At 39.8% G+C, this 123,028-nt stretch overlaps 9 protein-coding genes across 16 annotated transcripts; 3 read left to right on the forward strand and 6 right to left on the reverse strand.

Moving 5' to 3' along the window:
- The first annotated feature begins 1,067 nt into the window (after positions 1–1,067).
- Positions 1,068–27,828, forward strand: LOC102232745 (rho GTPase-activating protein 17-like). Of its 3 annotated transcripts, XM_023349074.1 has the most exons (21): positions 1,068–1,469; positions 5,016–5,055; positions 13,619–13,723; positions 14,188–14,264; positions 15,181–15,292; positions 15,499–15,575; positions 16,898–17,000; positions 17,272–17,340; positions 17,429–17,510; positions 18,615–18,742; positions 19,306–19,417; positions 19,516–19,597; positions 19,695–19,775; positions 20,996–21,109; positions 21,214–21,305; positions 21,487–21,622; positions 22,417–22,716; positions 23,308–23,429; positions 23,647–24,024; positions 24,526–24,577; positions 25,921–26,009. In XM_023349074.1, exons 1-20 carry the CDS (start codon positions 1,417–1,419, stop codon positions 24,531–24,533), a joined length of 2,271 nt encoding a protein of 756 aa, XP_023204842.1. In that variant the 5' UTR covers positions 1,068–1,416; the 3' UTR covers positions 24,534–24,577; positions 25,921–26,009. The 3 variants fall into 3 exon arrangements, with proteins under 3 accessions (XP_023204842.1, XP_014327936.1, XP_023204843.1); XM_014472450.2 differs by lacking the exon at positions 24,526–24,577 and having other exon boundaries at positions 25,921–27,828; XM_023349075.1 differs by lacking the exons at positions 22,417–22,716; positions 24,526–24,577 and having other exon boundaries at positions 1,069–1,469; positions 25,921–27,828.
- On the reverse strand, positions 26,942–40,957 carry slc5a11 (solute carrier family 5 member 11). The gene is made up of 16 exons (XM_023349077.1): positions 40,537–40,957; positions 40,007–40,156; positions 32,725–32,796; positions 32,478–32,582; positions 32,327–32,386; positions 32,143–32,247; positions 31,936–32,041; positions 31,722–31,802; positions 31,436–31,641; positions 30,428–30,563; positions 30,243–30,350; positions 30,005–30,155; positions 29,015–29,183; positions 28,718–28,933; positions 28,504–28,621; positions 26,942–28,426 (listed from the first exon to the last, which is right to left on the reverse strand). The coding sequence occupies exons 2-16, from the start codon at positions 40,154–40,156 to the stop codon at positions 28,194–28,196; spliced, it is 2,016 nt and encodes a 671-aa protein (XP_023204845.1). The 5' UTR covers positions 40,537–40,957; the 3' UTR covers positions 26,942–28,193.
- A 133-nt stretch (positions 40,958–41,090) lies between these two features.
- LOC102219160 (delphilin) lies at positions 41,091–68,353 on the reverse strand. 5 transcript variants are annotated; one of them, XM_023349069.1, is made up of 23 exons: positions 67,901–68,353; positions 65,218–65,471; positions 64,798–65,130; positions 64,555–64,709; positions 54,383–54,658; positions 53,508–53,593; positions 53,305–53,374; positions 52,549–52,845; positions 51,508–51,659; positions 51,181–51,345; positions 50,327–50,433; positions 50,081–50,228; positions 49,678–50,006; positions 46,547–48,868; positions 45,636–45,723; positions 45,089–45,178; positions 44,798–44,994; positions 44,534–44,689; positions 44,107–44,193; positions 43,887–44,016; positions 43,696–43,814; positions 43,439–43,603; positions 41,091–43,106 (listed from the first exon to the last, which is right to left on the reverse strand). In XM_023349069.1, exons 1-23 carry the CDS (start codon positions 67,980–67,982, stop codon positions 43,026–43,028), a joined length of 5,889 nt encoding a protein of 1,962 aa, XP_023204837.1. In that variant the 5' UTR covers positions 67,983–68,353; the 3' UTR covers positions 41,091–43,025. The 5 variants fall into 5 exon arrangements, with proteins under 5 accessions (XP_023204837.1, XP_023204836.1, XP_023204838.1 ...); XM_023349068.1 differs by having other exon boundaries at positions 46,547–48,880; positions 67,901–68,352; XM_023349070.1 differs by lacking the exon at positions 51,181–51,345 and having other exon boundaries at positions 46,547–48,880; positions 67,901–68,352.
- A 1,330-nt stretch (positions 68,354–69,683) lies between these two features.
- e4f1 (E4F transcription factor 1) lies at positions 69,684–76,109 on the reverse strand. Its single transcript, XM_014472409.2, has 14 exons — positions 75,971–76,109; positions 75,563–75,693; positions 75,017–75,098; positions 74,589–74,770; positions 74,372–74,492; positions 74,110–74,262; positions 72,777–72,964; positions 72,461–72,694; positions 72,269–72,374; positions 71,466–71,683; positions 71,184–71,382; positions 70,930–71,093; positions 70,454–70,513; positions 69,684–70,294 (listed from the first exon to the last, which is right to left on the reverse strand). The coding sequence occupies exons 1-14, from the start codon at positions 76,065–76,067 to the stop codon at positions 69,932–69,934; spliced, it is 2,298 nt and encodes a 765-aa protein (XP_014327895.1). The 5' UTR covers positions 76,068–76,109; the 3' UTR covers positions 69,684–69,931.
- Positions 76,110–77,941: 1,832 nt separating this feature from the next.
- On the forward strand, positions 77,942–84,000 carry narfl (nuclear prelamin A recognition factor like). Its single transcript, XM_014472407.2, has 11 exons — positions 77,942–78,098; positions 79,216–79,311; positions 80,140–80,283; positions 80,384–80,513; positions 80,614–80,748; positions 80,876–80,994; positions 81,507–81,636; positions 81,719–81,791; positions 81,869–82,006; positions 82,135–82,292; positions 82,649–84,000. Exons 1-11 carry the CDS (start codon positions 78,033–78,035, stop codon positions 82,888–82,890), a joined length of 1,431 nt encoding a protein of 476 aa, XP_014327893.1. The 5' UTR covers positions 77,942–78,032; the 3' UTR covers positions 82,891–84,000.
- Positions 83,960–87,435, reverse strand: LOC102235591 (hydroxyacylglutathione hydrolase-like protein). The gene is made up of 8 exons (XM_005808739.3): positions 87,063–87,435; positions 86,750–86,814; positions 86,175–86,292; positions 85,986–86,094; positions 85,729–85,832; positions 85,279–85,380; positions 84,810–84,889; positions 83,960–84,612 (listed from the first exon to the last, which is right to left on the reverse strand). The coding sequence occupies exons 1-8, from the start codon at positions 87,348–87,350 to the stop codon at positions 84,423–84,425; spliced, it is 1,056 nt and encodes a 351-aa protein (XP_005808796.1). The 5' UTR covers positions 87,351–87,435; the 3' UTR covers positions 83,960–84,422.
- A 1,099-nt stretch (positions 87,436–88,534) lies between these two features.
- On the reverse strand, positions 88,535–93,235 carry LOC102235336 (hydroxyacylglutathione hydrolase, mitochondrial). 2 transcript variants are annotated; one of them, XM_023349084.1, is made up of 9 exons: positions 93,177–93,235; positions 92,472–92,656; positions 90,788–90,852; positions 90,541–90,658; positions 90,335–90,443; positions 90,131–90,234; positions 89,587–89,688; positions 89,403–89,482; positions 88,535–89,296 (listed from the first exon to the last, which is right to left on the reverse strand). In XM_023349084.1, the coding sequence occupies exons 2-9, from the start codon at positions 92,574–92,576 to the stop codon at positions 89,197–89,199; spliced, it is 783 nt and encodes a 260-aa protein (XP_023204852.1). In that variant the 5' UTR covers positions 92,577–92,656; positions 93,177–93,235; the 3' UTR covers positions 88,535–89,196. The 2 variants fall into 2 exon arrangements, with proteins under 2 accessions (XP_023204852.1, XP_005808795.1); XM_005808738.3 differs by lacking the exon at positions 93,177–93,235 and adding an exon at positions 93,075–93,170.
- Positions 93,236–94,157: 922 nt separating this feature from the next.
- On the forward strand, positions 94,158–95,861 carry fahd1 (fumarylacetoacetate hydrolase domain containing 1). The gene has a single exon (XM_005808737.2). The coding sequence runs from the start codon at positions 94,379–94,381 to the stop codon at positions 95,042–95,044; it is 666 nt and encodes a 221-aa protein (XP_005808794.2). The 5' UTR covers positions 94,158–94,378; the 3' UTR covers positions 95,045–95,861.
- Positions 95,862–104,386: 8,525 nt separating this feature from the next.
- Positions 104,387–118,242, reverse strand: hs3st6 (heparan sulfate-glucosamine 3-sulfotransferase 6). Its single transcript, XM_005808758.2, has 2 exons — positions 117,425–118,242; positions 104,387–105,271 (listed from the first exon to the last, which is right to left on the reverse strand). Exons 1-2 carry the CDS (start codon positions 117,952–117,954, stop codon positions 104,653–104,655), a joined length of 1,149 nt encoding a protein of 382 aa, XP_005808815.1. The 5' UTR covers positions 117,955–118,242; the 3' UTR covers positions 104,387–104,652.
- Between the last annotated feature and the right edge of the window lie 4,786 nt (positions 118,243–123,028).

Below are 123,028 nucleotides of genomic sequence, written 5' to 3' on the forward strand. Positions count from 1 at the left end.
TTTCAGCAGCTCTGAAAAGAAACATTGTGTTCTTGAAAAATTATGATAAATCTTAAAGTGTATGTTTCTGACTTAAAGTATTTATAGTCGTGAACATTTTTATTTTTATTCAGATTTAAACTAGAAACTTAATTGGTTGACAAAACAACCATTAGCTTTGTAATGTGTTGGTTGTGGAGATACTCCTCTGGGGGAAGCTGATTGGAGATGAAGGTAAGGTTGATAGAAATCAATAACCCTGAATCTGAGCTTATAGAAAATGCTTCAAATAAAATCATTTTGATTTAAAACCCGGTTGAGAATCTGCGGCAGGATTCTCAACTTGCCACAAGTTGAAAAAATTTACGCTTTTCAAGAAAAACGTATTTCTTTTAATTTTTTTTTTTTTTACATTTACGTTCACAGAAGCTCTCAGTCCAGCTTTTCACAATGACTGAGTAGGAATTTAATTACAACTTGGCTTCCTTAGAATGGGGAGCGGTTGGCTAGAAGCTGTCATTACACACAGTATCCACAAGGTGGCAGCAGTTCACTCTAAAAACCAGCTGTTGATTTGAACACATTGTGCAAATGTTCGGGAAAAAAATGCATCTTCTTATTCAGAAAATAATAGCGGGAGAGACTTTTGTGCATCGTAAGCATGGAAAGAGTAGCTACAGGTAAGCTATATGGAGCAAAAACCCAGATACTAAGGAGGTGAGGGGCCCCCATTCACAGAAGTTGCTTGAGGTCACTATGATTTCTGCTCAGTTGTTCAAAACGATCATAGAAGCTGCAAAAATAAATCCGATCAGAAACAAAAGAATTAAAAGAGACTTTAGACGCGCAACGAAGAGGCTCCAAACAACTCCAGCTATAAAATTCCCAGCTGAGCAACTATTTTAGCCCAGTTTACGTGTTTTTCTATTACTGTTAAACTGTGCACAGATTGTAAGCAGATTTATTCTACTAGAAGTCCGACTAGCAATGACAACAAAGCAACAGAGTGAGACCAATGGCTTGTTCTTGCAGAGGTGTCACATGTCACCAGGGGGCCATGCGGGTTGCTTACAGTCGGGAAGTAGAGGCACTTCCTCCTTCCTACCTCTCCTTGTTCCGAAACCCCGTCTGTTGAAACAGATATTTTCAATGGGGAGCCAGCGGCCTGTCAAAGCTCCGAAACACTGACTTCGTTTGAGGGAGGAGAGGTTAGACCCAAAGCGGCGGCGAATGTCAGCCGGATCGCTTCTGAAAGCCTCTCAGATTTAGTGCGTAAAAAGAAAAAGTGACCGGAGTGAAAATAACAATGGCTGCGACGTAGCGCAACTTTTGGATCCAGGGGTGGATGATCAAGAGTCGGACTCAGTCGGTGCTGCTGGTTGGTGACTTTTTTTTTTTTTTTCGGACTAGAAGGAGACTTGGAGGACGACTTTCAGCATGAAGAAGCAGTTCAATCGCATGAAGCAGCTGGCCAACCAGACTGTTGGAAGGTGAGTGTCGGATCTGGTGGCATATGCTGCGCTTTAAACTGGCAGACGGTAATAATGTTAGATGTGGTTAGTTTGGGTCTTCTGTTGTCAGCCCGTCTGCTTGTTGTTGTGGGCGGCGTCGGAAGGACTCGGACGTGATTTTAGGGGAGGAAAAAGTTTATATATTAGTTGAAAAACATGTTTTATGTAGTTTTTTTTTGTCGTCTACAAGCGTAAAATGTTTAATAACTGGAAGCGTTTAACTCTTAAACAAAAAAAATCCCTGAAAAAGTAAAAGTTGAATCGAATCAACGCTTCCTCAAGGTTCGCATCTTATATTTTTATTCATAATTTGACCCTTTTTGAATTTAGCTTATGTTTATTGCAAAACTGGACACAATCTTGCTGGATATTTTAGCTTGAACAGAATGACTAGGGGGCAGTCCTAACTTAACCTATCTAATGTCCGCGGTATGTAACAGTGTTTTTGAATGGGACATGGGCGTCTCCAAAACCTTTTCCAATGGGCGACGCAATGGGGGCCAATAATAATCCTGTGGTGGCACACCCAAACAGATTTTTTCTAATGTATGCAGCTGTGGCAATTGTGTCCAATTAAAAACAATTGGGCTGATATAAATAGTCTGTAGTAGTTTTTAAGTTCATGTTTTTATGTACTCGTTTTCTCTTGTCCATGACTTTAAAACTCAGCAAGTTCTCCCATTTTTTTAAATTTTTTTTTTTTTACCAAAAATGTACTGATATCATTGGAAGGTGAGGCCAGGAGTTGTTGACAGACATTCAAGACTGGAACTATAATAAGAAAGCATATGGGTGGAAAAAAGAATAAATAAATTAGTATTATCAAATCATTTATTTTTGTTTCTTTCTTAAATCCACACATAAAGAAATATAACACATGTTCAAATGTCTGACATGAAGGCTGGACATGCTTTAACTCTGAATTATGACTCAAAGACATAAAAGACTTGATGTGGCCAGACACATTCATATTATTTCCATTTTTTTAAATGAATAATTTTATTTATATTGGAACTGTTTTAATATCATATTCCATATATGTGTACTATAAGAAAGAGATGTATTTTTTTGTCCCTTAATAAAATAACACAAAAAACTTCACGATCAACTGCCTACAGTGTTAATGCTGTTAATACTAGGCTAATGCTTAACTTAATTACTTTAATCAGTCTTTTTGTTTTACCAGGATTAGTTCTGAGAACTAAAAAATAAAATATCTATCTAAAGGTCCCAGATCTAGATTTTATACTCTCCTAGAGCGGAATCTCTTCAGAAATGTGCTTTAGGACTCATTTCCTGATAGCACAGCTGATTAGACTACCCAACCCGGCCTCTGCCCTCTTCGCTGTCCCTATGGGGCAACCTCGCCTTGTCCTCCGTCAGCCACAGCTGAGCCAGTGTTTCCACCTATTACTGTACACCGCTGAATAAATCTGTGGTTCCTCTCCATGCAACAGCTTCCTCAGAATGACTTGTCCATCACTCCGAGGGGCTTGGCCATGGATTCCTTCCAGTCGTTGCTCCACACACGTTGTGCAACGGCAGTAAAAGTCAACTAAGCCCCGCTCGGAGGTTGCTTTATTGAGAAGCAAAACTGCTGCGAGCACACGCCCTCCCTGGATTATGCCCGGGAAGGGTTAACCCTGCTCAAAATGCTTAAAAAGTACAAGTGCAAGCTAAAAAAGAAAAAACATAAATAGCTTAGGTTCTTATGCTTAATTAAAACCACAGCCAGCTGGTTCTGATATAATCCTTTTGAAATTGAATTGAAAGTTGGTTCTAATGCGCAACAAACCACAGCTAAAAGAGTCTGCATGAGATATGACAACACATAAACAACAACACAGCTGGTCTTTGCAGACAGTGTGTGGTCGGTGGAGCAGGTTGGGACAGTTTGCTATGGGCAGCACACTGAGGGGATTTTGTGGAGTAAGCATTCCCAGCGTTGAGGACCGGGGGACCCTGGCTCAAACAAAGTCTCTTTCTTTTCATAAAGGAGGAAGCCAGCTGGATTTCCATTCGATTAACAGGAGGAGGCAGTTGAATCACCAGAGTTCAAACATAGCAGTGTTTACAAACAGCTTTACCGAGTTATTTTAATAAAATCAGAGGCTGCAAAGTGACTCAGGGATGTGGTTGGATTTATATTTTCTTCACTGCATTTGCTCAACGTGGTTTCATAATATCAGTAAATTGCACGTGACGTCTTCATGCACAGTGCACGCCCCACGCCAAGCCTCTGTCTGAAGGAGTCTATTCTTAGAACAGTAGCTGCTGCCCAACTCTAAGCCGGATCAATGCTAATTCAGTATTGATAAGAATCATGAGATTGTTTTTGTAGCTTACTCCTTGAGAGGTTCGCCGCTGCAGTCTGATGCCTAATGTGATAAGAACGGAAACTAAAGTTCTTCTATTGGGATGTCGTGTTACTGTCCAGCAAACCAGTCAGTAATCAGGGAGTGAAATAAAAATAAAGGTTTTAATTATTTATTTATTTATTTTTACAAAATGCCCATCTGCAGATGTGCATTTAGATTTACTCTGACATCCTTAAAATTGAATCAAATGCAATATAATTCTCAGCTATTCTTTGACTAAATGTTTATTTATTTTTTTTTTTAAATATCAGCTTTTCCTTTTTTTTAATTTTATGAACAGCGAGGGCATCTGAGGCCCCAGTGATGTAAGCCTTTACTGTATGCAGAGGGTGGAACATAAGGATCATTTTCTCAGAAGCTCATAACAGCATTGTGTAATACCTCATGTCTGAGCAGGAGATGGTTAATTGATCCCTGCGAGGTTTAAATTCACGGTGTGCGCTCAGACTGCTGCGGAGACAGACGAGATCCACGGGGAGTTTTGTATGGAGACACAACTCGCGGCACATTTGTCAGATATCGATTGGAAATGATACAGGTTAAAACACATTGGGCTTCTTCCGCCTGCAAACTCCAGGTGCTCTAGAAGGCATTCTGGCATCCTGTCAACATTTCCTTGAAGCTTTTAGAGCGATGACATGACGTTGTTTATACCCAGATTGTGTCACAAAAAGCGTAATGTGTTTCTGACATCAACAAGCCTTGTGGCAATTCTCACCCTCATGCATGCACACATCGGCCCCTGTTGCCACAACAAACAGGTTGCCGATGAGTCAAGAAGTGTGCTTTTCAGACTGGGTGGAGGAATCTGACGGGTTCAGTTTGGCCTCTGGTGCATACTCATGGAGCTCGGCTGTACAAATGATGCACGATAATTAAAGCTCTCATGCTCTCTGACAGGTCTTCATAGGTGAAGCTTAATACCAGGTTTCTATTCGCTGCAGGTATTTGTAACAACCTGCACACAGGAGGAGCTGTTTTTGCTAACCTGCTTTAGTAAACTCCAACCAGTGTGGTTGAAACAACATTGGATTGTTCTCAAAAATGTCAGTGAATGCTGTGTTTACGTACACAAACACATGCAAATACGTCGGGCAGCATTATGGGCTCTCGGATAAATCTTCTGATCTGTGTTTTTCCTCCACAGAGCTGAAAAAACAGAAGTCCTGAGTGATGACCTCCTTCAGGTAAATATCACGTCTTCAAGTGTATCTGCTATTATGGCTCTATCTATGATTTTATTTGTTTTATTATTTTCCGTTGGTTTATTTTGTATTTCTTCGCTTGATTTATCATTTGACATTTTATTATTTAACTTTGTCTTAATTTTGCTTATATTTGTATCTTATTTTTGTTTTGTTTTGTTTTATCCATTGTTCTGTTTTGTTTTTAATTTCATTTCAGCTAGTAAACATATTTTTTTTATTTTATAAAGATTTTTATTACTAAAATATATGACCATGAATAATATTTTAGTGAAAGGCTACTTTATATAAGTGAAATGTAAGCTGCATTAATTGTTGCAGCCTTAGCAGGAGGAGCTGAAGCAGTTTGTTTAGTTTTTTTTTTATGTGGCTGTAATTCAACATCCATCTGTATTAAAAAGCGATCTGGTCTGAGCTTTGTGTTACATCAGCTTTAGTTGAACTAATCTGCATGTATAAAAACTTTTTTTGTTTGGTGGGGCACATTTTCTGGAGAGGAAAAAAAACTGCAGAAGTTTCAAGTGTAGCTTTCCCATCTAAAACTCTGTTAAAGCCATCATGCCTTTGCTGCTTGTTGAAGCCAAACTCTCTGGGCTTTGAGTACAACCGCTTGCGTTTAAACTTTACACCAAAGTTTAAGCACAAGCGGTTGTGTGCAGTCGTACGCTCAGTAACGCTACACCAGCACAAGGTGAGCGCTTCAAGAGAAATGCCTCACTACTTCAACGGTGAAGTCAGTTTCGTGTTTAGGAAATCAAAGTGGATGCACGCTGCTGAGTGCGTATGTTGTTGTTGGGGGATGGGAACACTTTGGCTTGTGAAATGGTGAGATCATCTTTTGAAAAAAAAAAAAAAAAGTGGGAATAAATACAGTGGAAATGAAGAAAAGCAGTGCAGAAAGGTTAATCGGTGCAGAGTAAATCTTCAACAACCGTCATTCGGCCTCAGAAGTGGAGGCTTTATGACCAGCAGCGGTGAACTCTGAACCGTATGCGGCTCACACCCAGTAACTCCCAACACAAACTGGTGCTAAACATAAATGTTTCCACATAAATAGTACTGTCATTTCTAGCTAAATATATTTGTTATTTTTATAAGCCAACAGAAGAGAACAGACTCAGCCGTCCCACTGAATACTCTTTCCCGTCTTTGACGCTGAACGTCAGGGAGTTTTGTGCTGCGTTAGACATTCCTTAATCTCCGGCTCTCGGTGAGGAATGTTATTGTCAGGAGGTCAGCATTGTTAAAGTAGCTTGGACATCTTTTGGCAGCTCCAGCTTCTGACAGGATTTCTTTTTAAATGGCAAAAACACATCATGCACAGATCTCTGTTAAAGTTTCAGGTCTTTGTGACCTAAAAAAGACCAGACCTCGGTGGATTACTTAGAATCTTGTTCCACCTTTAATTTAACACAAATGCTGGATCATTTCTTCAAAATTCAGAAACGTAACAATTGTAATGAAACATGAACAAATATGTTGGGATATTTTTTCCCTCTGGTCCTGCACAAGTTTTGTTTCGTTTCTGGTTTATAAAGATTTTGTTTCATTCTTCTGTGTATTTGGACATATGCTTGGACTTGCTGTGATACTAACAAATAAAATTCCTCTTTATCTTAAGGCCGACGATGCTCCAAACCAATAGAATTTAACCCCACACCATGATACAACCACCACCATGTTTCAGTGTGGAGTAGTTGTCTTGCAGTTGGAAAGTTGTGGGTTCCCTTGGAGAAGGCAATTAGCGCAAGGTTTCCATCTTATCTGCACATTGATGCATAAATGTGAGGGTGTTGTATGTGGGGTTTGTTGAAAGAAACTCTAGTGCTTTGATCAGTCAATATGACTGCTAAATTTGGGCATTGTCATCTAGGAATATGCCTGAGCCATAAGGAAAGAAGAAATTTACTGATTATATAATTTGTTAACTTCATATCTTTGGACAATTATTGCTGTTTAGCCAAAATCACAAGACCACAGCTCATAGCTCTGCCCCCGCACCCCAGCCTGGTGCAGTAGGCAATATGCACGATGGGAGCATCACTTCATGTACTTCTCTTCTTAAACTGATTTGCCAATACCTCTGTATTGGCATTTCTAAACTCATCAGACCACAAAACCTTCTACCATTACTCCAGAGTTCAATCTTTATGCTCCCTTGTCAAATTGCAGCCCTTTTTTTCCAATTACCTTCGCTCATCAGTAGTTTGCTTGAGGCTACACAGCTGTTGAATCCCAGTCCCTTCCCTTCATATTTTGTGGGTGGAACTGTTGAACATGCTCTTGTAATCACCGATCACAATCATTCATTTTGTTCCAACCACAAATTTTCCACAAGTATTATGGTTTCGCACAATTCTTCCAGTTTTTATTAATTCATTAAACAGCCTGTAATACAATATTTGTTAGTTTTTGTTCCCCTTGCTGCATGGCAATGATTGGACTTTTCTGAAACAAGAACAGGATTTGTCTTCCCATATGGTTAGTTTTAGAAATAAGGTGCTACTCAGTGCATTTCTAAAAATTTATTATTTTTTTTTACTTGCTGAAACACAGCCAATAATCTGTAGGATAGTTACTACAAACATGGTTATTTGTTTAGTTGAAACCAGATTCTTGGCTGCCATTGACTTTTGCTTTGGAAAGGTAGAGAAACCGCTTTGTCGGACAAATGTCAGGATCATTCTGCTAGAATGACAAAACAAAATCAAAATGTTTCTTAGCAAGGTATTAGTTTAACTTTATGCAACCAGGTAATTGCATTTTTTATGTTTCACATTTCCTTCTCTAATTGTGTAGATTTCAGTTAAGTTGTGAGTCACTATCAGAAAAATGGGCGACATTAACGGGATTGTGTGCTCTTTGCACATCTGCTGACTACTGATTTGCATGTTGCTAATAGTCAGTTGTTACATCTGCAATGATCTGAGTAAAGTGTGCGGCTTACACACATGCAAGAGTAAATCAACACTGTTATTTAATCACTCTGCTTGGAAAAGCTTTTCTTCCATCTTCCAAGCATGAGAGCAGAGGGGATAATTTTTCCTAACCCACTTCCCACAATCTCCTGCATCCCCCTCCCCTTTTCTACGAACAGTCCAATATGAAACTCGACTCTGTTATTTCCATGCTGTCATAGTACTCTCTTCTCTTGCATTTTCCATAATGCTTTGCATTGGGTAAGACATTTCTCTTGTTTGGACTCGTCCTGCTTCAGTGGGAGGGTCTGGGAGGCTGTCAGACTGGATTGTATCCTTGCCTGATCTCAAAGTGAAGGGCATCGAGTTGGAACTGGTTCCTGAAGTCAGTATTTGAATATAACTGAAGATGAGATATCCAAATGGGGTGTTAGATGCTCTACTATGCTCATATTTAATGGTTGTATGGTAAGCGAGTATTGCATTGGGTCAGTTGGTGAGGGAAACCTTTGGTGATCATGCAGTTTTGGTATAATCAAAAGTGCATCATCATACACTGTTGGTGGTGTATGATGTAGGTTTAAACAGCTTGCACATGTTTAAACCTACAACATAGATATTATTGTTCTCACAGGTGAATTCAAACCACAATACTCTATGTTGTAGTTCAGTATAGTTCTTTTTTTCACTGATCATCACAAATAAACTAACCTTGCATAACAGAGAATGGACATTCTGCGTTGTCATATACTATGTCACACTGAATAAAAGTGGGCAAGAAATTGACTTTTTACTTTCCAAAATGCAGATATAGTCATAAGATAAGCTATACTCTATGACTTAATGGATTGTTTAACAAATTGTGGCAGAAATAACTTCAAGTAGTTTACTTTTGTTAGACCTTATCCACTGCCTTATTTGTCGTGTGAAATTGGCACACTCTTGACTGTGGTGCTTCATTTAATTTAGATTTGAGTAAGTTTGTTACATACACAGCTCTCTGGGGCATTTCAGTCAAACTGAGGTCTGGACTTTGACTGGACCATTGAAACACTTTGGCTATGTTTTTATTTTCCTCCTGTTGTATATTCATTGCTGTGCTTTGCATCATTTTCCCGTTGAAGGCCCAAATCTTCAGGACATAGGTCCTCATGTTTGACTATAGAATACTTTGCTCAACTCGGTGACTGCAAAACAGCCCACATCACTACACCAGCACGACCACACTTTAAACTTGGCATGGTAGGTGATAGGCTTTTCATTATTCATCATACTGTGTATGTGATTCAGCATCTCAATTGATTCAATCAATCCAAACAATATTTTCTCCAGAAGTCTTGTGTTTTTTCTTTTTCATCTCAAACTTTTCAAACTTAAGTTTTGCTGCCCTATTTGTTTTAGCGAGTAGAAGCTTTCTCACACACTCTTTAATTGTACGGTTAGTTTTGTCATTGTGCTAGGAGAGGTCTCCAAAATATCTGACATAGATCTAGGTATTGCTTGTTGTCATGCCTCTGAGCATTGAATGTCCTGACTTTTAGGACGATCACTCCAGGAAAATTAGCAGCTAATAGTCTTTCTCTCTGTTGAAAGGATGGACTTCAGAGAGGTCTACTGTATCCATTCCTCTCTATTCAAACCTTTCTGGATTTTTGGGGAGCAACAATTGCTTCTCTAAACTGATTGCTGATGTCTTTCCAACACACCTGAACAAAGTCCAAATCAATAAAAGTCTTGCCATTACAGAGGTGGTCTCATTTGCTGATGAAGCAGTTAATGAGAAACAACCTGCTGTATTTCACATCAGCTCTTTGTTGTATCTAAAGTAAGTCGATTCTCAATGTTAAGATTTCCTTTCTCAAATTAGAGTGGCTTTCACCCTAATTACATAACCACTTGATAGTTTGAATTTAAAACTGTTGGAGATCTGACCACGACCTAGTAGAGCCAGTTTGCGTTTGCATAAAACTGATGTCTTTAAGCCTAAAGGCATCATTAGAGAGTTCTGGCAAACAGAGTTGGAATCCCAAAATTACTTAAAGATGCTGTTTGAGGCAACTTCCACTTTGCACATCATCCATTACCAGCCGACAGGCATGTGATCTACAGATTAACTTTAAACCTGTTTCTTTCTTAAAAAAAAAAAAGGAAATAAAAATAGGGTGCACATTTTTATTTAATGAACAGGTTTCCTTGTTTTCACTTGCACAGTTCTTGCTTAAATCTCTGCTCTCACACTAAAAAATCTTCCCTGTTTACAAACATGCTCTGTTTCCCTTAAAAAATGTTTCTGTGTTCAGCAAGTATCTTCTGCTCCTATTCGAGTCATGCACTTCATGCTTTAACTTTGTATGTAGGAATGAAACCAGCACTCATTTATGTGCTGCACCTGCAGATTATCTACGCTCTCGTATGGAGGAAAATTGTGTCATGGTAACAGTATCAGCTAATAGAAAGACAGTGTTACTGACATCACTACGTCGTTTTCACCATAGAGTGATTCGTGAACATGTAGGACAGAGATGAGAGTGCCCGCAATCAGAGGAAGTTTGACGAGAGAAGCAGAAACATCAGAAACAAGAAGCATTACATCTGAGTGCAAAAATATTTTTAGGGATAAGCAGATCAACATTTCAAGCAAGCAAGACATTTTTTTAAGTGTGTGTGTGCATGTTTTTTGGAACTCAAACTGTTTCATTAAGTTAACAAGGTGATATTTCAGAGGTACAGTTATTCTTCAGGGGAGATGTTAGTCACCACCTCTTATGCTGGGGTCGTGGTTGTCAGCTGGGGGATAGTATCAAATTCAAACTTCATCTCTGTTCTGGGAGAGAAGAAAATGCCGTGCAGTCCTGCACAAAGCACATAAAATAGTTTCCCTATTCTCTGCAGCAAGCAAAGGGTGGCAGTCCCCGTTTTACTGCTCATGACTGAAAGTAACAGAAAAGGTCAAACTGACAGATGAGTCATATTTTAATTGGATTTGGCCTAGGACAGAATGAGGAACTTGAAGGAGATCACAAGGCAGACCAAGAGCTCACTAAAGCGGCTATATGTCCATTTTGACCTTGAAACATGTTGGTCGATCTCTTACCGCTGCAGCCTGATCTCAGATGAGCAGAAAGCAATGGATGGATGGTTGTAATGATAGTCAGCATCCTAATTAAAATGTATCTGGTCTGATTTGATTCATCACTACAAATTGAAAAAAGTTTCCTTGGTTTTTAGCCTAAGTAATTTCCCAGGAAAGGGGGGAAAGTGTTTCCTTTCTTTCCTTCTTTTTCTTTTTTTCATTCTGATGTTCAGAATCACATGAAAACACTTAGACACTTAGCTTAATTGAATTTGGACTTTAAAGTAAAGCTGCTTACTCTATTTTCTTTTTACTTCTAACTAAAGCAACTTTTCTTCTGAGCTAGTCTAGCTCTCTGGAAGATTTCTAGATTAATTTCTTACTTCTGGTTCATCGTTATTGTCGTAATCGTTAGTTCCCGCCTGTCGGGTCATCCAGCTAATCATCTTCGATGATGCAGCTTTTCAGTCTACCAAAGTAAAAATGCACCCGTCCACACACGGCTTCTGAGTCACTCACTGAACATTCCACATTTCTGCTGTTGTAGGTCAGAGGTCAGCAACTGGAGCTCGCTATGCTCAGTTTTCACTGTTTGGAAAAGAAAAAGCAGACAACTGAAAAGTTGGCAGTGAGTGTGAACCTTTGGAAAGTGTGGTAACAGCAGAGTGGAAGCAGTCATCTCTTTTAATTTTTAGTGTGTGTGGGCTTGTCTGAGACAATTATCAAGCGATTTGGCCTGTTCCTTTTTTTCCCCTCTCATCCAACTTTTAATCCACCGTTTATCAGGGCGTGTGGTTGAGCTTGTGCTTGAGAATATTTAATTGAGCAAGAATAGAAGTCTGAGTTTGGGAGGACGGTGAAACCAAAACACGGGAGAGACTCTTAGCCAGAAATCTTTGAGAAACCCACCAAGATTTTCCTTTTCTGAGAGACTTACTTCTGTACCTAATCTTTATATTTTCTTGTTTGCTCTGTGTTCCCTTTTCTATAAACTTCCATCTCTTATATGCATGGAAAGAGTTTGTACTAAAGACACAGGATGTGATCAATATGTTTGTAGCCCAGCCGTCTCACCCACAGTGCAGACTCTCAGAGCTCTTTCTTTTCTTTCTTGGCAGACGTTATTGGAAAACCTGCAACTAATCAAGTCATCATCAGATATTCCTAGAGTTAGGGATTGTATTTATTGTCTCTATTGTATCTTCCAGGGTAGAAAGTGGAATCCAGCTGTGATATTGCCCTAAAAGGGAACAATGAATTAGAGAGGATAAAAGTGAAGGAAGAGGATGAGATCTGACAGCAAATAGACTCAGATCTTTGGGTGCAGCTGGATGTTTACATCAAGAAAGGAAGAGGAAGATAATACTCAACAGGCAGGGAGCTATTTGTGATCTAATGTAAAAAAAAACAACAAAAAAACAAAAACAGCATGTCCAGACCTCAAGAAAAAGAAATGCAATAATTATTTTACAAACATGACGCACTGTTTTACCTACTGAATAACCACACACCTGCATTTTTCACCTGACAGACTTAGCATCACTGATACAACTGTTGACTATTTTCCACTAATTTGATGTATATCATAAAGTAAATAAAAAAACTAATATCGCCAAATTAAAATTGTTCAGTACCAATTTTTCCCTGGTTCTCCTTATAATGCACTTCCTTGTGTTTTATTATTGTAAAATTATCCTGAAATCAATGCTGTCTTCTTAGATATGAGTCAAGTGCTTCTTGCAGCAGCGCAGGACACAAGCAAACAACTTTTGCAAGAATAATTTGGTGAAAAACTGGTGCTTAAAGTAGAAAAACAAACAAAAAACAAGTTTAACTGCTCAAAGAACTGAAACTAGTTGTGTTATACCTCATGTGTTGTCACTAGATGCATTTGCTATCAAATCTCGAGTCTAGATTTTATCTAGACTATAAAATGAGTTGCAACAAAATATCAAAGCAAAAAGAGAACCTGAATGTGACATCGTGTACGTTTAGATAGCATGCTTTAACATTTCAAGTCTTTCACTGTTTGAACGAGGCTCGTTATAATGTACACTGCACTGTTTGTCGTTACAGCATTAAGGCATGTAAAACAGCAGGGAATATCTGTATAACAACTGCTCAGGATGGATAACCTGTTAAGTCAGTTTTGCGGTCAATATGATTGTTTTCTAAAGTTTCACATGTCTGTCAGAAAAGCTTTCCCTGCCCTCCTTAAAGAGCCCCGTCACAGCATTCCCTCTTGACTCATCCTTGTGTCTTTGTGTCTTAGCTGCTTGTTGTTCTGCTGCCAACACAGTCAGATCCTCCATGACGTCCCAATACCAAGGACAGGATGGAAACTTTTGCAGATGAATGTGGGCTTATCCAGCCTCTGTGTTTTGATTTGTAGCCTTCACCTGGGTCGTATATGTTGAACAGGAAGATGGAAGGTTTATGTTTCCTTCATCCTGGTTCGAACCAGTGCACTGATCTTTTCCTACTGTTTTCTTTGTTCACATATTGAATTGTGTTTTCTATTTTTTTTTTTTTTTTGTCTTGTGTGTTTATGCAGATCGAGAGGCGGATGGAGCTGGTGCGCTTGGTGTCGCACAACATGCACAAGCGGCTGGTGTCCTGTCTGCAGGGTCAACTTGGCACCGACACAGAGAAGAGACATGTAAGAAGAATGTGTTATCGCTGTTAGCCTTTGCTTTATTACTTGAGCTGAACTTTAAACTAAACACAACTTTACTGTCAAGTCACATTATAAACATTCGATGCATTGCTTCAAAACTTTACAGATGTTTCTGTGCCACATGGATGGCCTGTGCTGAGATTATGGCTCCGGCCACCTCTTAGGGTGATGGTAACAAGGATCGGTATCTTGTGCAGTGAACACATGGCATCTGTTCTTATGTAACACATAGATATGAAAAATGGCTTCCTGCCAAAGTCATAATCCCTGCAGTCGGTGTTACCAATGAAACTAACTGCTCTTGTGTTCCTCTGCCAAACTTGTTTATGTTGTTGTCACCTAAATTATCCAAACAGGATATTGTGTGACTTTCCTAAAGTTATAACTCAGCTTCAAGTCGTTTTTGTTTTATAAGAGCCTGACTTTGTTTTTATGTCCTGTTGCAGAAAAAGCTGCCGCTGACGGGGTTGTCCCAGACCATGCAGGAAGGTGGAGCTCAGCTAGGAGACGAGGGCCTGATTGGGTGAGGAAAAACTGTAACACTCCTCGAACATTTCCATGTTTTGTCACGCTACAACCATAAACAGGAACATATTCTATCGGGATTTTATTTATTTAACCCTTTTGTGCAGTTTTGTGAGTGCCTCTGGGGTTTGTTGAAGAACGTTAGGGAACAAAGCATATTATGAAGATCTAGTCAGAGGTAAAATTGTGGAGGAGTTTAAAGCGGGGTAAGGTTATAAAACAACATTCGAAACTTTTAACACAGAGCTCTGTTTAATCCATCATCCGAAGAAAACATACACAGATGAAGAGAGCATCAATCAGAGACACAGAACAGAACAGGTCCGTGGTAACTCTGGAGGAGAGAGATCTGCTCACCATTTTATAAAAAATGGAGGAGTCATCATCAAGCTATGGGAATTCTTCAGCAGTCAAATATTCCATATCTCAGTCTAATTTGCAGTAGGAAATTTACTATTTTAGCTGCAAATAGTAAATTTGCAGCAGCACTTCACACGAGCTCCTTTTCAGATACAAAATGGGCAAAAGTTGGTCAAATGTACAAACAAGCTGCAACAGCAGCAAAAGATGTCTCTACAAAGTACTGCCTCAGAGGTGCTGAATGACAACCTGAACCACACTCTTTCGGTTGTTTTTTATTTGTAATAACACTTTAAAACCTTTTGCTTCTACGCCACATTTATACCCAATTTCATGCTGGTCTATGACATAAATCACCAATGAAATACTTTTTTCTTTTCTTGTTGTGGCTTCACAAAAGGGGAAAAGGTTTACAGAATTTCAGGAACTGTGAAGCAGCAGCATTAACCAGAACTGTGACTACTTGAATGACTGAAAAATCACCTGTCTCTGGTAGAAACTGCATGTAGAATTGTGAAAACAGTGAAATTATCATATATTTGTGTGTGTTGCAGCAAGATGTTGGAGGTGTGCGGGGAGACCGAGAGCCGGTTAGCCACCGAACTTATGCAGCATGAATTGCAGATGGAAAAAGATATTCTGGATCCTCTCAACCAGCTGGCAGAGGTAAAAAAAAAAAACACAGACATAACTCATTTTATGTTCCACAAACTATTCGGTATCTGTCATGCAGCTGCTCTGTAACAGTTGTTCTGTACACTTAAGCATTAAATTTACTGTGTAATTTACAGACTTGTAGGAAAGACGTTCTCAGTGCTGTGTTACGTGTTTAGTCAAGTCTTTCTCATGATTCCTGAATGTTTTTCCCACAGGTGGAGATTCCTAACATACTGAAACAGAGGAAGCAACTTGCCAGGCTAGTTCTGGATTACGATTCGGCCAAGACGAGGTGCATTTGTGTGAAGACTGATGCCTATTTATTAATTAATCCACAATTTATGAAGCTTATAGTTTTTACATTTTCAACTTGAGATGAAGGCTTGGTTGTTGTAGGTATAGTTTGGGCTAAAAAGGCTAACTTTGGAGATGATCCTGGAAATACAGTTGAAATCAGAGATGTAACCTAATTTTTCCACTTTGGTAACGAGCAAAAAAAATGTTTAGCCTGATTTAATGTCAAACACTTTTCAGCTCTGCCCACAAGTTTTCTATGTGTCTGGAGTGTGAGATGGCCACTCCAAAACACTGACCTTATTATGCTAATTCCGCTTTACATCTACTTTAGTGATACAGTAAAGTCTACTGTCCATGTTGAAGACCCACTGGTACCCAAGTGTTAACTTCCTGAATAATGTCTTCACGTGTTGCTCAAATATTTCCCATGATGCATCCATTTTTGAAAAGCCACCACCATTATTTACAGTTGGGATGATGTACTGAGGCTGGTAGTCTTCTCCTTCATATAAAGTTGTCATTATGGATAGATAGGGTTTTTACTTTCATCCTAGTATGGATGAATCAGTACATCTTAAAAAACTGAAATCTGGTGGTTTTTTTTGTTGCTTTTGGAGTAATGGCCTCATTTTCTCTTAGTGGTCTTTCAGTCCATGTTGGTACAGGGGATCTTTGTGTGATTGATTCACGCATTTTGATCCAAATTTGTTTACCTGTAACACAGAACCCGTCTCCTTTCAGACTAAATTGATCATTGGAGATTCCCAAGCTGTTTGGTCTTGCATATAATTATTTGAACACATGTACGGGGCATTTATAATTTATATTCATCTGGAAATTGTATCCAAGAATGAACCAATCTTGTGGACATCCAGAATTCTCTTAAATTCTTGGCTGATTGCTTTTAATTTCTACATTATGTCACACAAAGAGGCAGGATGTGATTGAGATGTTGCCTTAAAATACATCCACAAATGTGCCTCTATTTAATCTTATGAAACTTGCAAAGCTTCATCAACTGGACCTTTCCAAGTTGCTTTAAAGTAGCAACTTAGAAAAGTTGCCACTTAAGTTAAATTGTCCTTAACTTAAGCTAACTTAAGCTATAATTGAAGAGAGCTAAAGCAAAAATATATTAAATATGGTCTTATTTTGTCATTTTAGCAAATCTTCTTTTTTTAAATTCTAACTTATCTAAAGCAAGAAAGATTTAATATCAGTCAATGAGAAAAATAGGTTGTGTTTTTTTATGTAGTGTATATAAATATGTTTTTTTTTTACTGTAAGCTGCAGTGTGATTTGTTTTATGTCCTTCAGGTGGATTCAGTCAACAAAGTCCAACAACCAGGCCATGGCCGCTAAAGTAGACTCACTCAAGGATGAGATGGATGAGGCTCTCAATAAAGTAGAAATATGCAAGGTAACAATCAGTAACCATAGAGTAATCTACTTTTCATGGACTTTAATGGAGGCTTGTCTGAGCTAATAGGTGTGCATTCCTTGGTTTAATGAAGTGGCTGAACAAAGAAGGCCTTGCAAGAATGGCTCAAGGCAATCATGCCAGGAAGATCATTAGTGTAATTAAAGGTCAAAGCTTTGTCATGTGGGGTTCATCGTTGTCGTAATGAGGAGTTTATGGTTAATGCTCAGAACAAAGGTTAAGGATGCTGTCACCTTCATTCATCCCACAGGACCAGCTGTCTGCAGACATGTACAACTTTGCCTCAAAAGAGGGAGACTATGCACGCTATTATATCATGGTGAGTGTGTCAAAAGTTTAGTAGCTCACCTCATAATCCAAAAAACTGATTCATGGATGGCAAAGTTTTGCATTTTTGTGTGTTGCAGTTATTAGAAGCCCAGGCCGAGTATCACAGGAAGTCTCTGTCAGCTCTGGAAACAGCTATTCCTACCATCCAAATGCAGCAAGGTGAGGACATGCTGTTTATAGTAAGGTCCATGAGAGTTTGCTTTATTCTGCAGTAGCGTGAAAATAGTCCAACCGGGCTTGTGATCTAAGCCAGCTCGATAGCTCTTGGTGTGAAATCACAATGAGAGTTTCATTTTCTTTCAATACAAACAGAAGAGAATTGAGTTTTACCCAACAAAAGAAAGTGAAAGCACTAAGTCAGAATCAGTCAGTTTATCAGCTGATGCAATAGTTAGACCCTGTTTCTATAGAAAGGTTGGGAATAGATTATCTGTTTATGTTTTAATAAAACCATTTGATAATTTGGCTCATCACATATTTCACTGTGGTTTTATTATATTGTGTTCAAACAAACCGTAAAGAAAAGTTGTTCTGTTAATTAAAGTAGCATGCTGCTTCATAAGTCGTGAAATTCATTGTTTCAGCTGCTGACTGCACAGTTCTGTTGGGTTTATCTGAACACAGAACAGGTCACGGGACACGGACAGAGAGAAAGCAGAGTACCGTCTATTCCACTGCTGAAGTGCTTGGATAATAGTGGAATAAAAACCCATATTTGTTAGATCAACAAATATTTTTGTTCAGTGAATGAGAATAGGCCAACAACGGGTATCATGAGTTGAGTTTTGTCATGGACTCTCGTAGGGATTATTGAAAGGAAAAACTTGATTGAGATCCCAATCCATGTCTGTGGTTTATGCCTAATAATTATTGAAGTAAAATTGTTCTAGATGGGAAAATAATGGAGTAATTCAACACCTTTTCCAGTGATTATTTTCTTCTCTCTAAAGTTTTTTTTTTTTCAGATATTTGTGGCTGGGTTTAAACTCACAATTAGTAAGTTAATCAGTTTTTCAGAAGTCACAGACATGTTTATTTTAAAATCTATTTTAGTATAGATGCATCTTAGAAACTAACACCATGAAATTGTGAGAGTATAAATGGAGCCTAAGATTAAAAATAATTTGAATAACACATTCTTCATTAAAAAAAATAAATAAATCAGGCTGAAGGACTTTCATTTAGCCTTTGAGTCAGACTAAAAGCCACATAAAAAAAACATTTATCATGCCTCCGACATGTTAATGTATTTCATTTATGTAGATACATGGATGGAGAAGCCTGCGTTTGGCACGGCGCTGGAGGAACACCTGAAGAAGAGCAATCGAGAGATTGCTCTACCCTTAGAGGCCTGTGTCATGATGCTGCTGGAGACCGGCATGAGGGAAGAGGTAAAGATGAAGGGAAGGCATGAGTCAGAAAAAACCCACTAAAGTAGGGGCAAAGTTGATACTTATTAACCAGAATTTCAACATAAATCTTTGGCCATAAAAAATGTAAATGCTCATCTCCGTTTGAGCTGGAAGGAGAGGAGGCTCCATAAAGGATGGCATCTACAGTCTGGAAACATCTGTTGCCAGGTTTTGGTCAGCTAGTCTTGGTCCTGCAGGGATAAAACATGTGTATGTGTGTGGACATCTGTTCGCCATTAGCCTCTCTGCTGTTGCACACTTTAAATGTAACAGTGCTGCTGGACTCCCTGTTGACTGTGATTTAAAGCATTTTTATGAAGTGAAACCAAACCATTGTGCTGCGTCTGTCTGGTGCTCAGTCAAACAGAGACAAACAATTCTGACGATAACAGAACGGTTCCTCTCTTGTTTCAGACAGATATCTACTTCTCCTTTCCTATTCCCGGCACTGCTCTAGCTTCTTGAATTTTTAAGGTGTTAACCAGAGCTGGGTGCAACAGTACTGATTTTTTATTCCCCTCCCTTTCTCATGTTCCTCTAAGGGACTCTTCCGGATTGCTGCTGGAGCTTCAAAACTTAAAAAGCTGAAAGCAGCACTGGACTGCTCCACGTCGCAACTTGAGGAGTTCTACTCAGATCCACATGCAGTCGCTGGTACAACTTCCACTGTGGTTTAGTGAAAAGTAAAACCATTTTCTCAAGGTCCTTTTTTTTTAAATTGATTTCTCATAGTATCTTTGTGCTTTTCACAGGAGCTCTGAAGTCTTATCTCAGGGAACTACCTGAGCCTCTAATGACATTTAGCATGTATGATGAGTGGATACAGGCCTCCAAGTAATAAAGCATACATACACATGCACAGAAGGGATTTTTAATATCCTGCAAGACATGTTCCCTGCAACTAATGCAACTGTTTTCTCTGTGTTTTCAGCATTTCTGACCCTGACAAAAGGCTTCAGGCTCTCTGGGTGATATGTGACAATTTGCCAAAGGCTCACAAAGCTAACTTTAGGTATGAGAACGCTCAGCAATGTTTCACTTCGATGTTTGGAAATTACGTCACCAGAACTTAAGTTGCACTTTAAATGCCACACCTTTGTCGAGAATTTATTGTAGAAACTTGTAGAAACTATGGTAATAAAAAAGTCAGAGTAATTTAATTATGGATCTTGAAATCTTGGAACAGTTTCAACGTTGTAAAATTAATCACCAATAAGCAGTGGCTGTGGTTGTAGCAAAAGAACAGATAATTGCACATGTCACAAAACTCCCTTTTATAACTGATGCTAAAGAGCCTGAACACATTACTTCACTCTTGGCATTTCTTCACTGGTTTTCTGTCAGTTTCCCAATTGATTTTAAGATTTTATTGCTTACTCTTAAAGTTCAGACTGCTACAGTCAGCTAGTTTCTCTCACATGTCCCAAGACCCAAATTGAAACATAAAGCGATTGAACCAGTTTATTTATAAAGCGCTAATTGAAAAACAAATGTTATCTAAATTAAATTTACAAAAAATGTAGTTTTAGTTTACATTAATTTAGAAAAGTTATGCCAGTTGAAATTATCAGAGGTCGCAGCAAATTTTTTGTTTTAGTCTGGAAAACAGTGACATCAAGTTTGCAACTGTAGACTGTAGTTTGCAACAAACTCAATAATGTTGCGTTAAGGTCGGTGTGCCAGAATATATTGATAAAATACATTGATAATCTGTTAAAAGATTAGTAAATAGCAGTCTCTGCCTTCAGTGAGTAATTCTTAAAATTAAATAAAATTGAACGTCTTTTCACAATGATGTAACTTGGCTGTGTGCGGATAAAGCTGCTTTGTTATGATTGATAAAATAATATTTAAACACACAACCTTTATTTTGAAGGTTATATTTATGTGCCCCTTTAGAGCAGGGGTCCCCAAATCCAGCCCTCAAGAGCCAGTGTTTCAAAACTATTGAAATATTAGGCATTTCAAGCATCTCATATGTTATGAATGTAGCTATTAAATGCATTTATAGGCAAATTATTTCTTTCTACTTGTCAGTTATGAATATGCCAGTAGAACAATAAAAGGGCCCAGTCATTGAAGATGTAAGGTGACTGTGTAGCTTCATGGTTGCTCCAGTAATTTTATGAAATTACAGCCAACACAAGTCTCTTATTTACCAATTTATAAACTGGATTGTAAAAGCAAAACCGTTTCTTATGCTTACTGGGGTACTGGTTGTTTCTTTTGCAGGTATTTGGTGAAGTTCCTGGCCAAACTGGCTCAGGAAAGTGAGGTCAATAAAATGACTCCCAGTAATATCGCCATTGTCTTGGGGCCCAACCTGCTGTGGGCAAAAACAGAGGGGTAAAAGACAGGTTCTTTGTTACAGTTCTCTTGAATACTTAGTACGTACATTTATTCCCGGCTTTTGTTCGTTTTATTTTGCTGCTATGTCACTGCTAACTCAGGACGCTGGCAGAGATGGCAGCAGCTACATCTGTCCATGTTGGGGCCATCATAGAACCCATCATCCAGCATGCTGATTGGTTCTTTCCTGGAGGTAAATTGAAATAAGCTCTAATTAGCACTTAATTAATCAGATATACTTTTTAATCATTCCCCACCAACAACAAATACAGAGTTTTGACAGTAAACAGTTGATTCCATTTCTTTCTGTGTTGTGTCTGAATTAAATAGGAGATTTTACCTCTGTTAATCGCATTATCTCTTCTTTCTTTCAGAGGTGGAGTTTAATGTTTCAGGCATGTTCTCCATGCCCAGCCACCCGCCGACCCCAGACCTGGAGCCTGGGCTGGACAGGAAGCGCCCCGGCAGCACCGGGCATGAAGGGGATGCTCACACGCCCCGTAAAGACAGGTACCCGTCTCGTCCCAACCTCAGCCTCAGCCTGCCCCTCGCCCTCCCTTCCCGCCCCAAGACACTGAGCAGGCAGGAGTCGCGGGGCCCGGCAGTCTCGGCCCTTTACGTAGTGGCCGACGAGTCCATCACGGTCACTGAGACGCCCACTGAAGATCTGCCTAGCCCAGACTTCAAAGCTGTGCCATAGCAGCATGTAGCGTTAATGAATTCAGTTACTGACCAGTGAAAGAAGGGATGATGTTTTCTTTTATCGCTGCACTTTTTTTCCTGATCTGTTTGCAAGATTTCACTACAATTTAATCACGTACCGTTTCATGGTAATGAAACATTTTTTGCTTCTTTCTATGTTTTGAAGAAATTTTCATTGTCGGGACATGATTTTGTTTGTTTCTCTTTGTATTACTGCTCTGTACTCTTGTCATCTTTTTAATTTCCAATTAAAGCTTAGGTCTGTCTGTAGGTTTATATTTTGTGTGGGCTTCCTGTGTTACTTTTTGTATCTCTGGTGTCGCCTGTAACTTTTATAGAGTGCAGCCCAGTTTCAGAGATAAGTGCTCAGTTTCAGAGATGACTGTGGTGTGGTTTTATGTGCTCTTTGGTTCTTCCTGCTGGCCTGGTTTCACTGCTCTCAGGAAGTACCGTCTCTCTCTCTCTTTTTCGTATGTCTTACATCGTCTCTCACTGCTCCTAGCTGTCTCTCTCTCTCTCTCGGTCTCCTGCTCCCCGTCACTGTTTGGTTGGCGTGTGGTTTTGCCCTCCTGAACTCTCTTCCCTTTCCCCCTCCTTCGTAGCCCTGTTAACAAACATCCGGAGCCCGCTCCACGCAGAATCGGCACTGTAAATAGAAAGCAGACACAACTAACCTCACCCACCTTCCAACCCTCACTGCCTCCTCTGGAAGCTGAGGGTTCCTCCCAGTCCGAGCTGCAGTCCCCCCAGGTTCAGTCGCCAGGTCCAGAGGCTCAGCAGCCGGGTCTGTTCACCGCTGCTGCTGCTGGTGGTGATGGAGGCGGTGAGGCTCATGGGGGTGGGGTCCAGGCAGCCGCAGTGCAGCCTCAGGGTGTAAGGCAGCCCAGCGCAGAGGACAGCAGGTAAGGAGCGAGCTGAGGTCGCAACAGTACTCCACCGTCGGCTCGCAACCAATCAACCAGTCCGGAACCCGCCCAACCTTTGTGTTTGCCATGTGTTTGATTGGTAACTGTAAGAACCACTCTGGATCTCTTAGATTAATAATCTCCACCTCATGCACAGCATTTAATTTGGCTTCCGTGATTAAGAATGCGATGAAAATCACGTTTTGCTTTGATCGTGCGTTTATTTTTTCTCTGTTCTGCTTGCGATTTTGAACCTATTTTTACAATACAATGCGCTTCTTTCCGCCTGCTAACCAGCACGTTCCAGTGCTCGTCTGCTTCTTGGGCTTTTTCGATTTTGCATTCAACACATTACTGAAACAGTTTTATGTCTGCATCTACTGACCTTATACTGTTTTTGCATCTTGTTTGCCTAAATCTGAGTGATTCCTCTTGTTTTGACCTTTGTCCAATCTCGTGATGGAAAATGTATGTTGATGTTTGTGTGCATGATCTATTTATTTTTTGATTTTGCACCATTAAAAAGTGTTGTCATGTAAAGTACATTATTGATATGGTTTAATGCTTTGCTCTGTTGTATTTTAACAGCCAACCCCGGGAACCCTTGTCCACCCCTCCTCAGCAGAGGAATGGTTCACCCCATCTTACAGTCGGGACCCCGCACTCTCAGGGTGGGTCAAGAGGGCCGAGTCCACATATGGTCCGCAGAGGTGAGAACAGAGCGCACGCTCATATTCAGTTTACAGCGTTCTGCAAATGTTTTCACACTTTTGTAACTTTTTTTTACTTTGTTATATGTTGATGTTGTTGTGTTGATTTATCGCTTAATATCTCAATGAAATGCATTGAAGTTTGTGGTTGTAGCATCAAAAAACATTTAAAAAGTCAAGGGAATAAATAATGTCTTGTTGATCTTATGCACTGAAGGCACCAAAAAGCAGGCACCAGCTCCGCCCAAGCAGCCCAGCCTGTACGCCTCTCAGTCCAGCAGCCCCCAGCCTCCAGGCTCTCCCGGTCACCCGCCCCTCACAGTCCGTCGTCACTCCAGCAAAGATTTCATCCAAGCCCCTAACCACCCACCGCCGCAGCCTCCTCAAGCCCACCAGCCAGCCCAGGGAGACCCCTCGCCCCCGACAACTCCCACTCCGCCTGATACTCCGCCACCGTACGCCACTGGATCTCTGCCCCGCCCCTCCAGGCCCGCCCCGAAGCCAAGAGTGCGACCCAGCATGCCACCGCCACCGCAGCCCGCAGCTAATGACAACGGTAATGGCATCTGCAGCTCTGCATCCAAGATCATAACAGGTAATGACATTATTCTGCAGGTTCAGAAGCAGAATATTAAAAGTTATTTGATTTATCAAAATGAAAGTTCTTCATTTTAATTTATCAGGTAGACTTTTTTATTTTTTTTAACATCAAGTTGTAATTAGTCCAGGGTCTTTGTCACATCTGTTAAGTGTGTTGGGTTGTTAACAATACTCCAGATGCATGTTTATGATAATAAGGTAGCTGATTGCGTCAGATTCTGCAAGCTGTTCACATTTTTTGACCTTTTACTCAAATTATTCTTCTTCTTGGTTCAAGTTGAAGCGAAGAAAACAACATCTCCAGCCAACTTCAAGCAATTTTTTTTCCCTCCCCCTTTCTGCTCGTCTGCCGATAACCGTCTGAAGCTTCCTCTTAGGGCGCTGCTGTTTTTAGATCTCTAGCTTCTTCTTATGGTTTCACTGTCTCGATTTGTGTCACTCTGAACGGAACTGTGGTGATCTGAAGCATGACAGGAAATGTGTGTAAACATTGCAGATGTCTGAGCTGCTGACCTGCCTGTAAGATGAGCTTTGCCGGGCAGGTGATGGTAAGGTTCCTATTGGCTGGGTGTATTGGCACTTTTTGCTGCTTCATGTTTGTCTGTCTATTTTGGGGGAAAAAAGCAACTAGAGCTTTGTTGCATGTCTAATACATGTAACACAGATGGGTACATGTGCATCTCAATACGTTGTGCTATCATTAGAAGGTTAATTTGTTTCTGGTAATTCAATTACAAAAGTGGAAGCAGTGTAGATTCAATACAGAGGTCAGTATTTCAAATGTTTTTGTGTTAAAAAATGTATATCTAACAGTCTAGAAAAGACAAAAGACAGTCACTTGTAAAATAAAAATGTTACGTAAGACCAATATTAGAATGACTCTGGGTTTTTGCTTCACAATTATCTCAGGGGTTTTCATTTGTTCTTGTTGGGTGTGCAATTTTCTACCACACTTTTCCCCCTTCCACTCAACTTTCCAATGATATACGGTACTTGGAGATGGCACTTTTTAACAGTGACAATTTCAGGGTTACAGTCCATAAAATGTTAAATGCCAAGTGAACAGTCTCCCTCTTGATTGCGTAGACCATAACACGATACTTCTGAAGTAAATGGTGCATGTAATTTAGAACAGGAAGAACATAATGTAATTAATCTTTGACAAATAAAAAGGGGTGAAAATGTGGAAAAACTGAACCTGCGTACAGAACACTAATTGAGGCAGAAAACTAGCACTGTACACCACTTTGATCACACCACACCAACGGTGATACATGGTGGTGGCGGCGTCATGCTGTTCATTTTAGCAGGGACAGAAAGTTCTATAGATAATGGGAAGATGAATGGTGCTGAAAGCTGAAAGAAAAGCTTTTAGAGTGAAAGAATAAAAAGTTTTGGAAAGGAGAGTGGGCAAAACTGTTAGGAGTCTGCAGCTAGCTAACAGATTAACTTTTGGATGATATTCTAATTTATTGAGATGCATCTGAATGTTCATGTGTGAAGGCATGTTTTTGTGCATTTGTCTGTTCATAACCTGCTTGCATTTAGGTTTAAACCCCCGAGCGGTCTCTTAACTGTTTGCTGTGACACTAACTAACAGGCTTCTAAACAGGATCAGACTTTTTTTTTTGTACTTTCCGTGGTCAATGCTCTTAGCCACATCTGTTCCATAAAATTTTTGTTGCATTTACAGATTAACACACCAAGGAAACTGAAAAAGAAATCCCTAATTTTTAGCAGAATTGACTATATTTAAATTGTAGAAGAGTCCTTGGTGTCTTAAAGAATGTGGAGTTTGCAGGCGTGTGTGTGTGTGTGTATGTGTGCAACTGTTTGCTTTATTTCATGATGTGTTTGGTGATTGCTCCATCTGGGTTTTTCTCTTTTGCAGATGGAGGCCTGGTTATGAAGGGGATCACAAGAGCTTTTGTCCCTCAGGTGATCAAGGAGCAAGTAGTGAAGGGCTCTGCTGGTCAAGAGCCAACCTCCACCCTGCACCCAACCCCCCAAATCAAGGCAGAGAACACTGCTCTGTAGAATGCACTCCAGCTTTTATTGTTCATTTAAGACAAGGCACCAGTTCTGCTTACAAGATGCCAACAGCTTCTTTTTATACGTATATATATATATATATTTTTTTTGTCTGCTCCACTGAGTCAAACCAGAAGCCTCGTCGTACAGTGGTGGCTTAAACCATAAAACCCATGTGCAGCCATCGCTTCCAACATTGAACTCTTTTTGCTGTACGCTCTGCTAGGTGTCTAAAAATTGAATTGCAGAGCCAAAGCTTAAAGGACTTGAGTTATATAGCAGCTTAACTAAGGAAAAAAAAAGAATGCTGGAGAAGTTTCACCTTTTTGTGCCTCTCTTCGTTTTATGCCAAAGTGTCAAAGCTAAGAATCCTGTTGGAGACAAGCATCCGAGTGCAGTTTTAGCTTTTGTTTTGAGATTTTAACCTCTGACATCGGATTTGAATTCAAACTGTCACTTATTTATCATGACGCTAAACTGAATTTTCATTTTTCCAAATTTGGCTGTTTCATCTGACAGAATGAAATGTTCACAGTCTGCAGGGTGGTATTAAGAAATAGCTAAAGGGCCAAAGATAACTGTGAGTTGTTTAGCACAGATTAAGAGTTGCGATGACCAAATACATTGGGAAGGGTGCAATAAGAGATGCAGTTGTCTTCCGCTGATGGCCTTTCAGAGCTTGTTGCTGCATTTTCAGGTGGTTTTACTTAGATACCTTGAAGAATACAACAGGGTGAGGTTTGATTGTCTCATTTTTAATCAAGATTCCTTTTTGACATCCACTAAGCTGATTTTTAAATGGGAAAAGTCCTATTTGAGGAGCTAATATTTGCTCTTATTGTTAAAAGGGACAATCTTCTTTTTGTAATCACTCCTACTCCAAAATCAAAGCTTTGACCAAATACAGAAAAACCATTAAAATCTTTTTTTTTTTTTTTCTTTGAGTACAATTTACTACGAGTTTGTTTGTGGTCTTTTCTACTCTTCGGCACACCATGCATCATTGTTCTATATAATTAGTTTTATTCAAATCTTTAGAAAAAAGGTTGCAAGTACAGATATTTACCCAGTAAGACGTATAAAAAACAACCCCACTAAATGTGAACTCATGAGATTGTTCCTTGGGATTTACTTTGAATATAATTCAGTTTACAAATAATACATAGAAACAGTATTTTAGAGGACAAAATATCACTATTCTGGTTAATTTCGGCTAACTCCAGGTTAACATTATACATTAAAATATGTACATATTTTATATTTGCAGCATTTGTACCACCTCAAACATTTTCACAGCCACATGACCAAATAGTTCAGTGCATTTTATGAGCGACTGCAGCTAAATGGATAAAATAGGTGTTTCAGTCTTAAAGTTGTGGGCTTGATTCCAGTTTTCTCCTCTGTCATTTAACCCCAGATTGTGTGCTAAACTGATTACCTGTTTGTGAATATCTGTGTTTGAATGCGAACAGGGCTTTATAAATTAAGTTTATTTACCATTGACCAGCACAAAGTAAAATAATAATGAAATAGGAAGAAAATGATGAGTAAACAATCAATCACAACTAGAGACTTGCATTATTATAATATGTAAAATATCACAAAGATTTTCTCCAACTGTATTTCCAAAGCTCATCTGTCATTGCTGGAAAAAAAGGATTCCCACAGTATTATGTTGCCACTGCTGTGTATTCCCATGGTGCTAGTGGGTGTTGGTTGTGCCGTACTCTTTGTCATGTAATAGATTAAACTTCTCCATGAGTCGTTCAAAGCCAATCTAAACCTGCTTTAAACTTCTCCACAACTTTAGGCCATGCCTCCTTTCTTGCTGTTTATGATCCTGTTTGTTCCCTAATAAAGCTCTTAGGCATTCACTGAACAGATTTATACTGAGATTAAATCACACACCAGTCTGTTTACTAATTGGCAAACTTCTAGAGGCAATCGGTTTTAATTTAGGGGTGTCAAAGTAAGGGGAGGAGCTGAATAGAAATGCAGGCCATGCTGTAAAATGTTTTCATTCATATTTGTCTATCCCATAAGGATCCAATAAAATACATTGAAGTTTGTGGTTGCATAGTGAAACAGTCTGAGGGGATAGGAATACTTTCATAAAGTTTAGAGTTCTTCCCTTCAAGCCCAGTAGCCGATGATGAAGACCGTTACCGAGAGGCAAATGATGAGGTTGGCATTGACAAGGTGCCGTAGACTTGGCTTTTCATCCAGAGTGCAGATGATCTGCTCAGGCGCAGCCGGGGCCACAGTGTTGCTGTCCGCCTCACTTCGTCTTTCCATCCCACACAACCAGTAGATGGCAGACATGAACCTGGACTGACTGGGAGGACTGGACACAGACGAAGCTGAGTCTGCAGAGGTCAGTGAAAAATAGCGTTAACTAGGCAGTTTGGAAGTAGAAGTTGGGAGATGTGCAGTAGAGACAGACCTCTCCTTTGATCGACAGCTTGTCCGTTTCTGCTTTCTGTACGTCTGTGTTCCTCTGGGATCTCTTGCTCTTTTGGCTTCACCGGATCAAACCTTGTGAACCAAGTGAGGCGACTTATCTGTTTAGAAAGCAAAGCAGTAAGAACATGTCACGGCTGGAGTCTGCCTGTATCTTAGCACGTTATTGACATCTAGTGGTGCTATCGGTAATTCACCTGTTCTGGACTGGGCTCCTCGGTAGCCAGACTGACTACAACCACCACAGCCAGGGTGATGAAGGACAGCAGCATGGAGAAGTAGAGGTAATGAACGTATTTCAGCACACCGGGTCTGTCGTCCTCTTCAAAGCACAGTGGTGCAGGGTAGATGAAGTCCAACAACATGCGTATGCAGCCCACTGTGAGACCAATAGTGAGACCCCAGAAGGCGCCCTGCATGACATAACAAACCCATAAGCAAATTGGAACAAAGGGGCTCATTTTTAAATGCAGTCTGATGATTAAGCTCCTCACTTGCTCATTAGTCCTCTTCCAGAAGCAGCCCATGAGGAAGATGATGCTTACAGGGGGCTGCAGGTAGGTGCTGATGGACTGGATGTAGATGAAGAGCTGGCCACCCTGACTGGCCTGGACGACAGGAATCCAGAGCACTGACACCGCCACCAGGACGAGCACAAACACCCTGCAGGGTCAACATGTAGTTTAATGCCTTAAATAAGCAAATTAGCTGTCTGCTGAACTTATATGCATGCTTTTAAGCTGCAATGTTTTCTGTTTTTTTAAGGATTAAGGTGAAAGCATTTGGAAAAGTCATGACTTTGGAAGTGCGGTGCCTATTAAAAGTACCATTTGAACTTCAGTACATCACAATATCAAATATGCATGGATTTCATAGAAATTTTAGACAAAGTGTAATGCATAATTGTGAAGCGAAAGTAAAACAAATGAATTTGACATTTTTCAGAAACAAAAAACTGAAGAATATGATACATATTTGTATGACAGAGTCAACACTTTGTAGCGTCGCATATTGCTGCAATTAGAGCTGCAGGTTTTTTGTGGTCAAACTCAGTTATGTTGGATGGAAAGTGTGTATTAATATTAATTTTTAAGTCGTATCCCATATTCCTAATTCTACACCAGGTTTTTAGATAGAATGCACAACTAATAGCTGTAATTGTCCCACCAGAGCTGGCTAGTTATAAGACTTCTGAAGGCAAATGATGGCCCCAGATTGTTTTAGGGTTAATAGAGTAAAATCAAAAAGTGATTTTTTTATACAATCACTTTTCAGATTTTCATCATTAATTTTTTTTTTTTTAAAGTGTCTTATCTTCCTCTAACTTTACAATTATGCCCTACTTCAAGTGATCCAGGGGAATGAATACTTTGGTGTATAGAGAGTTAGATGGACAAAACGGCCATTTATCAAGCTGTATTTCTTCTCTATAAAATAAAATCTTTTCATAAGTTGAAAAGACTGGAAGCTACAGTGAGTCATACCTCCCCACAATCATGAGCTCCCATTCAGAAGCACGAGATCTGAAGGTCTTCCATAAATCCATGGTGAAAATGGTACTGGAGCTGTTGAAGATGGAGGTCAGAGACGACATGAGAGCAGCAATCATCACTGCCATCATGAGTCCTCGCAGTCCTGAGAAGGAAGAGTGGCAAGTAGGGAACTGTCTGTGTGAAAGGAAGATGGGGAAGAGGGCAAGTAACGGCAGAAACAGCGTCTCACCTGCAGGGAGAAGCTCCATAACCAGTTTGGCATATGCAATGTCTGAACAGCCCACTGAGTTCCCACAAATCTGTTTACACAGGTCAGGGTCTGCACATGCCACTTCATCTAGACACAATATCATACAGTGAACACAATAAAAAAGGGAAATACACTGACTGATCCCCTAACAGCCCAATCTGAACCTGTGTATAGGATCCTGCTGATCAACCCGGGGAGCATGATGGCAAAGAAAGGCAGAAATTTCAGGTATGCAGCCAGAAGAGACCCCCCCTTAGCATGGGTCAAAGTCTTTGCAGCCAGAGAGCGCTGCACAATCACCTGCAGAGAACCAAGAGAGACTCAGCTTCCTGGCTTTGGTGAATGAATAACCGAGATCTTCATTGGAAGAATCTATTTTGCATAAATCAGAATGGGAACAGTAATCCTATAACTCAATGTTGTCACTTAACTGATAAGTCAGTAAATGATCAGTTGAACTGCTTGTGCATTTTTCTCTTAGGTCACTAATACTGTGAAGTGGAAAGTTTTGAGCAGAAAAATATGTCAACAAGCTAAATCCAGGAGAAAATTTTAGCACATAAATAAATAGAAGTTTTCATTTAGTCTTTTAAAGATGAAAAACATCCCATTTTTTTACAATCATAAAATGTTTATTCTAGAAATCATGATTCTTAAATATAATTTTGTACTTTACCATACATTAAGTCTACTTCTTCTAATAATACAACTCTGCTTTACTCAAAACAAACAAAAACTACAACGGAAACATTTATTTCACTGATAAAGCAAATGTATTCATTATTCAGTTTTGTGTACTTTGGATCATTTGCTTAAATACACATAAATACGCTTTCAGTTGACAGCATATTCACGTGTCAAAGCTCAGAGCTAAAGCCAGCACATAGCAAGACTTAATGAGATTCTCCACGAGTTTGAGATATTTTTTCGAGAAGAACTGACAACATTTTCACTCTGGATGTACAAAGATGGTAGAAACACACCCCAAATACCTGAAGTTGTATTTAAAGCAATACAGTTTTTGCTTAGGAAGACTAAATACAATAGTAGATTTTGAAAAATCATTTTCAATTATGATACTTGATGTTGGTATGTCAGATAAAATAATAAAATACATTGCAAATGTTTTTGTATGTGACTGGATCAGTTCAAAAATAAACTTATTGCAGTACCTGATCAGAACACCAATACCACATGGAGGGGACGGACATGCCGATGATGACACCAGGCCAGGGCAGGTCAGAGTGCACCGGGTCTCTGAATATGTGAAAAGCGTCATCTCGAGGGATGCCGCAGGTCGAGTTGGGGACGCGGACCGAGGGAATGGCGGTGAAATATCCCTCCATCAACGCATTCCAACCTCCGACTTCAACAAAACCTCAGAGTGGAGACAGAAACAAAAATAGGTGTGTAAAATTAAGTAATGGGAAGTGACAGAATCAGTAGCATCTGACTTACTAAAACCCATGAGGGTGAGAGCTCCGGCCAGCATGATTGCAGTTTGAGCTGCATCAGTGTAGATAACTGCAGCAAGACCGCCTAGAACACGACATATGGCTCATTAGGCACTCTCAACAGCTAATGCAAAACAAAAGATGCAACGCATGGGACTCCTACATGCAAATACATAACATGTTTTACACAATTTAGGTGATTGAGGGAGAAAAGTTACCTGCTACAGTGTACAGGGCAGTCACCGCGAGCAGCAGCACCACGGCCAGGTAGATATTCCATTTCAAAGCAAGCTGGATGAACACAGCACCTGCATACATGTCCACCTGACCACACCAAAAAAACAGTAAACAATTTGAGTTCATACATGCAGATTTATGCAATTTTCCACTCAGACACAGAAATGCCTGTTGTATTTATGCCATACCGATATTTTTGTAAAGATGTAAATAAACAGGGACAGCACGGCTATAAATAACTGCGTTCTTCTTCCACCGAAGCGCTTCTGCAAATATTCTGGCATGGTTGTAACCTGGAGAGGAGAAAGTGTTGGGAGCTGCTCTCACACCACGAGTGCACTCCTGTGCAAGTTGGGTGTGTAGGAAACTCACCCCAGAAGAAATGTAAATGGGCAGGAAGAGCCATCCAAGCAGCAACACCATAAACATTCCCTGTTTTGTTTTGTTTTTTTTAACAAATGCGAAGACATTAACATTTATTCTTCTTCAGACCTTCTTTTTAACATTAAATTTTATATCTTACATTCCATTCATAAGCTATCGCCCCAATTCCTGCTGCAGCTCCTGACCCGGCCAGACCGATGAAATGTCCACTGCCAATGTTACTGGCAAACAGTGAGGCCCCAACCTAAATATAGTTGAGGAAATTGGGATTAAGATCAACTTGGCCTCATTTTTTAAAAGAGGAAAACAGCTCTTCTTCAAATGTTTTAATCAGAAAATCAGTCCATCTTTTTTTTTTTCCAAAGATTTGATGGTGTTTTACTTACTGGCCACCATGTCATACTCTTGCCAGCTAAGAAGTATCCATCCACTGTGCTGCGCTTCGTTCTCCACATGGACTAATAAAATAAAAGAAAGTTGATAATTTAGAGCATACAGAGGAAATTGTTTTGTGTTCAGGGCAAACTGCACACCTGTTTGTTCTGGTGTGCAGTTTGCTCTTGAACATCATACCAGTTTTGTTTCCCTCTAAGTTTAGCCAAAGTTGTTTGGTGGTTTACTGCTCTGTCACTTCCATTTCTTGATGAGAGCAAATAAAAAATGTGTGATTTGTGAACCATGAATGCTGATACTTTAACAGCTCCTGTTTCTATCTTGTAGTCCGACATGATTCTGAAAAATTACTTCCAATATTATAAAACATTTCTTTAAAAAGAAATAAAGCCTATAAGCATCTTTTCATGTGGTACATCTGTCTTGTACAACATGCCAGATCTGAAACCTTTTTGAAGATAGTTTTGCTGCTGTTTTATTCGACACATTTATAAAGATAGCTTAAAATGTAAAATCTGCATTGCTATATTCACAAGCACGAAATGTAAAGAATTAAATATCAACAATCGCTACGTAACCATACATATCTTATGATAAAATAAAACTGTATAAAAAAAAGACATTCAGAATTATGTCCATAATTTTTGAATGGCAGAATTTAATAAATGTGAAATTTATTCAATTAAAAACTTATGTTATGCTTTAAAATCATGAAAGTCTTACATTAAAATAATCTATTCATATACCGCAAGTCACTATGAAAGAATAATAATAATATTTAATAAGAATAATGACAACATGTGACTATTAAATGCAATATAATCAAATATAGTTAAATAACCCTAGCCCTGATAATAAGGGCTTTAATAACTAAAATACATTAATTTATTATAACCCATATATGTAATTACATATGTCACTTTGACCGGCGGAGGCTCTGCGTTTAAAGAAGGAAGTGAGGCAACGAATGTCTTTGAGGTGGATTTATTTGGGAGCTCCAAGTCTTCATTACACCAGCACCCTTCCCTCCTTAGTGAAACAAAGAAGCTGACATTTATACCTGAGGCAAGTTCCAACACTTACACCAGGTAAAGGGGTGATCCAAAAAGAAAAGACAAACAAACACTACTTACACAAACCTCACAATAAATGATCCAACAAATATTTACATGCATGCAAATTATTAAAATTAAACTAATCTAAAGTCAATCAAAAGTAAATATAACTAAATATAAATCCTCAGAGTATTCCCCCTCTTAATGGAAGTTGGTATGCTCCAGGAGCATTCGTCTCCCTCTCTGATCCACCTTGCTGAGACACACCCAGAAAGGCAAATACTCAATTAACTCAAATTGAACTAATCTAAATCAAAACGAACTGACATTTCCCTCTCTCCCACATTCTCCGAACAGGAAAGATGGCCAGTCTCCCCCCCACAAAGAATGTTCACCAAATGTCACAATATAACTAGACAAAAACTAATACAAACACATTTGAACTGAAAACAACATAATATCAATAATCAACATGGGATGGAACCCATGGTCTCCATCACATTTCCTCCCCCGTCACCCAGGACAACAGTACTCAGTCCTCGAACATCCGGGACAGAGAGTCAGCCACAAGGTTAGACTTCCCTGACCGGTACAGCACTGTAAAATCAAAAGGTTGTAGTGACAGATACCATCTTGCAATGCGCATATTAGAGTCTTTCATTTGGTGTAGCCATGTCAGCGCCCGATGATCTGTCTCCAGGGTAAAATGGCGGCCCAACAGATAGTACCGCAGTGATTCCACTGCCCACTTAACTGCAAGGCATTCTTTTTCGACTGTGGAATACCTGGTCTCTCTGTCTTGAAGCTTCCTACTGAGGAAAACAATAGGATGTCTCTCACCATCAATGTCCTGCAGCAATACAGCACCCAGGCCCACTCCAGAGGCGTCAGTTTGCAATATAAACGGTTCATCAAAGTCTGGACTGTAGAGAACAGAGTCACTGGAAATTGCAGACTTCAGGTCCCTGAAAGCTTTGTCACACCCCTCAGTCCACTGTACTTTATTTGGTGCAGAGACTTTTGTTAAATCCGTAAGAACAGCAGCCCTGTCTGCGAAATGGGGAATGAACTTACTATACCACCCCACTAACCCAACAAAGGCACGGACCTTCCTTTTAGTCGTAGGAACTGGGTATGCATGAATCGCTTCTACTTTTCCCACTTGAGGTCTAACTTGGCCATGTCCCACCACATAGCCCAGGTACTCTACCTGCCTCTGAGCCAACTTACATTTATTAGGGTTAATGGTAAGGCCCGCACATCTAATGAGCTGTAAAACATGCTGCAAATGATGAACATGCTCCTCCCACGTCTGGCTGAAAACCACCACGTCATCCAGGTATGCCGCAGCAAAGTCAGATGCCTCCCTCAGCACCTGGTCCATGAGGCGCTGAAATGTCGCTGGTGCCCCCTGCAGGCCAAAGGGCATCACCCTAAACTGAAAAACCCCACATGGTGTTTTAAACGCAGTCAGTTCTTTCGCCTCTGATGCCAAAGCCAGCTGCCAGTAGCCCTTACTGAGGTCAAGTGTGGTAATAAAATTGCATCTCCCAACTCTCTCCAACAGTTCATCAATGCGAGGCATTGGATAAGGGTCAAATTTAGAGACACTATTTAGGTATCTAAAATCAATACAAAACCTTAAAGTGCCATCCTTTTTTGGTACTAGCACTACTGGACTGCACCATTCACTCACAGAGGGCTCAATGACCCCCAGCTCCAACATGAACTGTATCTCGTTCTTGAGTTGTGGGACGAGACGTTCCGGAACCCTGTAGAACTTCCTGCGAGGTACAGCATCGTCTCTGAGGTGAACCCTGCGTTTCATCAGGCTTGTGAACCCAGGTTTTTCCTGAAACAACTCTGGATCCAAAAGGGGTTTCATGTCCTGCTGTTGGGATGGCTGAAGATGAGAGAGAGAAATTGCAACAGGTGCGGAGCTACAGGCTGGAAAAAATAGCTCATCTTCCTCCTCATCGTCCACCACACGCACAAAGAGTTGCGGTACAACAGTGTCTGCATGCTCCTTATTCTGCATTGGGACCTGTTGAGATGACTGAGAAACAAACGGCATTGCAAACTGTTGTGGTGAATCGTGGTATTGTTTCAAAAGATTAACATGGAAAGTCTGATGTTTCTTCTTCCTGTCTGGCATATACAGTTCATAATTAAGCTTCCCAACACATCGTGTGACCTCATAAGGTCCCTGCCATTTCGTGAGAAGCTTATTATCACTGGTGGGGAGCAACAACACCACTTTCTGTCCAGGATGAAAACTCCTCTCCCTGGCCTTTTTATCGTACCAGGTTTTTTGTTTTGCTTGAGCAGTTGTCATGTGTTGATGTGCCATTACAGCCATTTGTTCAAGTCTCTCTCTCATTTTTATCACATAAGACACCACATGCTCACCCGATGGACTTGGGCTTTCCCATTGCTCTTTAAGAAGATCCAACGGCCCCCGCACTTGTCGTCCATACAGCTGCTCGAATGGAGAGAATCCAGTTGACGCTTGTGGAACTTCTCGATATGCAAAAAGCATATAGGGCAGCCATTTGTCCCACTCTGTGCCAGTCTCTGTAACAAACTTGCGCAACATGTTCTTCAGTGTTTGGTTAAAACGTTCAACCAGTCCATCTGACTGGGGGTGGTACGGGGTGGTGTTTATACCCTTTATACCCAACAACTGATAGACCTGCTTCAAAAGGTTTGACAGGAAATTAGTCCCGCAGTCTGTAAGGATCTCCCTAGGAATGCCTACCCGTGAAAACAGATGAAGCAAACAGTTAGCTACTTGTTTAGCTTTCACTGATCTCAAAGGAAAAGCTTCAGGGTATCTTGTAGCATAATCACAGATAACCAGAATGTAACGGTTACCAGAGGAGCTTCTCCCCAGGGGACCGACAACATCCATTCCTATCCTTTCAAATGGTGTTTCTATGATAGGTAATGGCTGTAGAAGTGCTTTAGAAACACCCCTGTTCGTAGTTAACTGACACGTGTGACAGGAAGAGCAGAACTGTTGCACCTGTGTGTACATGCCTGGCCACACAAACCGACTCGCTATTCTATGAAGGGATTTCTGAAATCCCAGGTGCCCAGCCCAAGGAACTGAATGAGCGAGTTCCATCACTTTTCCCCTTAGCTGCTGTGGTAAAGCAATGGCTTCCGATCTACCCTTAACCTGATAAAGGACACCATTCTTCACAACATAAGTTGCATCTTCCAAGGCATTTAGTTTACCCTGCTTCTTTCCCTCTACTTCTGTAACCTTATCAAACCATGGTTTTAATGTTGGGTCTGATCTCTGATGGGCAGAAATATCTGAAGGAATATCAAAGTCAAATAAAGGGCAAGGTTTCATTTTACCTTCCACCTCCATTCTGGCCGAACCCAAAAACTTCTCCTTTCTTCTTTGTGCTCTGGATTTGGATGTTTTTACACCACCCACCTCCAGTTCTACATCATAGAATGGTAATTCCTTAAGTGAGTTCTGTACTGCCTGGGCTCTAGTAGTGACCAAGCTACAGATTGGAGAGGAAAGTTCTGCTCCTGCCACTATGGGGACATGTTTTTGGAAGAGTGTAGTGTTCTGAGTCTTGACCTGGGATCCCTCATGGCCATCAGTTTGAGTCAAATGTCCAGCTGCAGTGTTCGACACTAAATCAGTCAAAGTGGGGACATCCAAGCCCAAAATGACAGCATAAGGAAGCCTTGAAGCTAATGCTACAGGTAATAGAAATGTCTGACCGCCTATAGTTAGATAAATCTCAGCTACAGGATACTCCATTTCATCACCGTGAATACAACTTATTTTTGTCTTAGCATCACCCCACAGTTCTCTTGGCACTAAGCTAGACAGGACCACAGACTTAAAACTTCCTGTGTCTAACAAAGCTGTTTCACGTTGACCATTAACCAACACAGGGACTGTGTGAGCAGATTCAGGGGCAGGGGATGGGGAGGGTGGTCTGGGAACCGAACAGAGAAGAGAGGGCTTACTTCGTATAGTGGCAGGACATGTGTACTGTGTATGACCCATTCTGTTACACTGAAAACACCTGACATCTGGTCTTGAGGAAGAGTAGTTCTTAGCAGGGTTGGGTTTAGCAACAGAAAATGACTTTGTAGCTGAATAACTCCTAGTCTGACCTAGCGCACCACCCCTTTCACCCCCATCAGACTTACTTCTTCCCGTAGGAAAGTTTTCACGGCCAAAGTGGGCTCTTCTGGTCCCTGTCCTTGCTGACAAGAAGACTTCTGCCAAACTTGCCGCCTCCTCTGCAGATGTTGGGGCTCGTTCCCGGATCCACACCTCCAAGTCCGGATTCACCATCCTCAGGAACTGCTCCATGATCATCAGTTCTGAAATGTTCTTCACTGTAGAAGTCTCTGGTTTAACCCACTTATAGAACATGTCTTTAAGCCGAACATAAAGTTCTTTTGGCGTCTCACCCTGATGAATGTCCAGGGATCGAAACCTCCTTCTATAGGTGTCGGCAGTTATCTCATATTTGGTCAGAACGGCATCTTTCACCTTGTCATACATGTGAGAATCAGCAATGTCCATCAGCACATAAGCACTACGTGCTTTCCCAGTAAGTAGCGGAACCAGTCGGACTGCCCACTCCTCTTTAGGCCAATGACAGACCTTAGCTATCCTTTCAAAAGTTGTCAAGAAGTGCTCCACATCATCATCAGAAGCCAATGGAAGCAGCTTTGGCTCCCTCTGTGTGGCTGGAAGCTGGAAAGACATCTGACTTCGTCCATCATCATGGCTGTCGCCGTCGTCATCATGAGTGTGAGGATCCTCCTCCAAAAAGTCACCCTCATGTTGTCGTTCCTCCTTCAATTCCTCCACATGAGTCTGGAGTTGTCGAAACTGTTGTTGTAAATTCTTCCATCTTACTTCTTGGCGTGCTGATTCCTTCTCAATCTGCTGGTCTCGGGCAGTTTGAGACTGCATCAGTGACTTGACGAGGCTAGCCAGCTGATCCAGTTTGTCATCAGCGCTAGCACCAGTAGCTGCTTCAGCTCCACTCATAGCAGCACTACTCTCTGGATTCTCAGTTTCATTACTTCTTTTACCACCTCTTGTCATCATCGTCTCATTGTTCCTCCAAAAGCCACACTTCTGACACCATTTGTCACTTTGACCGGCGGAGGCTCTGCGTTTAAAGAAGGAAGTGAGGCAACGAATGTCTTTGAGGTGGATTTATTTGGGAGCTCCAAGTCTTCATTACACCAGCACCCTTCCCTCCTTAGTGAAACAAAGAAGCTGACATTTATACCTGAGGCAAGTTCCAACACTTACACCAGGTAAAGGGGTGATCCAAAAAGAAAACACAAATAAACACTACTTACACAAACCTCACAATAAATGATCCAACAAATATTTACATGCATGCAAATTATTAAAATTAAACTAATCTAAAGTCAATCAAAAGTAAATATAACTAAATATAAATCCTCAGAGTATTCCCCCTCTTAATGGAAGTTGGTATGCTCCAGGAGCATTCGTCTCCCTCTCTGATCCACCTTGCTGAGACACACCCAGAAAGGCAAATACTCAATTAACTCAAATTGAACTAATCTAAATCAAAACGAACTGACATTTCCCCCTCTCTCCCACATTCTCCGAACAGGAAAGATGGCCAGTCTCCCCCCCACAAAGAATGTTCACCAAATGTCACAATATAACTAGACAAAAACTAATACAAACACATTTGAACTGAAAACAACATAATATCAATAATCAACATGGGATGGAACCCATGGTCTCCATCACAACATATTTAACAACTTGCACATTTCTTCTCAATTTTTAATATACATTAACAGATTGTAGTTATAATTTTTTTTTTCACTGAACTGTTGCACTTTTTTCCACACATGACCATATTTTCTACACTACAAGATACTAAGTAATTAATGCATCCTTGGTCATGTATGTAAACCAATAAGCAACACATAATTTCCTGTTTCACACTTGTTTGAGTTGCTTTTTCCCTTCTATCTGTGACATTCGTACATGTGAATAAAACAGTTTGAAGACTGATAAACTTGGGATGGCAAAGGCTGCACAAGGCTTGGTAAAAGGGTAAACACAACTGATAAAACCAGCATGGTTCAGTATGTTCCTGTTTCAAAACAAAGCCTAGTATCTTAACCATTTTTATATCACCAATAGCAAAGAGGGGAAAGATAAAGACAGGCTTCTTACCCAGAAACCCACAGCCAGAATCAGCAGGAAGTAGACAACCAGGACCACAATATCCACAGTGACCAGGGTGCTGCTCCCAAAGGAGGGCTTCTGGGTTGGGGGCATGTTGGTTGTCGGTGCTCTTTCACCAGTTGCTTGTTTGAAGGTCATCTGGAAAATGCAACAAAGATTGTTTTATACTAAGAACAGAGAAGAAAGTTTACTCAGATGAAACAGAAAAGGGGATTTTCATTACACTTCTCAAACCATATGAAGTATTACAGTATTCTGCAGTCTTTTGTATGAAGGCATTTGCTTTATTTGTTTCTTTTTACTCCCTGGCAGCATGATCTGACATTTAATATTTCTAAACCTTCCACGGGTAAAGGCGATCATCTCAACCTTCTCATTTTTTGACACTTCTTGCAGATTTGTACCATAAAATAAAGAATCAGCTTTAACCTTTGATGCAAGTAGGTTATTAGTTACTGCAGTAAAAGCTACAAAGGGGTCTTTAAACTACAGTGTCTCAAAATGTTTGATAAACTCACCTTTCAGTAATTTGTCTTCTTGAGTCTCATACCATGGGTCTGCCTTGCATCCAAACAGTACAGCATGTCAGCAATATCCCTCAGGCAATCCTTGTATTCTGGCTTTTGTCTTGTATCGTCTTCTACACATCATAAGGTTCAAACTCCACTTTCCCAACATGCACAACAAGGTTTAGTTAAAATGTAAGGGATTTATTACACCTCACTGGGAGGCGTGTGAACGAGAATTTCCTCATGTCTGTAAAAAGCCAAATGATTGCTGTAAGAGGTTTAAATTCATCCAAATCACTCATGAGACAAAGTAAGAGCAGAATAAGTGGAATACCTATTTGAGTTCATGTCAGCAGTGATCAGAGAAAACACTTACAGGCACAAAAAAAAAATACTATTTATGTCCACTGCAGCGACAGCAGGAGACACGTCAGCAGTTGTAAAGAAAAAGATTCATACAATAAAAAGGTCGGCAGATGCACTTACAGAAACTGACATTATATACCAGTCTATTCTCTTTGGCGCAACAAGAGTTAATGTTACAAAAATGCAACAAAAGCAGTCTTCATACAACTCTTTATATTTGTCTGAATTTATTTGCCACAATAAAAAATACAGATGTAATATTTTATATATGATAACTGGAGAGCAGTGTTTTAAATATAGCTTTTTAGTACTCAAGCAAAAAACAGCATGTACTAGCACATAATTTGAAAACTTTGCTTACAGTGGTTTAAACATTTTTTTTAACAATTGCACTTCAAATAGTAAAAACTAAGGCATGCATTTATGTACAGGGCCTTGCAAAGATACTAATTGCCCTCTTGAACTTTTTCTCTTCTATATCATGTCACAACAGCAAACTTTGATAAACTATTTTGTAATTTCACATGACAGATATTACTGTGCATAACTGTTAACTGTCTTAACAGTTATGCGTGGTTAAAGCAGTGCATAACTGTTCAAGGAAATGAAAATGATGCATGCTTTTTTCATGTAAATAATGAAAAGTGTGGCGAGAGGAAAACAGGTCAGAGATGCCTAGAAATTGAAGAAAACAACTTTGATGCACAAGTTCATCTCCTAGATTGGTCTGGGTAACAACACCCAGAGTTAGAATGGCCTAGTCAAAGTCCGTACCCAAATCATTGAGAATCCATGGTACGCTACGGACACTTTCCATCCGATTTGACTAGGCTTGAACTTTTTTTTAATTCACTAATATTGACCCAACATTGGCTAAAGAACACTGCATGCTGCACTTTTCATATCTTTTATCTTTTTCAAAAATTGGTTGATTCTTTGTTCTCTGCTTCAGCGATGCACTGTCTCTGTCACATAAGATCCAATAATAGGAAATTGAGGTTTGTGATTGCAGTGTGACAAATTTGAAAAAGCTCAATGGGTTTAAATACTGTAGTTATTTTTAATATGAAGGTAAAATCAGTTTCACTATAAACTAAAGAACATCACTGTCCTCTTTTAGTAGAGTATTACTATGCTTGGCCCAGAAACACATTAATATCCAGTTAAATACAACAAAAATAAAGAAATGTAAAGATAATGAGAAAACAACAGTGCTCTGAGTTGCAGCATATACATATTTTACACTCTCATTCTGTACAGATATCACATTATACATGTCAATTACACATTAATGAGTGCAGTATCTAACAGTGCAGCACAGTTAAACATTGGAAATTGCAACACGCCCGATTTAAGACTCACATGGTTCCTACTTCTGCAATCTTCTCTCTGTATTCAGATTACAATTACATTATTTTCTATGAAACAAATAGCCAGCTGCAGCCCGTGCAGACATTACCTCCTATATAAAAGTTGCAATAATCATCCAAAGTATCATCCAAAAGAAGAAAAGTCTGCAGACAGGGAGGTTAAGGTACACAAAAGCGAGTAAAACAGCCTTTAATCTGAGGAAATTTATTTAAGAAAACACTTAGTAAAGAGCTTATGTTACATTCAAAGTGGTGGGTGTCTGACAAAAGTAAAGAACAAGTTCCCACAGCTTCTGTGATTTCTGCAGAACCACAGAGTGCAGTGAACAAGTTTTGACTAAAGCTTGTATCTATTTCAAGATGAAATATATAAATACATCTTATTTAAAGATTTGCTACAAATATTCTATTTTATTGTCATTGGACCTCACTAATGGGTGATTATGGAAATGAAACTTAAACTAAGGTACATTACTGAGTAGACACTCAGTATCTGTCTGAACTTTCAGACAGTTTAGACAGATGTATTGAAAACTGAACAAGGTTCTTGATCACAATCCTTTTTGTTCTCTCTGCAGGATGTAACATGAACAACACTAACGTTTACAGGTTTAGCACAGAAACGGCCATCTTTAGTTTCTCTTTTCCATTTCGCTTGTGTGCACATGTTTGTGCATGGTATGTCTACGTCGGGTTTGTATGTGTGTGTAAAGTGTCTCAGCTGCTGCAATGTTCTGTCTCATCTGCAAATGTGAATGTGTGTTACCAGGCCTGGGGGGAGGCCATTCGAGGACTCCTGGGGCTTTTTGGGATTGCTGCCGCTTGTTGATCGCTGAGAGCTCTCTGGAGTGAAAAAAGCACACAAAAATATCTGTTAGATTCATTAAATCATTGTATGTCTAATGGCTTGAAAGTAAATCTGTACTCCCTGAACTTCTTCACATATCATTATGTTGCAGACACAAACTATAATGTATATTTTGGGGATTTTGAGTAAGAGAATACATACCATTCATATGCAATATATTGAAGTGATAGAAGGTGAAAAAGTTCAAAAAGTGCTTATGCCAGATACATGTGCAAAATAAACTACATAAAAGGGAGAAGATATGATGCATCCAAGTTTAAATTCGGTAGTCATTTAAATAGTTAATGGAAAAAAATGATTTCCTTACCTCAAACTTGTTCATAAACTCTGCAAATATGCCGAAGAAAGCCTCTGTAGTGGTGGCTTTGCCATCTTCACCAAAGTATGAGGCTGTCTTGCTGAATTCTTCCATGGCCCTCTGCTGGAGCGATTCCAGGGACTGGATTGCTGGATGACTGTTTTCCAGGAAGTTCTGCACACATTAAAGTTAAGGAACTACAGCATCTCATTTCTCCAAGTAGATAAAAATTCCCTCTGCTGCTTTTCTATCTCTCTAAAGGATACACTCATGACGACCGCAAAGCGATCCTCTGCGGTCGCAGGCATTTTCTGACAAGCTGAGCGGATATCCTGTATCGTTGTGTGGATGTCGCTTACATCCGATGTAATAGTCCTCTGGTTCACTGGAAAGGAGTGTGAGTTTGTTTGGAGAAGGGGTTTAAAATGAAAGTTGAAATCTAATGTGTTTCCCTCACCTTTTGCTGCAAGAGGGACCATATTAAGATCTTTGGAAAAGTCCAACACTTCTGGAAAGTGCTGACACAACGACTTGACCAGGATGTGCAGAAACGTTGACTTCCCATCAACAGTTTTAGTAGTGCTCAGCTGAACAGGACATAGGCAGGATGTTTGATGCATATGCAAAGTAGATGTCGGGACTGTAACAAACAATTTATGGCATACAAACTACAATACCTCTGTCAGAAAGTTGATCTTGAAGCCTGTGGTCTTGTTGGTTTTAGGTTGGCTGTTATTTAAATAGTTCCCCATCGCCAGCACAAACTACATAAAAGATTAATGTTATGGGGGAAAAGTGGTATAAGAAATGCTTTTTCAGCTACACAGAACAAACTGAATATATCAACTGCACTGTGCAAAATTCATACTTTCCTTGAACATTTTATACTTAGTCACATTACAAGCACAAAACTCAAAGTGCTTTATTGGGATTTCAGGCAATAGAAAAATTCCAAGTAGGGCAAAATTGTACGGTGGAAGGTTAAGGATTTGTATCCTGAATTACAGAGTCGTGAGTAGGAATGTTCTCCTACCAAATGTGTGAAAGTTTCACAAATGTATAACACATTTGTCATTTTAATTCATTTTCTTGGAAGAAGGGTACCTCTAGTATCTTAGCTAGCTTCTTGCTTGTCTTCAGCTCCATAGAGGCCTTAATGATGCAGTCAAATGCTCCCCTCAGCTCCTCTGTCTTCTCCTGAAGTGAACACTTGAACAGGAGGCTCTGCAGACGGGTGTTATACTCTGGTACAGACAACATCTGACAGACATCAACAATAACCCTCAAATCATCACCATGATGAAACTCTGTTCCTTCACAGCTGTACGGCAACAACAACACTCGCTCCACAATGTGCCAGGACTTTACCTGTAACATGAACTGGTCTGGTTCACTGAGTTTACTGGGGTCCTCTCTGTACGCTTCGTATTTTTTCACCTCCTCCACATCAGGAGCGTACAGCAGCAGTTGTTTAATGTGAGCTGCTTCCAGTCTGTCTGCAGCCATGTTCATCAGCACCTGACGCAGTTCTCCAGGAGAAAGCTTCAAGTGGGCTATCAGGATGGCTGTAAGATGAAAAACAAAAAACAGAAGATTGGATAGAAAACTAAAATGAGGAAAATGTAAATATTAGTATGAGGGGCACAATGCTATACTTACAGGCATTGTAAGCTTTCTTGTGGGAGAGGATTTCTATAACATCTTTCTTCTTGAGGGTTTCCAGGTGCGGCAGAGGCTCTGGAACGGGCACTACAAATTTGACAACATTTATGTTTATTTCTATTGAAACTAGATTTACAAGTTTAACTTGAAGGGATGGAATATTTTTTAAGTACATTTTTGATTTAAAAGATATATAACATCAACATGCCTGAAAAGGCTCAGTGACTTTCCACTGCTCATAAAACAATGTTTACATAAATAACAAATATTTCTCTAAGATGAACGTGATAGCTGAATTATAGCTGAAGCCTGATTTGGATTTGGTTGCTCTTGGACTTCAAATTTAGCCTCCAAATCCAACTAATCAAGATTTACACTAAGTAGTAAAGAGTTTTCTAATGAATGAAAACAAAAGCTCCTTATAATATTTGGCTTATAAAAATTATTTCATTCATTTACATATCTTATATAATGGTAAGTAATGGTCTGAGTACAGACTCTTCAAATTTAAGCACGATAAGAACATCCTTTTACATCCACTCACACGAGCCTTTCTGTGTCCCAAAGTGCAGCTCCAGGTCCAAATATTTCACCATGTTGTGAAGTTTTTCGTAATCAGAAGTTTCCCCCAACTTCAAAAGGAAGAGAAAGAGAAAACCAGCATTTGTCTTGCAGTGAGATTATCTAGCTTATCTGTGTTGATGAAGTATAAACAAGAGAAATTTAGAATCTTAAAATAGAAAATAAAACATTTGTGTGTTACTGTGTATTTTAAGGTAAGCGCTCTCATTGAAAAACATCCTTCAGGGGTTGTTTGGCGTTGGCCATGTGCATAGGGGTCAAGTCTCACTCTTCAGTGGAAATGTTTGACAGTGCATTGTGAATCTGGTCATACCCCTTCAACTCTTTTACATTTTGTCACATTTCAACCACAAACTTCAGTGTATTTTGTTGGAATGTTAATATCATGCTATACATTGTGCATAAAGTAAAAGGAAAGAAAAAAAAAATCACAAGTAAAATTTGTCAAGTGTAGTACTCCCTCTTTACTCCAACTGCTTTCAGAAGCCACATGATTAGTAAACAGCCTACCACCATTGCCCCAATGTCAAGACTTAAAATCAACTGAAAACCTGTGTCAGGGTTTTAAAACCGATGTTCCCCAGTGTTCTCCATCCAATCTAAGAGGCTTTTGGGCTATTTTGCAAAAAGAAAGCTTTCTAGCCTGTAGATGTGCAAAGCAGGTTGGGCTATACTGTGGCCCAACCTGCACCACTTCATAATTACGAGCTACACAGTATTGGTTTATCACATAATATCCCAATAAGTTTGTAATTATAATGTTCAAGTGGAAGGCCTTGAACATCTGATCCAAGCCATCTGGCATACTATTGTCTAAAAGGGAATATTCTGTTTCTTCTTTAATGTCACTTTTAGAAATGTCTCATAACTTACCTGTCCCCATATGGTCCCCTCTGAATTCTCCACCTGCTCCCAGCGCAGCCTCTTCACACTCATATGGTGCGAGTCCATTCGTGACAGAGTGGGTCTTGGCAATGGCGGAGGAGAGCATGGTGGTGGAAGAGGTGGAGGAGGAGGCAATCCCAAATTCTCTGTGGGATCAGACATGGAGTGAGGGAGGGACTGGGGCTGACTCTGGTTGTGAGATTGCTTGTGGTGAGGTTGGGTTTGATGCTGTTGTTGGGACTGCAAGAGATGATGTGAGGGCTGTGACTGTGGACGACCAGTTTGGGTGGCAGACTGGACCTGATGCTGTGACTGGTGGAGCTGGGGCACAGGCTGAAAGGTGGAGAGGGTGGGCTGGTGAGGCTGGAGGGGCTGAAAGGTGGAAAGAAGTGGCTGAGGTCTGTGGGGCTGCTGAGGAGGATGGATGACTTGAATCTGGTGTTGGTAATTCTGGGGAGGAGGAGGCTGTGGGGTCATGTGGTGGATGTGGTGGATCTGAGGTGTACGGGAATGGTGGTGAGTCTGCTGGATGGAATGAGGTCTTTGGGGAGAAGGTTTGGTTGGCTGGGGTTGGTGAATTTGCTGGATCTGCTGGTCTTTGAGTCTTCCCTGCAATGACACATCTGTCTGATGATGACCTTTAACACTCCTGCGACTCTGATGGGACTGGCTCTCACGCGTAAACTGGACTGGGAGGGAGGCAGGCTCTTGCTGGATTTCATGGAGAAGTTCTGTGGAGGAGTGATGGGCTTTGGGTTGGTGTATTTGATTGACTTGATGGAGAAGTTCTGTAGATGAGTGATGGGGCTTGGATTGATAGATCTGATGGAGCAGCTCACTTGAAGAATGGTGGGCTTGGCCTCTGTGCATCTGGTGAGCCTGGTGGAGACGTTCAGTTGAGGAATGGTGAGGCTGCATTTGCTGCAATTGCTGAGACTGATGTAAAAGCTCAGCTGATGAGTGATGGGCCTTGGCTTTGTGCATTTGATGAAGCATTTCTGATGATGAGTAGAGAGCTTGAGCCTGCTGCATTTGTTGGAGCATCTCTGCGGACGAATGGTGGGCCTGTGATTGGTGCAACTGATGGAGCATCTCAGAGGAGGAATGATGTGCTGGGCCTTGGTGGAGTATCTCTGTTGACGAATGGTGGGGTTGGGGTCTCATGCCTTGATGACTTTGGTAGATTCCCTCTGTATACTGACCTTGCTGGCCAGGGTGGAGTGGCGGATGGGGTGATGGCTGATGTGGTGGAGGTGCTGAACGAGACAAGCGTCTGTGGTGGAGGCCCTGGTGGGCCAGTTGCTGCTGCTGTACTTGTCGCATCATATAAAGGTGGTGGTTATGTTGATGGGAGGTCTCTTGAGAGGGGAGCGGAGGTAAAGACTGGTGTGGTTGTTGGAGAGGAAGAGGTGAATGGGCCTTTTGTTGTGTTGGCTGAGCAGGCATTGATTGGTGACTCTGGTAAATCTGCTGCATCTCTTGATATGCTTGACGCTCCTCGTAAATTCGACGCTCCTCATAGGCTTTTTGCTCCTGGTAGGCTTGAAGCTCTTTAAGTGCCTTCTGTTCTTTGTAGGCGTGATGCTGCTCATGTGCTTTTTGTTCCTGGTAAGCCTGGTGCTGCTCATAGGCTTGTCTATCTTGGTAGGCTTGCTGCTCTTCATACATTTGCTGCTCTTCAAAAGCTTTTTGCTCTTCATAAGCCTTCTGCTCCTCATAAGCTTGTCTGTCTTTGAAAATTTTCTCCTTAATGGCCTGTTGTTCCTGATAAAGCTGTTGCTCCTCGTAAGCTTTTTGCTCTTCATATGCTTGCCTCTCCTCAAATGCCTGTTGTCTCTCCTGGTATGCTTTTAGCTCTTGTAAGGTAGCTTGAACATGTAGATCTTCTCTTGTAGGTAGGACTTTATGGAAAGAATGGCGTTTTGGTGGTGGATTGCTTCGTGGAGGAGGTGGTGGAGGGGGCCCAGATTTCCGACGGATTGGCACATATGCCCTCGGCATGTGCTCAGGGGTGTAGGTAATGGATTCCTGCTGTGGCTGGTGTTGAGGCTGACTCTGTGGGGGTGCTGGAGGAGGTGGAGGAGGCGGGTCATTGAACTGAACAGGTGGAGGTGGAGGTGGTGTCATAGGGGGAGGAGGAATGTGATCAGAGGAAGAGGAGTATGTGAGGGAGGAGGCGTTCTCTTCACCGCTGCTGCTTTGAACGTCACTCGGGCTGCTTAGCTCTGGAGCTACGAATCCTCCGTTTTCTTCCTCATCCACACCAAGCTCGTCTTCATTATCTTCATCTTCTTCATCTGGGAAGTCCATCTGCACAACATCCTGACATTAACACCAAGTACACACCATTAGACCTTTGATGTCAAAGTGGAAATTATGGAAAACGTAAAATTTTAAACAGGTCTGACAACTGTTCAATATATAATGGCACTACTAGTTCCTAATCATAAACTAGTATAACCATATACTAGTTTATGATTAGGCTGGATGTTCCCTGAAAATACACAATATATATAAATAAAGTAATGCCTTTTTATATAGCTGATACATTAAACATGGACCACTTTGCTATAAGCCACAGTGAAAAAAAATGTTGAATTTTAGATGATTTTGTAAGTTTGCTCACTTACAGACGAAAATGTTCCTTCAGATATTTCATTCAAAATAATTCATTCAAATATTCCTTCTTTTATCAAGGGTTAAAAGTGACACAGTAATGGTTTCACATATTTGGCTCCTCATATAGCCTGTTAACACAAAACCATTAAATTGATAATTAAATAGTGTCAAAGTCATATTCACTTTTTCTAAACAGTTATTTTTATTAAAAACAGTCTTAAGTGATTAAGTACTAATGAAATTATTTAATATTTTTATTATTAACAAGAAATTTGAGAATTAATTTAGCAATTCATTTATTTGCTTAATATATGAGGCAAGTATATGGCCCTCCAGGCTGTGCTTACTCTGTACATTGGTAGGTTAAGGAGTTGTGTCCAAATTTTTAAATAAAGACAAATGAAATGTTAGTTGAGAGATGACCGTGGTATTGATTTTTAATTTATTTGATTTTTATTAAGATGCCATTCAATTTACAAATTTTCTTGTGTTGACCATACCTCTTCGTAGTCATTGTCAGGGGTCAGGAAGTCATCCACAATCGCCACCCTCTGTCCCAGCTGCTCACTCAGAGCATCGAGAAAGCGATCTGTGTCTTCTGAACGAGGAGGTTTTGAGAAGGTGTACCGCCGTTTGTTGTTGCGGTGAACAGGCGGGCTGCATGGAAAGTCAGGTTCCAGAGGTGAGGGAGGGGGACTGTCCAGGCTGATGTAGGGGTTAGACTCCCCACTGGTCTGGCTCGTCAACCCTGGTGGGTAGAACTGGCCTGAGGGTGGACTGGGTAGAGGATCTGGCCACGAGGGATGGGGTGAGGAACCTTTGCGGGCCCCTGAGACAAAAGACAGCTATAATGTATCTTATCTTTTATTGGACAAAATTACATTATACTGAAATTGTGGGTACCTGTGTTTGCATTCCCTGTAGGAGACCCTGTGCGGGATAAAGGTTCCAGATCCAGCAAACTCTCAGGAGCAGGAGGAGGGCGACTTTTCAAAGACTTGGACCTCTTGGCTGAGTACATATTTTCCAGTTCAGCATACACAGCTGACAGCTGTTATAGGGGTACATACATATGAACTAGAGTAAGACTTTTTTTAATAAAACCTAAACAGTCTATATTTTATAATAAAATCTGGCATTGATACACACATTGGTGAGGTTGTTGGGAGTCTCAGGAAGAGATGTTCCATCTCCTGACTGTCTCTCTCCGGGGGCCAATCTCATACCACTGTCCTGTCCTGGCTCTGCACGCACGCCTATGTCAATACATTTATTAGAATAACTTTAATACAACCCATATGCCCTGGTAGTATTATTGAATTTACAAACTTTGGGGTAATTCTTGAACCCTTTTAGCAACACATTGCAAGTGAACAAATCCCAGTTTTAGATAAAGCAACTCTGACAACATAGAAGGTTCAAATGAAAAACTATGACTAAAAACAATGGTAAATATGAACTAAAATAAGCCACAATGAACACATAAAAAATGAATGTTAAAACAAAAATAAGCATTCAGTCTTCTTTAGTTCATTTGATTAGGCAGGGGAATTGTCTAATAAAATATTGTTGGGATATTGTTGGCAGTGGAGGAAGCATTACAACAAGCTCTTCTCAGAAAAGAACCTTTTGCATTGTAGAGTCAGACAGACCATGACCAAAGATGACTGAATCCTTAAAATAAATCAGAAGGTATTTCAAGATTAGTTTAAGGGTGTGTACACCTAGCAGCCAGGTTGTTGTACTTTTGAACTTTTTGCCCCTATTGTTGTTAATACATATGTTTTTAAGTAGAATTGTAGGTCATTTATGTTACATTAATGACGATACAAGTTTTGAAATAACCTCGTGATTTTTTTTTTATGTCACAAAAGCCTGGCATTCTACACATGGGTGTGTGCAATTTTGTTAACAGAGATAATGACATTAAAGACAACTGACACTGCTTTAAGTGGTCTCAGTGTTAGTTTTGTTCCTGATGCAGAGATATTGAATGTCAGTACCCATGCCCAAGTGTGTGCCAATGACCAGGTCATCAGAGCTACGTCCCCTAACACTACTCCTGTATGTGGTCCCTGTCACCCTCATGGAGCTGCTACGGCGATGGGGTTCAGGGGCAGCAGACTCGGGCTCCGGAGGAGGAGGGGGAGGAGGAGGAGGTGGTGGAACTGGAACACACATACAGGTCATGCAGAGGAAGAGGAAACAAAGTTTGAAGGGTCGCAGCAGTTCAGCAAACCACTGATTTTGCTCAAGATTCCCATCACATTCTCAAGACAGTCCTCAATGAGTCACATAGACGTTAATTGTTGCAATAAATGTGCACAAACCTGGTGCTTTGTATCCAAGAAATCGTGAAATTTTGTTCTGGCAGTGTTCTTGCTCTTCATAGGTCAGCAGCTGGTAAACAAACTGCCAGATCACCTGTTTGGCTGGAGTATCGAGCACCGGAAACACATCCACAATCAGCGTGTCGACGTTCCTGTGACCATGGAAACATGGGCAGGGTGAAAGCAATCACCTGGCTGTCCAATTAACGGTCACATTGATTAAGAGGAAAATAAGGAAAGCTTAGCTTAAGTTTAGGGACAGACCATGCAGACATGTGAGCTAAGACAAACATAAGTAGCCTATCAGAAATATCTGAATTCTCTGAATTTCAAAAACAGAATTCCTTGCCTTATTTCAAATTGATTAATATGCTCCAAATTTTGATGTTAGCAAGAGATGTTACTCAATAGGTGGAATATGAACTGTCTTTTTATTATTATTATTATTAAATCTGAAGAAATAAGGATTACAAAATGACATCTAAATAAAATGAAACAAAACTAAAAATGTAAAACATTAATAGAATAAAAATGAATATTGTAGTTTAAGATATGCTGACAAGATGGTAACACCCTGATAATAAAAAGTATGGTGGTTGGAAAACATAAATCTCAGCAACAGTAAAGAGGAACAAGATGTAATGAAAACCTTTAATTAGGAAATACTACATAAAACCAAAAAAAATGGAACTTTAATATAAAAAACAATTGAAAGAAAAGACTAAAATATGTTTAAAAAATAGAGCAGCAAACAACAATATTCCCCTCAGATCTTCTCTCATTTTTGCTTTAATAACTGCTGTGGTCCAACATTTTTTTGCGTTGTCTTCTGCTTTTAGTTTTCCTTTTTGTGCCCACAGTTTTGTTGTTTTACACCTTAGGACCACAACTAAAAAGTCCATAAACATCTCTCAAATGTTTACTCTACCATAGTTGAAGACATTTAATTTAAAATCTATTTATTGTTCTGGATCACATATACTCATTTGTCTAACTTCTTTTTATCTCTCCACTCATGATCTCCTCAACCTTTTAGCTCACCTGTGTTGGAAGAAGTTCTCCAAAGCCTTGCAGATGGTATACCGCTCCTGGATGGTCAGTAGATGTTCCAGCTGTTGTCCAAAGGTACGTCCCTGAACCCTGATGCTGGGAGGCAGGATGTCAGCCACCCACTGCAGGGAGCTGAGCACTGGAGAGCGCGCCCGCTCAGTGGGAACGCTGCCTCCTGCGAGGTCCTGCTCAGCCAGAGGAAAAGTAGGAGGACCCTCCTCCACCACCAGGGTGGGCATAGCTCCACTTCCTTGAAGCATGGACACAACTTTTTCATGAGAAGAGGTTCTGCAGAAAATGATATTTTTCACAAAAGAACAAATGTAGAAACATTAGGACATTGTTTTCGAATAGCACCGATTTAGACAGGAAAAAAAATCCCCCAAATCACAATATACTAAAGAAGAAGCAGCAGATTATTTTGCTTTATTTATGCTTGAAATAGCAACCGAGTACTGACGTTTTCTTTTCTCTCAGAAGACACTTCTACAATCTTTTATCTGTGTTCTTTTTATCTCTTGTCTTTAAAGTTGAGCTATTGTTAGGCACAAATGGGAATATGTAGTGCAGTAGCTGTAACACCTACAAACAGGAAATCTTTGACAGTCAGACAACATGTTTACATATTTTACACAGTTAATCTTTTGTGGCATTTTTTGCTCATTTTGAGGTAAAGTTGTTGATGTACAACAGGCTGTTTATGCACGTGGATAACATCAATGAAATGAATATGAGCAGGAACTCAACCTCATGTCCAGCCCATTCAGAAACAGGATCCGATCTCCTGGTTTCAAACCGGCCTTGTCTGCAGGACTTTCTGCAGAGTAAAACAACATGCAAGGGGATACAATTCTCAAGCGGCCACTGTTCAATGGATGTGTAGCCTCATGAATGTGTCACTGAGTTCTGTGAACTGCTATTTGCAACACAAAACAAACACTGAAACCTACCGGGGATCACAGAGTCGATCCACACTGGAGCGTGGCCTCTCAGGGTGAAACCAAAACTCATGTTGCCCTTACAAACTCTGACTGTCCTGCAGAAATGGATTTCAGAATAGAAAAATCAACATTTTATACATTAACTGTTGTTACTATGTTGTCTGCAATGTCTCTAGGAAATCAAAACTAAATTGAAATGCTATAAAATGAAATAACTGCAACTATTCGTATTCACCTGCCTTAACCGTTTCACAGTGGTGAAGTTGGATCAAAGTGCAAATCACAGTTTTTACATAATTTCCTTATCAAAGCAGACATTATATTTTTACATCCACAATGCGAACTTCTACTTAAGCATGGACAGCATATTCTTTACAAGAGCTTAATGATGCTACAGCCTTAGAAGGTTTTACTAAGATGGTTTTAAGCCTGTAGTTTTCAAAAGACGGTGACAGGATGTTTACAGGGGAGGTCTCTGCATTTGAAAGTATTCTTTAAAATGTCTCCAGAATTAGTTTATATTCTGGAACCACGTGATTGAGAAGAAGTGAAGGACAACATTGACATTGATAAAAAAAGGAATGGTGTTATCACAACAGGGTCTAATTTTTACTTTTTTTTTTTTACTGTAGTTTGGGTTTTTTGTCACTCTTAAATGTTTCAGATTATCAAACAAATTTTTAACATCACAAAAATATGTTAATTGATACTGGATTGATACAAAAAGCAAATTTCAACTCATGATGTGCTTTAATAATGAAGAAAAAAGCTACCCAAACTAATGGCCTTTTATTACAGCTTAATAAGCTATAATTAGGCCTTTTTATAAACTTTCCTCCTTTGCTAATTGCCCCTGAAAACCCAAATTGCCATTTGATGCAAACCTGCAGTTGGTGGTGGTGCCACCCGAGTGGCCAGCTATGAGGGAGGTGGTCTTGCGCATGCCTCTGGCAGGGGGGACCACACCTTCTTCTGCATGGGTGCGTGGCACAGAGCTGGCGCGGGTGGAGACGAGGAGACGCTCAGGGTGGTCCTCACTCCGGCTGCGGCGGAGGTGGCTGCGGCTGGGGTCACTGAAGCTGCGGCCCTTCAGCCTGCTCATCAAGCTCTGGGAGACCACCTCGTCGAAACGCTCCCGGTGCTTTTTGGGAATGAAGATCCTGGCAAACATTGAGGAACCACACAAACAATCACAAACTGACTGGGAAAAGCTCACTTTATCGTTTCGGCGCAAATCCCCTCGTAAGTCCAAGTTATTGCAAACGAATCACTCCAGGGTTTCATGAAAAACAGATCAGTCCACATGCTTTACAGAAGGAAAGAAACTGGTCCAACGTTTGAATAAGAGTGCCTATGCTTGCAGGAGGGGAGCTTTGTTGTGAGATCACAGCAGCTGTAGGTAAGAGTGCTCAGAATCAGTGACAGCTCACAGCTATTAAACAAAAAAGGAGGGAGCTCGGTGAATGAGCTACCTCTGGGAGATAGCACTGCACTCCTCCCTTATAGTGTTTTTCCTCCTCTTATTATTCAACATTTGGCTCCTCTTAAAGAAGAGAAAACTAATAACTGAAGCAATAAGAGTGTATTATAGTCTGTGATTTTTGGTGCTTCTGTGAGCCAACTCATATCTTTCCTGTGCAGAAAAGGGTATTTACAGTATATGTAGGGTTAAAATATGGGTTCTAAAATGGAAAGTGATAAGAGAAGTTTGCAAATAATTATTTCCAATACAGAATGAAGCCTAGTGAAAGAATCATATTGTTCAGATCAAATTTAAGACAGTTTCCTCCCTGCAGGACAGTTTATCATCTCCCAACAGCTGAAATAAAGAAATGTTTCTTGCAAAGGAATTCAAGGTCAAATGAAGTCTGCTTCCATTAAACATCCCCAATGCTCAGTTGTGTGCTGCATGGGTTTTCCTTGAGCAGTTATCTACAAGGGAATTAACAAGATGTAGCAAAATGAGAGAAATTAGAATTACCACAAACTGTGATGAGAAGTGGTTTAGTGCGTATACGTTTTCAGTAAATGAAGGGCAAACACTCCTTATTAGTTCTTTTTATCTCTGCATGCTATCTTTCCTGTCCCACCTGAAAAATTGTGCTGCCTCGATCATAAGCACGACTCGCTCTCTTTTCTATCTGTGTCTCTTTGTCTCTCAGGTGCTTCAGTTGTGCAGAGGAGGAAAAACAGCTTTTGGTTTTGCATTAATTCCAGTGTGCCTCCATTGTACACTGCACAACTCATTATTCAGGCTCAGCAATGAAGTAGAAATCTCTAAACAGCTATTTCTGAAAACTTTGTGATGAATTAAATATGTTCTCTCCAGAGATGCAACTGATTTTGAGTTTAATTACCTCTTATCTGTAACAGTACAGAAACATAAAAGTAAGATATTTTCCTTGTCAGTGAACCCACCATTCATAACTACATACAGATTACACTTACAGCAACACTCTTCAGTGTGGATTTTGTTACTATGTGGAGAAGACACAAAGTTATCCATTTTGTTGTGACATGTTTAAAATGAAGTCAGAGGACCTACAGAGATGTTTAAAGTTATTCCGGCTGCAACACAGTGAGAAAAAGCAAGACTTAAAACAGATGTAAGGTAGGCTGAAGGTTTACAGTAAATGTTATCTGTTTGAGCTTTCAAATTTTTCTGTTGTGGAAGATGCTAGTCATTGAAATGCTGAGCCAAAAGGGTTTCTCTAACAACTTCTAAGGTGCAGGGAGACTGTTACCGATCTGGTGAGGTGAAGACTCCAGCAACACTTGAGGTGCTAAGAAACAATTTAGCACTTTGGCTTGTGGCCTACATCAGGGTCATTCAACAAATAACCCAAATGAAGGTCACGACGGCTAGCCTGTTTTCTAGGTTTAAAACAGATTTAGCACTCTACAAGCGCTAAATCTGCTTCTGACTTAATTAATGATCACTCATGTCAAGATGACTAGAAAAAATATTTTGACTGCCGTTCTTATATCTTCTGTTGTTAAAGAGAACTAACATGTTTTCCCACTTTAGGTATTTTTAACAACACAAATCTCATTTTCAGTCAAATCTAGAAGATTTATGCAAACAGGCATACACAAACAGACAATTGATAACACAGAGTATGTTGATTACCAGTTCTAAAAGGTCGCTTAAAACTGAGCATCATCAAAAATAACAAATCCCACTGTGAAACACAGTGATGACATGATGATGCTTTTGCTAGACAGAATGGGCAAATATTACCAAGTCAAGATAAGGGATTCTGATAGAGTTCTACCATGAAAGATGGACTGGAAAGTTCCAAAATTTTGATTGTTGTGCTTTTAATGCTCCTTTCAGATTAGGTCAACACATTTATCCTATGATCACCTATAAGCAAAAAGCTTTCCTGCAACTTTTGCAATTTTCTCCTTCCACACTTTCTGTCAGTCTGCAGACTCACAACGTCAAATACAATCATCGAGGGAATCCTTAAATAACTGCTGATTCACGAGGGTATTTTTTTCCAACTGATTGACAGCCACAGTCTCCTTAGCCTCACGCAGCAGCCGACACGCTCACTATAATTACACACAGCATTTTTAGGATGTAATCTACAATAGGTACTGTGTTTGATATTTGCATGAAAATGCTCTCTGTTGTGTTAAAGCAAAACCCTGTAAATTACAAACTAAGACAGATTGTGTAAGTAGGTGACAGTGATTAAGTGTTTTGTGCACTCTTGCAGAAAAACAGTCAACACTTCCCCGATGGGGTAGTCATCTGTCACACCCTGATACAACCCCATCTTCATGACCTGTTTTTATGTAATAAGAGGAAGTTGTCTTAATCTCAGTGAAAGACGCATTTGAAGAGGCACAACTGACTGAAGGAACCACGAGAGCAGAAAGAGACACAGCAGAGAACTGACGCCCTTTCTAGGCCAGGGTCATGTAACTTTCGGAAATATATCTGTGGCGCCTGTAGTTTACAGTTTATGTAGGCCATATAACTTTCCTGAAAAACATATCACTGCCGTCCATCATTGGTTAAATGATGAACAGGGGAAAGAAACTAATTGAGTTCATTTAATGGGTGAATCAATTTCTACCTCTTGCTCAAAGCACTGAACCTCACTCTACCTTTTTTACTAAAAATGTACAATTGCTGCAACAACAAATTATAATGTCTAGTTTCATAATTAACTAATGTTATGTTTCTATTATCTTTGTTAATAAGCATTAAATTGTAAAAAAAAAAAAATACATTCAACCTTGATCATGTCTAATGGTTATCCATTAGACATTTCAGCAACTGATTATTTTGGAAGCATAAAAAAAGTTATTTTTGTCCTACCATTACAAACGCAAATGTTGCTAAATGTTTCTTTGTGCCTTGGTCAGATTAGACAAAGTTTGTGTTTGTAGACAACAAACAATCATAAGGTGGGTTCAGTGCGAAATGAAGGATAAATATGCAAAAGTGTGTTTTTTGTTAAGTATGACAGAGGATCTGTGATGCTGCAGGCCGGTTTCTCTTCCAGAGAATTTGAGAAAATTTTGTTATTACTAAGTATTAAAATCAGGGGTGCTAATAAATTAGAAGTATAAAACTAAGGAAGTTGACTTGTACGTTTTGATTTGACCTGAAAAAACATCCCTTTCAAACATTAGCGCTTTCCTTCACTAAAGTTGGATGTAGGCTCCGGGATGCCCTAAATTATAAGGAGGCCGAGAAGAGTCTATAATTGGGTCTGAGGGAGGGGTGGATCAAGGACACAATGCACAGAGGAATGAATGACAACTGCAATCAGCTGGGAAGCACATTGCAAGACCAATTATTAGCAGACCCATTTCTGATCAGCCAGTTTGACAGCTGGGCCAAGCATGAGTGTGCATATGCATGGCACATTCAAAGGCCCAAAGATATCAATTCTAAGGAGTGGAAATAAAAAAAAAAATCTTTCAAAGTAAAAAGATCAGAACGTTTTCTATTTTAGAGTTTTTCTAGAATGGCAAAGTTTTCTTTCTGCAGATTTAAAAACGCTAAATGCTTTCAGGTAGTGTAAGTTTACAGATATACAGAAGTGTGAAATGTATCATCAAAACATGCTTAATTAATGTAACTGCAGGACAGTAGTCAGCAACTTCAAATACACCCCACAACAAAGCACAAAAAATGCACAGTCTACATTTCTGAGATCAAAGTAAAGCCGTCATACCTAAAGTGTCTAGAAAGGCTCCTGTCCCTTCCCATGGCTCCTCGGGGCTATGAGGAAGTGCTTGAATTTAGTCGAGCAATGCAAATGCCTCGTCCTTATCACGGTGGCTCTCCGTGCAGTTGGAACTCTTCCGGACAAAGGAGTAAGATAAGGCAAAGGAGAAACGGGAAGGTGTCCTGGATCTGAAAAGCACTCGCTGCAGGGTTGGGAAGCAGCCAAATGAAGAAAGAGAGAAGCTGGGACTCAGGGAGGGAGAAAACCAGAAGAGTGGCTGTAGTTTACATCCTTCTAAACCTCCAAAACATCCTCATGCAGCATCTTCAGCTGTTGTCCACCTTCATGTTGGTGGCAGCTCTCTTTACGTTGTCCCATTTACCTTACCTAACTGAAAGGTAAGGGTCAGGTTCAACACAGGTCGACCCTCTCGCTAACAGCTGGAAGCTAATCCTCCCCATTAGGTTGTCCATCATTCTGCAGTCAGAGGTAGTAAGTGACAAATCATCCAGCCCCTCAGAGGAGGAAGGAAAGAATGAGATGAACAGAAGTGGGGAGGGAGAGATGAAAGAAGTGGAAAAGAGAAAGGAGTCCCTGTGGACTTTCATAGGCAGGTCGGCACAATGAGTGGATCAGTGTAGGAAACAGTAACACTCGCAAGCAGACATAAAGGAGCGTTGACAGATTTCTCTGCCTCTTCTTAGTCATATTTTCTATTGAATCCAATCACATTTTTGAAAAGAAAAGAACGAAAAACAAACATTTGGTGTGCTTTGGATGTATCCATAATCCCAACACAGAGATTTGATGCATTATGTGCAAAAACTGCTTTCCTCGAGGGTTTTTTTTAGATGTAGTCATAACAACCATCTATCCTGTGCTGATGGCTTCTCCTTGAGCCTAACAATGTGGTTTAAAAACTTACTGTTTACACAGGGTAATCTGAGTTTCTCTTCTTTCTTAGATTATGAATCTGAGTTTCTCAGATTACTCCAAATACTTTTCTGAGTATTTTGACATTGTCTTCCTTGAAATCTCTTACTATCTCAAGCTGAGTTCTGACTGTGACAGAAAGCAACAAAGAACCAGTGAACGCATGAAGAAGCTTTGTCCAACCTGACTGCCCCCAATAGGTTCAGTTGTAATAAATAGGTCAAGTTTTTCTTCATATTGACACTTTTTACTTTGTCCCCTCGCCCCTATTCCCTGGATGTGTTCATGATCGCTCCAGCAATCCAGTGTTTCTTGTTTATTTGCATTTTTTAAAGAAAGTTGTTCATAAAAAAAATCAGTCTTACTGATTTTTATTACATTTTGAATCTGATTTATATGTAAACATTACTATAGTTTATTGTAACTTGTCAACATGGCACCACATAGAGATGCATTGTCAGAATAAAGCATACATTTTCCTATATATTCAAGAAATTCATTACAAGATAATGAAACTATATTAGAAAAGCTCCTAGGTCTTTCAAGCTTGCCTCCTTTGCCACTGCAGTTACCCTGCAGTAGCAAAGGGTATCTGCCACTGCAGATATCCTTTGCAGTGGCAATGATCCAATGATCAGTGACCTTTGAGCTCAGCCACAATTTAAGAATTGACACCAGCGAGTGACTCAGAAACCTAAAAGAGAATTTATTCAAAGAAGTAGGCTGCTTAAAAATAGAAAACATCCTGTGGGAGGCAGCGGCAGACGGAGCACAGCATGGCCCAGCTGGTCAGGCCATATGAGACATGAAAACAAAAAGTAAAACTTCATATAAGCTGTTAAACACACCTCATGTCTTTTGATACGAGACCTCCCGCAGAGGTCGACGGGAGAGCTTTGACAGCTGTGTGCAGAGCGCATCACTGAAGACTGTCACAGGGAGAGACAGCGATTGAGAGGAAGATGTTGACAGAGCGTGATGCACGGCTACGGATAGGCGACAGCGGGGAAAATAAGAGAGCGATCCGGTGACAGCAACAGACACCTAAAACTTACATCCTAGGCACTCGGATGGTGATGAAGCACCCCAATAATCTTTAATTCACTATGCTGGAGTTGGGTTATTTGATCTACTGGAGAGTAATTTGTAGATTTAATCAGACACAACATATTGAGACTATCAAGCTGACAGATCTGCGATGCGATGCTTTGATTCAAAAGAGCTGTAACTAAATTTTGAGATTGCTCTATCTGACTGTTCAAACTGACAATAAATTATTTACCTCAGTTTAGTATGTTAGCAGTGGTGATATTTTACCAGTTTAGCATGCTTAGACAATTTCCTTTTAAGACAGTTTTTCCATCAATGAGACTCATTGAGATTCATCATGTGGATACTTTAAAGAGACTTTTGCATCGCAGTTTTAGCCGAATAATCCATTGGCTTGGAAGGTCTTTCCCAACAGGAGCAACATTTGGTATTATTTTTCCACTGAAGACAAATCGACCCAGTCATTATAAGTTTAACTGTGTATCTTTTCTATATGAAGTTAATGATTAAGTTCTTTCACTAACTCTGAGTGCTTTTCCAATAGAAAGTCACAGTATCCTGGCTAAAAGCTTACGTGTTTAAATCTGTCTCCTTCCTGAACAAATTCATTAACACAGTTGTTGCTCCCACTTTGTGTTTTCCTTTCATTGACGGTAACCCAGAGACAACCCTGCAAATTGTGTTTAAATCTATCACTTTGCTTAGTCAAAGTTATTACTGCAATTAACCATTACTAGTCTCTGTTTTTCTTTCCCATAGTAAGTACTGCTGGCTGATTACATCTCTGTTTAGCTGTGTCTTTTTCCTGGAAGGATTAATCAATATATCCATTAATGCCATTGACTATAGCCACTTTCAGATCATTGTACAGTAATAAACCCACTATCACTAATACTCCTTTACAGATAGCTTTGTCATGCACATCAAGCATGTCAATCCAGCGAGATCGTAAGCTGTATGTGCTTTTATATCATGCAGCTGAGATTGCTGAACCCAAGTGGTGTGGCCTTGAACTCATAGCATTAACAAGAACAATATGTGCCAAAAATTTCTGAGTGGCCTGTTGCTGCCATTAACTCTGTGTCATCTTTAATTACATAAAAAGTAATCCTGGACCAGTAATTTTGTGGAGATTTTATCAACCCATCCATTTGCATAACATGGTTACAGCATAGATTTGTTCCTGTAAGAAACTAGTTGTCCTTCTCTAATGGACAGGATCAGACCTGTTTGTGCTTTGAATTTGCGAAATTTGCACTGTAGGAATAAACTGAATGGATTGAAAAACACAATGAAGAATTGGGGAATATGCATATTCATCTCTCTTAAAAAGATGCGTGAGCATCTTCTCCATTAATTTCATGAAAATTTCAGGTATAAAGTGATTAACAAATCAACAAACATCCTCCCCAAACTCATGATTTTAAGTAAACAAGCAGACCTGAAAGATGCCTTTAAAATATGTAAGTAGCCCCAAGAAACTGAGTTTTTTCATCTTAAGCATTTTTCTAAATAAGATTCGGGGGAAACAATATACATCAACACAACACCCTGAGGCAAGGCTCGTGGGCACCCTGGAAGCCCAACCCCCTGCAGTATGCCAGACTACAGCTATCCTGAGTTTCTACTGGAAAGGTTTGCTCATTTGGAGCATTTAGCAAAATCTGCACTCTGTTTGAAATTGGGACACCTGGGACAAACACATGAACCGAGGAGAAGATGGCTCATTAGTTCTTGCCCATTTGAACAAAACAAACCAGTTCACAGTTGTTGTTGTTGTTTTTCTTCAGAACTAAACTATCTGGATATACTTTTGATTTCTCTACAGACGGTTTGGGTCTCACATAGGGAGAGTTTCTGTATGTTCTATTCCATATGCCAAAAAACAGCCAAGGAAAAAATCTCAGCACCACTTATGCATAATTAAATCATATGCAAAACAAAGAATAGAAAGAATATTCACAGGCAGCTTTATGAGGAAGAGGATAGCACATTGTGAGAAACTGATATACACCAACTACTATATTCTCTAGCTCAAGACAGAAACTGATTACCCTCTAAAAAAAATCAGCCATAAAAACAGCAATAAAAGGGTTTTTTAATGACAAACCACAAACTGCCTCATGAACAGAGAGCTTAGACAGCAAACTTCACCACGGTTTGCATTTAACAGCATGAAAAACTGACACCAAGCTACGCCAAACTGTTTTCCAGCACTCACCTGAGGCAGCAGTCCATAATTTCCCTCAGCATGGAACTTCAAAGCGGCTACGTCTGCATGTGTGTGAGGAGCATCTGCATGATTCCCTGCATTCATACGGGTGTACATCTCAAGCACCAGCAGCAAACTGGCTGCAGCAGCTATGAGCTGTCTGCTGAGGAGGGAATATGAACATCCAGTGATGAGATCCACAAAAATAATAAAATAATAATAAAAAATAAAAAAAACAGATTGAGCGTTTCACAGAGCGAGAATCTCAGCTGATAGGGAGAAACAGGGAAGAAAGAAATCAACTGAGAGAAAGTCAAAGTGAGTGCGAAGAAGACAGAGTGAGGTGAAGTGACACACAAAAAAAACTGCAAACGTGAGCAGCGGTGTTGTGTTTAGGGGGTTTGGTTTTCTAATCAGTGCTGAGGAAGAAGAAATGCAATACACGGCAGAGATTTTCTAATCATACTGAACAGTTCCTGAAAGGTGAGAACGGATGAGTGACATTCACGCATATGAGGATAAGAGTGAGTGGTTGATATTTGGGCAAACTCATCCATTGGAGAGCGTGATTTCCCAGTCAAATCATGAAGGGGTGGAGTGGGTCTAAATTATTTATTTCATTGTGGATTTAAGCGGGTTTTGCTGCCTCAGTGAGCTCCACTGTCGTGTAAGTCTATACTATTATGGGAAGCAATATGCTAGACAGTTCAGGAGTATGAAACTAGAGATGACAGAACATCCGTCAGTTTGGTTTGTTGGAAATATTTCTGACATTTTATTCACTTCACAATCAGTTGATTATTTGTTCACAAAAACAGTGGATTGGCTGGAAAGAAATCCACTAATAGAGGAATCTGTATGTTTTTGTCACATATTTACAACTAAAACTGTTTTTGCTTTACTCATGCAAACTATTCCCAATAAGTGAAGCTGGGATGAAAATCAACTTTTTTTCCTGCTATGTTTTAGTTGCACACATTTTACATTATATAACATGGCTTTCATAATCCCCACAAGGATGGAACAACTGGATAGTTATTATGGCATAACTCTTTTTGAATGTGAAAGAAAGCATTACTGGCAGTCCTCTTATGAACGCTGCCCAGGGCAGCGTTCCCCACACACAACCCAACAAACACCCAATCAAACCAAAATCAATTCTGCCCATACAGATGGACAGAAAAATACAGAGAATCAGAAGTTTACCTACACTCATCTATGAAATGAATGTTGTATTGTCGTGGACTTTTAATAATATACTTGAATAGTTCTTCTTCTAGTGTGATTTTTTAAAAATCAAGAATTTGATGCACAAAATGTGTGCGTATGCATTGTTTATCCTCTGTGTTGCAGTGGAATATATAGCCGATCTGTCTAAGGCGCACCCCACCTCTCGTCCAATGACTGCTGGAGAAAGATACCCATTCCCACCCGCACCCTAACAGCCAACCCCACTCTAAGGACCCCCAGTTTGAAACACCATTGAATTCATGTGCTACTTTCTTTCTGGTGGAAAACCTTAGTTCTGTTCTGGCTTCACAACTCTACATATGCTGACAACCTTTTGTATATTGTTCTGACAATGACGCCTCCAGCCAGACATTTCAGTTTTTAGAGGCGTTGGGGTGACCCTCAAAAAACACCGCCACAGTTAGAAGTAAGCAGCTACCTGACGCTGTCGATCAGCTGCTGATGGTCTTCTGTGATCAAAATGTCAGGCAAGGCTTCAGCCAGAGCCTCCACATCCCTGTCAGAAGCGTACTGCTTGAGCACCTCAAACAGCTGCTCCTTCACATCAGGCTCCTCTAAAAGAACCTCCTCCACCTGATTTGATAAAGACAATGTTAAAAGGACTCATGATGACAGAATAAAACTGGAGCCATGTGAGCGAAAGAAGTAGCTTCACACTCACCTTTTTATTGAACTCCATAGCCTTGTGAGCTCGACTCTCCCTGATGCTGTCTCCGCTCTGCGACAGTACCCGCATGCTGCTGCTCAGCCGCTTGGGCCGGCGGGCCATGCTGAGCACTCCCAGTCGGAGGGGCCGGCCCTGTGCTGCCTTGATCATGGCTGCTGCCGTTTCATGATGCTTCACCGGGATGCTGTTGACCTCCATGACGTAATCATTGACTTTGAGGCCGCTGCGTGCAGCCGGACCACCAGGCATGCTCTCCTCAACCATCAGAGGGCTGTCCCCCACGATGGTGAAGCCAAAACGGCCATCTGGGCCTGGAGTGATGTCAATCTTAGGAACAGTATGTTGATATTTGCCAAATTATTCCAGATTCTACAAAGCGGAGACTAAATCTGAAATATTTAGGCGTCGGCTGACCTGTTCAATCCGTGAAACAACGCCAATACTGGGGGGTACAGTCTTGAGGGTCTGAGCCAGAGCAATCAGAGCTGGTGTGCTGAGGTTGGTCACATCCTGGCCTTCAATGTCCACCACCTGGTCACCTGGCTGCAAGCCGGCAAGGAAGGCACTACTGCCTTCCACTACGGACAGGATGTAGCTGGGCCCAGCACCTCCGAGCCTAAAGCCAAAGGCCTCTGGCCAGTTCTGGTTGGTGGCAGGGAGACCAAGGTCTAAAAAACACACAGAAGTTGGAGAGGCTCAAACTAATATGGTGCTTGAATGATGGATACATAGTGTCTTACAAACATATTTCTACCCCTTAAAACTTTTCAAATGTTGTTTTATTTCATATTTTCATCATCTGTTTTATCTTATTTTATTTTTGTTTTATTGACCAACACAGATAAGTGCAGAATTGCGAAGCCGTAGAAAAGGAATAGATCATTTTTAATTTCCTTTTACAAAGAAAAATAAGTGTGGTGCGTGTTAGTAGTCATCCTTCTTTCCTTTAATACCCATTAATCTAACAGAAGTCACCTAATTGGTGATGCGTTCACTGTGTAATTTGCTCTTAGTATAAATCCAGCCATTCTATGAAGGCTTCAGTGGTTCACAGAGAATATCAGTGAACAAAAAGCATCATGAAGACCAAGGGCCACGGCAGAGTTCAGGGGTGAAGTGGGAGAGAAGCATAAAGCCGAGTTAGGTGATAAAACAACATCCCAAGCTTTTAATGTCTCACTGAGCTCTTTTCAATCCATCATCTAAAACTGGGAAGAGAACAACAGAGCTACAACCCTATCAAGGCATGTCCACTCACCTACAGTATGTGTGATGTTGCCAGGAAGAGTATCATTTATCAAAGAACCAGCCAAGAAGTTTATTGTAACTCTGGAGGAGATGCACATATCCACAGGATAATATGCTAAAAGGACAACAGTAGTTGTGCACTGAACACTAAAACAAACCAGGTTTCCAGGTCACTATCATTTATTATTATCATTGTCGTTATTTTTACGTTGAAACATGGCAGCCTCATGCTTCGTGGGATTCTATTTGGGGGGCAGCAGAGATGGGGAAAGTTGGTCAATTGATGGAGATAAGGGGAGGTAAATACACAACAAACCTGGAAAAAAATCAAAAACTTGTTTAAGGCTGCAAAAGGAGGCGGTGGTTCATTTTTAGGAAGCATAATACCCTAAACATACAGCCAGAGCTACAATGAAATTGTTAAGCTAAATACATAACTATGTATTAGAATGATTCATTCGAAGTTCAGTGGCAAGAGATGAAAAATGCTGTTCACAGATTATCGACATTGAGTATGACTGAGCTTGAGCTGATTTTCACCCAGATGTTCACAGCTGCCAGAAACGTACCCCAAAATTTAGTAGCTGTTACATGCCACACTTTTCAGGGTTTTAGGAATTAAAAATAAAAAAAACATGGACCGCTTTATGTTTGGCTACAACAAAAAATCCCTGAACAATACCATGAGATTAGTGCTTGTGTCATGACAAAATGTGAAAAGCTTTGATGGGTAGGAATACTTTAGCATGGCGCTGTTCTTTACTTTACATTAAATAAGGGACATTATCAGGTTTCTTGGGTAGTGTTCCTTTAAGAAAATGTCTGCTTGCAATAAAACCATAAAGGAGGCCTGCTAATTAAGAATCTGATTAGCCTAGTGGGCTGTGAGCAGGTACACTGGTCTTTTTGTTGGAGCGACAAAAAACATTTTGTAAGTCGAACAAATCACAGCAAGATGAGAAGTTTAACAGAGAAGGAGGTTATTTGTGACTGTTGGTATCTGGACCACATGTTGAACCGCTGGCCTTCCCCTGGTCACTGGCCTCATTTTGCTGCTGTACAAAGTGTCCCAATAGAGTCTTGACTTCATCTGTACAGGACATTAATCTGGGTACATTAAAAATATGCAGGTTATGGTGCAGCACAGTGAACACGCAGTACATTTTATAGCAATTTTTGTATTAAAGGAGCACATCAAAACCTAGTCTCTTGTGCCCTTGCTTTTTTATTTTGCCTTGTAGATTTGCTTAAAATAAACCATACTGTGGTTCAAATGATGTCCTTGGGATTTGTGAATTTTGTAACTTAATCGCCTAAGTAAAGTGAAAGTAGTCAAACAATTTGAATTCAAATCAACAGAGCATAGTTGCATAAGTGTAAAATTGCATGCAGTTGTTTTATTTCTTTTATAGGTTTCAGCAGGTCAGACATGAAAACTGACACAAAAAAAAGGGTGCAACAATTTCTCCTAAAAGTCAAATAGAAAGAGTCTGAATTGGAAATGATGTCATTTCTGCTGAAGGGCAAATCAGATCTCAGTGGCACACCAGCCTTCAGACCGACTGTATGAAACATAAATCAAAGAATCAGTGATGGAGAAACTGCTGTCAGCTCATCAAAGAGAATCAGAAGAAAACTGATTTAAAATAGATAAGGACATCACGGATGGATCCTCTATTTGCCTTCTCGTAACACTGAGCAGCACTGTCAGGACTCATCTTCTGTTTTCTCCACCCTCCGTCCCAGATACACGCTCTACTGTAGCTTTTCTTTATCTTCTCTCTCGCAAAAGAAGCCCTTCAGGAATATCGTCATACAACAAAGATCAAGTCAGAGAAACAAGACTTACAGAAATCTTTGGCGGCGCTCCGGGTCCCAGACTTGCTCTGGCGCAGGGAGAAGCGGCCCTTTCTGCTCAGGAAGCGCCTCATCCTTGCCCGGCTTGCGGCAGGGCACGTTCCAGCCAGCCTTTCCTCACCCCCCGACTAGGGGGTCGACGCAGCCAAGGAGTGCCCCTTGGACACCCTAGAGCTGCTCCTCCACCTGACCTGACTCACCTCCTCCCTGAAGCCTCTACCCACCTACACGTATGCTGGCCCCCCAGAAGGTCACATTTGTGGCTTGGGAGGGCCAATTCTTCCTTCTGCTCTGAATCAGCAAAGTAGCTGGGAGAAGCTGAGGAGCTGAGAGCGTGTGAGAGTCGGGCTCTCCATCCTGGGTGAGGCTGTCCAACCTCAGCCTCGGTCCAAACCCTCTGGCTGAGCAGCGAGCATAAAACTGGGACACAGTAACTTGGTCCTGAAATGGTTCATTGCAAGGAAAGGTACTGCGAAGCCCCATTTTTCTATAAATACCTTCGCCTCTCCTTCTCTCTCACTGTCTCCCTCTGTTGCTCATGTGGATGAAGCCCTCTCTGAGGGCTGAGGAGTGACCCAGAAACGGAGCCGCGAAGCAGCCCAGCCAGGGATGGTTCTGATTATAGCGTCTAGTACTGGAGCACCAGTTAGAGCTGTCGCCTGCAAGATGGGCTTCAAGGTTACAAGCACCAACTGGAGCAATATTTTCCAAGCAGAGGTTCTAGCAAACAAACAAAAAAACAAACTTAGAAACAAAAGCTGTAAGAAAATAGCATTTATTTCAAATGTAATGTGCTTGGGCTAACACATTTTACATTTAAGCAGCTGTGCGATATGCAAAAGAACAAAATACCTCTCCAAACGGGAACACTGTATCATGTCAGCCTTTAAAGGGCACCGCACTTCAAATCCGAGATAAAAAGTTCAAAAACGTGACTGCGGTTGAGGCAGGGAACTGGGAAAATATCCCATACAATTATAATATGCAAGGCTTCCATTACAAGACCTTATCCTCAGCACTCGGGAGGATCTCAAAACATGCTGCACGTTCGTTTAAAAAACCCTTGCTTTTGAGGTTATTTATCTGAATGTTCAAACAACAATTCAGCAGTTGTTTGAACTGTTGAAAGGATTACAGCATCTTGCTAAAGATGCGTCGAAACCAACTTCACTGGGATTTTATGTGATCGAGCAACACAAGTAACACATAATTGTGAAGTAGAAATTAAATACACCCATTGATTTCTTGCATCTATTATTTTAGACAAACAAGCACCTGAAATGTGTGGTGTACTTCATTCATTGAGTCCAGGACTCAACTCCGCTCAAAATTCAAAATGAGTTCAGGAATACCCAGTTCCAGTCCTGGAGGTAGACTCTCGCGGGTTTTGGATGTTTTCTTTCTTCCGTCTTTGTCACCTTGCTAGACAGAAGCCTGTCAATCAACTGTTCATCTTATTCAGGTGTGTTCAATCAGGAAAAATTCTAAAACATGAGGGACACCAGGTATTCAGAACTCACTTTGGACTACCAAGTTTGATAAATACTAAAGTTTGGATGTAACAAACTAAACATAAAGAACAGAATTTTCTCTTTTAGAAATTCTGATTTGCAACATTCAGATTCTGAAATAAAAAACAAATATAGCCGAAGGATTCTATTTTTTCTTTTTTTTTCCTCGTCCAACAAAGAGTGTAGGAACCCTGTGGAATGTATGGGAGAAAAGATGAATTTGGATATGTTCTGGCCTGACATTCAAATGAATTTAGCGTTAGATGTATTAAACTGTTTATTGGATCACAAATAAGTCACATTGAATGCATTTATATTACTGAGCCAGTTAAGAACACTAATAATAGGGTAAACCTACGCCCTGTTAACATTTGTTTCTTCATCCAAAGTGTATTTTATTATTTCCATCACTATGAGTTTTATAAAAACTTTGGCCTTAACTTCATATTTGACTCATCCACACACAAACGGACTATAAAGCCAGACGAGTTCATCGGTAGAATCCTCTTTGATCATACAACTACAGTCTGAATTTCCACCTCCTCCGGGGAGGTGATGACATACTCCTCTTGCTGCTGCACCATCTCTATTCCCTCCACTGCTTCCTCTGTGGTAACCATGGTAACAGTCCCCCCGACGTCCTCAGCGGTGCCCGTCGTGGCCAGCAGCGTCCCGTCGCTGATGGCAGAGGCAAGCGTCATGGCCACCTGCTCCGTCAGGCTCTCCGGCGTGGCGATGGTGATGGTATCCCCGCAGTCGGAGATGGAAGCGCTTTCCTCGTCCGCCCCGACGTTTCGCACAATGATCTGGTGGCTGGCGGCGCCGTGGGACTGGCTGACGATCTGTTGCACCACTTTCATAATCTGGTTTCCCATCTTGGAAGAACAGAAATTCAAAAAACGTCAGAGGACTTGTGAGACGGGCTTAACGAGAACTTAACTTTATGTATTAATGAGCTTACGTTTTGAAGTGAGAAACAGTTATATAGATAATGCATAGGTTCTCTTTAGAGCTCCCCAAACGTGCACACTGACCTCGTTTTGGCTGTCCTGAATGAGTGTAACTTCTTGCTGCATTTCCTCTTCAGTTTGAGTCTAGATGGTGTGAAAGAATCAAGAAGTAGAAGAACTTTTGTTATATTTTTCATGTAAATCTCCAGACCGGAAGGCTTCCTGCATAAAACCCCTGAAATACTATCAAGATATTATAAAATATGGAAAATAATAAATGGTGTTCCAGTCAAGATGCTTAGAGCAGATTAAAGAAGGTCATTAATTGAAAACTTATTAACCAGAACCAACGACTGGATTAATTAGTTCCCGATTCTAAAAATCATTACATGTTAGATATGAAATGAAAACATGACTTCAAAGTAAAAGGTAAAAAATAGAGAGGCATACAACAGCCTTTTTTCATCATTGTAAAAATAAACTATTTCACAGAATAAACAAACGGCTGCAGTGGTTTTTCTGTGTAATTTTCCTCCAAACTTATGAGCTTTTGCTCCCACCTTTATAATATACTCCTGCGTGTCCGCCACCACTGATGAGAACTCCACCAGCACGGCGTGAGGATCTTCTGTGATGACTTCTGCTGCGCTGAGGCTGTCCGCAGACGCCTGCTCCTCCGTCACAACGCCCTGCTGCTCGTTGGAGTTCTCCTTATTGCAGCCTCCTGGCGTGGAAACAACCAGCAATACATCAGCTTGTGTCAGAGTGATAAACATCTGAGTCGTTTAAGTTTGCTTCTGAGCGTCACCCTGACCTTTGGCGCGCATGTGCCGGTTGAGCGTCCCGTGCTCGGCGAAGCCCCGCCCACACTTCGGGCACTTGAAAGGTCTCTCTCCTGTGTGGTGGCGGATGTGTCGCACCAGAGAGCCTTTCTCTCTGAAGCCTCTGAAGCAGAACTCGCACACGTAAGGTTTCTCATCGCCGTGAGTCCGTTGGTGAACTTGTAAGGCGTTCTGAGAAAAATGAATACAAGAATTTAAAAAAAAGCCAAAACAATCATAATTTTAGCTGTGTATGTACAGCCACTGTAATCCACCTTGGTCTTGTATCCCTTGTTGCATCTGTGACAGTGGTAGGGCCTCTCATCCGAGTGGGCTCTCATGTGTTCGCGTACGTGTCCGATGGTTTTATACAGCTTGCCGCACTCGCCGCATTTATACCGCCTCTCACTGACGTGGACCTCCATGTGCTTCTTTAACAGGTAGCCAGTGAGAAACTCCTTTTGACATAGTGTGCACTTAAACGGTTTATAACCTATAAAACAGGGATAAAGGCACAGATCATATATAAAAAAATAAAAAAAAGAATCAAAACATTTTTTATCTGTATTTTTTTTTTTTTTACCCCTCCAGGGGGTCTTTTGTGGGCTCTAGTGTCCCTTAAATGACAGTAGGCTGACAGGAAACGGGGAAGGAGAGGGGGGAAGACATGCGGCAAATGTTGTCGGGTCCGGGAGTCGAACCCGCGACGGCCGCGTCGAGGACTCAAGGCCTCCAAATACGGGTCGCGCTAACCACTACGCCACCTTGTATCTGTATTCTTATTATAAATTGTCCCACGCATCAGAAAATGGTAGTTTATGTTTGTATTCAAAAGAACCAACACTGACTGTGTCTGATTATGGGGTCCCACTACGCTACATTACACTTTCTATTGGTCTATCACATCTAACATCAATAAAATACATTAAAGTTTGTGGTTGTAACATGACAACATGTGAAAAAGCTTAACAATAAGTTAGTAACTCATATCTTGCACTCCAAGAAAAAAAATCTACTAGGAAATCTCGACTCTTGTGTATGACATTGGAAAGAGCTGCAACATTCAATAAGGGCTTACCTAAATGACCTTTGACATGAAAACGGAAATAATTTACGCCTTTGAACGACCGGCTGCAGTGTGGACAATTGTAGAGCTTACAGGGTGCTCGATCTTCAGCTGTTTCCTGTCCAAGAAACAAGAAAACAGTTATGATTCATGGAAAATTTCTCTAAAGCAACCTTTTTTAACAAAAATTTGTGATGCACATGCCTCCTCCGTCTCGTCAAACTCTTCTTTAACCTGGATCTCAATCACACTCTGATCAACATCAGTAGCATCTGGAATGTCTTTGTCCAGCTCCTGCGTTGTTGGCGAGGATTCCTCCACCACCGTCTCCTCGGTGCCCAGGGCGATGCCGGAGTTGATGATGGCCTGACAGATGAGGCTGTCGCCGGCGGCGGCGGCAGCAGCCAGAGCGTCCGCCTGAGACTGGTCGACCACCACCTGGTTCAAGCAAAAGAAATACAGCAACTTGAGATTCGACCGAAAGAGAAACACACAAAAGACTTAAAGCGTGCGCTCTCACCTGCTGCTCTTGTGTGGTCCCGTCCACCTCCATTGTGAAGTGAACCTGACGGAGGACCTCCTGGGAGCCAGCCTCCACCACACTGACGACAGCAGTGTGAGCCTCCACCATCTCCTGCTCCTCAGCTTGCTGCTCCACGACTACCACTTCCTGTTGGGCCACTACCTGGCCTTGGTCAGTTTCAACTCCTGAAACATTCACACCATCTCAGGATTTGTTCCATTTACTGTGTTATTGCACTTCAAGCCAGATTAACCATGGAGACATTTTGCTAATTTTATAAATAAATTAAAATATTATAACCCACTTCATAATATTTATGAAAATAACTCTGCATTGGTGCGACAGACTGGCATCCTGTCCAGGGTGTACCCTGCCTCTCGCCCGGAACGTTAGCTAGAGATAGGCACCAGAAATGAATGAATGAATGAATGAATGAATGAATGAATGAATGAATGAATGAATGAATGAATGAATGGATGGAACTCTGCATTGGGAGACTTACTAGAACTAAGTTATTGTAAGGTTTTAGGAAGTTAAAGTATTAAAGCTTTTACAATTTTGAGAGTTTTTAAATGTAAATGCTAATTGAGTTTACTCCAACTCTATATATCATAGATGTGTCCCTCCCCCACATGTTGCTGCCAACTCTATAGATCATAGATGTGTCCCTCCCCCACATGTTGCAGGCACAGTTTCCCACAATTACAAAAAAGACAAATTTAGCTCTTTGGAAACACTGTCAGCAGTGAAAAACACATAGAAATCATAAAATCATGATATGAATTTAAAAGGAGCATCACTGCTGTTGACAAACTACAAGAAGCATTCATGTTAAACGGCTGATCACAAAATAGGTGCTAGGTTAACATGACTATATCAGCTTGTTACACTGCTGGATTTGCTAAGCTGACCAGAGTTTAATTTATAGGTATATTTAACTCATAACCACCAATAAGAAATATTAATAAATTACATTAGAGTAACTATTGTAACCTGTATTATATATTGGAAGTTCTCAAATATTGAATACAATTTAAAGTTCAATATTTTTCTATATATAAATTGGCCATCATTTTTTAGCTCAGGCTTTAAAATGGAAACCTGCAAAAAATTGTAATATTAAAAAAAATTATTTCCAGATGGATGACTGTAGAAAATACAAAAAGACAGTCAGACAGAAGGCTAGAGGAATGGATAAATAGTGGATGGATATATGGACAGATCGACTGATGGATGGATGTAGAATGGATGTAGGACTTGACGGATGTATAAATGGATGCAACTGTGCAGTGACTGCACTGCATTTCTTTCCCTTTGAAATTAGTCTGACCTTTCTGCACTCCATCTTTGCTGACCAGGATTTCCTTGTACTGGACAAACCGGATCTTCTCTGTGCATGGAGTCAGGGATTTCAGATGTCTGGTGAGAGCCCCCGACTCTCTGAAAGACTGCCCACACAGGGTACACCGATACGGCCGCTCATCTGCAAGCAGTGGAGAAGAACGCAAAATAGAATAGTTTTGATTTCTGGCACACATGTCAAAGTGAGTTCATTTCAACAGTGCTGTGTGACTCCAGTTCATTCTCCACACCAGTGTGCCGACGGTTGTGACGTATCAACGAGCCTTTGGTACGAAACGAAGTCTCACACAGGCCACAGGAGAAGTTCTTCTGGTCACTGTGAGTTTTCATGTGAGTCCTCAAGATGTTTGTCTACGCAGGGAAACAGAATCACAGAGTGAACGAAAGTTAGAAACAAGCAACAACTAAGGTAATTGCATCATGTGGCTTATCAACTGTTTGACTCACAGTTTTAAATGTCTTTTCACAAAGGTAACAAATGTAGCGTCCCTCCTGATTTACTTTGAAAGTCTGCTGTTCACCATCAGCGTTGTCAGATACAAACGTTGTGCTTTTATCAGACTGGTCGGTGACTTTAATAGAAGCGATTTTCCTCCTATGACCTCGACCCATTGGACCATTTCTTTCATCTGTGTGGAGAACAAAATAACAGAAATTTAGCGCAGTACCGCGGAGAAATTCAGATATCAAATTAACTGAGCAAACATAATACATAGATGGATAACAAACTGATAAATAACTGTGCAAAACTAGTAATTCAAACTAAGTACTCCAATTAAAAACATGCATCTTTTGTGGTTTTTAAGGTTCTCAAGGATTCTATAGAGCAGCAAAAAAAGTTTTTAAAAAAAGACATACTAAGGTTGATAACCTACCGTCGGTGGTCGTTGTTGGTTTAACTGTAGATATGCCTTCAGTTTTCACCTTAAACGCTGAGCTTCCGGTACTTGAAGAGACCTACAGAAAAGTAAACAGAACAAAATGACATACTAATGAAGTTTCATGGACTAATTACATGTGCACAGATGGGAGAAAAACATAGTCGTACCATAATCATACATATACATTTTTGTTCTAAATTGTGTTTATCTTGATGGTCAGAAAAAAAGACTTGCTCCAGGTTGTTGTTTGCTAATAGGAGTATTTTTGCTTTTTGACTGTTTATCTCCCTGGACTGGATCTGACAGCTAAATTTGTTGTTAAAGGCAATATGTAAGAAAAGAAGAAATTAAGCTTTGTTTTTAAATAAGAATTACGTTTTCTGAAGTGAACACATATTCCTCTAGAATGTATCAACATTAAATCAATCTGAAAGATTTCCAAGTGGATGATCAAAATTGTATTGACCACAAAAACACAGTCTTTTGGATATACGGGGGAAAAAAATAATAATTTGAGCTTAAAACTGTCTGAGGACATGCCTGTTGGTTGGCCTCCTGGGAAGCCTGTCTGGTCTCCGGGCGTTTACAGCTCTGCTGCAGCTTGTGCTGGATGAAAGCCTCCAGGCTGGAGAACTCGCACTGACACCGACCGCACTTGTGGACATCATCATCTACAAAAGGACGCAGAACAACCATGTAAATGTGAGAGACTTCTGGGGTTTCTTGTGACTTTCGAGCCTTACTACTGCGGGGGGCTGCATGTTTGGTGCACCGTTTTCAAATGCCAACAACAACTGGGCAAATCTACAGCGATGCAGCAAATTGGCTAATGTTGCTAACGTTAGTTAGCTGCTACTAGCACAAATTCATTATGGAGGAAGTTAGCAAGGCCCAAACGTGATAACAGAGATAGAATTTAATCTTGTTTTATGCCGTCAGGGGTCTAACCTTCATCTCCCAGTGTAGTCTGAATGGTGATGGTGTCGGTGCCGTTCGTCGTTTGCTCCTTCTCTGTTTCTGCCGTATGATTATTTTCTGCATTCATGTCGTTTGACTTCTCCGTCTCTGTCGCAACGCAGCAGCAGGGCGGGAGCAAATATGGCGGATTTACGACCGCGTAGTCATAACAACTGAAGGGCTCGTGCACATGTGGAATGAAATAAAGAGATTTTCTGCGAGGGATTTGGTCATAAACTGTCTAATTCCTCGTCGTGTCCCTTTAGAGGTGACTCTTATTCCGAAATAATTTACACATTTGGACAATGATGCATTTGAAACCCGAAAATCTGACTTTTGGGTTAAAATAACACTCCATACAACCTTCTGTTTTGAATTCACTGAACACAACATCAGATAGACTCGGTCTCAAACTCCAGGCCTCGAGGGCCGCAGTCCTGCAGTTTTTAGATGTGCCACAGGTACAACACACTGGAATGAAATGATTTAATGACCTCCTCCTTGTGTAGATCAGTTCTCCCAGCCTTGCTAATGACCTAATTATTCTGTCCAGGTGTGGTGCAGCAGAGACACATCTAAAAGTTGCAGGACTGCGGCCCTGGAGGACTGGAGTTTGAGACCCCCGCTGGACTGGGCAAGCCGGTTGTGCATAGTTTAGTTATCATAGCAGGAATATAAAAAAAAAACCTTATTGATTTCACTTAGAGAAAGCAATGGTATTTCCTGGGTGTCTTGGTCAAAACAACAGCATTTATAACATAAGAATACATTCAATTAAAAAACACTGTTTATCCCAAAAGGAAATTAAATGTTGACATAACTTATAAGTATCTTTAAAAAGTGGACGGTGATGCTGTGGGCAGGAATCGGCAGTAGCAGTCAGTCTTATAACAAATCTGAGGAGGCCTCTGACTGAAGACTCTCTGTGTGACAGTCTCTTATGTGTCATGACATACTTAGAATTCAATTTACGATCAGCAGAGACGATCTTCCACAGTAACAAGCCCTGGATGACATCATAAGTTTTGGCAAGTTTTCTAATTCACCTCATTTACTTTTATTGCTCCTCTGTAAATATCTGTCTGGCTGTATAGTTATATATTATATATATATATTCCTTTATTTAATCAGGTAAACCCCGTTGAGATCTAGATCTCATTTTCAAGAGGGACCTGAGCAAAAATTTGCAATACATAGCAAATTAAGCAAGTTAAAAGATAGACAGAGAAATGTTTAGGAGTCAACAAAAAAGTGCCACTCAATAGGGTCCCTTAATCATACCATCATCTTTTGAGCTAATTGTTTTAATTTTACATTGATATATGTGTTGTTCAGTTGAGGTATCTCTGTCTTTGTTCTTTTCAGTACTAGTGTGTTTGCTTGAAAACATGACTGATAAAAAAAAAAAGAAGATGTGACCAAGATAAACAAACAGACTAAAACATTTTGAATCTAGTGTTGACATGGTAGCATCTTATCTGATCACTTTTGGTGAGAAACAAGTTTCAACAATTGAACATTAGGAGATGTTTTGTAAACATTTGATCAATGATATCAGGATGATGGCTGTGATCTTGAACAACTCAATGGTCAATTTAAATAGTCTTGTTGTGGTTCTCACAACTTGCTTTTGGGAAACAACACAATATGGCAAACATCATCTAAGTTTCCCCAAACCCTCCTTCTTTCATCTTCAAACATTTGTTGCAGAGTTCACAATGTAACGTTGATATGATCTGTAAAGAAAGTTAAAGCAGACGTTTAGTAAAGGTAGTAAAGGTTTTTTTATATTATTTTCAACGAATAACATTGCAAATGTTGTTTTTTGTTTGTGTGTATTTAAGCACCTAAAGCATATTTTAGTTATTCAAGCCATATTACGATTACTATTTTGTTGTAAAATAATGTAGAAGTACATTTAAGTACATATGATGAAGGATCTAAGTGAAAAACATTCTCAGAGGTGAGCTGTTGCGCAGCTTTTCCAGTTGTGGATAAAGTTGAATCAAGACTTCACGACACTAATATAAACAACAACTTTACGGCAGTGAGTATGGCGTCTCACTTCAGCGGTGTCCTGCAGCTGACGGATCTCGACGATTTTATCACACCGTCGCAGGTCGGAAACTTCAACATGTACAACATAACATTGCAGAATATTAATTTTGGTAGAATGAGATAAATATGAATGATTCGTCGGCTTTTTGAGTCTGATTTTAACAGCGTAAAAACATGGTGAAGTAGCCAGCAATCGAATGTGTAGTTGTTCTTGTCGCCTGTGTTAGTTGATTGAGTAGCGACCCAAACGCAGCACCAACAGTAAACGATTGTTGTCTAAAGATAATCATAAATCGATGTTTACTGTTTGGTTGGGGCGTTGGTTCCTCCAAAATACAGGCTTAAAAACACAATAAGCCGCCGTTAGCTTGCTAATGATAGGGGGATGATCTAAAAAGACTGAAATCAGCCCATCTCTGATAATTTGTGATAATGATACTCTCCTAGCTTGTGGTAACTTGAAGTCTCTAATTTAAGATCATTTAAGAGCACTGACAATTTTACTGTGATGACTCACTGGGGGAGATTTTTGTGTTAGAAGAATTAAGAAACATTCAGCACGCCAATCAGGAATACTGTAGTTTATTTAAAACATATTTTCCAATTAAGCTCAAATGTTCAATAAACCTTGTTTGGTTTCTATTCATCAACATTTTTGATAACGTATCTGGTATATTGACACAAATAATGAGGTAACTTACAAAGCTTTTAGTATGTTAATGAAACCATTTATCTCCTTGGACTGATATCTACAGGTTATAGCAGTGAACTAAAAGGTAACGTGACCAGTTTAAAACGAAATTGATATTTTAAAATCCTATCTAAACAAAAGAACTATACACATTCCCCTTATAACTCTATCCATCCAACTCTGTTCTCATCGATAGAAATGTGATCAGATCAAAGATGGAATAAACCAATGCTTATAATAAAGCTACCTTGATTAAAAGAATCCTGTTAATCTGAAGATACAGCATTGTTTATGGCTGACACATTTTAGAACGTGATGACATGAATGCACAAACGAAAAGTGAGACAAGGTTCCACTTTTTTTTCTTATTCCTTTTTCTGTCTTGATTGTTGTTGAAATGATGGAAAACCCTATTTTTGTGGTTTTAAAAAAAATCTAAAAATATGTTGTTTCATATTTGCCCTCATATTTGTTTCCTTTTTTGTAGGAATGTGTCAAACCAGTCAAAGTAGAGAAGAAAAAAGGTAAATCTGTGGCCAAAATACAGATAGAGGATGATGGAAGTTATGTGCAAGTCAACCAGGTGGGTATCATGGCTCGACTGCATCATGACATTAAAAACTATGTCAGCTAGAACATGAACAGTCTCTAGGTTGCATCATTATTGCGTTGTGCTCACTGTTGCCTGTAATAGAGCGCGCATGTACTCTGCACACCTGGATGGCTTAGTTATCAAAATGTTGTGTTGGCCTAATGCTAAACCTTCAGCCTAAGGGAGAAGCAGCTCAGAGCTTTTAATATATTAATACAATTTTACAAAAAGGCAAATTCAGATCATCGGTGGGATCTTTTCAGAGTTTTATGTAAAAAAAAAAAAAAAGAAAGAAAAAACATTGGTTTTTAATTTTGTTTGCATAACTCCATTTTACTTCATTTGCAAACAATTTTACACAGAGCAATGTGCAAGGTCAAAATTATTGCACAAGACAGCACATGCTGCAATGCACAGCACTTTGTGCTAAAAATCTATTCACCTGCAGCTGCTCAGGGTGCTGCTGTTTATCAAAGCTGTGTTGGCTGAACCTGATGGTAGAGGCATACAGTTTTTATACTTTTAGTACAAATTCTTGTGCACATCTGACTCTAGACGTGATTTCAATGGTGATGACATTATGATAGTAAAACTGCAGGGTTTATTGACATGTAAGCCAAGTACTGAAAGTATACGAGTGCCATAATTCTTTTCTCAATGAATGTTCTAAATAAAGTTGTCTAGATTTCTCATGGCACAGAAGTGCTTGAACAATAGATGATTCTCGATCCTGTATGACTGGACCTTATCCCACAATCTGTTTTGGGAATCATTACATTCTTATTGGTGTTTTTGAATTAAACCCGCTTGTCATTTAAGGATGGAGGAAAACAGAAACTGGAGAGAGCAAAGATCACGCTAAACGACTGCTTGGCCTGCAGTGGCTGCATCACTTCAGCCGAGAGCGTCCTGATCACGCAGCAGAGCCACGAGGAGCTTTTAAAAGTGCTGCGGAACAACAAGGTAGAGCTGCGTTGTGTTACTGGGAATAGTTCTGCAGTGTTTTTGATCCTGAATTTGCTGTTATTGTTTTCTGTCTGCATCATGGCGACTTCCCACGCAGACCAAAGAGACGGAGCAGAAGACTGTAGTGGTGTCGGTATCGCCCCAGTCCAGAGCCTCCCTTGCAGCACATTACAACCTCAGCAGTAGTGAGGCTGGCAGAAAGCTCACTTCTTTCCTCAAAGGCCTTGGTGTGTACATGTTTTGTTTTTTTGTTTATTTATCATTTACTAAATGACACCTAACTGAGGCAGAATAATTTTGTCTCTGTGGTGTATTGTTGTCTTCCAGGTGTTCATCATGTGTTTGACACCAGCTTCAGTCGAACGTTCAGCCTGCTGGAGAGTCAGAGGGAGTTTGTGGATCGTTTCAGTCGGAAACAACAGGACAGCAAAGCCGTGCCCATGCTGACATCCGCCTGCCCAGGTACAGCCGGGGGGGGGGGGGGGGGGGGGAGAAAATACTAAAATAATTTATTGAAGCAGAAAATAATGCTAAATCTATACACTACTTCATAAAATAAAACTAATGAAAATTACAAAAATGCATGCAGGATGGATCTGTTATGCAGAGAAGACTCACGGCGACTATATTCTCCCGTACATCAGCACCACTCGCTCTCCACAGCAGATGATGGGCTCTCTGGTGAAAAGCTATTTTGCTGAACAGCAGGTATGCTTTGGACCTGATTATAAATTGCCAAGCAAAAGTATTCTTACGTATCGCAACATTTAGTCACGTTGCGACCTTAAACTTTAATGATCTTCTTTCAAGAAATGATGTACCAGTGTTACAAACAACAATGTTACCACTGTTGTGGTGGTGCTGCTTTTGGTAGAGAAGCGGTTTAGAGTTAAAAGGAAGATGAATAGATTGGAATATGGGAGAAAAGCCTCTGGAGGCTGCAAAATCCTGAAACAGGATCTCAAACCATCACCCTGTACATAAAATCCAAGCTACAACTGACTTATATCAAAGCATATTTATGTGCTAGAATGGCCTAGTCTAAGTCTAAATAAAACTGAGAATCTGTGGCAGGACTATAAAATATATTGTCCATCCAATCTGACTGAGCTCAATCTAGTTTGGAAAGAGATTGTGAAACTGCGACATGAATACTTTTGCAAGGCACTAAATGTAACTACATTTAATAGAGAAGAGTTGCTGATCTGTATGTCTGTTAGGGTCTTAGTCCACAGCAGATCTACCACGTGGCTGTGATGCCCTGCTTCGACAAGAAACTCGAGGCATCACGCTCCGACTTCTACCTGAGCAAAGCCGAGACCCGAGAAGTGGATTGTGTCATCACTTCAGGTAAACCAGCTGCCCTCATTCTGTCTTTTTTTTATGCTTCTGGAAATAAAACACAAAAAAGCTCCCTTTGCTGCTGCTGCAGGAGAGGTTCAGAAAATGTTGGAGGAGCAGAATGTGTCTCTTTCTGATGTTGAGCCTGCAGCCCTGGACACAATGCAAGTTTTATCCCGTCTTGAAGTATTGCTCTCAATCCTTGCAGAATTTAAACCCACATGCTGTGTGTTTCACGCAGGTTCAGCAGTGTGTGTGGGGATGAGTTCCTGAGCCATGCTGGGAGTGGTTCAGGAGGTTACCTCCAGCATGTGTTCACGTATGCTGCCAAGCAGCTGTTTGGGGAGGAGGTGAAAGAACTCACCTACAAGACGCTCAGGTGAAGGAGGCCTTCAAAATGATTTATCATTTCACACCTTCTGATCATAAAGGATCCGTTTTTAATTACAAATCTTAAAAAACATGATTATGTCTCACTATTTTTGTATTCGCCACTCTGTGATGCAGGAATAAAGACTTCCAGGAGGTGAGACTGGAGAAAGACGGTGCCGTCCTGCTGTGTTTCGCCTCAACTTATGGCTTCCGCAACATTCAGAACCTCGTGCAGAAACTCAAGAGGGGAAAGTCGCCCTACCACTTTGTGGAAGTTATGGCCTGTCCGTCAGGTAAACGGGAGAATGTTTGCCTTGAAGTCTTACCTTCGTGTTCCAAAACATATGCTGTACATATGAAGCTTCCTGCAGATCGTGGTTCTGCATGCAATAAATGCTCAACCGGAAAAGTTTGATAAACAGTTTACATTGTATTAAGCTGTTTTATAAATTCCAAGGACTTTTCTGAGAGAAACATTCCCAGAATAGTTTTAGTTCTAGTCCCAGGAGCTTCTTTCATAGTTCTGTATATTAAGGAATCACATCTTGGTTTTATCAATCTATGCTGCATTAAGCCCTGTTCAACATGTTTCACGTGTATAAAAATAAGTTCTTGTCAAGCTTAACATGTCTCATTTGTTGTCCTGCAGGCTGTCTAAATGGTGGTGGGCAGGTGAGGCCCTCATCCAGTCAAAACCAAAAGGAGCTTCTCCAACAAGTCGAGGAACTCTACAGGGCAGAGCGTCCCCTGTTGCCAGAAAACGACACCCGTGTGGCTGAGTTGTATGAAAGCTGGCTTCACACCCTGGGAGCAGAGAGAGCCAAAGAGCTGCTACACACACAGTTCCACGCTGTGGAGAAAATGACCAACGGGCTCACTATAAAGTGGTGATCTGTGCTCTTGTCTAGCCAAGATGATGTTTGCAGACTTTAATTTTGCATTCAGCTTTGGTCCTGACAGAGATGCACATTTTGATTCTTTTAGGTCTTTTTTTTCCTGTGGGCCTAGTAGGGTGGAATACCAGATTATAAACCAATGCTTCTGAACTGAATAAGTGCAACTGTCTACCCGTTGTCCTCTTAATTAGCTAGTGATGTATTTTGTGTGGAACCTGTTACACTCTAAACATGTCATTTCCAATCATAAATAGGTAAAATATGATCACTCTTTGTTAATTTGTGTTATTTATGTAAATTTGCGCAGTTTGAAAACAAAATAAACAATTATTTAATTATTCCAGTGTTACGTACCAAAGTGTGCTCTAGTCTGCTTTTGAGCAAGAGTGACCCTGATACAGGAATTAGGTTGTTTTCTACTTTTCCTGAGGAAATGTAGAAACCAACCTAAAAAGAATTAGGAAAGTATATGCCCCTTTTTTTTAAATAAAGCATCTAGGCAATTTTTTACAATTTTTTCCAGATTGATGCAACTTTGAGATCACATTTCTTCAACAATCAGACTACTTTGTTCATTTTATTCAAACATGGCATGTTTAGCTGCTGGAAGAACAAAAAACAACTCACAATGACTTTACTTCTGCAGCTTAAAAAATACTTTTTTGAGAACTTCTAACTTGACAATTTTGACCCCACATGGATAAAGTTTGGGCACCTTGGAAAAAACAGTATTCTCACACAACAAAGCTAGTGTTTGTGCCATTCACATCTGGAAACATCTGAATTCAGATAATTTCATATTTAGAGGTCCTACTGTAAATTGCTGCACAATAATTATATTTACCTGTGATTTAGTGTTAAATTCAGTGGAGTTTTCTATATTTTATCCATGTACAAAAATGTGAATAGCCAACATTTACTGTACCTCTCGTGAGCAACATTCTATATGTTTTTGGAAGCAATAGAATTTTTTTTTATTTGCATTAAATAAAAGCAATCCGAACTGTTTTAAATATTTGCATCAGAATACTATGAACCGAGATCATATAGCATAAATCTCATTAGCCCATGCTGACTTTACAGTAAATATTCTATTGCCTTGTGACATTTTTGTGTTTTAATATTTATATGCAATTTTTGTTGCATTAAATTTCACTTTAATGTCAGGACTTTTCTACCGATAAAATGTTCTGCATAATTAAATCAGAACTAATATTTGGCCTTCCGAAAATGTCCTCAACACTTTTATGAAAATAACTCATCCTGTACATTTAGGCATTTACTCCACATTCAAACTTTACATTTATTAGTATTGCTATGGATGAATGGGTCTGACCACAGATTATGAGCCATAAAAGCAAACGGATTTATAGAACAGGGTCGAGCTAATTAGCACAGTTCTGTGTCCCAACCTTGCGTTAAATGTGCAAAAATGCTGATTTATAACAAAAATAAAATCCCACTAATATCTCTTAATTTAAGAGAGACAGCTACAGGGCTTCCACGGTCTTTAGCGTGATACAACATTCAGTCACTGTCTTTGATCGCTGGACTTAAATGGTCCTTAGAGCTCATGAGCAGACCCCACTGCAAAGCCAACATGGCTTGAGGCGGAAGTCTTTCCTTGGGCTTCTTAAATGTATCCATTTCCTTTCTCAGGACTCTCATCACCTCTACAGGCTCCATCTTCCCAGTAAATTTCTGCACTGCTTTCTCCCTGTAATAATAATAACAATAATAAATTAGGACAAATTAAAAACACAGAAACCGAACATTCCAGCTCACATTCTTCTTATATTAAAAGCTAAAACAATAAAAAAAATGTTTCTACATTCTTTCACTTAAAAAATACTCATCTAGGCATACCTTTCGTGTGCCATAAACACTGTATATGAGCTAAACATAAAAACTCACGAGAGGCGGAGAAAAGGGTTGTAATCAAACTCCTCCTTTAGTGTGGATGGTACAGTGGGTTTGTCGTCATCATCTCTTGCCTGGCAATGGAGAGCAAAGCATACATATGGAAAAAATAAATAAAAAAAGATTTAAATTACACGCAGAGCACCTAACACTATTACTATATCATAGATTATTAACAAATGACTAAATCTAATTTATACTAAGCAGTATTTTAACAACTATGAGGAAATAAACACAAAAAGCTTGAGTATTGTTAAATGAAATGCCTTATGGATCATAAAGTTAATTAAATAAATCAGTCAACCTATGAATGAGGCATATTTTTTCTAAACTCAAGCAATTTGCTTTTTTTGTTTGCTTGTTTTTTTTGACCAAAAATGCTGTAAAAATGTATCAGAATTGACCTAAAGTAAATAATTATAAACAGTATTATTATTTAACATTTTGGATGTATCTTACTCACCCTGGCCCAGCTCAGCATCTCTTTGACCTTCTCGTTCTCTGGCTCCACCAGCAGTGCAAACTTTAGGTTCTTGATAGTGTTCTCATGTCCACAGAACACTTTCTGTTTTAAAAAATATATATTTTAAACAGATTCTTGGAGAGGTTTTCGTTGGTGCATCAAGAATTCAACACACTGTCTATTGTGCTTGAAAGTTTCCCGACTGGTTTGAGCATAATAGGAAAAATGTTTGTGGTTAAAGGAGAATATCAGACACACCACCACTTTTGGTGACATTGGAGCTTTCCACATTACTTCCCGTCAGAAGTAACTGAAAGGATTTCAACAATGCAGCTGAAACCATACATGATCTCTATGCCAGTACACAGTGACAGTGTGCCAGTCCTAATTTGGTGCAAAAATGGCCTAAAATTAAGTAGTAGGAATTTTTTGTTTGTTTGACTAACTCACTGTTTCTTGAGGTAGGGAAGCAATCACTTTGGTGAGGTTGTGGTGCATCTGTTCTGCTGTGCCCTCCAAAAACCTCCCACATCCACCAATAAACAACGTGTCTCCTGAAAGCCAAAAGAGAGAACTAGATGACAAAGAGAGCTATGGTGCCTCTCCCTTTACATTAAACAAAACCAGCTAGCGGAGGCGTAATTTCTTAATGCAAGAAATGAGAGATTTAACTGGTTATTCAGCCCTTTACGTGTACAAACATAGACCTGTGAACACAGCGGGCGCGTCTGTGCATTCATCCTCCCAGACGTAGTAGCACATATCACCAGAAGTGTGGCAAGGAGTGAACAGGCACTTCACATTGATAGAGTTAAACTGCAAATGGAGAAAATATCGTCTTAAACTGCAACCCTGACTGGTAAATGTTTTTAGTGTCAAAGACGACGTCTGTTTACCTTCAGTTCCTGAGAGTCTGTGACTTTATCTGTGAGCCCCTTGATCCGATCATCCGCCCCATAAACCTTGAGGCTAGGAACCTCATTCACCAGAGCCTCATTTCCACGAGCGTGATCCCTGGAAGCACAAACAAAAACAAAAGAAACACAGCTCAGTTGTACAAATATGATGCAGTTACCCATATTAGGGTATACTGAGGTTTAAAAAGTTATGGCTTCAAAACTGCTGACACTTTCCATCATACTGTTTCCAGGGAATGACAGAAAAGTTATTTTCACAAGCCTAGGCTAGAGAGTAACATCTTTAGATGACCAGTCAGTCAGAAAGCAATTACGTCTATACTACGCTTCTAAGAACAAATTTACAAATATTTCTGAATATTGTTCCTACACTATACGCACCACTAACTACTCTTAATAAGATAATGTAGGTATGTAAACTAATCAGCTCATCAAATTCTATATGAGCTATGGCTCATAGCTAATCACACTTGAATAAAATAGATAATTTGTCAAATTAAAATGATAACGGACTGAATATGTGTAGTTTGTTTGGACCCATATTGTAACCTTACCAGTGGCAATGCGTTGTGAGAACAGCAACGAGAAACAAGCCTTCTCTTTTCACAATTTCCAGCAGCTGTCAAAAAAAAAAAAAAAATTAAAAATTAGCCATTACATTAAAGAAACACAAATAAAATGATAAAAAATGCAACATAATATTTTTGTTATAGTTGGCTTTCATTTTATTTTTTTATTTATTCGTAAAATATGTCACTTCAATGTGTTCCTATCGATAAATTTTTCTCAATTAAAAATGTAATAAAATGTTTTTTGTAAAAGTGCCATTATTTTTCTCTTCCACCGTGAATCCCTTTCACGTCTCACCCGGTGAGGTACAGCGGGGTCCACGGCTATGGCCTGCTTGCTCTGCTCCTCTATCACCAGGTACATGTAGTTGTCCTCCAGGATGGAGATCACCTTCACCTTCATGGCTCTCACGCGCGCATGCACGCACCCTGGCACGCGACGTTTCCACAAACCACAACACACGTCCTGTAATATCTGTGCTAATTGGTTATAAACCAATCCACACTGTGTAGCACACTCTGTAAACCCAGCTCGGTTATTAACTAGGTTAAACGCTTTCTCCGGCTTGTTTGACAATAATGTCATCAAAGCGCATCGACTAACAAAAGGTAACGTTTTTAAAGCTCAGTTTTGCATTCAGACCAGGAAGTTATCGTGCCCTAATAAAGCCATTGCGTCAAACGTCATAACGCAGACATTTTAATCGAGTCAGACAAATCCAACCGTTAGCAGAAATACCCAATTTGGTAAAAATCACAGAAATATTAACTGCATATCAGCTTGAATTATTGCTGATATGCAGTTAATATTGGGCTTTAAAAATTAGTATAAGTTCTTTTCACATGATGTCAGTCAGAGCTTAAGGCTGTATGAGGCCCAAACCACAATCAGCCACCTCAGCTTAACAGAAATTGATGAAAAATAAATGCATTAAAAAGCATAACATCTATGTTTTTACAAATGGGAAGATCAGCCGCAGTATGCATTACTTGATTCACATTTAATTTACAAGTTTATCAAGTTATGCGTAATAAAATAAAATCACACAGGTAAACACCTACTGGGACTTATTTAGTACTAGAGATCAATTTTAAATTTACAAAAAACAAACAAAAAACATTTATTCTCTCAGAGTCACTTAGTATATTTAACCCTCCTTTTATGTTGCGGGTCAAATTGACCTGTTTTTAAGTTAAAACCTGTTTTTAAGCTCGTTAAAGACGAGCTTTTAAAGCTCGTCTTAAAACCCATCTATTTTATTTGGCTTTTAACTCTAGTGGGATCTAGTTTTAAATTGTATGTTTTTGTTTTTAAACTGTAAGTTTTTATTTTATGTTTTTTTTTTATTGTTATGTTGTGTTTTGATGTACAGCACTTTGTATCAGCTGTGGTTGTTTTAAAGTGCTTTATAAATAAAGTTGGTATGGTATGGTATGGTAAAAAATGTTTTAAATAGTTGAAAGTATTTTTTATGCATGAAACTTTTTCTATTTGTCTTAATAGATACACTCTACATATAAATTGAAAATGGTTCATTTTACACATTTGTAACCTCCCTGCATCTACATATTACATACTGTTCGGATCAATTTGACCCGGCAGTCAAGTTGAAGGATAAAAAGGGTAAAAAAAATGTCCAATTCTATTTGCTTCCTTGCCACTATTAGACATATTTCACCACACACATACTGTACATGCACACCACAAACACCAAAGAAGTACCTTGTCTCATAAAAAAGATTTCTGATACATCAAAAAACATCCTTCCATTGACTTTCTCCCAACAGATGTGTTTTATTGCTTTTTCCAAAGAACATCATGCGGTGTTCTTTTTAGATTGTGCTTTACAAACATTCAGGAAATCTAACCAGTAATGCTGACAACACCAACCACTCATAATAAAATGAGAAATTAAGTATAGGTTCTGCTGCATTTTACTCAAATGAGGCTTTAAGCAAATATAGAACCAACACAAAGGCAATCAGAGTAAAACAATGTTGATCTTAAATGATATTATTACTTCATATGAAATCCACTTACAGAAACCATGTACACATATGGCTGATTGTTCCTTACACGGCTCCCTGTTTTATGAAATGGGCCAATTTAAACACTGAATGAAATTGTTAGTACATCAATATATTAATATATATTTTAAGCATTTACAAATTACAATAAATTCATCTCTTAAAGCCATATATTCTTCAAAACAGTCCCATCACCATCAGCCAAACAAACCTCACATAACAGGATGAGAACATCTAGTAATTTCATACATCTCAGTCTAAAGTAGTATAACTGGGTACATTCAGTAAGGGGTAAATGTAGTGGATCTATTTTAAATGGTGTTGAGGTTGAATTGTAATTATTCTTTAATATAATGTAGAACTTGCAGTGCTTTAAGGGGGTAAAAACAGGAACACACTGGACTTCACTCCTTCGGGACCCGGAAGCTGTCTTTTTCTTTCCGAAGGCTTCTCATGGTTTCAATGGGATTGGTCTGCTTCACGTGGTCTTGAACAGACTTCTCTCTAAAAGAAACATCAAAGTGAATGTGAGTGAGTTTAAAAAAAAACACCTCTTTATTTAGTTTTAAATAAACTCCAATCCTATAATTGTCAGTCAGGCTGTACATACTTCACTCTCATAAAGGGATTAAACGTAAATTCATCTGCCAAAGTGGAAGGGATAGTTGGCTCTCCATCACTACATTTCTCCTGCAGAAAAAAAAAAGCAAACACACAGGAAGCTTTAATCTTGACAAAGACTTGGATGTTTTTTTTAGACATCTGATTGAAGCGATGGCACAAAAGTCCAGTACCTTTGCCCATGCAAGCTTCTTCTGAATGACTTCATTATGCGGTTCAACATGGCGTGCAAATTTCAGATTGCTGACCGTGTACTCATGGCCACAGTAAACACGCTACAAAGAAAAACAGAAGTTAGGTTCCTCCTGCGATAACAACTAGACACTATCAGGTTATGTTGCAAACACCAGAAAAACAATAAAAGGTTATGGTCTTTTATTGGTTCAAGTAGTCTACTTTTTAAGATTCTATGGGGGAAAAAAAAAAAATCAGCACTGATGCGTTTATGTTTTAAAGTACAACAGTGTGCAATTATCATGTACATACCATCAGTACAGTTTGGATAATGTAGTAAAGTAGATTAAAATACAGATAGATGGGATCTGTTTTTCAGATTCAGATTTGTTTTTGTAATTACAATTTCTAACATACACTTTTAAAAATGGTGCATTATCCTTATTTTAGTTCCACAGTTATGAATAACCACTTTGTGTCAGGTTATCATATAAAATCCCAAGTAAATACACAAATATTTGATTTACATGGTGCTACATTTACCGTTTCAGGGGGAAGACGTCCCAGGATTTCTATCAAGGCTTTGTACATCTGCTCTGCCGTACCCTCGAAGAATTTACCACAGCCGGCCACAAATAACGTGTCACCTGCATGTAGAAAAAGAAAGAACAAACAAACAAGAAAGAGGGATACAACTTACATTGCATTTAAACAGAAAGTGTAAGAAAGGTCATAGCATTTGCAAACCTGTGAAAACAGCAGGTGGCTCAGAGCTGCTTTCTTTAGTCACATAGTAACAGATGTGGCCGGTTGTGTGACAGGGTGTGAACAAGCATTTCACAATGAGTGAGCCAAGCTTTGAAAAAATAAAAAATGAATAAAAGGTGAGCTCTTTAGCCGGGGGGAGCTTACTGTAGTATTATAATAAGGAAAGAACAATGCGACGCTGTTACCTTGAAGGTGTTTGAGTGAGATACTTTCTTCGTTATTGCATCAACTCTGTCATCTCCTCCGTAGACCTTCAGCCCTGGCATCAGCTTCACCATCTTCTCATTTCCACCTGCATGATCCCTACAAGAGCAGAAGAAGAGGCGTGTTGCAGGTATAAAACATGTATGGATGGATAAAGCCTGAATTGTGTAAGGCCAGTACATGTTTGGGTTAAACTTGTTAATGCTAATACGTTAATACGAAGCATACCAATGATGATGGGTGGTCAGAACGGTTGTGAGTTTAACGCCGTGCTTTCTGACAGCTTCCACAACCTGATGAAGACAGAAAAAGAACCGATGTTATGTTAGAGAGTAAGGTTATGTCAGTGGCGCAAAAACGGCTGGTGAGAGCTAAAATGGGATTCATTCGTGCTGTGAGTCAAGCAAGGAAAGACTGATAGTGGAGGCTTTGTATGTCAGTTTGAGTCACCTGGTGTGAAGAAGATTTTAAGTAAAAGGAGTTTGTGTCAATAGAGCCTTGAATATGTTCAAAAACACTGAGAATACGAGGTGTTTACAGTCCTAAACATCCAGCATCCCCCTGTTTAACACATCTAAATGAAAAAAAAACCCCAGTAAAATAAGAGACTTAAAAAATAAAATCCATACCATATGAATGGTTTATTAACAGGCCTCTTCAAAATGTAATGGCAGACTGAGGTTATTCAGTCCTTAATATAGTAGTGTTTAAGCAAAGACGCATAAAAAAAACAGAGTTGAAAAAATCTTATTTATCATCTACCAATTTGTCTACGAATTTCTACTGCCTCATCTGCTGTAGGGTGGAAGAGGGCTGGGTCTAGAGTCTGTCTGTGTTGTCATAGGGTGAGAGGTGGAGAACGTCACAGGACAAACAGAAAGACACAAGGCAAACAACCATGCACACTCACTTCTTAAGTTAATCTAAAACTAGGTATTAAATCAACATGTCTGCAGCTGGTCTTCAGTGTGATTAATGGTTCTCCAAGTTATCTGAAGTTAGTTCAAACTTTCTGTTTGGACTTTGGATGCTTTTCCATTCATTTTCTGTTGTCCAAAAAAAGTGTTCTAAGGTCAAATTTAAAATGCTTTTTGAAGCAGATGTGTTCATATCAATGAGCCTGCAGTTGTGGTTTTTACCCCAGTCACTTGACTGACTGAGTCATCCTCTCAAAATCCCTTCAATTTCGCAAGTTGCAGAAATGTCCATGCTTTGTGCCTGGATTATCATAGCCACGCAGCTTACAGCAGTGGTTCTCAAACTTTTTTCAGTGATGTACCCCCTTAAGAATATATTTTTAGTCAAGTACCCCCTGACATGGGCAAAACATTTTTGGAATTAAAAAGAGGTACAGTGCTGTAAAATCACTGTCTGATTTATTAAAGCCAAACAACTTATATCAGTGAACCTGACAAATACATCCATATTGCAAGCATTGCATGGTTAAACAAAAAAGAAAAACAGAAGACGGTGACCACCAGGAAGGTATAAAACCAGTCAAACCGTTTTATTTTAAAGGATATTGAAACTAAGTACTGAATATAAATTTCAGTGCATGAACACACATTTATATTTTATCGAACTTTTTACAAAATAATTTTTCCCAAGACTTACTATGAGGAGCCTACTGATTTTTAAAGATATTTTGAAAAGCTTCACGTACCCCCTGCAGTACCTCCACGTACCCCCATTTGAGAACCACTGGCTTACAGTATCTCTCTCATGTTTGATTCACCATGAGAGAAGAAGCTCTCAAGTTCCAAGAGAAATCTGCTAATTTAATATTTCATCATCCTACCAAGGACAAAGGAATAAAATGATTTTCAAAAAAAAAAAAGTTTGATAAAACCAGCTTATGTTGCTATTCAAAAACTTTACCTACACATTTCATTTGGCCATCATAAGTACAGACCTTTATTGGCTCCACTGGATCAACAATGGCAGCTTCTTTTGACTCTTCATCGATCAGCAGATACATGTAGTTGTCACTGAGCGCCGGCAGAAGTTCGACCCTCATGTTGGCTTGTTGGACCAGGTGGGATTTCCTCGCCGTGCTGTGAAGGAGAGCGGCTGTCTGGGCTTTCACTTCCACAGGCGCTTCATGGAAGGACACAAAACCACATGTGTTGATAGAAACACTCTGAGGTTGACTTTATATCTATTACTGTGACCGCAGTTTGCTCATTAAAACGTGTTTTATGCTGTTAAAAGTAAAAGCATAAGGACGACGTGTTGACGACCCTAAAATTAAACGTTAGCTTAACCATCCTCTTTAAAGACACAATCGTTTTGTGTTGATGTTGTTGTTTTAGTTAATATTTGAACATCAGTTACAACTTTACTGTATCCGATTTTATAAACAAGTATTGTAACAACAACAATACAGAGACAGGCCAGCTGTGTTCACTCGCCTCACTGGAGACACAAACATAAACACATCATCAGCATATAAGTACGTGACATCGAACTTAATCGGGCTAACATGCTAGCCAACTGTAGAACATTTCGGACATACCAAACTTTATCGCTGTAGCTGCTCCTATCAGAGTGCAGGCACTCCCCACAAGTGACTTGATTAACATTACAGTTACTAAAATCTTATCACGGCTGAACTAACCAGAAAAGTTTGGTTTTGGTTCAGTTCCGCCTCCGCCTCCTTATCAGCGCCATCCTCCTAGACATTACCAATCAAATCGTGAAGGTATTTTGCCTAAATGATGATAATCAGTCTGTAGCTACGCATTTGATCAACACTTACCGTTTGTTTTGTTTACGTGATAAACATTTATGTGACAAATATAAACAGATCAAATGTGAAAATGAATGGTTTTGAGCTCAAGTTTTATTTATGCATAGGTTTCCTCTGGCTTGCCGTAGGTTGATGATCAAGTTCTTTGGCATAGATACAGGCGCGTTAGATGCTGCATAATCTGCTGGTTGAGACGTCGCCGCCATATTGTTGGTGTCAGAGTTAACTCAATAAGTCCTAAACTTATTTTTTTATTATTATTATTAGATCATATTTGTGTCAGTGTACTTGTTTTTGTTATATTCAGTTGAATTTGTTCATTTTCATTCCATTGCACCTTTTTATTTTATCTTACTGATTTATTTATTTAATCTAATCACCTTAAAATCGTTTGTAAATGTACTATAACGCTGTATGGATAAAAGGGTGTAGAAAGTAGTGTAGATATAGATGAGTAGACAGTTATTCACAAATATATAACTTGACTGAGGTACAGAGAGAATAATAGATGTGTGGAGAAATGGATGGATAGTATATTTTCAGAAACAAATTATTTTGATTTCCAGGTAGTTCTAAAATTTAGGCTGCATGGTTTAACAGCTAGCATAGTTGCCTTGCAACAAGAATATTTTGGGTTCAAGTCCCAGCCTGTTCTCCATATTTCTTTGGATAATATGGTCCTCTTAGTCCATATGTGTGGGTGTGTGTGGGTGTGTGTGGGTGTGTGTGTGGAGGGGGCGAGGGGAGGCTTGAGTGTGTGTGCGTATCTTGTGTTGACCTGCAATGTACTGGGGACTTTTCCAGTGTGTACCCAACCTTGCACAGACATACATACCAGATGGGTGGATTATGGAATTTACTGAATGAACTGATATTTTTTCTTTCTTTCAAAGGCAAGCCTGCCACTCGTAACATGGCGGGCGTGCTGAAGCATCGTCTCTTCGGGTAAACGAGGCCAGAGCGGCATCTCATTCCTCTATGTCTATGGTTTTATTTAAGGTCGGTCAAAGTTTCCAGGGCTGACCTGCTCGTAGCGCCTCAAACTATACTCACTAAGTTAAAGTTTTCCCATGATGGCATCACGGAATATTTCTCGGTTCTGGGAATGGGGACGGAAGATCATTTGCGTGGGGAGAAACTACGCAGAGCACGCAAAAGAGCTTAAAAACGCCATTCCTACAGAGCCTGTCCTGTTCCTGAAACCGCCATCTGCATATGTGAGAGAGGGCTCCCCCATCCTGGTGCCTCTCTACAGCAGCAACCTGCACCACGAGGTGGAGTTGGGGGTGGTCATCGGCAAAGGGGGTACAGCCATTCCCCAGTCCGCCGCCATGGAGCACGTAGCGGGGTACGCGCTGTGCTTGGACATGACAGCCCGGGACATCCAGGACGAGTGTAAGTCCAAGGGTCTGCCCTGGACCCTGGCCAAGGCCTTCAACACCTCCTGCCCTGTAAGCGACTTCATCCCTAAAGATCTCATCCCTGACCCGGGCAAGGTCAAGTTCTGGCTGAAAGTGAACGACCAGCTTCGGCAGAGCGGCTGCACCTCGCAGATGATCTTCTCGGTACCCTATCTGATCAGCTACATTAGCGAATTCATCAGCCTGGAAGAAGGGGATCTCATCCTGACCGGGACCCCTAAAGGGGTCTCCGCCGTGCAGGAGCACGATGAGCTGCAGGCTGGCATCGAGGACGTAGTTACTATGAATTTCAAAGTGGAGAGACCAGAGCACTAGGAGGGAGAAATGCGCTAACTGACTGAGAGAAACCAGCAGATGGCAACACTGAGCCACAAACTATGATTAGTTTCCCTAATTGGGATTTGGTTGATTTAGAGATTGCTGCGTGATCAGGTTAATCTAAGCCTGACTCTTATTATCTTCTATTATTTTGTATTGTTAACTGAACTCAAATCTGGGTCAAGGATATAAAAATCTTTTAATGGACGATGTATCAGCAGAGATTTAAAAATGTTGACACACACTTTGATAAAGTGCTTTATTACAAAGATTCAATATTTGAAATTCAACTATAAGTAAAATTAATATTTTTTTACACGTGATTTATTTTCTGATTCTGAGATTGTTTTTTAATTTAAAAAATGTTGATGTTTGTGGCATGAAATTATTTTAGGTATTCCTTTAAGTCACTTCAATACATTTCCATTCCTCCAAATAATTTGATGCTAAATTTCTAGAAAATATAAAGAAATGTGCTCATTTTTACATAGTTAAAATTGATTAAAACCGACACTGTCCAGCTTTCTAATCCTACGATCAGACAAAGATTTTGAGAGAAGTGGCAAAATTCACCTTTAAAGCAACAAAATTGTGGCTGAAGATATTAGTAAAGTATGGACAGTCTCCAGATTTCATTCTTACAGTACATGTGTAGTGAGAGCTGAGGCTCTGAGGTGCCAAGCTGCTGCCAAAAACCATGAAGGATTACAGGATGGATAAAGGAGTGGGCCAAAATCCCTGATGTGTGCAAACCTGGTGACCAACTATAAAAAACATCTCACTGCTATGCTTGCCAATAAAACAAATTCTCAAAGCTGAGTGCCAACCCAAGTTTTGTTGGGAATAGGACACATGCTAGAAAATGATCCTCTTTGGTTTTGCTTAAGTTTGGAAAAGTTTTTACTCTATGCTGGATTTGCTGAGATCAGTTTTCCTGCAATGGTTGGATTAAATCACACGAAATCCTCTGCTCAAAGTGAGAAAAACAATGCCAACACGTAACAAATTATCAGCAACGCCTCAGTGCTTAAATAGCTATATTGATGTGTGCTTTTAACATAACATAACCACATTGTTGAGAGGTGCCTTTTCACAGCTTTCCCAGGTTCGGGCGCTGTTCTCCCACGGGCTTCTCTCTTTTCAACATCAAACAAAGTCTCCATCAACCTGTCCCAGGCTCCTTTGCTGTAACCTGAGTCAGAAAACATCATCATGTCTCACCTGTAGGGCATGTTGTCTGGAAGACTCACCTATCCTGGTCGTCAGGGAACACATGTGTCCATCATTCTAACATTTATCACAAAATTTAATAAGAGCTGGGAGCTGGGAAGCATATCCACAGACCAGTTTCCCCCACCACAGAGTAAGAGTGGAGCTTTGTGTCGCTTATGTTCACAGCAGATGTTGTCTTTTATGAGATATGAATCATACAACTCCTCTTCTTTTGTGTGATTGGAGGTATTACCTTCTCCCGGCTATTAACAAAGGCTTCAAAGCCAGAGCCCGGCTCTGATTTAACGCTCACCACATTAACCGGGGATGTTGTCATCAAGACCCGGCCCAAAAAGGTACATTTGACTCTTCTGAGGGGAGTCTGGATTACACGGAGACCACAGGTTTCCGATCTAACACAAGCCAACGGTGACGTCAGCCTGGAGAAAACAGAGCCAAACCGTGGCGCTGAAAAAGTATAATAAATAAATATTAATATATATAGGCAATACATAAACATTTTTAGAAATAAATTATTAATATAAATAAATGTATGGCTGACAAGTAAATAGAAATATAAAGCAGTAAATATATAAATATTCCTATATATAAATAAAAGTGAGGTAAGCATAAAAATCTAAGCAAAAGTCAAAGAGAATTTAAAATGAGATATGGTTAGATCAACATCTGTGTAGTTATTATGAACAATGTAACTCTTAACCCGTTTCACTTCCCTACAATAAATCATAAATAGAGCAATATATCGGAAAAATGAGCAGAAATGATCTGAAACATGCACGTTTTATTTATGTATTCTAGCATCCCCAGAATCAGAACCAATCATTAAGAAGCAGATTTTAGGTTTTATGCTACAATAATTTGGGCCAAACTTCCAGAAAACTGCAAAGTGCTGAAGCACTGAGGCCAAACACGCATCTGTTAAGAGTTCCCTTCGATTAATAATAAATGGAATATGGATTAATTCTACTCAAAAGTAAAATGTTCTATTATTGGTCTAATATACAGTACAGACCAAAAGTTTGGACACACCTGTGTGTCCACACTTTTGGTCTGAACTGAGTACAGACCAAAAGTGTGGACACACAGGTGTGTCCACACTTTTGGTCTGTACTGTAAGTTCAAAAACCCTGACAAAGACGCATAACTCAATGTCATTTTGACGAAATTCAAGTGAACTTATGTGAACTTAAATTATTAAAATAAATCCATTAATGACACTTAAAACTGTCCATTCTTTTGCAGAAGAAGGCCCATTTCCCCCTGGAAGAAAGAATCAAAATGCCATTGTTGTCTGGCAGTCTGCATCTTGTCTGTCTGCATTTTCAGAATGGCAATTTGTGATGCCTGGCTTTGCGTGCTGCTCTGAATGCCACCAGACGGGTCTGTGGTGTGGCTATTTTGAGGACACAACCACCAACACTCAGAAGTTTAGGAGGCTCTGAGTCAGAGAGGATATGGAAGACATGGAACATCACCGGGAATCATGCTCAGGGTTAGCAAATTGGCTTAATTTGTTATTTTGTCGACACGCAGAAGGGCTATCTTGCATGTCAGGACTGTAAATGTGTTATTGTAGCACGTTAACCACATGCCCACTGTTTTCTTCTAATGTATCCTGAAATTTTGACAGGCTGTAACTGATATTCATGCATAATTACCATGCTTTACAAAAAAGAAAATATCCACATCCTTTGAGATTTTTCACACTGTGTCATTCCACAAACATTTAAAAACCCCTAGTTGGAATTTAGAGCCACTGTTCACTATTACAACTTACTGTCTGCTAACTTATGCCACTACCACCTTCAAACATCTGAAGACTGAGTTTTTGCCCGTTGATCTAGTTAATGTTGTGCCTCGCAAAAGTATTCACACCCTTTTGAACTTTTCCTTCCCTTTTCATGTTACAGCAGTAAACTTTAATGTATTTTAGTGACAGTAAAAGCACTGTAAACTGTGTTTTGCGTTCACATTCAGCCTGAGTCAGTACTTTGAGGAGCCACATTCTTGCAGCCACATGTCTTTCAGGAGAGGTTGACCCATCCTTCCCTTTTAAACAGCTCAGGCTCAGGGTGATTAGATGGAGAGCGTTAGTAAACATAGGTTTTCAGGTCTTACCACTGATTCTTGGTTGGATTTATGTTCGGGCTTTGACTTGATCGCACATGATCTAAGCCATTCCATTTTAGCGCTCGTTGTTTGGGGTTGTTTTGCTGCTGTTAAGAAGTTTTCCTCCAGTATTGTCCCACATTCAGCTCCATCTTCCCCTGAACTCTGACTTCCCATAGGATCATGCTACCACCACCATGTTGCACAGTGTGGATAGAGCCAAACTGCATGCTGCACTGTAAAAAAAAAAAAAAAAAAGTCTCTAATTTACGGTAAACTACCGGCAGCTGAGGTTGCCAGAATTTTACCGTATTTGTTATAGTACAGTTCTGGCAACCACAGCTGCCGGTATTTTACCATAACTTACAGGCTCGTTAACTTACAGATTTTTATTTTATTTTATTTTTTTACAGTGTATACATTGATCCTAATTATGCTGCTGGTTCAATACTGTTCACCAACAAATCCCACAGGTAAAAAGTTGCATTTATTCAGATCAAATTGCACAAAGAAAGACTTTAGGTGACTTCTAAAGATAATCAATTTGATTATTTTGAGGTATTAGTGGAAAAGGGGCAGAGTTATACCGGTATACAGTACCACACTTTTTAGTCTATTGGTCCAAATCCAAAATAAAACACACTGATGAACATTTTTTAAAGTATAAGAAGCAGGAATAGTTTTGAAAGCTGATGAAGTTATTTCACTAGTCATTAAATACTGTGGTTCTATAATTACACAAATGAGGACTTTGACAACTGAAAAAAAAACTTATGCAATAAACACTGGTGCATAACCTTTTCAGTTTAGTTAACAGAGATGCAGGTGAGTTATGTAAAGGGAACATGTTATGGTTTTATTGGCTAAATATGAGGCACTTTATTTTTGTTCAAATGTGGCCACAGCCAAATGAAAATAAAGGACTTTCCAAAAGCATTTCCACAGATTTTTATTTTTAGTGTGAAAGCTTTCCCTCTACTTGGCAGCAGCGTCTCCATTCGTACCTCGTAAACTGACTGGAAGCATGTCTGTGAATTTTCATCCTCCATCTTTTCCTAATCAGGGCCCCATGAGCAGACAAGAGTTGGCATTTTAAAGGCTAAAAAAAACTGCAGAGGTCTTTCCAGAAGCATGTGTGTCCAGAAAAACAATTTTATGTAACGCTGCAATAAAATTCCCTAAGCCCATATTTGAGTTCCTGTTTTCACTGAACTGCTGTGACCAAAATCTTTCCAGCTCAAGTCGCTCTCTCATCAAATAAAGTTGGAGTCCCAGGATTTAACAAGATGGTAGTGGTCCCTGATCATGAAGAAGAAACTAAATCCTAACAGTTTTTACTAAATAAAGGGAGATTATAATGTGTTTTTCTTTCTTTCTTTTACCAGACATCCGTCCTCTTGGAAATCTAATATTTTATTCCTACTTTTAAACTTAATGCGTTTTATTTCTCTGGTTGGCTTTGTAATGCTTTTTTTTTTTTTAAACCCGTTTTATCCAATAGCTGGATGAGTAGTAGGGTTTAGAAACCATTCTGAGCTATGAAATTATATCGGATTTATAGGAATCACCTTGATGTTGCCATACTTTTAAAAAGATGAAGACAAAAATGAGAGACAAACAAAAAAATTTAGAGCAGTGTGATGGAGCTGTTTGTGGAGAAGGATAAGTATAGTGACTTCATGTAAAAATAAAGGTAAGATTGCATGAAATTGATTCAAGCTTTCATGCAGTATAGGGTCAAAATTGAAGTTTATATTGGATTATGAATTTGTACATCTGACTCAATAAATCATATGAATGGGGTTGCCACTGCCCCAACACCCACTGACTACATGACAAAGGCAACGGGAAGCACATCCAGCCACATCAGGCTAATTTCTTTCTTACCCAACCACTCAAGCTGCCCACTGACATCATAGCGCTCTGAGCAGTAAGCCACATTACCTCTATCACAACAGGCCACTACTTGCCTGTCCTTCAACTCAGCTGAATTTCTCACATAATTAAAAGTGTTTAGTGAAAGCTGTAGATTATCCTAAGTGCCATGATGTTATGCTGATTTAGGGAAAGCTTACTTCTGGGGATTACCCTTTAAGGACATTAATGTCTTTTCCAGCTGGCAAAATGGGTGTATCTGTTCAACTCGGCTGCTGGGCTGGCACAGAACAGCTCTATCAGCAGCATGCTGCGTAATTATTATAGAGTAGCAAAACACTTCAGGAGGGAAGTTAGAGTTGGACATTTAAAATGTTAGTGTGGGTCTTTAAAAACTAAAGCCGGGAATAGCAACAAAACAGAAATCCTGACTGAAATTTACAGAGGCAGGAGGTGCTGAGTGTGTGATGTGCGTTTCATGAAACTCATAAATACACACGTCATTTCATTTGCAACTCAGACATTTCCACACAAAAAAAGCTCAGTCTTAATCACTTAGAAGTCTTTTTTGTTTTGTTTTGTTCAATCAAATTTCCACTCGTTACGGAGCATGGGGTAGGTTTGGTTTTTCCACTGGGTTCCTGTCCTTGGTTGTTTCACCAGTGAAGATGTTTGTTCCTTTTTTAACCTTACAGGCCACTACATCTGTAAGGCCTGTACATGCGAATGAAAAAAGCTCTGTTGTCAATTCTGAGCCCACAAAGAAAGAAGCAGGGGTTTCTGTGTGAGCTCACATCTTCTGTAATTAAAGGCCACAACACACGCAGGCCTTAAACTGTTCATGTGGCCTCCACTGTGGAGGGAACAAAGAGGACCCTGTGATTTCTCTTTAATGATGCCACGATAAACAGTTAAAGTTAAGAAATCAATCTGGAAAGGAGCAAAATTACGTATATAAAACATGAAGTACTTGTTGAATATTTAGTACGCTGGTTTTGCTAAAAATGAATAAATGCCGAGCGATGACGAAGAGGAAGAGATGTATTCAAACCACAATACTCTTCTCTTTCTCATTATTCAACAGAAAAAAACCTGCATTTTTGCATTTTAAAAGTCACACCCTTATAATTGTTAACCAATTTTTGGTATATTTTCACAGGTATTCTTTTTCACAGTTTATGTTTTTGTGAGGAGTGCCTGAAAGGCCTTGCCATCACCTTAATCTTTAATTCTCTTTACAAAATTTCCCAGATTCAAGTGGGGCTTGTGGTTGTCTCAATTTAGAACATGTTTAATTCCTCTTAACAAACAAAACACGTTGTTGTAACAAATTAGGCTAAAGTCACTTTTTTGGAAAGTAATTTTAAGCACAAAAGTTTTTATGAACTTAAAAAGTGCAGATCAACTGTTGTGGTATGAGAAGAGTGAAAACTACAGAGCTCAGTGTCAACACTAATAGACAAAAGATGTCAAGCACTCTACTGCTACTAAAACCCTTTAAATTGCACATTTTGCGGGGTTTAATTGTGATTATTTGATACAACGCTGCTAAAAACAATTGTCCTCTGCATCCTGTAATTCTCTGATGGATAAAATCTTGACCTGTTACTGAGGGTTTTCCATTTTTGAGGAGAATTCCAACAAGGTTTCTGGTAAAGCAGTCTTGGTTCATTACATCCTGTTATTCCTTTCCAAATGAATGAAAACAGGATCATTGGTTTCTCTATGGGGACACAGCTGCAGAGCCAGTGCCACATGATTTACCCAGTTCAAGGCTGGGAAAGACCTTCATACTGAGTCAGACTCGCACACACTAACGAAAACCAGTTCATTTATTTTGATTGGAGCGCAGCGAAATTCTGTGCTTCATTTGGACAAATTACTCCTACTTTCTCTGGATCATGGCACATTTTGGAGAAGTGCCTGTACTGACCTTTATCCTTCAAGCTATTTCCACAAAACTGGGCTTCCAAAACACAAAAAAACCCCAAAAACCTTTATACCAAAGTGCCACACTGTTAAAGACTTTCAAGAGGAAATTCTGAGCCACTCGCATCTCACCTCATAAGCAAAGAATGTGATTTGTTTGTATTTGTTTTGTGAAAGATCAAAGCAAAAGATATTTGTAAAATGAACCATTTATATCTTGGTTCTCTCCTGGACTTCACCATCAACACCAGCGCTTCAAAACTCAAGGCGAGTATAGACGATGGATGGATAGATGTATACTTACTTACTTGATCAGTTTATTAACAACAAATCGATCGCTTACAAAATAAAACAATGATAAATAGTGAAGTTATTTTATTTTATTCCACATGAAGCAAAACTAGCTCAGAATAATGTGAAATCAGGAATTGTTTAAATGACTAAAATTTCTATTTAAAAAAAGTCCAAATCTAAAGATTAGATTTAGTTTTTTCTTTGTTCCTAAATGTTTGATAAAAATGTTCTGTGATTTTTGTGTGTGTTTGCTTTCCAACTTGCTGCTTACTGTTCTCAATCAACCGCATTCAAATGCAAGGTTTTATTTCTCTTCATGGAGCAAAGGAAAAGAACGTTTTTATTCTTTGTTTTAAAATCCAGCTGAAATTACCTTCAGTGTGGCCCTTTTCAGCCTTGTTCGAATCAAAGCACACGTTTATGCTGGCAGTGGTTTATTTTGCAAAGCAGAAGGATGGTAATGAATGAGATTGATGATCAGACATAGGTGGTGATAAAGCTCATCTGATTATAGTACGATAAAAAAAAAAAACTAGCGAGAATGTAGGTAGCAGTATACTGTAGTAGATAAAGTCAGAGATGAGTGATGTTGACTCTGAGTCTGTCTTGTGTTTCCTGCCCATTTCCCAGACAAACTATAGTGCTGGGATTCTGTTATTGCAAGTAGAGTTTTTACATTTCGGTTACTGAAGTGCCCGTCAGTATTGAGAAAAGCATTACATCTCTATATGTTCCCTTTTACCTCTAGGAAGAATGAGTTTTTCCTCATTTTCACTGGGGAGAAATATGTGATCTGTGGAAGATATGGTTGAGAGCAGCAGGGAACAACATCACCTCACAAGTTTTCATCCCATGGGTAACAGGATAGATTATTCACGGCGACACCCACAACCAGACTACTGATACCACCTCTACTAAGCGAGAAGGCAGCTAGCATCCTTCTGTGTAGATGACAAAGTTTCATATTCTAAGTCTGAAGCAGTAATGAAATAAATAGAGACTCTTGCAATTGTTCTGCATCTACAGCATTTGGTTACCATGGAGACGCAACAGACAAGACTGTTGTCTGTACCGACCTTTATCCTTCAAGCTATTTCCACAAAACTGGGCTTCCAAAACACAAACAAACAAAACCATTTATACCAAAGTGCCACACTGTTTAAGACAAGTGAACATGGGTAGACGAGTCTCTCTTCTACCCATGTTCAGGTCTTGCACTGAGTACTCAGGCAACTCCACTTTGTTGATTGGGCATTTAAAAATAATTTGATATGCTGCTCTACTTTAGTGGATTCTTTTCAATCCACTAACATCTGAAAGAAACAAATTAATTATTATCTTTACTGTTTCTGTCAATCCTTCACAGAAACAGTAAATAATCTGAATGGTAGTTCAAGTTCATATCTTACATGTACCACTAGAATTTTGGCAGATTGAGACGTTTGCAGATGTTTTTTTGTTTAGTTTTTTTTGTAATAGTTAATGACTTTGTAACCATTTGTGATGAACAGATAAAGCTGGTTCTCTGTGAAACACATGAAATTTAGAAAAATTCGCAATTAACACTAAATACAACATTTGTATGTGTAGATTTAATTGAATATTTACATTTGAGGTATAAATTGTATTTCAACTGCAATTATTACAAATTTTTTGCACTGTGTAGCAAATCGTCTGATTGTCTTGTTTTGGGTGAAACAGAAAACAGAACAAAAAAATAAAAGTGTCAAAGCATTGCTGTAGTATGACATTATTCCCAATGTCCTGTCAGCTAAGCCATTTTGTCTTTCTTTGCCATGTAATAAACAGTACATGGTAATAAATAAAAGGTTTATTTTTTTAATAAAAACATTTAAACATAAACTATAAATATGATGTCATCTTATAAACAAAAACGAGATAAAAAAAAGAAAGACAATGAAACCCTTCAAACCATATGAGAGTGGTTTAAAGTCCTCAATGTGTATACTTGCATATTAGCAGCACTGGGTCTGTCTCAGCTCCACTTCTACAGATAAACTACTGCAGTTTATGAGTGCTGCATGTCAGGTTGCATTTACAGGCAAAACGATTTTTGCCTTTACCCCTCCCTGAGAATCTTAGATTTCCAAAATTTCAAAGAAACATCAAGAGGCTTTTCTTAAGGCAGACTTGATCGTCGTTTATCAGTCCCAGCCAAAGTCTTGTCCACTCATCTGATAGAAACGCTGGTTGAACGGTCTGTAGAAGTCCCTGAGTCTTTGCAGAACCTCGGATGGGATCTGGGGGTGAGGTCGGCCCTTTGACTTCCCGAGGCAGCGAGGCCTGCTGCTCCCCTCTGGCTTCTTCAAACAGGGAAAACCTTTAGTCTGGTTGAAGTAGAAATGTTTGTCTGAAATTACTCTTTTCAGGCCCAGAAAGTCCTGAACCCGTCCCATTTCCCCGGCGGGGTCCGACACGAGTCGCTCACCGCTGACAAACAGAAAGTGAGACAGGGGGAAATACTGGAGCCAGTTCTCCAGATGTTTGGCGTAGAGGCCGATGCGCACGGCGCTCCAAGTGGAGTCTACCGGTCCTGTGGAGGAGTTCTTCAAGGCAAGGCTCTGGAAAGACGGTAGTCCCGGGTTCTTGGTGAGTGTCTGGGTGTAGTCGGACACCGCACGCGTTACCGGGTCCCTCACTACAACAATGAGCTTGGTGTGGCAGTTCATTGTGCAAAGACGACTGGGAGCCTCCTTGGTTACAAAGTAGCTCGGTGTCTTCTCCATGGTGATCTGGCCGTCCAGAGTACGGGGCATCAGGTTTCTAGATGAGAAGAAGAAATTTCCAGTTAGGTATTTTGATCCAACGCATTCACTCATCAGAATGTTTCTTCAATGAGCCTAACATCCTTCACGCCAACTTCTTATGCTTTTTCTTATTTTGTTGTGACATGGCATAGATTTCTATGCCGTGTCAGTAAATGTGGACTTTGACTAGACCATTCTAACACAAGATTATGGGGAAATATTTAGTCATTAAACTCCCATACTAGTCTCAAATCTTTGACAGCTTTTGACAGGTTTTCCACTATGTCCTTATATTTAGCTGCATCATTTTTCACATCAATTCTGACCACCTTTCATGTCTCTGCTAAAAAATAAAGCATGTCTGCAGCATGATGCTGCCAACACCGCGTTTCATTGTTAAGATGGTGTGTTTTTGTTGTTAGTCTTGTGACAAGTACAGCAATTTGGTCTCAGCGGATTTCATTCAAAAGCACACCACACTTTTTCTGATTTATTTATAAAAAATATTTGAAGACAATGTGTCTCTTTTCCTTCCACTTCACAGTGGTTCACTATGTTGAGTCGGTTTGTCTTATGAAACCCCTTATAAATACATCGATGTTTGTGGTTGAAATGTAAAAAGAAAAAAAAGTGAAAAGTTCAAAGGATAGGAATGTGCTTTTAACCTCTTATACCTGAAGGAGTGAAGCTACAGCCAAACTTGCCAGGTTGATCACACACTTATTTTAGTAGCCGTAACCCTTCTTTCATTAAATCACCTCAATTCATGTATGATTAAAGGTTTGGATCTAAGACCGTGTTATTGTTTGCAGCCCCTTCGAAACCTCACTTGAAGGTCTGCAGAGTAGGACCATCCGCTCACTTGGAGTCTGATGAGTCTAAAACCACAAAACCTCAAGAACCACTTAACAGCAATTTCCTACAGATTTCCACCCCCTCTTCTTCCTGCAAGAGCAAAGCGCCCACCCTGTTTCATCCTCGCCTCCCCTGCCTGTTACTGCACATATTTAAAGAGCCCAATATGTCTGCAGGAAGTGTGACCAGGCTGTCCAGCTGCTGAGCTCAGCTAGTGTGTTAAACATATGGCTGTGAGGTGGGGGGAGAGGGAGGGAGAGACTGTGCACAATAGACCAATACAAGTATTGTGTGAGCTGGAATATCATGATATGTTCTGAGTTATGTAAAGTAATCTGTGTCCATAGAACAATAAACTGATTTATCTATTTATTTTTGTTATATGGGTAGCTCACAAACAACATATGTGTGGTATCGTTTGAGCACATTGTTTCTTCTTCTGTGGTTTGATTTCTAGTCCATCTATCAAACAGGCATTGTGGGCACCATTCAGGTCTCAGATGTGCTCGTGATTGACAGAAGAGCTGTGTGAGCCAGACTTGTGGCAGACTAAGATTTCAGAAGCGAGACGGTTTGCCTGAGAAACAGGCGATGAGCAATGATTAAAACGGAGGAGGAACTGTCTATTGGCCATTTTGGTTTCATACATCTTATTGTGTTACTGGAAATGGAAAGCATTCATGTGGTTTCCTATAAAATAAACAAGTAATGGAGCATTTGGGCTTTATTTGTTTCACATTGGAAGCCTCAATTGAGTCCAAATGGCCGTAATAAGAGGTCGTTCAGAAATGTAGATGAGTTTTGAGGGGAATTTATTTTCCCTGTGAAACTTTTCATGATCAAAGTCTGATCTGATGATTAGTGAAAAGCAAACAAAAGTCTGCATTGCGTTAATACTGCAGCCTCTCTTCATAAGTTTGCATTGGGAAGATAACTAATTAAAGAAATAATCTTCACTCTTTGAGCTCTTGAGAGAAATATCTGTTTCGCTTTAGCACTGGGTGATATCACTTAAACATGTTACTTATGGTTTTTAAGTTGCTGATAGAAGCAGATGTCAGTGGTCTAAAGCCTCAGTTGGGATCATTTAGTCAAAAGCAGCATTAGTCAGGATGAATAATGAGTACATGAGTGTAACTTCATGAATGTGAAAAGCAAACATCTTGAAAGTCTCAGAAAAGAGGTGGATCAAGCAAATCCACAGACAAATATATGGATTGAGAGTTTCAACTATCGGAGGGAATTCACTTGATTTTATCACTTTAAATATGGCATCAAATGGGTTTATCATTACTTAGAGTGGATTTAGCAAAGACGCTTAGTCCACTCTGACATGGATGCTTTTCTGAAACAGACTTTTTCAGCCACGTTGGTGTCTCCCATCCACAGGAAAACGGCCTTGTAATAAACACCAACTGATGTAGCTTAAAGAGGGAGCACAAATAAAACTTTATGTGGATTGCAGAGATGGATGAAGGTGAATAAATTCTTGCGGGACAAATAGAATAACAAATAGATTAGAAATAGCCTTTATTGTTCCACAGAGGGTTGGATATCCTGTCAATCCTAATATATTCTGGATGGAGGACTTTTTAAAAAAAGTTTTATGTCTTTTGCGTTTACTTCAAGGTGAGCCATCTCAGCCCATTACAATGCCCATAATAAAAGACCACTAATTGATCACTATCCAATTGCACGAGGCTATCCTCTGCCTCCTTACTCTGTTTATCTGGGTCTGATCAATAAGTCTGTCTCTGTGTGACAGATTGTGCTCAGTGCTTGCAATGCGTGTGGTTTTCACTATGCACACACGTGGGCACAGCGGTAACGGTGTTTACTGATAAGTGAATTAGCGTTTGCCCTCTGATTCGTCATGCGTGGGCTTGGGTTTGTCCTTCACTCCTCCTTGTTGAGTGACACTTTGGATAATGACCATTAGTTTTCTTTCCATACTCATGCATAGTTAATGAGCTGTGGCTTTTACCCCTCTCCCTCCAAGTGCCTGTCCCCCTATTGATCAATCAGTCTCATTAACCAAGAATCAATAAGTAGCAACTTCTGTCATAAATCTGTCTGCATATGGCGACAAGGAGTACTGTAAATCTGTCAAGGATGATTCATTTAAAATCCAGGTGCAAATCAAAATTCTTGTTTAACCCGCAATAAACTTGTAAATCTTAGTTTTGTGCCTAAACGTGAGGCTCGGGGAACAAATATGTTTTCTATTTAGCCCATCAAAAAAAGCGTTGCTGATAAACTACACGCGTCTGGAACTCCCTGCTGTTAAAAGAATGCAACGCTTTTTCCTCCCCGAAGTGCCACAGAGCTGATTACAAAGCTGATATGCTGGAAGCAGTCTGGATCGCACAATTAGATTAAAAAAAAGAAAAAAAACAACAAACTTTTCTGCGAGGATGTGGCCAACAGACTTCCTGTCCCTCAGATTACGGGCTCTCCCACTGAAGTGCTCCAGCTTACACCCCTGCAGCACCTTAGCAAAAGGCATGCTGCACATCAAGTGTGTGTGATCAGAGGAAACAAGACCATTAAAAATCTAAATCTACCATGTCTTTTTCTCAATCAAAAACAGGTTGGTAACTTTAGGGCTTATAACGTCATTTACTGGACCATTTATATAAAAACTGTTTTGTTCTTTTTTGTTTTGTTTTGTTTTTTTGCTGGAAAAATGTTTTGTTACAATCAGCGTCTTTTCATCCAAGATATTGTTCATAGCAGGGACCCAATTAAAAAGGCTGGTGGAAAATCAAGGCAATAAAACTAAAAGAGCCCCCAAAAACAATGTGAGGGAAACATTTCTCAGCAGAGTTGTTGTGCTCAAAGGGTGACAGAGGAAGCCTTAAGGCCAGGGACTGCCCAACAGGATGAGTGGGAACTTTCATATCTAAATGAAATACTGCTTGTCATCACCTCTGACAGCGAAGGAGGGGGAGGGCATATAAATACTGGAAGTGAAGTGACAGTGTGGTTTGGAAATGAAAAGAAGTCTAACATGTTTTTTAAAAAATGTGGCTGTCGGTTCCTCTTCTCAGACTTTTGGTGATTCTTCATCCACTCTGGTCACAGTTAGTCACCCATTAGCTTATGTCAGCATTTATTCCAGCATAATGTACAGATTAAAAGGGGGGGAAAATAGCCAATCAGCTCCTGTTCAAATAACTAAAAACAAAGACTTTTGAGGTACAGAATTAGCCCACTTATTTCTTTTACAGTGGCTTGCAAAAGCATTCATAGTTCTGGAGTGTTTTCACAGTTCCAACCACAAACTTCTATGCATTTTATTTCTGATTTTATTTGATAGACAAACACAAAGTAGCACATCATTGTGAAGTGGAAGGAAGATAAAACACGGTTTTCATTTAATTTTCCCAAAAAAGAAGAAATTCAAAAGTCTGAAAAGTCTGACATGCACTTGTATTTGACTCCCTTCATTTATATTCCTCTAAATAAAACTAATTTCAATGGCGTGCCTTTAAGAGTCACCTAATTAATAAATAAACTTGCATCACAAAGACAAAGTACTGGTGAAGTTTAAAGCACAAACAGGCTTCATGAAACAATACAAGATGGTTCTACAAAGTACTGACTAATGATTGCTAAATACAAAAGCCTGCCACACATTTCAGATGTCACAGTGTAAAAGACATTTGAACATCATGTAGAATTTTCCTTCCCTTTCACAATTATAAACTATTGTTTGATTGTCACATAAAATACTTTGAAGTTTGTGGCTGTTAAGTGTAAAGTGATAGAAATGTTCAAGGAGTATGAATATGTTCACTTGATGCTATGAGCTGAATATGAATCTCTTTATGGCTCTAAGTGGAGGATTACGTCCCGGGACGTTGACGGCAAGTAATAATATTGTCACTAGTTCATACCGCAGGTATTAGAAGATGCTTACCCTCACGATTAATAATGCATTAATGGACTAAGTGAAAAGCTAACCTCCAATTGAGAAAACCTAAGTGCTGAATTTTCACAGAAACTACTTGAAGTGGCCATCAAGAAAGGAAAGGAGTAATGTATGTTGGTACTTTAGGCTTGTTGATGCCTGTGGAAAGACAAGTAGTGTCCATTATAATTAGGAGTTTTTAGACCTTCCAGGGAAGTTCAATAATGTATGTAGTTGTTGCACTCAGAATATGCATGCACCACCATTATCATGAATGATAATGACATCAGTCTAATTTTGAATACTTTTGTGAACGACTACACTAAAGCTGAGTTTTATTTGTTTGCATAGTGGCTGACGGTGGGTAGGGAGAACAATGAGTCATTTCAGCCTCAGGGCTGCTGAACAAGTTATTAAAACACAAATTTAAAGTGGAGTAGTATGAAAAGTCTAAGAAACAAATCCAACTAACCCACATGGTAATATTGACTTTCCAGAGCCTGTAATTTAGCAATGCAGTGAAGAGATGAGGGAATGATTCACAAATCCACAAGTAAACGTTTTATTTTAAAGCAAAAATGTCAATTTCTTTAAGGCAGAGACAAGTTGTAGAGGTTTAGCAATTATCCAGGAAAATCTGCAAGCAGCGCAGAAAACCTGGCAAATACATCGATGGCCAATCTTTAAACTATAAATATGATAGTATAAGTGGGTCCACCATTTTGATCTAGACAGAAATACAATTTAATTGATTGCCATTAAATGTAGATATTCATGGTCTCCTGAGGTTTAATCAGGATGTTTATTCTCTTGTATTCAATTAAGGGGCATAAAGTTTACTTTGAGTAACCTGAAGTACTCAGACATTTATATCCTCTCCAGGGGGAAAATATAACTTTGGTGAATATTTTTCATGTGATCATCAAGTTTTGATTACATTTACATTTTAGTTTCTAGTCAGGTGATTTTGTTTGTAGCGTAAGTTAGCAAATGCTAGCAAAATTCCAAACATAGCAAACGACTGCAGATAATGGGGAGACTTTGCATTTAGGAGGAGTGTATTTATGTAAAAAGTAATTATAATGTTTATGGATTAAAGCCCTCAGCGCTGGCTGGGTTGTCGGACGATTTTCAATATAGTACACGCAGTCTGAATCAAGGACTATTTTAGCTTTACCGAATCCCTGCCCATCAACACTGAAGTTAACTGGAGTGGCGGTGATGATACAGACTGTCCTGCAGGTGCATGCATGGTGGGGCTAACTGGTAGGACTGGGCTCATTACATGTCTTTCTGTCAGGCAATCCTTTATGGCTGGAGTAGCAGGTGACACAGAAATTCCACTAGAAATATTTTTTGGACTTGTGAATCATCTTAGCTGAATAAAATGACGAGACCATTTGATTTTATATGGAAATATCTCTACACCAGTCTGCCCATGTCCTCTTTGAAAACCTACTTTCATGTGATTTTTGTCAAAAATCCATGTATGCATAAAGCTCAGACCCTCTGCTGTGCAAAATACAATTCACTGGAAGCTTGTAGATTTTATTCTGATCAAATAATGATGTAAAGGAACAAAACAAATTGCAAAACTGACCAATGTATCCTTGTTTACCAGTGAGAAACCACAAATAAAGTGATTTTGACCAATTTTACTAAAAGCATTGTTTGTGGATCAACAATTAAATAGAGATAAATGACTTGGTGTGTTAGTATTGAAAAAATAGACCCAGCAGAAGCTTTTTCAGCATGATAAAATGTTAATTTAGGGGTGCACCAATTTATAGGCACCAATTTTTTTAATTTTGGGAGATCGCTGATCAGCCAGTACTTAAATGTGAAGCTGATCTTATTCCCCGAGTTTTGATTTAGATCTTTGATTTTTAGCAAAGGTCTAAAAATCAGTCACTCTCCTCTTCTGTTCTCCCATGAGAGAGTTTTGACTGATAGACCAGACCACCAGGTTATTTTTGCATTTAACAATTGTCTCTCCTCTGTTGTCAATTCAGCAACGTTGCTATGTTTAGCAACATTTCAGTAAAAAAAAAATTGGTATTGACCAAAATTGAATTCAGCAGATCAGACCTTTTTAAAAATCGGTAATTGATGATCAGGCAGAAAACTGCAATCAGTTCACCCCAAGTTAATATAAATTTCCCATTTCAGGAGAAGACATAAATAAGGTAAGGGCATGAAAGAGTGAAAAAATTGGTTTGACATTGAAATTTGATGTCTAAGTTTACTCTGATATAGATCTGGTGAAAAAGGTTAGGGGATGATGAAACTCATATCTATATGATTTCTAACCAAGCTACTCTTGACTGTGTCATTGTTTTCAGATTTTTCTTGGCCCATGCTACCTTCACTGGAAATTGCAGTGCCACCGACCATGACTACCAAGCATCTGAGGCATCCGCTGGAACAGAACCATCATTTCTTTGACTATTTTTCTCACAGACCTAAAACGACCTAAGTGAAACTATTCCAAAATTTTTACAAGCACCCCAAAATGAACCACAATGTGCCTTAAATTATAATAATTCACCCCATCTGGGGTTTGAGTGTGGGCTTTTCCCCAAACCTTATAACACCACCTAAACCCAACTACGGCCAAAACCCACCATCATTAAAACACATTACCGCTATACACTGTGGAAGCCACTTCCTGGTCTGCTACGCCAATCAGGGGCACTGAACCGCCATCACTAATGGCCTTAGAGCTTAATTTTGAAGGAGCCATTGGTAAAATTGCCCTCACTTGGGAAAATGTTGCCCCATATCCATAAAAGCCCACCTCCAAAACCTCAGCTGTCAAAAATCAAGATTGGCTCGATGATTAGTTGAACTTGACCTCCTGGATAGAAGAAGGTGTGTGAGAGAGACAGACATACAATTTTTGGTTTGATGTTTTTCAAAGCATGAAAGAAACAGCTGATCTTTTTTGATATAACATACAGTCATATCTTGTGTTGTTTCAGTTTTTTTCTGTTGGGTTTACCTTTCTTTTTAAAATAAAATTATTTGATCAAGAAATTTAAAACGCAGTTGGAAAAAAAAACAGTACAAGAGTCGGCTCATGCAGCATCTCTCGCAACCTTCACAGGTCCTGATTTAAATGATTTATGCTATCTTTTAGCAACAGTCTGATTGGTCACAATCTTACATGTTAAGCCTGTGGATCATCCACACAGTTAGTCCCATTTTACTTTAGGAAAAACAAGTTTTCCAAATAGCTAAACATTTCCCCTCAAAAATCGAAAGCTGCTTTTTAAAGATGTACTTGGCTTCTTGGCTTCTTTTAAAATAAATTTTAAAAACACAATGAGAACATAATGAGAAACACAATTAAAGCATTTCATATGTCAAGACAAAAAATAGAATGCCATTGTCTCATGAAAAGCTGTGGGTTTTTAGCTGTCTGTAGTGGCTGACAAATCCCATATGTAAGCTATACGACATCACAAACTCTTTAAACCTTCGCCTCATTTTAAATGCAATGTTTGTGGGTTTTCTGTCCCAGTAATGAGTTAAGTGCTCACATGCAAACAAAAGAATGGAATGGAAATACAGACATGTAACACACAAAAAAAGATAAAAGCAAGAGAAAACATTTATGAATGGGTCTAACACAGTTACTGAAGGGTACAGAATAATCTATGGTGTGTCTTAACCAGTGCAGCTCACTTTGATACTTTCAACAACTGACATCAAACTTTCATATTGTGACAGCTTACAAGTTCCATTAAACTCATATGTCATTTTAATATTTTTTTCCATCCAGGACATGTGGTAGCAGACTCTTTGTGCTATCATAAATAAAGTCTATTTTTTTTATAAATGTTTAAAGAAAGATTCGGTTATAAAACAAATCTTTAGCTTCTCCAAAATCGTTGTACAGGTCATTTAATCCTCAGTGGAAATCTTTGAGAGGCTCTAAAAGACGTGACACTGGGGCAGTGTTTTAGTTGCAAGTCAGAAAAACAGGATTTTCCAGTTGAACACACTAACAAGGCTAGTTACTGTTAGTAATACAAGCCAATAGTAACGTGTGCCTCCAAATCACAAAATATTTGGAGGTAAAAGCTGGGCTAAATATAAAATGCATGCACCTGTCAGATATCATTGGTTGAAAATACTGAAAACTTTGCTTTCGTTTGTTTTCATTATGCATTATATGCTTTAAACCTTGCATCAGCCTGTCGCATAAAATCTCAATTGAAGAAATTGAAGTTTGTGGTTGTTGCATTACAAAATGTAGAAAATGTAAGTGGAAGAAAACTTTTTCAAATCACTATGTGAACATGCAATGAAAGCCACAAAAAAAGATTAAAACACTTTCTCTGTATCCACAATTAAGAATAAAGACTTCAATTGTTTTTCTTAGAGTGTTTGTGAAAAGCTTACTTGTTCAAATAGATAAGTCATATTATATGTATAAGTCACTGATGTACACACACTGTCAACCAGTATTGTACACACACATGGTATCACTGCAAACACATCTCAACAGTATATGACATATAATGACAGCTAAAATTATATCTTTACAAACCCATATCTGAAGAAATACAAGCGTGCAAAGTTACACTAATAAACCAAGTTTTCGGTTTTTACTCCTTCTGTGGCATACTTTACCTCTAATGCAGGTCTTACATATGAGTTATAAAGAAATCAAATAGCTTATATTTTTCCTCAACCATATTTTATCTGCTTTGTACTGTTTTGCAGATTTTACTGTATGGCAAATCTATTTTACAGCCCCCGGTGGTGTTACTACAAAATTAGTGGAGCAACAAAACAGTTACTTTAAAGCAGGGGTCTCAAACTCCAGTCCTTGAGGGCCACAGACCTACAGTTTTTAGATGTGCCACAGGTACAAAACACTGGAATGAAATGGCATAATTGCCTCCTCCTTGTGTAGATCAGTTCTCCAGAGCCTTGCTAATGACCTAATTATTCTATTCAGGTGTGGTGCAGCAGAGGCACATCTAAAAGTTGCAGGACTGCGGCCCTCAAGGACTGGAGTTTGAGACCCCTGCTTTAAAAGGTTTATAGAACCATACAGGGTCATTTAAACACATAAAAACACAAAATATAAGTAGCACCAAATCTGCCACAGGTATTCACACATATAAACTTTGTCAGAGAGGAATACAGTGAAGCGAGGTGGGATTAGGATGAAGCGCATCAGACAGGGGGGTGTGTGGAAGAGGGGGTAAAATATGTGAAAAGAATGTGTGAAAACTGGGATGCAAATGTGGTAATTAGAAACAGGAGGGAACCTATGTGTAAAAGTGTAGGATACGGGGGGGAGGAAAAATTCATACGGTGCATAAAGAGACAGACAAGGAACAGAAATCTTTCAACATGTTAAAATTATCAGCAGTGAAACTGTTTCCATGTGGCCAAATGTGCTCCGTTAAGGCGGAGTGAGGAGTTTATGGCAAGACGGGGTGGAATTACATCTGAGAAACCTCTGAAATCTGTGTTTGTTAATGCTCCTCACCCTGTCATAACCTTCACCTCTCCTCATGGCACCTTTCTAGCTCAGAGGTCTCACAATACTATTGTCCTGTCAGCCTGATGAGAGCTCAGTTGGGACCAGGTTCAGAAGCTTGCAGAACATCTGGATATGATCAGGATCAGCTTCATCGTGAGCTAAAACCCTCTTCAGAGCCTTAATTGAACCCAGATATAAATTACAGTTTTGGTCAAACAGGTCAATCCATAATCAGCTGCTGCCACTACAGCAGAAACTAATTAGAAACCCCCCAAAATCACGCACTGTAATCAAATCATCACATCTGCATAAGCTGAAGATAACATCCAACTTAGACCTTTTGTTGACATTGCAGGGTGATCATAGTTGGTTTCCTATGCGGAGCACAACCAGAGCAAACATAGGATGACAGGTGGAAGTGTGGGTTGTAAATGGTTTATAAATGGGCATCAAGATGATGAATGGCTCCTCTGGGGCCCCGAGGACCCTTTGATCTACAGTGCAGAACACATGGATCGTACCTTGTGAAGCTGATCTGAGTACATCAATCTTTTTGTGTTCTAGCTCATTTATTGACAGTACACATCAGCACATATGCGTAGGAGGCTCAACTTTTAACAGGATGGTGGTCCCTATGTATGGTTTGATGTTTTGTGTTTATTATCAAACCTTAAGTTGTTCCTGTCACCTTAATTCCTGCTATGAAGTATTGTGGATCAATAGTAGGATCTAAACTAGTTTTCCTATCCTTTTACACAAGACTAAGCAATCCTCTGAGTACAAATTGCCACAACCATCTCTTGTACACATTTTTGAAGTTAATTTCTTTTTCACTTTATAATTCAGTGCCTATGCTTATTTGATGTGAAATCACCTTTAAACCCCATCTAGATTTTGAAGCTACTTGTCATAAAATTGTAAATTGGGACCCAAAATGCAGGGGAGGAAACAGGAGGCAGGCAGGTGAAAGTCAAAGGTGTACATAAAATTAAGTAAAACCAAGAACTAATATACAGCAGTGAATCCAAACAAAATCAAAAGTAGGAGACCACGAGGAAACAGGCTGGTGGCATAAAAGCAAATATTTATGCCGGACACTTGATTGCTGAACAAGAAGCAGGTGGCTGATTAGAAACTGTGCGCAGCTGTGAGGGAAGAAGGCAAGTAGCGGAAGTTGATCAGAGGAAATAGGAGAAATGTCTGAGAGAAAATACAGGCAAAAAGGGGAAACAAGGAAACCAGAGATTTAACAAACCAGAGACACAAACAAACAGGGGAAACTGCCAGTGTATATTTGTTAGTGAAAATCATCCAAAACTGGACTGTATCTTTAAATATCTGGTTCTCAAAAAAAATTATTTTAACAAATATTCAATTTCTTAGAATCATCTGGTTTGTTGATTGATTGCAGAGATTTTGATATTTAATATTTTTCGTTGTTTGTTTAATTAATATTTTCAACACTCTGTGTATTGTAATTATAGGTTGGCAGTTTGGCATGTGTTTAATATGTTACATTTCCTTGTGTTTATACGTTTTTGTAAAAGCATGCACATTTAACAGTGCTTTTGACTTTTTTGAGTAATATAATTTTTAAGACAGTTTATGTGAGCAAATGAGACTTCTTCCATTGGAACGAAAGGTTCATTTCTATTTACTGTGCCTTCTTTACCACTTGGTGAACAAGCGAACACACAGCACACATGTATATCCTTTTAGCTATCGTGTACAAAAACGTAATGAGAAAAGGTACGTCTATTGTCCTTCACTTTTTGTATGTAACTGATCTGCTGTTTTTTAAAACTCTTTATTTAATGTAATAGTTTAAAGCAACTTTAACAGTTGTGTTTCCATTAAATTTAGATGTGAACCAACAACCTGTTCTGTAAGCAGCCTACCTGTACCACTCCAGCCCTCTGTCATAGAACCTGTCGAAGAAATGTGGCTCTGCGCCAAACGCCCTCACGTCCGGATGGATGCGCAAAAACTCCAGCAGGGCGCGGGTTCCTCCTTTCTTCACCCCGATGATAATGGCATTTGGAAGCTTTTTAGTCCCGTAGGTGTTGGAAACGGGGATGCTGTTTGTCTCCTTCTTGCTGCCCTGGTCGTACTGCTGCTGCTGCAGCTGCTGCTCCGCGTCCACCTGCAACGCGTCCGGAGAGGCTGTCCGCTTGTGGAGCTGCCGCTGCGCGCCGAAGTGGTGAGGCGGAGGCGACCGGAGGTCCACCAGCACCTGGCTGCGGTCGTCCACGTTGTCATCGCCCCCGTCTGCACCTTGTTGGCTGTATAAAGTCCTCGGAGCCGAGTCGCAAAGTCCAGTGAGACAGTAGAAGAAATAAGTGAATATTAGGACCATGGTGAGGAACACGGAGACCTTGGAGAGCACCTTTCCAAAGTTAAGCCTGACTCTGCAGCCGCCACATCCCATGAGTTGATCTCCTGCTGGACGCCAAATGACCGAAACCTTGACAACATGCTTCTTCCTCCTACATGGATCGGATCTGTATGAGTTAGAACCTGTTGCGCAAATAAGTAGAACTTCCCTCAGCTCAGCAGTCCATTTGGCAGCGATTATTTGTCAGAAGTGAACTTCACAATGCTTGTCAAATGAAAATGAAACGTACACACAGAATCACTTTTAATTGGAAATCACTTTATCTTCAAGCTTGTTTTTATGCCCAGACCTGGTAGCGCGCTGGTGCGCTCTGAGGTGTTCACTCCTCGGCGCTCTTCATTTGCCCCTCGGTCGACACGCCTCACAAGTCTCCACCCTTCACTCCAGTGGCAGATGACAGGCCCTTACAGTTCACTGTGTGAACAAGTTTCATATTACAATCTGCTGTGCATCATAACAAGCCCAAAACAGAATAAAAACATATATAAAAGCCTGAAGAACTCACAGTACCTAACAGAAGTGTTCACACCGCTTGAACTTTTTCACATTTTTGTAATGCCACAAACGTTGCTGCATAAACTAACACAAAAAAGTAAAATTACACTTTTTTTTTCTTTTTTTTAGCTTTCTCAGAGAACCTGAAAAGTGTGGCGTGCATTTCTATTCAGCCGCCTTTATTCTGATACTAGAGTTGGGTGAATCCATCCAAATATATATATATATCAATACCAAATCGGTATAAGTATGGAGTCTTTTTAAGTCTTTTATATCCGTTTTCCCATCAATTCTGAGCATCTTCCCAGTAGGTTATGAAGAATAACACCATGATGCTGATCATCTCTCTTTGCATGTTGGCTGTATCTCTTACATAGCTTGCGACAAACTTTAAACAGACTTGTTATGGTATTCTCTCAACATTTGCTTTCTCGTTTCATTGAACTTTCTGGTTGCAATGTGAGCAAATATGGAACATTTCCAGATGCAGGAATAATTTTTTCAACCCACTTTAGTATTAAAGTTTTAGCTTTATGATTGTTACCTACACAGAGGAAAATCCTCATTGCACCTCGATCGACATGACTCCTTTGAGAGTTCTTGTCTCCTTTTGTGCTCTGGTTGCACCTTGAGACACAACACTAAACCAAAACACAGACGTCTGAAATATAAATTTAAAACCGGAGTGCCCAGGAAAGCAGAGGAATAGCTCACTACCTCATACAGTATGACAGGTTGAGATTGTCACCTTCAGGCTACATGCAGGAGGGATCAGCGCTGGGATGTTTCTCTGACTTTGTAAAGCAGGTGTAAGGTTTCTTCTGACAGTGAGGCGAAGTTTAGACTTTGAACTGACTTTGTGGAATCGGTTTTGAAGGATAAGAGGATAAAAAAAGAGGGTGGAGAAATGTCTGGATAAACTATCTAAGGAAGAGGTGAACAACTCAACCCTTAAGCAACAAATACTCAGAGAGAGATCATGAATACATTTGACAGTCTCACTGTAAAGTTGGACTGTTGTGTGTTTTAATCCATATTCAATAGCATTAGTTCATAGTCTTTAAAAACTGATGTTTTCTGACTTAAGAAAAAAAACAAGAGGAAATGTACTTTGTGTATTTTAAAGTGACTAAAGTTAGGGCTGCAGCTCGGACGTAATAAAATGAAGCATATATTAGTTAAGACAAACAGAACATGCTATAGAAAAAAAAACTCTAGAACTTAGCAAGGATTTCTGTATTCTACTAATCTTTATTAATTAAATTTCCAATGAAGCGATGGAGTTTGTTGACTAGGTACTTCCATAGCTGTTTTCATCCATCGGTAGTAATTTTCCAGGCATTTCTATTCAGTTTATATGTTTACCAGTTTATTTTAACGATATTTAGCATTTCACCCTTTCTTTGTTATTCATTATTCCATTCTGGGTTTTTTTAGACATATAATAGATACTAATGACCCATAAGGCTGAATTCAGTGGATCAAAGTATTTGAAAAACAATATTGTCTACCAAGCTCAAACTTTTGAGCTACTTGAAAATTTGCAGGAGATTTTCTTCAGCTATTGTCTCAAAGTGACTAGAAACATGTTATACTCCATCCTCAACAACTATATAGAAAGTCTGTCTTATAAGAATTAGTAAGGTATATATAATCAAATGCCTATAATGTGATGAAAACCTCAGACTGAATAAACATCTTAAGTTTTTAATTTTGAAAATGGTAAACATGTCAAAACCTCATTGATACTAAAGAAATTTTCACAACCAGAATGTGACATTGGACCAATAAAATTAGACTTACAGTAGTTTTAAATTAAAATCAGAATAATAAAACTATCTAAAAGACTATTTGATATTTCATAAACCACCCTTATTTCAAGTGAAAGTACTGTTTTCATTTCAGGCTCTACAAAGCAAACAAACAAGGCATGAGAATGTTAATTAGAGAGCTTTAGAGATCCTGGTAGGTGTATTATGTTACCAGTGGACAGAGCCAGTCTTGCTTTCCCCCCTCCCCACAGTCGTCAGGTGGAGCAGCTCGCTTTTATTATATTGAGAATGGAATCCAGTTCTTTGTCAAAAAAAAATCTCAGCAAAATTTCTCTTCTAAATGTCAAACTCGTCTCTTCAACAATGTAAAAGGTTTTCATGTTAAACATTAAAAAAGCTGGTGATTGTTGATTCCAACTCAAACACGGCGCTGTGTAAAAGCAAACATACAATAATGACATGTTTTGTAATTGCTCTAGCCCAGTCAGCGGGAGCAAGGTCACAGTCTCGGCCTTGCTTTCATTAGACGTATTAATTTCTATACCCTTTGTGATAATTGCTCCGTCTTGAGCTGCACTGACAGGTTTGGACCTTGGAGTGTAAACAGAGAGATTAAAGAAGCACACAGGCAGGGCTGTGGAAAACAGATATGCAAGCTCTGAGCTGCGCCTGTGTGTACGCAGCAAGACCAAAGCACATCGGTGAGCTCACGCTCATGTGCAGGCGTTTATGCGTGCGTGTGTGCAATCCAGGCGATATTTCCAGCCGTCCCGCCCGCAGGTTTGTTCTGGTGCTGCATCCCTGTTGCGTGTGCCAGTAGATACAGATTTCCATGGCCAGAGGCCTGCCGATGGCATGTACATGTGTCAGCCATTACAGCAAATTAGAAATCCTCTGCAGCCATGGGTGAATGTTCCACTCCAATTTTGTAATTTCCAGGATGAGGGAGAAGCTGTCACCTATTTGCGATTCCCTGTTGAACCCTTGGAGCCACTGCAGTCAGTGTTAGAATCACCACTCAGGAGAAAGTTGTTTAGCAGATCCATGGCTGCATTTTCCTACAACGCCATTACGACACATTAAACATATGGAATTCAAAATAAAGACAATTCCCATTGGTTTGCATCAAATATGACCACTAAATACATTATTGCTTTTTAAAGTCTTTATATGCTGCTTTAACTTTTTTCAATGCTACAAACACAAACTCTAATTTGTTTTATTGGAATTTCAAGTGATAGACACAAAGTGACACACATTTGTAAAGTGAAAGAAAAATTATTTTTTGTCTTTTTGATTGCTTACAAATAAATATCTGAAAAGCCCGCTTGAGTCAATACTTACTTTGAGGTTTGCAACCTACATGGCTAGTTTGGTCCTTTGCAACTTTGCAAGTTCGTAGACCATTCAAGCTAAAATGGAAAATAAACAGATGGTTTTTTAAAGAACCAATGTTACAGATAAACAAGCTAGTTCCTGTCCTGTTTCTGTGCTTTTAATGCAATATCTACATTACATTTCCACAGCAGAATAACACTGAAGTTGTGAGGCATAGTAGTTTGTTTTTTACCATTTGATTTGAAATCTAATGGTAAAAAAAAAAAACCTTTAGATTTTTTTTTTCACGATTCAAGATGAAGTTGCCATTTTATTTTTGCAGAAATATTTAATATCCCAGATGTAACATGGCCGTTTTCTAACCAAGTTCTAGGATGGCTATTCATAGACAATGGTGTTATCTTAGGACTTATGTAGCTATTGTAGCTCTAGACCAGTGGTTCTCAAACTTTTTTCAGTGATGTACCCCCTTAAAAATATATTTTTAGTCAAGTAGTCGTTCTTCGTTCGCTAAAGCTGTTCTTGTTTACAGGCTTCCCACTCGGAAGAAAGGAGAAGAAGAGACAAAACAAAACAAACATCAATTGTTACAACTGTTTCAATACAGCTGAGACATGTAACATAGGTATAAAAAAAAAATTTTCTGAGGTAACAGCCTGCGATGTCATCGATGACATCACATCCGTCCCTGACTGTCACTGATGACATCAGACCGACAAAACGAACGTGATGTCATCGATGACATCGCAGGCTGTTCCTTCAGAAGTGCTTGAATAAGACGACCACGTGGTAATGTGAAGGCCTGTGAAGGCCCTCGCACCGAACGTGGACGCGAGGGCCTGTGAAGGCCTGGGATCCTTCAAGGACCTGGCCTGTGAAGGCCCTCGCACCGAACGTGGACGCGAGGGCCTGTGAAGGCCAGGGATCCTTCATGGACCTGGCCTGTGAAGGCCGTCGCACCGAACGTGGACGCGAGGGCCTGTGAAGGCCAGGGATCCTTGAATGACCTGACCTGTGAAGGCCCTCGCACCGAACGTGGACGCGAGGGCCTGTGAAGGCCAGGGATCCTTGAATGACCTGACCTGTGAAGGCCCTCGCATCGCCACGTGGATGCGAGGGGACTGTGAAGGCCAGGGATCCTTCATGGACCTGGCCTGTGAAGGCCAGGGATCCTTCAAGGACCTGGCCTGTGAAGGCCCTCGCACCGCCACCTGGATGCGAAGGCATGTGAAGGCCCTGGCCTGTGAAAGCCCTCGCACCAGCACCTGTATGCGAGGGCCTGTGAAGTCGTGTAAAAGTAGTAGAAAAAGTTGAGTACCTTTCTACCATTTCTACTCTCTGCTCCTTCCATGCGTTGCTCTAGAGCAGTGGTTCTCAAACTTTTTTCAGTGATGTACCCCCTTAAAAATATATTTTTAGTCAAGTACCCCCTGACACGGGCAAAACATTTTTGGAATTAAAAAGGGGTACAGTGCTGTAAAATCACTGTCTGATTTATTAAA

This window comes from Xiphophorus maculatus, chromosome 16 (assembly GCF_002775205.1).
Source record: "Xiphophorus maculatus strain JP 163 A chromosome 16, X_maculatus-5.0-male, whole genome shotgun sequence".
Lineage (NCBI taxonomy): Eukaryota > Metazoa > Chordata > Actinopteri > Cyprinodontiformes > Poeciliidae > Xiphophorus > Xiphophorus maculatus.

Coding starts and splice junctions, on each gene's coding strand:
- LOC102219160 (XM_023349068.1), bottom strand. CDS start 67,982: ATGAGGCGCTTCCTGAGCAGAAAGGGCCGCTTCTCCCTGCGCCAGAGC. Junction 45,724..46,546: donor AGGGGACCATATGGGGACAG/GTAAGTTATGAG, acceptor TTCCTTTTGAAG/TTGGGGGAAACTTCTGATTA. Junction 43,107..43,438: donor AGTTTATGAACAAGTTTGAG/GTAAGGAAATCA, acceptor TTTTCACTCCAG/AGAGCTCTCAGCGATCAACA.
- LOC102232745 (XM_014472450.2), top strand. CDS start 1,417: ATGAAGAAGCAGTTCAATCGCATGAAGCAGCTGGCCAACCAGACTGTT. Junction 19,776..20,995: donor GCTCACAAAGCTAACTTTAG/GTATGAGAACGC, acceptor TTTCTTTTGCAG/GTATTTGGTGAAGTTCCTGG. Junction 22,717..23,307: donor CCCAGCGCAGAGGACAGCAG/GTAAGGAGCGAG, acceptor GTATTTTAACAG/CCAACCCCGGGAACCCTTGT.
- narfl (XM_014472407.2), top strand. CDS start 78,033: ATGGCGTCTCACTTCAGCGGTGTCCTGCAGCTGACGGATCTCGACGAT. Junction 78,099..79,215: donor ATTTTATCACACCGTCGCAG/GTCGGAAACTTC, acceptor CCTTTTTTGTAG/GAATGTGTCAAACCAGTCAA. Junction 80,284..80,383: donor AAGTGCTGCGGAACAACAAG/GTAGAGCTGCGT, acceptor CTTCCCACGCAG/ACCAAAGAGACGGAGCAGAA.
- fahd1 (XM_005808737.2), top strand. CDS start 94,379: ATGATGGCATCACGGAATATTTCTCGGTTCTGGGAATGGGGACGGAAG.
- LOC102235591 (XM_005808739.3), bottom strand. CDS start 87,350: ATGACATTATTGTCAAACAAGCCGGAGAAAGCGTTTAACCTAGTTAAT. Junction 86,293..86,749: donor CTCACAACGCATTGCCACTG/GTAAGGTTACAA, acceptor TTGTGCTTCCAG/GGATCACGCTCGTGGAAATG. Junction 86,095..86,174: donor CAGACTCTCAGGAACTGAAG/GTAAACAGACGT, acceptor CTCCATTTGCAG/TTTAACTCTATCAATGTGAA.
- hs3st6 (XM_005808758.2), bottom strand. CDS start 117,954: ATGGGATGTGGCGGCTGCAGAGTCAGGCTTAACTTTGGAAAGGTGCTC. Junction 105,272..117,424: donor AGAGGGCTGGAGTGGTACAG/GTAGGCTGCTTA, acceptor CTTCTCATCTAG/AAACCTGATGCCCCGTACTC.
- LOC102235336 (XM_005808738.3), bottom strand. CDS start 93,141: ATGTTAATCAAGTCACTTGTGGGGAGTGCCTGCACTCTGATAGGAGCA. Junction 90,235..90,334: donor GCCACCTGCTGTTTTCACAG/GTTTGCAAATGC, acceptor TTCTACATGCAG/GTGACACGTTATTTGTGGCC. Junction 89,297..89,402: donor AATCCCTTTATGAGAGTGAA/GTATGTACAGCC, acceptor TGTTTCTTTTAG/AGAGAAGTCTGTTCAAGACC.
- slc5a11 (XM_023349077.1), bottom strand. CDS start 40,156: ATGACCTTCAAACAAGCAACTGGTGAAAGAGCACCGACAACCAACATG. Junction 32,797..40,006: donor TTCTGGCTGTGGGTTTCTGG/GTAAGAAGCCTG, acceptor TTATTTTATTAG/TCCATGTGGAGAACGAAGCG. Junction 31,642..31,721: donor TCTCACCCTCATGGGTTTTA/GTAAGTCAGATG, acceptor CTCCACTCTGAG/GTTTTGTTGAAGTCGGAGGT.
- e4f1 (XM_014472409.2), bottom strand. CDS start 76,067: ATGAATGCAGAAAATAATCATACGGCAGAAACAGAGAAGGAGCAAACG. Junction 72,965..74,109: donor CAAAGATGGAGTGCAGAAAG/GTCAGACTAATT, acceptor TGAATGTTTCAG/GAGTTGAAACTGACCAAGGC. Junction 70,514..70,929: donor CGCAGGAGTATATTATAAAG/GTGGGAGCAAAA, acceptor CACACCATCTAG/ACTCAAACTGAAGAGGAAAT.